The following is a 144,179-nucleotide window of genomic DNA, read 5'->3' as shown; positions in this document are numbered from 1 at the left end:
CACGCGTGCGCGTGATTTGGCAAATTTTCTTGTCACGCGTACGCATCAGGCACGCGTGTGCGTCTTTTGTGCAGACTCCAATCCACGCGTACGCGTCAGGTACGCGCACGCGTCGCTGTAAATTTCTCCATTCTGCGCACTCGCGTGAGCCATGCGTGCGCGTCGGTGCTCGCTGGTCATCTCCTTAGTTTCTTGTGTTCCTTCCATTTTTGCAAGCTTCCTCTCCATTCTCTAAGTCATTCCTGCCCTATAATCCCTAAAATTACTTAACGCACATATCACGACATCGAATGGTAATAAGAGAGGATTAATATTAGCAAATATAAGGCCAAAGAAGTATGTTTTCAATCATAGCACAAAATCAGGAAGAAAAACGTAAAACATGCGAATTGTATGAATAAGTGTGAGAATAATGGATAAAATCCACTAGATTAAGCACAGGATAAACCCTAAAAATGGGGTTTATCAGACAGCACACTACAAAAGTACAAGGCTAGGCTGGTCACTCAAGGCTTCTCTCAGAAACCTGGGTTCGATTTCATAGAGACCTACAGTCTGGTAGTCAAACCAACTTCAATCAGGATAGTCTTAACACTTGCATTGGCAAACAATTAGTCAATTAGACAATTGGATGTCAACAATGAATTTTTACATGGAGAGTTACTTGAAGATGTGTATATGCGACAGCCACAGGGCTATGTGCAAGGTGATGGGAAGCTGGTATGCAAACTTACCAAGGCATTATATGGCCTGAAATAGGCTCTGAGGGCCTGGTATCATAAGTTGTCTACAGCTCTGCATCAGCTTGGATTCACTGTCACAGCCTCTGATGTTTCAGTCTCCACCAAGTTTGATGCCAATGCTACCACCTTTGTACTTGTGTATGTAGATGATGTGATCATCACTAGAAGCTCAACAAGTGCTATGATGGCTGTAGTGAACCAGCTGAATTGCAAGTTTGCACTCAAGGATATGGGCGATCTTCATTATTTTCTAGGCATTCAGGTTAGCAAGACTAAGGGTGGTGGATTGTTACTCAGCCAAGAGAAATACGTTACCAATTTACTAGGAAAGGTATGTATGACGGGCTGCAAGCCCTGTAAAACACCTCTCCCATCATCACTGAAAATCTCTCAGTTTGGTGGTGACAGGTTTGATGAACCAGCCCTTTATCATTCAGTGGTAGGAAGTCTTCAATATCTCACCATCACAAGACCAGAGCTCGCCTATGTTGTAAGCAAACTCTCTCAGTTCATGCAAGACCCATTGGAATCGCATTGGAAACTAGTTAAAAGAATCCCTAGGTATGCAAGTGGAACAATCAAATATGACTTACATCTCCGTAAGAATGACTCGTTGAACATCACAGCCTATTGTGATTCGGATTGGGGAGGAGATCCTGATGACAAAAAATCAACTGGTGGTATGTGTGTTTTCTTAGGAAGAAACTTGGTTTCCTGGTCTTCTAAGAAGCAATCTTTGGTGGCCAGGTCAAGCACAGAGACTGAATACAGAGCTATGGCAGATCTAATTGCAGAACTTATATGGATCAAGAACCTGCTAAGTGAGCTAAGGGTCACAGCTTCTATTCCCACCATATATTGTGACAACCTGAGTGTTGTGCTTTTGGCAAGCAACCCCATCCTGCATTCAAAGTCTAAACACTTTGAAATTGATCTTCATTTTGTGAGGGACTATGTAGCAAAGGAAGTGGTAAAAGTTAGCCATGTTTCGGGATCTGTTCAGTTGGCAGACATTCTGACAAAGGCAATTTTCTTTGGAATGTTTGACAATGCTAGAGCAAGGTTGAATGTTGAGACAAATTTGCTGTGTAGTGCCACTGCTGAAGGGGTAGCAGGAATAGTTAATGAGCCAGCCATGCCTAGTAATGAAGGAGCCTTGCAGAATGGCAGCAAACCTAAAGACTTTAGCAGCAGAGTGCATGATGGAGTAAGTGTTGAGCAACATAATAAAATCAGATAGCATGGTGTATGATAGAGTAGTCAGCTTATATAACCAGTTGTATGTGTTAGTTATAGTGTTGTTATTGTAATCACAACTCTAATTCACTTTTACCAAATTAGTTAAGCAAGCTACTCTCTCTTTCTCTTCAATTTCTCTTCTCTTCTTCTTCAATCTCTGCTCTCCTCTTTTTTTTTTATCATATAGAATTATGTAAATAGTTAAGAAAGCTATGATTTGAATAAGGCAGGTAGTTATGATCTTTGACTAAGTCAAAGAATAAATTGCTAACATATATGTTGTAAATAAATAAGATGATAAAACTCAAGTTGATATTTACAAGATGATAAAATGTAAGTTAATATTATCAATTTGTTACATAACTTAATAAAATTGAATGGGTTAATGTTTAAATTCGTCCCTGAAAGATCACGCGATCTTCATTTTCGTCTCCGAATGATTTTTTTAATCAAATTAGTCTCTGAAAGATAAACTGTTAGTCAAATTAGTCCTTCCGTTAATTAGATGATGACATGTCACGTGACATGAATACGTGACATGCCACGTGGCAGGTCAGTAACACGTGGCACGCCACGTGACAGGTCAGTGACACGTGGCATGCCATGTGTCACTTGACATATAAAAAAGTTTTTATTAGTCAAAATAGTCCTTGAAAGTCCAGACGTAAGTCATTTTTATCCCTCAAATTTTAAAAATTAGTCAAACTAGTCCTTATATAATTTTTTTATAATATTAAATTTATAATATTTTTTATACTACTAATTTTAATATTATTTTTTAAACCTTAATAAATAAAATTCTCTTTACATAAAATAATAAAAATAATTAAATTTTTATAAAGTTATTTTGTCATTTGTATTTTAAAATTTTACATTTTCAAATTGTAAATTTTTATGTGAATTTTTTTTATTTAAATGAGTTTATCAAATTATTGTTGATTATATATTTAAAAATTTTAAATTTTAAATTTTACTAAATAATATAGTAATTATTTTAAATTTTAAATTTTTTAAATTTTTAAAATTATAACTTTTATTATTATTTAATTTATATAGTAAAACTCAATAATTGAAAAACTGGTTTATGAAATCACTTTTTGAATCTTAATATTCTAATATAATTTTTTAAATATTTCATTTAAAACAAAAGAAATTTTATTTTAATACAAAGCATATCTATTTATATAATGTACTAGTGCGGAGTAGTCTGTGTTATGCATAGATATAATATTTCCTATTTCATTTTATCTCATTGATTTGTGAAATTAAAAGAAAAATTATATGATCTATCTCAAACATATGAAACACACAAAAATTTATTATGATGTTTGCATGTATTACGCTTAAGAAGCAATTCGTTTATAATAATAATAATAATAATAATAATAATAATAATAATAATAATAATAATAATAATAATTAACCAACAAATTTTCAATATTTTGTAAAGTTTGAAATTGAAGCAAAATTTGTGGATCTTCTTGAATTTTGACTTTAAGTATCACTACCATTACATCCTATATATAAGTAATATCGTAATGGAAAAAAAAAAAGATGTAATAAAAAAAAAAAGTGGTATAACTTTGTTTAGATTAACATACATAAATTTTTATTTTGAGCATATAACTTTGTTTAGGTTAATATACATAAATTTCAATTTTAAGTATATATGTAAGAAAAATATTTTAGAATAGAAAAGAATAAGAGAGATTTTGAGAAGAATTAAAGGAGAGAGATAATTTTATGAAGAAAAAATAAAAAAAATTATATAAGGACTAGTTTGACTAATTTTTAAAATTTGAGGGATGAAAATGACTTACGTCTGGACTTTCAAAGACTATTTTGACTAATAAAAATCTTTTTTATATGTCAACAAGTGACACATGTCACTGACCTATCACGTGGCGTGCCACGTGTTACTGACCTGCCACGTGGCGTGTCACGTCATCATGCAGCGTGTCACGTCATCATGCCACATGGCACTTAACATGACACGTCATCATCCAATTGACGGAAGGACTAATTTGACTAACAGTTTATCTTTCAGGGACTAATTTGATTAAAAAAATCATTCGGGGACGAAAATAAAGATCGCGTGATTTTTCAGGGACGAATTTGAACATTACCCCAAAATTGAATGATTTGTGGTTTTTTTTTTATTTTCTCATCATTACTTTTAGCAAAGTATATGTAGGTGACTTCTATTATATTGTATATCAAATTTTGTATAAAACTAGTATATGAATTTGTGCCTTCTACAGAATAATATATAAAAATATATAAAGTATTTTTTAAAATTTTTTAAATAAAAATACACATAGTAATTTTTTTAATAAAAATTTTATAAAATTAATTAAATTTAAAGTTTAACTATTTTTAATATATAAAATAATAAAATAAATGAGTAATAATTTTACTTGTATGACAATTACTCATTAGCAGTAATATATAGTTTGTAATTAAATTAAAATATTTATATTAAAATTTTATTTTAAATTTTTTTTTTAAATAACATTAGTGGTTGAATTTATAGATGTAACACCCTAACTATTAGTACCTCATGATCGCACTAATAAAAGCTCGGGCGTTACTTACCTTTAAACCTTCAATTTCATACTATACATTTTTAATATTGAGTCTTTACGAATACGAACCGAAACTTTCACCAAGAAAATGAAGAGCCGATACTTTAAATTATTTAATCACAAAATTATATATATCCACGTAGCATTATATACATAGACTTACTCAAAGATCCTCAAATACAATTCCTACCCTTCTGAAAACTAAAACAGTAAATGACGAAGGGAAAATAAAATCTAACAACTCAACTTGTAAACAGAATCTTCTATGCTCCTATAGCTCCGCACTAAACCTTCGCACCTGTAGCTTAAAGGGGTGGAGATAGGGGTAAGTTCATTTTATATATACTTGGTCAGCAATAACAATCAACAAGGTATTATCTAATTCAACTATTAAAGAATACAGAATTCAAACAATCATTTGGCACACCCACAATCACAGAAAATACACTCACAAATAAATATGCGCAAACAAGTATGATGCATGTCTATCTCTAGTGCAGGTAATGAGCTCATTGATGGTCGTAATATTCTTATGCCGGTTAGAAATTAGTAATGAATCCAATCGTGAATATAGTCTAACCAACATGCAAATATCGCATCAAACAATTCTAAAATCTATGACCGAGAGAATTGATCCCGGGTCGTTCTCCCTAGAATTTGCCTTGGAATGCGCATCATTGATTAGGAAATCTTTTGTGATTTTGAGAGTTGGTGCAAGAATTCAAGCTAACAAAAGTAGACAAGCAATTAATTGGAATAAAAGCCTTGGCTAGGGGTAAGCATTGGAAGTTCCATCATTATAGTTTCCTTCAATTGAGATAAGAATTGATTGTTACTTCACTTAGTTAACCCCCTAATAATGGAGGAAAGTCAAGTGAAAATAACTAACTTGAGTCACAAGTCCTAGTCTCACCCTAGGAAAGTCTAGCTTTAGTGCACTCCAAATCAATTAGCAATTCTCAATTCCTAATCAACAATTGATATCCACTACTCAAGTATCTCCAATAACTCAACCCCTAAGTCAAGTGAGAGAAATCTACTCCATAGCTAGGGTTGTCATTATCACAAATAATTGGTAGGCAATCATAGAAGACATGTAATTGAAAGAAAATAATTGAATTAAAGCTATCTAATCCAAACAATCATCAACAATCAAGCAATTGAATGAAATTCCTCAATTCATTAATCAAAATTCAAAGTAACAAGGTCACAAATCTAGATCCAAGAGATAGAATCAAAAGAGCACTAATTGAGAGTAGAAGAAGAGTAGATCTACAACTTGTATCAAAGTAAAAATGAATTAGCAATGGATCTCACCAAGAAATTAAAGGAGAATTGCAATGGAGAAAGTGAAATCCTAGAGAGAAGTTGGAGTTTCTCTCTCTAAAAGCAAAATGTAACTAACTACCCAAAATATCTAGAATTATGACTAATTGTCCTAACCCCCCTAATCCTTGGTCTTCTTATGCTTTTCCCTCCAAAATTCTGCCCAAAAACAGGGCCTGGGACTGCCTGAAATCGCTGGTCACGTTTTCCCTTTAAAAAATCACGTGCGCACATCGGCGCGTACGCGTACAGTACGCGTACGCGCACCTGGGGTTTTTTGCGATTTACGTGCATGCGTACAGTGCGCGTGCGCGTCCAAGGTTTTATGGCCCAGCCGTATAAGCGTGCCAGCTTCTCGCTTTGGCTCCATCTAGCCGGCTCTGGGGGTGCACATCCGCGCGTCCGCGTACGGTGCGCGTGCGCGCACATGCCCAAATTCCAAAATTCTACTTTATTCCATGCTCCTTCCATTCATGCATGCTTCCTTCACTCCTCTTAGCCATTTTTGCCCTATAACTTCTGAAACTACTTAACAAACGGATCACAACATCGAATGGTAATAGAGGAGGATTACAATATATTAATTTTGATGCAAAAGAAGCATGTTTCCATCTATGAAGCAAAGTTGGGAAAGGAACACAAAATCATGCAGTTTTATATGAATAAGTGTGGAAGATTATTGATAAAACCCTTAAAATCTATACATGATAAACCTTAAAAACGGGGTTTATCACTCATCTGTCGGTTTCGACCCGCTCTCGATGCAACTCAACAACCTTTATCTGAGTTTGATTTCTAGTGTCATAACCTCTGTAAGCAAACTCTGTCTTACAAGTGCGATTCTCTTGAGCCGATGTATGCAAACATAACCTCTGTAAGCAATCTCTGTCTTACAGGTGCGTGACCATCCCCTGGATTGGCCGATGTATCTCTAGAAAAAAAATCTCGGTGGATTCACCACCATATCTCTGCTCGTTTTCAGTAGGTAAACAATCATCTCTGCTTCTCTCCTTTTCTTTTCGTTCTTTCTTTTTTTTTCTTTTCAATTCTCTGTTCTCCTGTGGCAGAGGTTCTTTAAATTCTTTTTTTTTCTTTTCTTTTCTCATCATTCTTTTAATTCCTTACTTTTAACATAAAAAACTATCTTCACACTCTTTCCTCATATTTTTCTAAATGTTTTATGAAGAAGAGATCATGAAATCCTTAGCTTAGATTTGCCTTTCTAAAGCTTTTAGAAAAAATTGTTTGTTTACCACTCTCTGTTTTATTTTTCATAATACATACAATAATATTCTTATAAAATAATATCTTGATAAATAATAATTTATAATAATAATTTACTCTAATGTAAATGAGTAATTTTAAACAAATATTTAAAATAATATTTATAATACTTTTACAACTTATTTTCAAATTTTTATTAAATACTTTCTAAATTACGAACTTTTTAATATTCTATTTTTAACTTTAATATTTTATACAATTATATTTGAACCCTCACTTTGTTTTATATTTAGATAAATAACTCTGAGTTTTTATAAAATATCCGTTTTACCCCTAAACTTTACTTATTACCCAAAATACCCGAAAACTTATATAATTATAATGTTAAACTCAATCTTTTCATAAAAATACAAGTATATTTCCTAAAAAAATAATTCTTTTTGGCTGATTCTTCTCTTCACCAAGAACCGAAATCCTCCTTATTTTCTTTCTAAAAAATATACATTTAAATCTTAATCCGTTTTTGAGTTTTACGATTACCAATTTTTCAGAACTTTTAATTTAATTCCTCAGCCATTAAACCTCGCCCATTTATTCAAAAACTAACACAATGACAGCTCCAAATCAGCCTCATTATCACAGTTTGGGCGGCACAAACATGACCAAATCACAAGCTTAATCATATATAACAATATATCAACAAAATTCAATATAAAGTCAATCAAACTCCATCAATAATCGATCACAACAACCATTCACTTATCTAACATAAATTTAATCGGTGAGAATTTACCGAAACCTACTTCCGTACGAAATTAAAATACTCGAGGTTACGGAAAAGCTTTCTGACCGAACTGCCGAAGAAGAAAATGTCAGAAATTGTTTGTGCCCCCTAGAATTTCAGTTGGTCAAACTCAAGGGATAGAAAAGCTATGTCACTGTCAACTTCCACCAATTAAAAGTGATGCCAATGTATAGAGAAAGAAGATATAAACACTTTTACCGGATTAAATTTTTTATTAGAGTTACGGATCACAAGAAATCGTGAAAGGAAGGTTCACAGTTCCAAAGTCTCTCGTCCCACTCTCTCTCTCGGCTTCTCTTCCTTCTTTTCTTTTATTAAGTTCATTCGGTGCATGAGGAGAAAGGAAGATAATTAAGGCTAATGTTAACAAATGGTTTGTAGTATAAAAATCCTATTACGTGTGAGTTATACATATATATTTTTCTTTACAAAAGCCACGTTAATTCTTTCTTTTGTATATATATATAAGATATAACTCAGTTTCCTTTCCTTGTTCCCAAATGGCTTCGGCCTCCCTTTTTTTTTTAACTTTAATAATAATAATAATAATAATAATAATACTTAATTTTTTTAAATATTTTATTATAATAAAAATCATTTAAAAAGTCTAATAGATTTTAAATTTAAAATATTATAAAATTTAATTTAATTATTTTTAAGAAAAATAATTTTTTTTAAATAAAATTCTCAATAAATATAATAAATCGTAAATCACTCATTATTTAATTTTTAAAAAGTTAGGCTGTAATATCCTATCCATTTTATAAAAATTTTTGTCCTAAAAAATTGATACAAAATGGAAGGAGTTCAAACTAGCTTTATTTTTGAACACATTTAAAAAAAAAAATATTTTGGCGTATATAAGACGTAACATATATATAAGAAAAAAGCTTTAAGGTCTCAACATATATATATACTTATATAGTTTTCAAATTTAGGATATTCTTATGGCTTAAAAATATAGGGAAAAGGTTTGGTGCAAAGCGGAAGATACAAGATAGACTCAATGCAGAAAGGTTACAAGGCAGGCTGGTATTAGAACGACGAGTATATCGTTTGCACACTGAACTCATACCAACTTTAGAGCTTCAGCTGCCTAAACTTCAACATGACGTAACTTCACAATTCCCAACCATACTATATTAAACAGATTCTCCACGAATTCTCAACCTCATCAAACACTCCGCAACCCACTAACAGACACAAGTCTAACATCAACAAAACTCCTTCGCAAGAATCAAGCTCCTCAACATCCTGTGACGTCGCACACTTACAAATTCCACTTTCCGCGTCTGCCCAACATATCCTAAAGAACTAACATATTGCTTACTATATCTATCAATCGAACGTGTTACCAAAACAAGTCTCAAGTCACCCAAAAGGATACAAGACCTCAGAGAAAAGACAAGCAACAAGGACAATGTTCACAAAGATTTCTACGTTTCTCTTTGATGCATCAACAAGTCCAAAGTTACCTCAGAGAATACATGAACCAAGAAAAGGAGTTTAAACAGCATAAGGCAGATATCCAATGAATCACAAGTTACTTTAAAACAAGTTTAAGTTACCTAAAAGGATATCAAACTTCGGAAGAGAAGAACAAAATTTATGGATGGGATTCACATGAATTCAAGAGAATGTTTAAGAACACTATCAGGCAGGCAATAATTCAGAATGTAAGGTTCGAAACAAGAACTTCAAAAGAACCAAATTCAATCAGAATGAAATATACATAAGATGCAAGACATGAAGCAAAAAAACCAAACTGCATCTTAGGAAAAGCATATATTTCAGAGAATTCAAGTAAACGTATGCAGTTAAGATCAAATGAAAATAGCATATGAACAAGGAACAAGATTGGAGAATAATTACTTCACTTTCCAAGAAAAAAACCCCAAACAAAAATTCAAGATAAACCATGGAAGAACAAGCAGATATGTGACCGAGCAACCCCAAGATGCAACTTCTAACGCTTCCAAAACCCATAATTTGCATCACCTATTAATTCTATTTCGTCTATGACAATCCATTCACTACAAGAAAAAGGCGTATTTGTAACAAAAAAAAATTGTTACAAAACGTCAAAATTTTGAAACAAAAGTTTTTTGTAACAAAAAAGGGGCCATTGCAGTAAGTCCCGTTACAAAAAATTTTTGTAACGAAAAATGGAACTGTTACAATTCAATATGATGTTTTGTAACAATTTTTTCTGATACAAAAAACTAGAAGCCGTTACAAAAGTGGTAACAAATTTTGATCTTCAAGGTATTTTTCGTGACAATCTATTTTTTCCTATCAAAAAATTTTGTTACAAAATATAACTTATTTTGTAACATTTTTTTTCTTTAGTTACAAAAGTAAAATAATTATTTTGTAACATTTTTTTAATTAACTAATATATTAACTATTTTATTAAGCAAATCTACATTTATATAATATGTAAAAACATACATAATTCAAACATGCCTCATTTAGCTAAAATTGTTTTAAAATAAAATAACATTAGTGAGTACATTGATTAGTTCTACAAGTTATATGTCTTGCACAAGTTCAACCAAAAGTTAAAAGTTATAACATAGATTAGTGTCTCTATGAATCAAAGTATTCTTGAGCCCTCAAAGTAGCATGTGATCCCCATTTCAGCACTCCTATAAATAAGAAAATTCGAAACAAAAAGTTAGGTGCATAGTCAAAAGAAATATCTTGAGGCAATCAGAAATCATGTAGCAAACAAGGGTTTATTTTGACACATAAATTCGTCAAATAGAACTTGTTTTCTCAAACAACACAATGCAGTTTAATTGAGCAACCAAATAGGACAACAACCAAATAGTGAATAACAAAACCCAAGGTTCCAGCTTCCAACAATCAAAACAGTGAAACACTTAACCGGATAATCAATCAATTGAGCTTAGCAACAGTTGAAAACCAAAAGCAATTAAATACCAACTCAATCAATTAATAGAATCAAAGATGAATATTGAAAACAGCTTAAGATAAATTTCGGCAGCATTTCAGCAGTAAATTTGCCTATTTCACAATTTCAATCAATCAATTCAAATTCCATATGAATTCTTTGAGAGTTAAAAACACAAAAAATCATAATGAATTCATAGGAAGGAAGTAAATAAGCCAATTCCAGCAAGAAAACATGAGGAAACAATTAAAACTAATCCAACCACCAAGAAGTAGAGCAGCACTCAGCAGAACAGCAATCAATGGCCCATCATACAGCATCCAAAACAGTAAAATGAACAAAGGTAATGGATTCAGGCAGCATTCTATTCATTGAAGTCAATAACCATTACACTTGCAAGCAGCAGGGGCACAGCAGTTTATCCATTAATTCAATAGAAAATCAATTAAGCCAAACTAAACGATTTCAGCAACAGATTTATCAATAAAACTAATCTCAGTTCAGCAACCATCATCTACTCCAACACAAACAACAATAACTCAGCAGCATTTTCTTTCTCATTGAATTTAACAATCATTCAACAAGCAAGCAATAAGGGGGAAAAATCAGCAGCAACCAACAACAAGTATAGAGCAGCAATAATAACTTAATGTGAGAAATTATTCAATAACAAATGCACATACAAATACAAGGATTACTTAAATGACTCATCATACTTATCCACATAAGTCTGCAGTGAAACCACTTACCGTTTCACTTAAGAGGCTTGTAACAACAGCTTTTTTATCAACTTCTTTCTCATTCTCCCTTTCAGGCTCACTGTCAGTACTGGTAGGAGGTGGAAGTGCTAAAGCACCAAACATGGCTTCGTCATGAGCAACTTGGATTTGTTCCTCCCTTCTTACCTTGATAAGAAAATGGGTTCGATCTATGTTTAGTCTTCCATACATAGATGATGTATGTATGTTAACAAGGAACAAAACTGACTATTCATGAATATAAGAAGAGGAATATACCTCTATTTTAGAATACCGAAAACTCTGGCCAATTTGCTTGACCAAGAAAGCATCATCTTCAGCCACTGCAGATAGGTGGGCAAATACAATTAGTTCAATTAAGTTTCAGGCTTCAAGCCAAACCCCAAACCATTACTTATTATCATTTATAAGAAAAAATATCATTGGCATTCAATAATTAAAAGAATCACTATGACTAAGCAATGAACAATTAAAATTAGTAAGTATTGGTGGTATTAACAAGCACACAACAACAGTACTCAACATTGGATCAATTAAAAATGAAGTTTACATTATCAGGATTCAGGTTTATATCACTTCATTTGATTAATTAATTATCAATTGGAAGTGGAGCCCTGTTTTCATAAACCAGTTCAGAGTTTTCAGCAAATAACCGACCTTCCAAGTGACTTATCTAAGCCTAAAAAATATATATGAACATGAAATTTGTACTCACTTAAAATAGACTGATAGATCTTTAAAATCCTTTTAAAATCAACTCAAAATTCTGTTTAAATTAAAAGTTATAGCGTTTGGAAGTTGGTGCTGCAGAACCAGAAAATCAGAAAAATCTGCAGCAACCACTAAACTTTCAAAAATCATATCTTCCAAACCACTTGGCCAAATTCTCTGAAATTTTTATGGAATATTCAAGACACACTGAAGTTTTACAGAAAAATAGTTTCATCTAAAAAATAGGTCTGGACTACTCCCAAAAAGTCATTCGTTCTGCTGCCAATTATGCAGTTTTCTGCATAAATTCTGCACAAAGTATTTCCAACAACCTCACATACCAATTCCTATATTCAAGCCTAGGATTCATGTAAAACCATATTTCTAACTTTCTTTTGACTAACCAAAGTTGCCCAAGAACTCTTAGTTCAATATATCACAATTTCATATCATAGGTGCAACGTAACCATATTATCACAGCATCCATTCTTCAGCATCTCATCTATAACAACATATCTCAAGTTCTGATTCATAAAATCAATTTCCAGCAGCCATAGCAACCTTCCATACACAAAATCAACATCAACAAGTACTAGAAGCAAGTATAACTTCAAAATACACAATATCATCAATAATCATTACATTGAATCATTAAACCAATCACCAATTACAGTTATGATTCAACTCAATACTAACAATTATTCACACAAAGCAATCATAAACCATTTACAGTTACTCATTTAATTTTATTGGCATTCATAACTTAAAACATTTATTTTTAAAACAAATCCCCTACCTCAGTTAGTCGAAAATCACAAAATTAAGCATGACTTCAACTTCGTTCTAACCCGCAGCAGCAGCAATAGCCTTAAATCGGATCAGCAACGGCAATGCCAGTGAACAATTTGCAGTGGTATTGACATAACCCTAACATATTAACATCTCAGCATTCTCAATCAACCATGAAAACGGAATGGTAACAATAAGGGTTTTGGAACAAGGACAACTTACTAAAACTTGAAAGGAACAAACGACAGGGAGCAGCAGTAGTAATAGCTTTGTTTAAGCACAAGCAACCCCACGACCACCCATCACGGCAGTAGCGACTTCGACACACAAGGAGGACCAAAAACAGAGACAAGACTGAGTAACTAACGAAGACAGTGGCTTGAGCAACAGCAGCGGCGACGACTTTCGCCAGTGACGGCGACGACTCTCGCCAGTGACGGCGACGAGCTCTCGTAACGTTGACGGCGACTGGGTGCAGCGGCGGTGACAGGATCGGCTTCCCCTCTCTCTCATCTTCGCGCACTGTCTTTCTCTCTTCGAAGTTCGACGGCGGCTGGTCATCGGCGGAGCACAACGGCTCCTCTTCTCCCTGGCGGCGTCTCTGGCTCGCGACGTGCTCTCTCTCCCTCGATGGTGGCAACAGTGACGACGTTTCCCTTTCTTTTCCCCCTTTCTCCTCTTCGCTCCCTCTGTTTGTTTGTTTCTTTCTTTCTTTCTTTACGTTTGTTTTCAAAAGCAGCTGAGTATTGGGTTTTTGGGAAGGGATGACGGTGGTGAATGGCAGTAAGACGGTGGGGTAAAGGGGTTAGGGTTTGTGTATAGAATTAGAAATTTGGATTTAATTTGAGTAAAATATTTTTAATAAAATTAGAGTATAAAGTATTAATATTTGAAAAACTAACTTAATCTCTAAACTTTAAAATATTATTTGTGATATAAAAATACTTATTGATTCTTAATAAATTACTCTAATTGAAAATACATGGTAATACAATTAACTTTCTTCATAAATTTACAAATTAATTTTAATAAAATATTCTAATTAAAGTATTAGAGATAATATAATTAATTTTCTTTGTTTATAAAAATTAAAGTATTAAATTCTAAAATCTAAAATATTTAAACCAAATCATATAAAGTTCTTATTATTTTACATTTGCTAAATTTTATAATTTAAATATAAAAAATAATTTAATAATTATAAAATCAAATAAAATCTTAAATTATTTTAAACTCAATTAATCAGAATTTGTTTAATTATCTTTAATAGAATAATTTCAGAGATTAAAATACTTAATGATAAATAAATCTAAATTAGCTCTTAATAAGATCTTCTAAAATTTTTACGTCTTACACACTATATAAAAAATTTTAATTTTTGAAATAAAATAAAATTATTTTAAAAAAATATATACACAATTTTTTTTACTCTTAAAGTGTTTAACACTTTGAAAAAAAAAATTGTTATAAAATATACTTATATTTTAGGACAAATAATTAACTTGTTACAAAATAACTGGAGTTTTTGAAACAAAAAGTTGTTTTGTTACAAAACAATTGGAATTTTTGAAACCAAAAAATATTTTGTTACAAAATATTTTGAATTTTTGTAATTTATTTTTTTTTTGTTACAAAATATTACAATATTTTGTAACAAAACACCATCTCGTTACAAAAACTAACATAATTTGTAACAAAATAAAACAGGTTGTTACAAAATATTATCATGTTTTGTAACAACTTGTAATGTTGTTACAAAACATTATCCTTTTGTAACAATCACTAATTATTATTATAAAATACTATTTTTTTGTAACAATTTTAAATTTGATACAAATTTTTTGTTACAAATATTCCATTTTCTTGTAGTGATTAGTGTTTCCGTATGCACAAATCATCAGTATAAAGTTGGGTCAGACCTAATACTATGAGAGATGTAACGGTCGACTAACAACATTAATCAATAGACAATCATGTATTTGAAACTCAAACTCTTGTCATTAGGACAAGTCATATTACATGACAGACACTCAGAGTATGCAGTAAAGCATAGTTAGTCCATTCCCAAGGCTATAACGGGAACGAACTGCTCTGATACCATAAGGTAACACCCTAACTATTAGTACCTCATGATCGCCCTAAAAGCTCAGGCGTTACTTACCTCTAAACCTTCAATTTCATACTATACTTATTTAATATTGAGCCTTTACGAATACAAACCGAAACTTTCACCAAGAAAACGAAGAGCCGGTACTTTAAATTATTTAATCACAAAATTATATATATCCACGCGTAGCATTATATACATAGACTTACTCAGAGATCCTCAAATACAATTTCTACCCCTCTAAAAACCAAAACAGTAAATGATGAGGGAAAAATAAAATCTAATAACTCAACTTGTAAACAGAATCTTCTATGCTCCTATAACTCCGTACTAAACCTTCGCACCTGTAGCTGAAAGGGGTGGAGATAGAGGGTAAAAACTGGGGAGTTCTTAGTAGGGTCGGAGTTAAGAGTTAAGTTCATTTTATATATACTTGGTCAGCAATAACAATCAACAAGGTATTATCTAATTCAACAATTAAAGAACACAGAATTCAAATAATCATTTAGCACACCCACAATCACAGAAAATACAATTCACAAACAAATATGCGCAAACAAGTATGATGTATATTTATCTCTAGTGCAGGTAATGAGCTCATCTGTCGGTTTCGACCCGCTCCCGACGCAACTCGACAACCTTTGTCTGAGTTTGATTTCCAGTATCATAACCTCTGTAAGCAACCTCTGTCTTACAGGTGTGACTCTCTTAAGCCGATGTATGCAAACATAACTTCTGTAAGCAACCTCTGTCTTACAGGTGAGGCTCTCTCTAGCCAAAGTATGTAGTGATAACCTCTGTCTTAGAAGTGCGACCATCCCCTGGATTGGCCGATGTATCTCTAGAAAGCAAATCTCGGTGGATTCACCACCATATCTCTGCTCGTTTTCAGCAGGTAAACAATCATCTCTGCTTCTCTCCTTTTCTTTTCGTTCTTTTTTTTTTTTTCTATTCTCTGCTCTCCTGTAGCAGAGGTTCTTTAGATTCTTTTAATCTTTTAACTCTCTTCTCTGATCTCCTGTGGCAGAGGTTCTTTAAATTCTTTTCTTTTCTTTTTTTTTCTCATCATTCTTTTAATTCCTTACTTTTAACATAAAAAACTATCTTCATAATCTTTCCTTATCTTTTCTTAAATGTTTTATGAAGAGGGGATCATGAGATCCTTAGCTTAGATTTGTCTTTCTAAAACTTTTAGAAAAACTTGTCTGTTTACCACTCTCTTCATAATACATACAATAATATTCTTATAAAATAATATCTTGATAAATAATAATTTGTAATAATAATTTACTCTAATGTAAATGAGTAATTTTAAACAAATATTTAAAATAATATTTATAATACTTTTAAAACTTATTTTATAAAACCTTATTTTCAAACTTTTATTAAATACTTTCTAAATTACGAACTTTTTAATATTCTATTTTTAACTTCAATATTTTATAAAATTATAGGAATAAGTATTATTTTGGTCCCTAACGTTGAGGGTCAGAATCGAAATCGTCCCCATCATAATTTTGGATTTAAAATCATCCTTAACGTTTTTTTCGTATTAAAATCGTCCTTTTTAATAAAATTATTTATTCTATTACTAAACTACCCTTATTTTAATAAAAAATATAAAATTAAAAAAAATAAAAAAAGAATGCAATTTGGGGGAAGGGGGAGAGGAAACACGTTTTTGTTTGTTGGGTGGGGGGGCTGGGGTGGGGGGAAAGGAAACGGGAAGGAGGGAGGGGAGGAGGCCACCGCCGATCTACCCAGCCCACCGTTGGTCCTACTTCGGCCTCTGCATCTGCCGCCGCCGTGGAGTGCGTCACCGGAAAGGAGAGCTTGAGTTGCCGATCTACCCAGCCGTAGAGTGAGTCGCCACCGTTCATGCATGCTCTTGCCACCGCCGATCTACCCAGCAGCTGCTCCTCGCCGTCTCGCCGTTGTTCCTCGCCGTCTCGCCGCTTCTGCTTCTTGCTTCGATCTCTGTTTCTGCTTCTTCTACTTCTGTATTTTCTGCATCTTCTGCTTCATCTTCTACTTTCTGCTTCTGCTTCTGCATCGTCTGCTTCTGCATCTTCTGCTTCGTCTTTTACTTTCTGCTTCTGCTTGAGTGCTTCTACTTCTACTTCTAATTTAATTTTAATTTGTTATTTACTGATTTTATCATTGTTGTATGTTGATTTGTTGAATCTGGATTTGATTTATTGAATCTGATATTGATTTGTTGAATCTGAATTGGAATAATGGATTTGTTCATCATAATCCCTAATTTTTATTGTTGGTTTTGTTCTTGTTTTGATTTCTGAATTGCTGTTACTTTTTTTTGTTTTTGGATTCATTGTTGATTTGTTTTTGGATTTCTTGAATTTCTGATTTTGAGTTGTATTTTTTTTGTTGAATCTGTATTTTTAATTTGTTAATGGAAGAAGAACTTCTGGAAGAAGAAGAATTTGTTTTTGGATTTCTTGAATTTCTAATTTTGAATTGTGTGTTCTTTTTTTTTTTGTTGAATATGTATTTTTAATTTGTTAATGGAAGAAGAATTTGTTCTTTTGGAAGAAGAACTAGAAGAAGAAGAACAAGAGAATTTCTTCTCCTGGAAGAAGAAGAACAAGAAGAATGAAATGGTGGAAAAAAGGGGTATTTTTGTCATTTAGAAAAAAAATTATTAAAAAGGACGATTTTAAAATAAAATGTAACATTAAGGACGATTTTAAATCAAAAATTACATCAAGGACGGTTTCGATTATGACCCTTAACGTTAGGGACCAAAACAATACTTATCCCTAAAATTATATTTGAACCCTCACTTTATTTCATATTTAGATAAATAATCCTGAACTTTTATAAAATATCCGTTTTACCCCTGAACTTTATTTATTACCCAAAATACCCAAAAAAACTTAATTATAATATTAAACTCAATCTTTTCATAAAAATACAAGTATATTTCCTAAAAAAATAATTCTTCTTGGCTGATTCTTATCTTCACCAAGAACCGAAATCCTCCTTATTTTCTTTTTAAAAAATATACATTTAAATCTTAATCCGTTTTTGAATTTTACGGTTATCGATTTTTCACAACTTTAAATTTAATTCCTCAGCCATTAAACCTCACCCTTTTTATTCAAAAACTAACACAATGACAGCCCCAAATCAGCCTCATTATCACAGTTTGGGCGGCACAAACATGACCATATCACAAGCTTAATCTATAACAATATATATCAACAAAATTCAATATAAAGTCAATCAAACTCCATCAATAATCAATCATAACAACCATTCACTTATCCAACACAAATTTTATCGGTGAGAATTTATCGAGACCCTACTTTCGTACGAAATCAAAATACTCGAGGCTACGAAAAAGCTTTCTGACCGAGCTGCCAAAAAAAATGTCAAAAATTGTCTGTGCCTCCTTGAACTCCAGTTGACCAAATTCAAGAAGTAGAGAAGCTATATCACCGTTAATTTCTACCGATCAAAAATAATGCCAACGTATAAAAAAGGAAGATACAAACATTTCTATCATATTAGATTTTTTATTAGAGTTACGGATCACAAAAAATCATGAGAAGAAGCCTCACAGTTCCAAGGTCTCTCGGCTTCTCTTCCTTCTTTTCTTTTATTAAGTTCATTCGGTGCATGAGGAGAAAGGAAGATAATTAAGGCTAATGTTAACAAATGGTTTGTAATATAAAAATCCTATTAGGTGTAGGTTATACATATATGTTTTTCTTTACAAAAGCCACGTTATTTCTTTCTTTTGGTTATATATATATATATAAAAGATATAACTCAGTTTCCTTTCCTTGTTCCCAAATGGCTTCGGCCTTCTTTTTTTTTCTTTTTTAACTTTAATAATAATAATAATAAATATTAAAATTCTTTTATTTTTTTTAAAATATCTTATTATAATAAAAATTATTTAAAAAATTTAATAAATTTTAAATTTAAAATATTATAAAATTTAATGTAATTATTTTAAAAAAATAATTTTCTTTAAACAAAATTCTCAATAAATATAATAAATCGTAAATCACTTATTATTTAATTTTTGAAAAGTCTATAATAGATATTTTTCATAATTTATGACTAAAATTTTTAAATATTTTTACTTTAATGCTAAAACTAATTTGAATAAATACAATTTAACATGAAAAAACAAATTTGTTCTTAGATTACTTTTTTTATTATCATAACAAAAAAATTATTATAGAAAATTATTTTTGCTAAAATAATCTATCTAGAACTATTTTATATTTTAGTATCATATTTATTTTTGGAATCAAAATCATATGACCAACGAATTTTTGAATTAAAATAGTTATATACCTAAAAATGATTTTTTTTTGTTAATTTAAACACTTATCAAAACGGTTAATATAAGATGAATGCAAAATTGAGTTCATAATATCTTATCTTAACTCTTGTGGAATGATTGAAAAAAATTTGTCTAGTCTTAAATTGTCCATACATAAAATAAGAATTATTGATACAAACCATTTTCACAAAAACAAAATCTTTTGTTACACTAGAAATAGAAGTCATATTGATTATTCAAGAATAAAAGTCGATTTTTTCATCCAGTATAACTAATTTTTTTCTTCAAAAACAAATCTTTACTTTGTGTCAAAAAGAATAAGATATAACTAAAGAATTTATTAAGTATTTCATAACGGTACTTATTAATTAAAAAGTCTTTTTTCAAATTATAAGTTTGGTTCTCACTAACAATATTGCTTGAGGGTACCTGAATTAGATCTTTAATATAAAATCTTCAATTACATTTAGTAGTATTTTAAATTTTAAGTGTACTTTATTATTCTATTATAAAGGAGTAAAGATTTAATGCCACTTGAACTAAAATTTAGTGAATTTTACTTTTTAAGTAAATTTTAACCGAAATTAAGGTAAAAAAAAATGTTGTTGTTATATTCCGTGACCATAAATAAAACTAAAATTCCTTCTCCACTGATACACAACTGTAATAACTTTATCATATATATATATATATATATATATATATATATATATATATATATAATTGAGGTTATTTGTTTTAACTTGTCCTTCTCAAAGTTTAGTTTTTCTATACCTATTCTTTTATATAATAAAGAACTATCTATTTTAGTTGTTAAAAACATAAGAAGATAAAATTTTAGGATTTTATCACAAAATGGTAAAATTTTATCTAAATTAAATAAGCACAACTGTTTAATCTAATTACCTCACATAGTCAATTCTACATATAATACATAATAGCATTAAAAGTCAATCAACTTAAAATAATCAATAATTAAAATATTTATATTATTGTAGTTAATAAAACACATCTTTCATGTTTAATAATTAATATAAAATATCATTGAGAGTTCATGCTAATAGCTATTCTATAAATGTTTTGGTCTTGAGATATTATTAAAAGGTAGTTGAATGATAAACAATCTCGGAACACATGATACTAAAATTTATGTGCTTGCTTATTTAATGGCATCAATTCAAGAGTAAAACATGCACCTGTATGAGTAGCGTGGAGCATTACTCCTATTGTCCTTGTGTCCTGAAAATTCATACATTTTCTTTGAGTATTTAAGAGAAGTCGTCGATAATAATTTTTAGCATTTAAGAAAAATATAAATTAAAATCTCACTTCTAAGATATTTATGAGACACTTACATATGCATATAAAATACTTTTTTTTTATAAAATGGACAATAATAATAGAATTTTGTAGTGCATATAGCACTAAATTATAATAGCTAAAAGTTATCTAGAGTAAATTATTCTAACTTTAACTCTAGAGTAAATTCTAAATTAATTTATCCAACTAATTATCATAAATTATATTCTACATAACCTAACATAATTTAATTTCTAATTATACTAATTAAATTAATATAATAAATTCTAATCACATATTTTATTAACGAAATTTAATCAAAAATTTAATAAAATACTTAACAAAATTCTAAAAAAATGAAAAAAAAATAAACAAAACCTATAAGAAAATTAAATATGATAATGATTGTAAGATGGTGGAAGCGTGATAGACATGAGGCGGCAGTAAAATCTACGATGGTGGAATTAAGCTTTAGTAAATCATAGATGTACTATAACAAACAACCAAAATGAAAAATAGTTAATAACCTTACCTTTGGAGCGGTGGACTTTAGCGACAATAACGGCACCATGGCGACGATCTTTGACAGCAAGAGACACCAACAGCAGCGACAAAGACTTTTCACGGAGACTCCAGCAACAGTGACAGATACTTGCTGTTCTACGATGGTGATGGGGCTAAGCAGCAGCGATGGCAGCTCTGGATCGTAGCGCAGCAACCTTCTTTAATGGAGGAGAGAGAGAGAGAGACGAGAGAAAGAAGAAGAGAAGAGAGAGAGAAAGAGAGTTTGCAAAAGGGAGGAGAGGGATTTTGTGTTTGAATTTTATCCCAAATCTATCGTCGAATTTTCTGTCGAAAAATCAATGATAAATATTCGTCGTTGCCTAAATGCCGCATTTCACTAATTTTTCTTACCGTAAAAAAATTTTGATAGAAAATCCAAGCTAAATTTGACGCTGATAAAATTAATTTTCGTACCTCTATTTATCTCGGATTTAGCTACAAAATTATAAAGCCGATGGTAACTTATTTTAAAGATGAATTTTCACTCGTCACCGTCGAAAAATTTGTCGCTAAATTCACCAGTGATGTTCGTCACTAAATCTGACGGTATTAAACATATTTTTTTTTATGATGGGTTGACCTTTTAATTAGAGAATATCTTTTTTTTTTTTCAAACAAACTTAGTTAAAAATAACATAAGTCAAATTTTAAGTATGAGAATGTGATCACTTAGTTGTCATTTAGCATAAAAAAATAAACTTATGATATTTTATCTTTTAATTACAAATAATTTTTTCTCTTAATTAGATATTATAATCAAATAATTCATAGGACATTACATACTAAAATGTATCTACAATTGAAATAATTTTTAGTTTTATCAATAACTTGCATTTTTTCTAATGAATTATCGGTACTGTATATAGTGATTCTTACGTAATCGTTGTGTTTGTGTATAGTTTAATAGTTTAATTTTAAACAATTCATTTTAGTTTTAAGTTGTGTATTCAACTCCTATAATACTAGTATCATATTTATTACATAGGGTAATATATGAAAATATATGAAGTACTTTTTAAACGAAAACACATAAAATAATTGTTACCATAAAATTTTATAACATAATGGTTAAATTTAAAGTTTAACTATTTAGTATTTTTAATATTAAAAAATAAAAAATCATGAGCAAAATTATGTGTCTTTAAAATAAAATAATTATTCATTAATAATATTATATAGTTTAAATTTTAAATAAAATGTTTATATAATACTTAAAAATATCCAACTTTGTCAATAATGATCAGCGTGCATTGTTATAATTGTTTAGATAAAATTTAGAACATAAATCCATCTTCATAAAAGATGAACCTTTTAAAAATAAAAATTTGGATAAAAATTATTATAATCCATACATGTATTAAATTTTACGAAGATAAAAGTAATATATATGAAAAATAGAAATTCTTTACCTTTAATTTATTTAATCAAATTTTATTTAAGTTTATTGGAGATAACTATCATTTATTTGTTGACCATTTATTATTTTGTAATTTAAAGAGTAGATATCCTTCACGTTATTATATAAATGGAACAAATATTTTTTATATACAAGTCATTTATACATATAATAAGTATATACAAATTTCTTTAACATAATTCACCTCATGCGCTATTATTTAACTAATTTTTTAATCAACACGCGAATATATAACAATCTTTTTAAAAAAAAAATTTGTTTTCTTTTTCAAATTTTTTCAGCATTTTTTATCTACGTTCTCTGATCTTCCATCTTTGTGTTTTTCTTCGTTCGTTTTCTGCGTTCTCTTTTTTTGTTTTTCACGATTTTTTTCATTCTCTACGTTTTTTAAATCAAACTCTGAAATTAGTTTTGAACAATTATCTCATTGTTGAAGATAATGAATGATTAAAGTTCAGATTGTCAATTGAACCAGAGCGAAATAGATTATTGTTTTGAATTCAAAAAAGTGGCTGAGGTGTGGTTCGATTCTAGTTAATATTTTCGTTAATAGTTTATGATTCGGTAGGTGAATAATATTATTTTTGTTTGTGAAAACTGCTGTTCATTGTTGATGGTTTGAATTGAATGTAATATAGGAGTTCTACATCAAAGAAAATATTTTTGTGTATTTGCAGCAAATTTCGGTATAAAATTAAGACATTTATGTGTATTGTTTAAGAATTTTCGGTGGGTTTACACTGATAAGTTCTGCATAATTTAAAATTCTTCCTCTTCCTCCTCCTCATATTCTGCTGATTCTTCTTCTTTTTTTCATCATCATCACCGTCTTCTTTTTTTCCTTATTCATCTTTCCATTCTTGTTTTACGTTCTCAAGTTTCTTCTTATTTTACTCTCTTAACAAGAATAAAAACAAAAATAAATCAAACAAAGAAAAAGAAAAAACACATAATGCTGCAAAATTATTTGGAAGAGGGTGAACTTATATTCATTCAATTAAAAGAAAGAAAGAAATAAGAAAAAAAAGAAAAAGAAAAAATGTAGCATTAAAAAAATATTTTTGTATAGTTACAGCAAATTTCGGTGTAAAACTAAGACATTTAGGTGTACTGTTTAAGAATTTTCAGTGGATTTGATAATTCAAAATTCTTCTTCTTTCTTCCTTCTCATCTTTTGCTGTTTTTTCTTCTTTTTTTTCATCATCATCGTCATCTTCTTCTTTTTTTTCTTATTCATCTTTTCTTTCTTGTTTTACCTTCTCAAGTTTGTTCTTGTTTTACTCTCTTAACAAGAATAAAATAAAATAAAAAAATCAAACAAAGAAAAAGAAGAAACACATAATACTGCAAAATTACTTGGAAGAAGATGAACTTACATTCATTCAACTAAAAGAAAGAAAAAAAAGGGAAAAAAAAAGAAAAAAAAATCAGCATTAGCGAAAATATTTTTTTGTATTTGCAGCAAATTTTGGTGTAAAACTAAAACATTTATGTGTATTGTTTAAGAATTTTCGGTGGATTTGTACTGATAAGTTTTGCATAATTCAAAACTCTTCCTCTTCCTTCTCATCTTCTGCTACTTCTTCTTCTTTTTTCATCATCATCACCATCTTCTTTTTTTTTTCTTATTCATCTTTTCTTTCTTATTTTACCTTCTCAAGTTTCTTCTTGTTTTACTCTCTTAACAAGAATAAAAATAAAAAAATCAAACAAAGAAGAAGAAGAAACACATAATACTGTAAAATTACTTAGAAGAGGATGAACTTACATTCATTCAACTAAAAGAAAGAAAGAAATAAGGAAAAAAAAAGGAAAAAATGCAGCATTAGAGAAAATATTTTTGTGTAGTTAGTTGCAGCAAATTTCGATGTAAAACTAAGACATTTATGTGTATTATTTAAAAATTTTCGGTGGATTTGTACTAATAAATTTTGTAAAATTCAAAACTCTTTCTCTTCCTCCTGCTCATCTTCTGCTGCTTCTTATTCTTCATCTTTTTATTTCATTTTCTCATAATTCTTTTCGAATTTAGTTTTGAAACTTCCTTCACTTTTTGCGACGATTTTGAAAATTTTTTGAGAGATTTTGATTGTTGTTTGAATTTTGAACATTGTGATTTTGATTGAGGGAAAAGAACCATTTGTGCTATTTAAGAGTTGGGGAAGCGCGTGTTTATACGCAATCTAAACTGAGGATTATTTTTCTTATATTTGGACTAACTTGTATGCTAAAAAGACTTATATGTGTAGTTGGCCTCTAAATAAAAATGTCTATATATAATCTTTTGTTTTATAAAACACTTAAAAAGAAATATAATCAATTATTTGTATATTTACTATTTAGAATTATCCCAATAATAATAATAATAATAATAATAATAATAATAATAATAATAATAATAATAATAATAATAATAATAATAGTTTGTTTGGAATTTTGAATAAATTTGAATAAATTATTTATTTATGTCATTGAATTTAGAAAAATTAATGCATGGTTTATTAAGAAAAATAAGTGAATAAATAAAATTAATTTGATTAGATAATAATTTGCTTGTATAATAATTGTTACGATGGGTAACAGGAGATTAATGGACTGGATTTGTAAGGTTCGCCCAAATGTTAGTAGGATGTGGTTTCCGACTTGGTATGCGTCTGGGAGCCGCCGTCCGACTTGTGTGTATGACAGAGTGGGGGTGGTACCTGCAAAAATACTGCGATGCCTAAGTCAGCAAAGGGTTAAGCAGGTTTGGAGAGTATTGGAACTTAGAGATACCTGAGGGGTGTCAATGTATTTATAGTGGTGAACCAATAACCACCGTTGGAGTAGTTCCACCTTTTAAGGTGGATAACCGTCTTTTTAACTTAGAAAAGTTGAGATATGGTTCCTGGAAGTGGGTCGACAGATTTTAGGGGCAGTTACTTATTTGAATAAGTATTATCTGCCAGCTATCCTTCGACCCCGAGTTCTTTGGAGTGGAGTCTGCATTCAGTCCGACCTCTTTATAAGGAGGTCGGTTGATAGCAAAGGTCAATCTTTGAATTAGGCCTTTTTGGGTTTATTTAAACCTGGACCTTAGTATTGGGTCAGGATATGAACAATAATAATGTGATTAGTACAACATAATTAGTTTCACAAATTATCATAAAAACAATTAATTATCATAAAGAGGGTAAAAAAATTCGAAAGAAGTAATGCTAGGTAAACAAAATATTATACACAATAAATAAAAATACATAATTAATAACATTTTTACTTATAAGAGAGTGTAAATTATTCTCCAGAATAAAACGGCTTACATAGAAATGATTCTCATGGATGATAAAGTTAGTTGATTATTTTTCATGATTCTTTTAAGTGATGCTAGGTTCAGTTTATAAATATTTTGGGTTCGTATTTTAAGTTTATTTGATAAGTAAACCCTTGCACGAATCAAAAACAATACGATTTAATAGTTTTATAAGTGTTAATAGCTTTTATATTTAATTTGTTTTACAGTGTGATAAAATTTATTATTCAATCAAGAATTATTTGACAAAGATGTTTGAGAATGAACTGATCGAGAGGAAGGTCTATGTCTTCTCAAATTTTCTGATTGAGAAATCAAGCGAAATTTATCTTCCAACTACACACGTGTGTAGAATAACTTTTAAGAAAGAGTCACGTATAGTAAGTACAGTCGATGATCATAAAATTCTTGTCAATCATTTTAATTTTCTTGCTCATACTAATATATTGAGACAAACAAATGGACAATCTAATTTATTTGGTACGTAGTTAATTTGTATTAACCTACACAAAATTATTTTTGTTATTTTAATTTTAGTCAAGAAATTATATAATAGCATCATTTTATTGATAATATAAATTTTAACAGTTTATTTATGCAAATGTTTAAAATTGTATTGTGACTTTTTTAAAGGTATATTCTTTTATTAATATATTATTAATTTTATCATTTAATATAAAATAAATTAGTAATTTTTTTTAATTTATAAGTAATTTATTATGTTATTCATTTATTTGTCCTTAATTTGATGCTTTTAATTTGAGAGCTTATAATGAAAAAATGAAAAGGTAATTTCTAATTCTCTTAATCAAATTATTAAAATTTATTACTATCGATTAAAAAATTAACAAATTCTAAGTGTCAATGGTTAATACATTTTTATTCTACATTTATAACTTGAGAATATCATAAAAATCTGTATTATTTTATTCTCTTAATAAACTATTTTAAAAGTACATTAATTATATAATTTTGTATATTAACATTGATATAATATTATTTCAGGGATATGTTTTGCAGGCATCAAAAGAGAGTATTGAGTTATTTTTTAGTGGATTTAAATTATTTATTATTTATTGAAGAACTTTGTGCATTAGAATTTTCTAATAATTTATTGTTCATTTTGAGCTGATTTTGATATGTCATTACTTGACAATAAAACAATATATAAAAATATGTTAGTGGGTATAAGTATTACTAGGTTATTTATGGTGACATTGAGTATATATGTTTGATTTATTGAAGAAAGTAGATTACTAAAACTGATTAATAACTATTTTAGAGTTGATACATTTAGCACTAAATTAAGAAAAAATAAACAATGCATAACATGTTACTTTTTTATCAATCAAATTATTATAAGGTTTAATTACTCTGTTGGTCCCCGTAGTTTCGTGAAATTTTCAATTAGATCTCTATACTTTTTTTCTTTTTAATTGGGTCCCTCCACCAAATTTTTTTTTCAATTAAGTCCCTCTTAATAGTAATTGGCTTAATTTTCTAGGGACCCAACTAAAAAAAAAAAATTGGTACAGGGACCTAAATAAAAGGAAAAAAAAGTGTAGGGACCCAATTAAAAAAAATTTTGGTGCAAGGACTCAATTAAAAGAAAAAAAGGTATAGGGACCTAATTGAAAATTTTGCGAAATTATAGGGATCAGCAGAGTAATTAAACCTTATTATAATTCAAATTAATTTTAACAAAACAACTTAAAATTATAATTTCAATCTTATCACGTGTATGGCACGGATTATACACAATAAATAAAAATATATGATCAATAATATTTGTACTTATAAGAGAGTGTAAATCACTTTTCAAACTTAATTAACACGATTAATTTCTTTCTATAACTATCTTCTCTCATTTAATTATACTAAAAGTAAATTTTAAATTTAATGTGAATTAAATCTCAAAAAATACTCTTTCATTATTATTACATTCATAATTCTATAAATTTTTTTTCAAATAAAAATTTTAAATTTTGATATTTTTAATCCTAGAAAAATCTCAAATCACCACAACATATTTTATAAAAAAATTAAAACATCTTACATTTAATTAGTCTCTATTTATTAAATATGTCCAAAATTATTAGTTTTTAACCTACAAAATAAAATAATAAATAATAAATTAACACTAATTTATTAATTATAGATATTATATGTTTAAAATTATAGATGTTATACATATAAAATTATGGACATTAAATTAAAAAATTTTAACAATTTCTACTATATAACTCATATTTTACATATAGACTATTAAAAAATAAAAATAAAAATAAAATATAAACAAAAATTAAGAAATAAATTTTTAATAAAGTAATTATTAACTCATTATATTAAAATCAATAAATAAGCACACATATGAATATTATATAAAAATATTAAAATAATTAAAATTATAATCCATTAGTGCACATGAGATAACAATTTGAAAAATACAATAAGATACATAGTTTGAAATTTAGTAATATTAATTGTAAAAATTTATTGATTATGGACATTATATGTATGAACTTACGAATGTTATGAGTATAAAATTATGAATGTTATGTGTATGAACTTATGGATCTTATGAGTAAATTTGTCAATTGAATAAATTAATTTAAGTATTTGATATTTTTTAAATTTAATTATGATAAAATTTAAAAATATTTTTGTTAAAAAATCAGAATAAATTATTATTCCACTTTAAAAAATATGAAACAAATATTAGGTAAGTGAGACAATAAATTAATGATTATAAAAAAATTAATTAAAATTAGTGATAATTAAAATTTAAATTACTCTAACCTCTACAATATTATGTAGGTGCACTGAAACAATAAAAAAAAAATAAATTAGTGATTACAAGGAAAAATCAATTAACATTAATGACATTTAAAATATATTATTATGATTAATTTTTAATGTAATAATATATATGAAAATCAAATTATAAAATGTCTCATTAATATGTGATATGTTACATTTAATAGTTAGAGATATAATATGATAAGTTGAGTGATAAGATAGTGAGATAAAAAGTTAAAATGTAAAGAAGTTATATAAATGAAATCAAATTAAGAAATTTTTTAGGGTTAAGTACGATTTTGGTCCTTAAGGTAGGGGCTGAAAGTTTTTTCATCCTCAATTTTTTTTTTTGTATACAAAATCATCCCTAAGATTCAATTTGGTTTTAAAATCGTCCTTCAGACAATTATACCCTTACCCCCTATCACTGTTTCGTCATCTCCTCTCTTACTCTGCTTCTTCATCCCTATTTTTTCATTTTCTTCATCTTCAGCAGCATCAATATTCCAGATTCAAGCCAAATTAAAAGTAGAGATTCACCCAATCAACAGAGCATGACATTGCAGCAACATCAACATATCCAAAATTCATATTATCAATAGACAAACTTGATCTTATATTTCAGGCCAAATCAGAATCACCAAACAAAAAATTCAGATACTTCACAACAAATTTAGATTATGTAAGACAAACAAGAAATCCAGTTCACAAAGAAGAAGAAGAAGAAGAGGAGGATCAAATTTCAATTTACTAGTTCAACCACAACAGCTACAAGCAACGTCAACAGAAATTACAGAACAAGCCACAATTTAGCACGGCGAGTGGGGATGACCAGCGGAAATAGCGGCGAGCGGTAAGGGTCGTAGAGGAGCGGCGAGGACGCAAGGAGCAGTGACGAGCGGCGAGGAGGGAGGAACAACAGCGAGCGGTGAGGGGCGAGGACCGGCGGCAGCAACGGCGACAGTGGAGGATGCGAATCTCTCTCTCTCTCTCTCTCTCTCTTCGTGGTCAGCGACGATGGCTCAACGGCGGCAACGAGTCCAGTACAACGACGCGGTTCAACGACAGCAACGAACCCAATACGACGGCGATCCCTTCCTCCTTCTCCCCCCCTCGTGATCCCTTCCCCCATTGAACCCGTTTTCTTTCTTTTTATAATTTTTTTAATTAAAGGTATTTTAGTAATAAAAATTAAAATTTTGGTAAAAATGGCAATTTTAAAATTAAGTTAAATTTTAGTGATGATTTTGTAAGCAAAAATAGGTTAAAGACAGAAAAAATTTTCAGTCCTTATCTTAGAGACTAAAATCGTACTTAACCCAATTTTTTACTAGTTATGACTGAATTATTTTGGTTTCAAACTTTTTCTTTGGAAAATACGTCGCATGTTCAATATACAATTACTTATGCTAAAATAACTATATTACCGTTTTAATTACTATTATTATAGAGTTTGGTTTGGATGTATTGATAATATAAAGAATTTTATATAGTTATTCAATCAAATTCATACATTTAATATTTTTTAAGTGATAAATTACTTTTATTGATATGTCACGTATCTGGATAAAAACTTTTTACGCCATTAGTGAATAAAAATTCTTAAAATAAAAATTATAATTTGATTTACTATTTAAATTGTTAGTGTCTCAAAATTATTATATTAAATGCTCTGGTCTCATCTTGAATATAATTTTAATTTGTATAAACACAAAATTAAAAAAATTAATAATCTTTTATATCATGATTTTTTATCTCAATTTTTTTCCATCCCATCTTGCTAAATATTTGTCTGAAGTTGACTTTTGATTGTTATCATATTTTAGAGTAGTAATATACTATCAATGCAATTATAAACATAATTAATTTTAAATTGAATTTTTAAAATTGAAAGCAGATAAATAAAAATAAAAAAAAATCATTTTTAAAACCCCTTTCTTTTTTAATTTGATTAGTCAATCATAATTGAATTTTTAAAACTCCTTCTTTCATATTTTTCTAATTTGATTTGCATATAAAAATATTTTTAATATGTATTAGCTAGAACTAATTTTCTAAAAAATGGAACCAAATATTCAAATTAATCTAAAACCTTGATTCTATAAGGTATGAATAAAATTATATACTTCATGAATGAATAAGCGTATCAATAAGTTAATTATAAAAATGTAACTGGAAATGTATTTATCATTCCATACTCTAAATTATAAAAATTGTTGTATCTTATAATTTTATTAACCCAAATAGTTCTTTACTTTTAATCTCTTACATCTATGCCTAAATAAATACACAAATAAAAGTATAAAATTATACGTATAATTTACTCTAATCAATATAAAAAGAGAAGCAAAGAAAAAGCTCACTGTAAGCAAATATGATTAATTAGTGATTGAGAAATAAAAAAGTTTTATAAAAAAAATTGTACGAATAATAAAAATGATAACTATTAATTATACACCAATAATATTAAGATTGCTTTAACTTAAAAATAGTCAATAATATAATAACATAAATTCACACTTGAAATAAAAGAATGAATGAATGAATATAAGATATCATAAGCGGTAGGAAAAAAAGATTAATCTTTTTTTTTTTGGTTGAATATAAAAGTAAAATAATATAATATTGGAGCTTAGTCAAATAAAAAAAAATTTTAGTAAAGAGTAAAATTAGGTAAAAAAAGGAAGATTTTTACTAAATTTATAATGAGCATGAGTATTGCACATAATAATTTTTTATTGATAAATTTTTTCTATTATAAAAAAAAAATCTTTACTATTTATCAAAATTTCTCTTTTTCTCTTAATATTATCCATCAAATAATGTTGTTTATTTATTCAGTTTTATTTTAAAATATTTAATAATTTAAAATAAAAAATTAAAAAAGATATTAATAAAATAATAAAAATTATAATAATAAAAAAATTATTGTTTAACTTAATTCTTAAATTTTTATGAAAAAAATCGGGAAAATCGGACTCCTCTTTTTTATTGTATGTAATTTGTTTGATTTTTTATTTAAAACAAAAAATAAATTATCTTAAAATGTCTTTTTTACTTTTTTTATCATTAGATTTAGTTGTGGATTCTATTCCTTTGCTATACTACAACTGAAGAAAAAGAATGTATATCAGATCTCATTCCTCAAACTCGGATTCAAAAATAATGTATAGTAGATAAAAATAAACTAAAAAAAATTATTTTGATTGAAACCGGAGCTAGTAGGATGAATTAAAAATTGGATTTGTTAATAAATTTAAAAAAGAAAACAATAAAATCTCTCTCCGATCCCCAAACCGTACTTGCATTTTTCATTGTATACGGCTTTCTTACAATTTTTTTATCAGAACAATATTCTCCAAATATTAAATACCCAGGGTTAATAAATCTCAAATTCTCCTTTTACTACATTACATGAAACATTTCAAAATTTTATAGATAATACTATTCGAAATAAAAAAAATAATATATATTTAAATAATTTTAGATAAGGATAAATTTTGATTTATTCGGAATTATTATTTGGTTGATACGTCCCAATTTTTTTTTAAGTACAAAAATCTCAAGACTATAGGTGGTAGGATTTATTCTCATATTATAATATATATTTTTTTAACTTTAAATAAAAATAATAAATTAATAAATCAGAGTTAGTATTTTAGTTTATCCTATCCAAACAATTTAATTGTTTAACGTACTTTCTTTATTGTAATGGTTGAATTTTTCAACCTTAACCAAATGATTCAAAAAATAATAGAATTAAATTATTAATTTATATAAAAAAATTTATTAGATGAAATATTTCAAAAGTTTTTAATTTATCTATAACTATAGATAATACCGCGCATTTATGTCATATATACCAACATGGGTAGGTCATAGATGTAATTAGTGGTAGGAAAAAACAAACAGAGATTAAGAGAATCAGAGAAAAACCATTAAAAAAAACAAAAAGGCTATCAAAATATTATAAATATACTAATTTAATTTTTTATCAAAATAAAATACATTCTTATATAGGTAAAAAATTAAAATTTTTCAAGATTTTTTGAAAAAACAAATCTGATAACTATTACTTTAACTGATTGGCATTTTATTCTCAATATTAATTCCGATATGATAATAAATAAATAACTCAATTGAACAACCTAAATTATGTTACAAATCATTATTACATTAATACTAAAAAAATTATTTAAATAATTTAATATTATAATAATCAAATCAAGTAACTTATATACTAGGTAAATAATAATTAAATTTAGTTTAATAAAATCATTCGTATGTGTCTGTACACTTTTAAAAGTTAGGACGTTTTTAAAAATTAATTTATAGTTATCAAAATTAAAAAATATAACTTAACATCATATATTAATAAAATTTAAATTTATTCTTATATTTATGTTTATTATAATTTTTAAATTTAAAAATTATTTTACCAAATAAAATTTTTGTTTTCTGTGCTTGTTGAAGATCATTTATTTTTAGTTTAGTTTACATAACATAGGTGTTGCAATTTTTAAAAAGATATTTTTTAAAAGTAAAATTTGACAAGTTATTTTTTATAATTAAAAGTTTTAACAAATTAGTAATTAAAAAGTTTCAATAATATTTTACAAGAATTCCTATACAGGCATCAGAATAATTATTGAATTTTAAAAAAATAACATAATTATTAAATTATATATTTTATAATAGATTATTTTAATATAAAATATAGATAGTAAAAATTAACTAATATTAAAGTTATTATTAGATGCTTTGAGAAGAGTAAAATAAAATTATCTACTTTATCTAATTAATTTATGTCATATACGCTAAAATGACTTCTTTGTGTAATTTGATATTACTATGGATTCGAATTATATTGTAATTTTTAATTTGAATGAAACATATTTAATTTTTAATTTAAATGTTAGTTATTATAATTATGATAATTATAGATAAAAAATATTAAATAAATTAATTTTTTATTAAAAATATTGATTAAATATTACAGTCGAATTTTACGAAAGATAAATCCAACTATAGATATAATAATTTATTTTTTGTATTATTTTATTATATAATATTACCGTTGAAATTTTTGGAAAAGGAAAAGACATATTTGTAACAATATATATTTGACTTTATTTGTACTGTGATGGTTGAATTCTTATCTCTTATTTTCAGTATCGTCATTCATTTGGCATCAACAAATTAAATCAGTATCACATGTTCCTTGTCATAGTCTTGTTGCAAATTGATTCAAATTAACACTCCTAATTCGTGACTAATGATGGCTTGACTATGTGATAATTTTAACTAGTAGTACTACGACATTATCAATAAAACTTATTATTTTAATTTAATTTTTGGCTAACAAACATATGTTTATATGTAATATTCAAATATTACGGTATTGACTAAATCTTAATAATATAAAAATAAAATATTAATTTAGTATTGACTAATATTAATAAAAATAATTAACCCTACCATTTTTCCATTTTAACCTTGCAAGCAAAGATATTCATGGTCATTACTCATTAGTGCAAACAATCACAACATCAATGCCAACAACAATAACTCATCAATCAAATACTTATTTAAGACACATTTTACATCTTAATTAAAAAGAGAATCAAGTTCTATATTCTATCTTGTTATAAAATTCCAACGCTTAATATTTTATATCTTAAACATATTCTATAGCTTTTATAATTCGTTGTTATAGGCCAATAAGTTATAACTCAAATGGCATAATCTTCCCATACTCAATTAAGAGGTTGCGGATTTGAGTCTCCTATCTTTGATAAAAAAATATAATTCGTTGTTACAGTTCAGTATCCCAACAAAGTTTGAGAAATACTCTCTCAATTCAAACGCATACCACTTAATAGAAGAATAATTAGGCCATAAAATACTTAATCTAGATCACATTTTAACAATTTCGATGAAAATTTAGTAAAATTTCTCTCGAATCTAGCTAAATAGATGCAATATAAATATAAGGTGGGATATCCACTCTAAAATATGCTATTTTCTTTAATCTTGATATTTCTTGGACAATTATTAACTTAAAGAAGCCATTTAGATAAAGACGTCTAAAACGTCTTTTTTTTAAATATTTTTTAGTAATTAAAATTTAATACATATAATCAATTAAATCATGTTATTTTTGTCAAAATTAGACCAGATAAATTAATTTGGCCGAAAAATAGTGAATCAAATCTTGAACCGGTTTAAATTAATATTATTTTTTATAAAAAAATATTACAATACCCTTATTATAAAAAATAACTAAAATACTCCTAATATATATATATATATTTTAAAAACTCTAAATCCTAACCTATAACAGCAAAGAAGTAAGGATTAGATTCTTAAAATTAATGTATAATAGGAGTATTTTAATAATTTTTTATAATAAGAGTATTGTTGTTATTTTCTATAAAAAAATATTAATTTATATCAGTTCAAGATTTGATTCACCATTTTTTCGGACAAACTAATTTATCTGGTCTAATTTTAACAAAAATAACACGATTTAATCGATTATATATATTAAATTTTAATTACTAAAACACATATTTAAAAAAAGATATTTTAAACGTATTTATAAGAGACTCCCTTAACTTAATCGTTAAAATTTTAAAATTCTTATATCGCACTCATCTTTGACCCAAATTGCAATATACCGTAATCTAATGCTTCCACCCCAAATGAAGCCCTAATTACGTTGGTTTGGTTTGCACTTGAAAAGGAGACATGTTTATTTTCATGCCGTGCAGCCAAAGAGGTGAAAATTATATTGAAAGAGATAGATTGAATACTTTCAATTTAAATTGGTTCATTTGCCTAATTAAGAATGGCATGGCATATGGCCCCCCCAATGGAACAGAAAATGTAATTGAGGAGGAAAATGACTCTTCTCCAACCTTGTACCGATGGGATTCAGAATTAGATTCTCTGTTGTGTCACTAAAGATTTGCTTTCCCATATAATTGTTTCTTTGCCTATGTTTGCTCAGGCACATGCCATTATAAACCTGCGTTCTATATCTCTATTAGTGAAACACCGACACATCATACCTAACCATTTTCTCTTCCTTAATTTTAAATACCACTAGCTAATAATTCATGTAACCAAGATTTCATACATATATATATATAATAATCGGCTCATTTAGTTATAAATTAATCTTAATTAACACACAATGACTTACACCGCCTTTGCTTTTGTATGTATGTGTATACTTGATATATTAAAAGGAGATAATTGTTCAATTTAGTTATTGAGTTTTCATCTATAAATCAATCTGATCCTGAGTCTTAATAATGCTCAATTTAGTCCTTAAGTGATTAACAGATAGGATTGGTTGATTTTTTCATAAATAATCTTGTGTTAATAACATTATTAATTATGTCAGAGATATAATCGTATATGTAAGATATATTTTTAAAGGTAGAAATTCAGGTGAAGTCGACTTTACGTGAAGTTGATATCTCAGAGTCGTTAGATGAAAATTTAGTCAAATTAATTAAATTATTTAACGGTTCTCAGGTATCAACTTTACATGAAGTCGACTGCACCTGAGTTTCTACTATTTTTAAAATATATGATAAGTCATATTTAAAATATTACATCTTTTTATAGAGTTGTGACTTATTAAATAGTTGTGACTTATTGAAGAGTTATGATCCATTGAAAAATTGTATCTTCTTAGTTAAAAAAATAAGAGAGACTAGTAGAAAAAAAGATTTGTATGTTGTATGCAATGATAAAATATAAAAAGATATTTATAGGTGCTAAGAGAATCGAAATAATAAAAACATAATATCGTATAATAAATATTCAGATATGCTAAATAATGCTAATTGATCTTAATTATACTCTAACATTCTCAAAGAGATGTTTCTCTTAGGGGTATTCACGGTGCGGTTTGGATCAGTTTTGAGTCAAAAACTCATCTGATCTGAACACTAATTTTACTTACGGTGCAGTTTGGATTGGATGCTTTTTTAAAATATTCCGATCCAATTTCAAGCGGTTTGGATTGAATTGAATTTACGATTTTATAAATTAAAAAAATTAAATACATATAACAAGTCTCAACATCAAATTTTAAATAATCAACAATGACATAGCAAGTCTTAATAATATCTTAAAAAATCAACGATAACATAACAATAGAAATAAAATTATAAGTTAGTTAAAATAAAAAAATTAAATAACATTTTGAACAGAAAATATTTATTAAATAATAATAATACATGAATAATATAAAATGTATAAAAAATTGAACATATTATAAGTATAGTTGTAAATATAATAATAAAATAATAATATTATAACATATTGTGCAATTTGAATTAGATTGAATCGGTTATAAAAAGTAGATTCGAAATCAGATTCGATCCAACGGTTTGCAAAAAATAGAATCCAATTAAATTTGAATTAGTGTGATTTTAATCCATTTTCGATTTAAATTAGATTAAATGAACGATTAAATTTCGATCGATTTAAATTTAAATATCTCTAGTTTCTCTTCATGAATATACTGGTGCATAAATGTAATGGTTATAAATAGAATCTTATATTGGCAAAATAGAAAATAGCAATCCATCCTCAAATTTCATCATCTATGTCTTTTCTATCTTAATACTTTTTTATGCTCAGAAAAAAAAAATAAATAATATTACTCTTTAAAAGAAATTCTTCACCAACTCATTTAGCATACCATATAGTTAAATTTGTAAAGATGAATTAAATCTAAAAGAAAGTGTACTTAACACATCTTAAAAACGCTGCATTATTATATTATTTCTTTTGTACAAATTTTATTTCATTATTTTTATTTTTTAAAAACTTAAACAAAAATATAAGAATCTCAACCCAAAGTTTTCGCATTATGTTTTTTTTATTAGTTTAGTTTTTTTTTTAAATAACTTTTATGACATTGTGTTAAAAATTCTATAATTTATAAGTCTAAAACGAATTTTATAATTAAAAAAAAATATTTCATGACATCAATATCATGCTAATGTACAATTAATGCAAATATGGCAATGGCATACCATTGACTAGATGACATGAACCCAAAAAATATTGGTCTCAATTTAATCTCAAAAAATATTCAATTCGGTCATATCATCTATAAAATGAAACCCTAATCTCATTAGCATCATCTTCTTCTTTGCTCCCCTGCTTCCTTTAATTTGCTCAAAATTTAAAAGGATTTTTATCCAAAAAGAAAATAAAACAAAAAGGTTTATCTCCACGTTGATGCCTCCAACACGTTTAATTAATTTTTTTGTTTGTTTATTAAGTATAAAAAAAAGTAATAAATAATGTTAGGATGTCAAAAAAAAATGGCATTGGAATAAATAATTTAAATACAGAAATACTAGCACATTAAAATTTATTATTTTTTGCTATTATTTAGTTATTAATTTAATTTTTTTAGTCTAATTCCTTTTTTTTTTTGTATTAATCTGTCACGATATTGATGAACTCCATTTAAGAGTTTGTTGTTAGCTAATAGATTGTTGTATGTACAAGGCGAGATTTAAACCTCCGACACTTACTTAAACAGACTAGTGAGTTAACTACTAGACCAACCCAATTTGGTTAGTCTAATTTTTTAGTTTAATAATCTAACAACATATTTTATCCTATATTTTTAAATATTAATCACTAACTAATAAAAAAAATAATAAATTCTTATAACCTTCTAGCATTTATCGTTTAAAAAATATAACATTCTAATAAATAGTTTTACAAGGTGCCGCAGGTATGGGTTGAAAATCGCCCTCTAAAAGACAGAGGTGATGAGATAAATTCAAAGGGAAGGGTTTGTTTGTTTGTTTGTTTGTTGTTGATGTGATCAGTTTGAAGATAACGCCACCAGCTTGATGGTAGCTTTCTGTGCACAGTTATACCTTATTCATTTCTTACTCAATAATGGCCTCTGATTAAGCACAACAAAGTCAGTCTTCATGTGCTTTCTATTCTAGATTCATTAGTCTATTGTCAATTCAATTTTCTTCTTACTTTATTGAAAAAATGAATAATATATTTCTAGACAGATTGCTGGTAAAAAATTGATCTGTAATTTTTTTTTTGAAATAAGTATAAGAAATAAAATTTTAATTCGTCAATATTAATTAATTTTTATTATATTTTTTTAGATAATTTAGGATTATATTTAAAATTTATGATTAGAATTTTTAATTTAAAATTTAGAATTTGATATTTACAGTTAAAAAATAATTTTAAAAAATTAATGAATTTATATTGACCGGAAAAAAAAAGTCACCCTTTAGTTAAATTTTTTTTCTCTCTATATGTATAGAGCTGAGAGAAAATTTATCATAAACATAAAAAAAAAAGGAGATAAGGTAGCGTTTGTTTTGAGGTATTGAGATAGAGATTGAGAGACTAAGACTCAGTATTGTGTTTGTTAATTCAGAGACTGGTACTAAAATTTCTGTCTCTATCTCTAAAATTTCAGTATTTCAGTACCTCCAAAAAGAAGGGACACAGGGGACTAAAATTTTTAGAGATGGAGACTGAAACTTTAAAAACATTTTATACCTAAAATACTTTCATTTTAATTAATTAATTCCAATTTTACCCTTTGTGCAAATTAAATTAGAATTTCATTCTTCTTTCAATTCCTGTGTCCCATTTTGCATCAAACAGAACACTGAGATTTATTTCAATTCCTGTCTCTTAGTCTCTGTCTCTCAGTCTCAGTCTTTTCGTCTCTTTCTACCAAACGCTACCTAAAGAAGGAGGAGAACAGGCGGTTTGTGAAGGAAATGTCAAAGATTTTGTTTGATTATATTTAAAGAAAATAAAGAAATTTTGATAGGGTAAATAGACTCCACAACAACTAGCTTAGTAGGTACCGTCGTAAAAAAAAAAAAAATAATAATAATCCTAATAAGTTGGTTGTTTAAATGAATAAATTAATACGAACCCATGTTGTACGAAGCATCGGAGGCAAAATCCATCTAACTGAAAGGAGCAATAAAGAATTTTAATTTGTTGTCGAGTTTGATTATTGGCGTTTTAAACTTTTGTCACGACACAAAGCCTGAAGCAGAAACTAGCATGTGCATGGTGCATTGGGTTGATGTTGATATCTAAATAGAATGTCACGTTTTTGTTGTTGGTATTAGGAGCCGGTTCGATTAGCTAGTGAATTGAAGTGACTACATATATATAAAATAATGCAAGCAAAAAATAATACATGATATATACAATTTGGGAGGAATTTAGGTAGTTGGGATCGATCTAAAGATGTATTCTTTTTTATATATTCTTTTTGTATATATATATATATATATATATATTGTAAAATATTTATCTTTTATATCATAAAAAAATAAAAAGCAATACAACATTAATTATTTCTCGATCTTAAAAGGATATGTGTAAATTGTCTTTTCATGAGAATTTCATAATCTTATAGATAATATTAGTATAATAGTAAGTTTTTTTAATTTAGGGTAAAGTATATTTTTTATTCCTGAAGTTTGGCAAAAATTTCAAAAATATTCTTAAGTTTTATTTTGTTTCAATTTTGTCCCAAAAGTTTTCGATTTGCATCAAATATACCCCCGACGGCTAAATTTTCAAAAAATTTAAGACCAATCTAACAATAATGCATGAAAATGATGCTTAATTTGCTTGTGTTGAGGGTTGTTCTTATGAAATTATTGTTGAATTGGTCTTAAATTTTTTGAAAAATTAGCCGCTAAGGGTATATTTGATGCAAATCGAAAACTTCTAGAACAAAATTGAAACAAAATAAAACTTAAGGATATTTTTGAAATTTTTGTCAAACTTCAGGGACAAAAAATATATTTTACCCTTTAATTTATCATACTAAGTTTTTTAAATTTATTTTATCATATTATAATATATAGACTCAATATTCGCACTTTCTTCTAATAATAGCTTTGTGTGATTTGTTATCCATAACTGAAGGTAGTAATTAGTAAAGTAAATAATTAATAGTAATTATGTGATTTGTAAATAAAAAATTAATTACTAAATAAATTATTTAATATATATTTAAATATAAAATAAATATTGTTTTAAGATGTTATCTGAAATTAATGTTGATTAAAGTCTAAATTTTTTGAGTGAAGATTTTGACTTGTTTGTCGATACCGTAGTTTATCCAACATCCTTGTTTGGACAATGATAAAAGATACTTATAAAGGATTTTGATATCTAAGTTAATAAGAATTTAAAAAATTTTTTGTGAGATTGGAATTCAAAAAAATACCTAAGTATTTGGATATTTATAAAGTAGTAATATAAAATTTAGTCATTTTTTAAAAAAAGACTTTTGAAAATTATGAGTAATTATTTTCTTACAAAATAAAAAATTATTCCATATTCAAATTAGTTATTACTTGAAGAGTGATAACTGTAATAGTAAAGGATACAAAATTCAATGATCCATATTTAAAATCGATCCAATTCATAAGGATTAGGCTGCATAGATTGAATGGAGCACTATTAGACCAACTTTACGTGGTCTAATTTTAAATATGAGAAAGTCTAGCGAATCAGTACTTTTATTAAAATTTTGTCAATTTTATACCATTAAAATAATAACTAATTAATAATTACAAATCATAAAATCTGCTAACCCGAAACCTTCTTTCAAACATAACTTGTCTACAGGAAAGAATGTGGGCTAGACTTATATTTCGCAAGTATGGACAAATATTAAAAATAAATTAAATAATAAATATAAGAAAAGTCTAGAGGGCAGTAATTTTATTAAATTTTGATCAGTATGTAGTTAGCAAAGAAAAGTGAGCCATTAGATCAAATTTCATACCAATTTTACACTATTAAAATTATCATTGATGACTATTTAATAGTACAAATCACAAAAATTACTGTGCCCCTAGCACTTCGTATATAAATATATAATACTTAGTTAGATTAATAATAAATAGTAGGAAAGAGTAAGGGCAGAGAGAGGAAATGAAAGTGGGGTGTGGGCCAGTGGGCCACCATAGTTTTCTTGGAAGGTTCATGGGAAGGTGTCCAAAACAAAGAAAGCGATCCAAGCTAAGCTATGCTCTATGGCACTTCTCTTTACTTTGTACGAAAGATAAACAGAAACAACAGGCCATTGATCCCAATCCCATCATCAAACACTTGATGAGCTTCTCTTACGAAACCATATACATCCCTTGGTACCAAATATCAAAGAATGTAAAACTCTGTATCATCTATCATCTATGTGTCACATAGACTAATAAAATAATAATACTTCCTCTCACTTATTTATTTTTTTTAACATCTTTGAATATTTATTGTTTTTGGCATGCATGCAATGTCTTGTCGGAAACTTAAGTTGTGGTTGTTTGTGTGTCCCCCGCTATCATGGCGTGTGTCCGGAGGAAACTCTTTTCTTTTGGGACAATATTAATTTCTCAATTCTCATGTAATAACTTCAAAACAACTAATGTTTCTGTGGCTCAATTTTTTGGATATGTAAATTCTGTATGGATAATTTTTTCTTAATTATGAAGTGAAAAAAATGGTCCGATTTTTTTATTAAAAAAATTAAGAACATAAATCGTATGGTCCGATTTGTGTGGAAGATTGTATTTTTAATTTTTTTATTTTGAAAATAAAAATTGGATAGTCCAATTTTAATATTAAAATTTTTTTAATTGTCTAAAACACAAATCGGATGGTTCGATTTGTGTATTGCAAAATTTTTTAATTTTTTAAACACAAACTGGAGGGTTCGATTTGCTCTAAACTGCGTAAAATACCCATACACTCCATAACTGCGTAAAATACCCACACACTCCATAACTGCGTTCTACACCACTTCTCTTTCTATATCTGAATTAAAAAAATGTGTTTTTGTAGGGGGAAAACAAAAAGAAGAAGAAGATTAACTTCTTGTATTTAATATTTATACTCTCTTCCCTTCAAATTAACATTATCCATTTATCCTTATATATATATTTCATGTGTGAAAAGTTTATTTTAACCAATCACAATTAAGGTCTCTGGCTTTATAATTTGTTTTATTTAATCTTAGAAAGAAAATAAAAATTGATTTTTTTTATCATCATCAAATTGTTTTATAAAATTTATACAAATATATTTAAAAAAGATTAATTTAGATATTTTATTTTAAAAAAGAACTAAAATTAAACAAATGATGCACCGTTAGTCACACTCAACGGGAAATTTCCCAAGCCAAGAGTTGAACACACGTTTTGGGATAATTAAGTCCATCATATAATTGAGACTTATTTTAACGTATATGGTTCTTTTTGAACTATTCAACTTTTGAATTCCTATTTCAAAAGCAACCCTTAAGTTTCGAACTTGTATATATCTAATATAAATATCTAACTAATTTAATTTCTATAACATAGTTTCTTTTTTAAGTCTATTATTCTACAGAAATTGCATTGTATTGCCAAATATGCATAAGAAGTCGTTCTTCAGTTTCGGACAAACATTCAAATTAAATACGAATAATTGTCACTGGCTAGTTAATTAAAACTAAAGTGCCGTTGGTGGCATTCCTTGTTCTTGATAACTTTAATTTGTGCTGTATATATGATTCTGTGGGCGTAATTTAGTATTTAGTAATAATTTACATTTCATTATGAATGATTGTGATTAAGCAGATAATTTTTACTTAAAATAGCATTAAAAACTAAAAAGTGTTTGAAACACAATAGACTTAGAAATTTAGAATTGATTTATTTTTAAAATTAGATTTTTAGTTTGAAATCGATAAAAAATAAAAAATAAAAAATTAATTAATTTGTAAATTCCATAAATTTACATTATAATTAAATTTCAAATCACTTCATTATGTCTAATATAAATATAATTATATTAATCTTAAATTAAATTAATTTTTATTTTATATAATTTATTTTAAATATAATAATTCATTTACAGTTCGATAATTCATTTTAAATCAAATCAAATCAATTTTAAAAATATTTTATTTCAAACACATCTTAACATGATTCTGTTCTAAATATACACAAAAAGAGAAATGTAAAATTAATTAGTCGAAGAAGTATAGCTATTATAGTTGGTCTTAACATGATTCTGTTCTAAATATACACAAAAAGAGAAATGTAAAATTAATTAGTCGAAGAAGTATAGCTATTATAGTTGGTCTTCCATTTCAAGAATGAGCCTTGGTCACCAATATGAAATTTGGTTTAGGATATAATAATACAGCCAACTACACATTTAAACATTTTTATATCCAAGTCTAATTAAGTAGACTCAATTCAACAAAAATCACTTTCATTATACCCGTATATATACATAAGCGTTTTAATAACGCTTCTTCGCAGTGACGAATCCAGAAAAATTTGGTAGTGGGGCAAAATTTATATAACATGATAATAATTTTTATAATAAAAATAATATATGTATATAAAAAATTAAATATTAAATTATCTATTAACCACTATATATCTATGTATAAATACATGTATTGTTTAACTTATTTTCAAGGTGTATTTTATATTTTAATATATATTTTATACAGATAATTATTTGTTATGTACATGTAGCATGATTATTATTATGATTATATTTTGTTATTATAAAATATGATCAGCCTTCAAAATATCTAATATACAAATTAAAACACTAAAATAATAATTTAAATAATAATATATAATTTAAAATTCTATTCTTTTAGGTTTTATATTTTAAAAAAATTAAGTAATTTTTCTCTTAACACTACCATCACAATTTCTCTCTTTCCATATATATTACTAAATAATTATTTAAAAATTCACTTCCTAATACAATTAGAAGCCGACTCTTATTGATATTCATAGTTAAAAAAGTTCTTTCAATTAATATAATTACTACGCAAAAATTAAAACTAATTTGAAAAGAAGATAAATAATATTTTTTTGAGTTGATTTTTAAAAAAGAATACTAATTTCGTTTAAAATTGAGAACTGATCATTCTAACGAATATCTAATATAAAATTTTTAAATTGACGATTAAATACCAAAAGTTGAGTAAAAAATTATTGTGGGGTCAAATTTAATAATCTAATAGAGACAAATAAATATTATTATCATATACTACTCAAAAAAATTCCAAATTGTAGTGGGGGCGCTTGCCCCCACACTGTTGCACCTAGATCCGTCCCTGCTTCTTCGTCTTCGTCTTCGTCTTCGTCTTCGTCTTCGCGTTCTTCCTTCTTCTTCTTCGTTTTCCTCATTTTTTATCTTCACATTTCTCCTTCTTTTTTGGGTGTTTTCTCTCAATCGTCATTCTTTTATTGTTGCAACGTTTTTTATTTTCCTCCTTTTAATTGAAGTTCATTTGGATCCAGAAATAAATCGAATTTGGTTCAGATTTGGTGAATACTTAACATGAGTATCAAGTGAACCTAACTCAATTCACAAATGAACCGAATTCGGTTCAGATTTGAACAAAAAATGATAAACATTCAATTAGAAAGAAAAGCACATTTCAATTTATTTCTGCATGCAAATGAACTCAATTAAAATAAGAGATGAACCGAATTTCTTAAGAAATGACACATTTGGTGAATACTTAAAAGTAGTAGCAAGTGAACCTAACTCAATTCACAAATGAACCGAATTAGATTTAGATTTGAACAAACAGTTAAAAAATTACTTAAAGAATAAAAAATTTAGTTAATACTTATCAGCAGCATCAAGTGAACCTCAATTAACACACAAATAAACCCAAATAAACTAAAAAATGAAGCGAAATTATTTAATAATGGTATCAGAAAAGAACTAATAAAGATGTTAGCAAAATGTTATTAGTGATGACAATAACGAAAAAGAAAAAGAAAAAAGAAGACGCAACATTGGAGAAGGAGGAGGAGCTGAGGAGGAGGAGGAGGAGGAGAGAAGAAGAAGAATGCAAGAAGAAGAACTGCGTGTGCGAATTTAGAAGAAAGAGGAGGAGAAAGAAACAGAGAAGGAGAAGGAAAATGAAAAAGAAAAAGAGAAGGAGGCACGTAATTTAAAAAGTTATAATAATTTGGTTAGACTTGATTAACTATTTTACTTAGATGTAGAACTTTATTCATAATAATATTATGTTTTCGTTTCTTTTCTTATTTTTTAAATTTTTTGCACATATTGATGATCATACGGATCATAGTGTTGCCAATAATAGAGGTCATGGCCACTCCAAATTTTTCTTGAATACTTATTAGGAGTATATGAGTACACATGATGTCTTCAATTCTTGTTGCATGCAAACACAGGAAAGTTTACTTTCCTTTTAAAGAGTCAATAAAGGAGGAAATTATTTTTAACTAGTTTTCTTTTTCTTAATTTTTAATTTTAATAATATTTTGGTAAGCAAATAAAATTTGTTGTTTTATTTTAACCTCCATTATTATTATTATTATTACTATTATTATTATTATTATTATTTGATGAGATTGTAATCCACACTTTCAATTTAATCATTTAGTTTTTTTAGAACTAATAAACATCGATCTAAATGGACATCAATTTTTAATCATGTAAATAAAATTTTTTATAATAAAAAAATCTCAAAACCACAAGAATTCATCCATGATTGGTGATAAATGATCTATCAACATCCAAATTCTTATCCATGCCTACATTCGCTTTTATCCATAGATTTTAATGTGCCTCCACTCCTTCTAACATCTAAGCTTTTATTTTAATTTTCACTGTACCAATATATTAGATTATTGGATATATGTAGTAATTCTCACTTTTATCTGTATATTTAACTATCATATCTCATCATAATAGCATGTATACGAAAATATTTAATAACAAAAAATTAATAAAAAATAGTTAAAATTTATTTTATTTAATATTTATTAATTATTGTTAGAATTAATAAATACTAATAAAATAAATTTAAGCTGTTCTTTTTTTTATTTTCTTAACATTATCAGCATGGATATATGACTTAAGTTTTTAAAGAAATTGAGCAAGTAGTATTGTTGCAAAAACAAAATTTTGTTCTGATTTATTTAATACTAATTTTATGATTTTTTATTATTCTTATTCAATTTTAAAAATTTTTTATTAGACTAAAAAACGTTCACTATTTATTGCAATTTAAGACACTTGAGTTCATTGTAATCTTTTCACATCTTTGGCAACTGCTGCAATTTTATAATAAAAGAAATAAGGCATTTTTAATATTTTTTATAACGTTAAACTTGAGAAATTATGCATAATACTTAAGCTTTTCACTACTAGATCAATCCTAACTAGTGGTTTACATAATAAATATTTCTTTATATATTCTCAATATTTAACGCTGCTAATTTAATTACTAGCGTTAACAAAATGTGCAGTGAGAAATTATTATGTTACAAAAAATAAAAATAAAATAGATTATCACATTATGAATTTAATTATAACAATATTTTTTTTTAAATATTACTAAAATTGTATAACTACTATAATTGTAGTCATCATGGACTCCACTTTATTATATATAAATAACGGGGAGCAAAAATTCAAGGTAAGATAAAATATGAAAAATATTGGAAGTTCGACCTAAGTAGCTAGGTTTTGGTAGGCAACACAAGATGATATTTTGGCCAACACAACATGATAGCACAATGATTTTATGTGAATGATATAGGGTAGGCCTAGATGGGTGATTAATGCAAAGTAACTCACGAGACAGCATAATTATGTCTATTATATATTATGGTGGAGTTAGGGTAGTGAATTAGGCGATTACCAATGTAGATAAATGATACCAAAAGTGGGATGGGTGAATAGAGCAAAAAAATGTTGGCTATAATTGCGGCAAAAGCTGTCTACCTGGAATCAATCACACATTGCCTAATTTGAAGAGAAGATAGATATGGGGGAAGGACACAAGGGAAAAGAAATAACATGTTCTCATCTCATATGATGAAAAACAAAACACTTAGCTTGGAAATGGAATAGCAGGCTCCTTTAATTGATATATATTATGATGTAACTATGTAGCTAGATATGTGCAAATATAGAGGGTTGTCCCTTTGCAATATCCATTAAATAGATCCGGCACATGGGTGGGTGAGTGCATGTTGCCAATGCAAACGCGTTACACTCTTAAGGCACATACATTTCTACCCACAAGAACAAGACTAAGTCCCCCCCTCTCCCCTCTCCCCTGGCCCCATATATATGCACTGCTATCAAATCAACCTTCAGGCCTAAGTAGGGCTCTCCACACATATGCATATGCTCTTCTCTCATCTCTACTTTGGGCGTAGATTTGTTTTTTTTTTTGGTAGACCCAACCGTTAGGTACTTAACAAGGCTCTAGTAGTTGTGTCACTCATGTGTGTGAGAGAGAGAGAGAGAGAGAAAAGAGGATCTGAAGGTTAGTTGTATATATAATTATATGTCTCCTATATATAATGGGTGGCAATGGCTGTAATAATAGGGGGGGAAATATTGAAATTTAATTTTTTTATTAATTAGTCGATTTTTTCCTTTTATGATATTAATAGTATTTTAAAGTGTTAATTTTTATTCCTTCATTATTTCGTTGATTGGGTGGTGATTTAAATGACAAAAGATAATAATAATAATAATAATAATAATAATAATAATAATAACAACGAGAGTTTTATTTTATAATAATCTTTCCTCTTTTTATTTTTATCTTTTTTTCATCAATAATACCCATGAATAATAACTTTATCATGAACATTTCAAATTTTAAAAATGTAACACACATAAATAAATTTGTCATTTTAACTATTTCAAAATTAGTATAATTTGTGTTTATATATTTTGATTTCAGTTCCACTAAAAAGCTAACTAAGAATGTAGTCAATTAGAATTAATTACTTAAAAAATAAGTCTGTTACAGAAAAAAAATTCTACTACCTCAATTTTTAATGAGTTGACTCATGATATAGTTGGTTCTTTAGACTTTTTTATATAAAAAAAATGACATTATCATTTTTATATGAAAAAATATAGATAAACAATGAGAATATTAAATAATGTGAATAATGGATATGTCGATGTTCAATTTAATAGATATGTAAATGATTATCCTAATGTTAGAGGGTTTACGAGGTAATTTGGAGTGGAGTGTTTTTTACTTTATTGAGTCAATTTTAAAGTTCATTGTTCACATTATTTACAAAAATCATTGTCTATCTAACAAAATATTTTTTTATATATATAAATGATATTAAATTATTAATTAATTTTTATTTAAAACGAGTTAAAGTACTAACTCAATGACTATGTTCTTTACTTCTCTTTGCACTTTTGCAGCCCCTTTCATCTGCTTCTCTCCATAACGCATTACATCAACGTTTCTCACCAGATCATACTTTATGTCTCTCTTCCTCTCTCTTTTCAGTTTCTTTTTCATCTCTTAACTATGAATAATTCGTTGTTTCGGATGGGAGGATTTGAAAGCGCTTGGTTCGTTCCATCTTTGCACCAGCAACTCAGGTGGCTGGGGTTTGTTGCAGATGCGCTACATTTTATTCTGTGTGGCGGTGGTGAATATTGAGGTATCGTCGGAAAGTTTTTGACTTTGATCCATGAGAGGAAGGGAATTCTTTTCAATTATTATTATTATTTCATTTTGTACAAGTTATCTACTGCTATGAAAAGCATGCTTTTGTTTTACTTTTCTTTTTGTGCACATTATTCATTTACTTTCTTAATAGAATGCAATTTTTTATCTTCATGTACATAATAATATCTTTCATGGAAGGAAACAAACCTAGTTTCTAAATTGTGTAAAGCCAAAAAAAATGAAACTCATGTATAATGGAGAACAATTTACAACAAATTTGTAAATATAAATTCATATATAATTATCTTTATCTGAAATTAATAATTAAAAATTATTATATATTAATTTAACTTAATATTTTTTAAATTTTACATAAAATAATTATACGTAAATTTTATTTTATACATGTAATAATTTATTAGTCAATAACAAACTCTTATATATAGTTCAATTCGTAACGAATTAGAGGTGCTTATATGTATATATTAATATTAGCCTCCATGGAGGAGACAGGTTGACGGCCTGAGAATCCAATAAATGGCATATGGGATGGAAATTACAGATTAAGGTCCAAAAGTCCAATTTATACATTATACAGGTGATATTCATAATATACATGATCCCTGCATTTTTGCGGAAAAATTCGAGGGACAGACAAAAGGCAAATAATTCAATACCCCAAAATGCCCCATAGGCCAGGCCCTCAACGTAACACCCGTGCTCTCCTCTCACACCCAAGCGCCAGGTCCTATTTCCGGGAAAATCCAAATAGACGGGGCCATTTCCCCTTTCTACGCTTTACCATAAAACTCATCTACTATCGCTCTTTTTTCTTTTTCTTTTTTCTTTTTTTTTTTTAACAGCAGTGAAAATCATTTATTTAAATAAATAATCACTCCCTACTCAAACGTACATCTTTGTTTCAGGTCATATCATAAAGTAGAATTCCATTTGCCACTACTACTATCTAGCTAGTACATACCAACCAACCATAACACAATAAATATTAAATATGCAACATAGTATATATATATAATGATAATATATAATTAATTAGAAACGGTGGTAGATCAGAAATAGTAGCACTACTAGTAATTGACAGATATGCTTTAAATCATTATCATTCTTACTAAACAACACATAATGATTAAAGCTTTGAAATGAAATTTGGATGTTGGAAGAGGAAGAAAAGAAAGGTTACAAAGTCACAAATTAATTATATAAGTGCAATATTATTGTTGATGCTACGCTCAAATCCTCCGATCCATTAGTTTAGCCATGCAAATTCAAACTGACTCCTCCTAATTAATAATAACAACATTCTGCATTGCACATACACTTGGCATAAACTACTGCCCGCTTGAGAAAAACAGTGAACTTGAAGTCGTTGATGGGCTTCCGGTTTGGTACGGCCTTTGCCGGAAGTAATCAGGTGGCGACACGGCCACCGTTACGGACGAAGATGACTGAGCTCCGGACTCCGGTGGGGACCCTGCACGTACACATACAATAAATTAAATATAGATATATAAGATCGATATTAAGGAGGAGCTAGTTAGTAATTAAAGCAAGAAAGAAAAGTTGGTACTTGCAACGTTATCCAAATTAGTAGCAGGCTGAGATTTGTGGATGTCTTGTGCTGGTGGCTGCTGAGTTTTTCTTCTGCGACGATTATGATCTGCCAGTCTCTTCCTGCAGCTACGTTTTCCGTTATCGAACTCAGAGAGAAGATGGAACCTGCATTATTTATTAAGATGCATACGGATCACATTGATTTAGGAATATATAATTAGGTGCTAGTTACTATATATTATAAAGAAACAAAATAAATAATATAATTAAAGGTGTTAACTGTTAAGTGAGTGTGTTGACAAGAAGACACTGTTTGGAAATTGGGTAGTACTAACTAAAAAGGAGCAAGACAAGGCAGTACGTAAGTAGTAAAGTGGGGAGGGAGTGCGAGTAGAGACCAGAGACGAACAACAAACATGTTTGGGGACGCAAATGCCCTCGGGATTTCCCCATGTACGGTAACTTCAATCATTATCAACACTTCTCCCAAGGGCACTTCCGTCTTTTCCATCCCGACCTCCCCCAAGCACCTCCACCCCCAACCCAACCATTCTGCCAACTGAGGATCCAACCACACCCTACCACCCACCCACACACTCACAACAAAACAAATCTAACTGCTTACTCAAATACTCGCTTTGATCATTCAAATTTCAAATACCTTCATTTAGATTCTTTAACTATTGCATCACCTACACTCTTATAAACGGAAGATCCCAATTAACTAACTCCGGCCTTTAATTTTTCTTGCCCTAGCTCCATACACAATTTATGATGAATGAATTCACGAAATTAACCACCCAAACGAAGGGATCATTTTAGTCTTTCCGACACTTTTTTTTTTTTTAATAAAGAAAGGGGGGGAAAATAAAGGAAGAGAAAACCGTTGATTTTGAAGCTGAAATAATTAAAGCAGTTAAACAAAATTGGGATAGTGGCCGTATATAAGAAGGAAGATAAAACAGCGGGAAGTAGTGGAAAAGGACGGAAATGCCCCTGCGCGGGAGGGTAGAAGAATGATTAGGTAGTAGCAAGGGAAGGGGAGGCATTTGAAAGAACAACCTGCTGCATTGTTGGCAGAATCGCTGAGTCAACCCGGCGGCGATGACGGTGGAGGCCTTAGAGTGGAACTCGCACACTTTGTGGCGGCGGTGGTAGTGCTTCGCCTGAGACAGATCAGCATTGCACCCCTCCGCCTGGCACCGAGGGGAGTTAGAGGACGCCGTCGACCCCGGTTCGGCGGGCCGAGACCTGCGGTACAGCCTGCTGACGAAGTCATCCTCCGAGGACGAGAAGTAGGTGCGCCCTCCCAGGTTCAGCCCAATTCGAGAGCCCACGAAGTCCATGGGCCGACCGACATCCTCAGATTTCGGCACCAGCATGAGCCCATGGCCGGGCCCGCAGTGGGCGTGGTGGGGTAACGGGTCAAGGGAAAGCATGGATGGGGGAGGCGGGGGTTGGGGATGTGGCGGTGGGTAGTGGGTGGAGGAGGCCGCATGGAAGGCCCGTGGGTCGAAGAAGCTGTGGGGGACGTGGTGGTGGGTTTGTTGCGGGCTGAAGTGATGATGAGAGAGGTCGATGGTGGTGGTGGGGTTGTGTGCGTTATTGCTAGCTGCGGTTGTTGCGCCGGGCCCATGCAGGAAGTGGTCGGGCAGTAGGGCGTGAGAGGCGTAGTGGTCGAAGATTTGGCGGTGAGTTTGGTCGGAGGGCGGTGGCGCTGCGCCGTCTTCGTTCCCGGTGAGCATTATGGATGGGTTCCCCCATTCGTAGTCCAACATGTCTCCCTCTCTCTCTATCTCTCTCTTTCTTCTTCTCTCAATTCCTGCACGTTATTACTTGCAAGTCAGTGTTATGTTATGTTAACACAAAAGAGACAAAGAGAGAGAAATAATAATGTATGTATGGTTACTTTTTTTTTTTTTTCTTTGTTTCTGATTTTTATACCACTCTCTCTACTCTACTGTTTATGGTGTACTGTGTTCTGTATCTGTATATGTGTTTTTTCTTTCCCTTATTATTATATTATTCTTGAGAAACCAAAAGTAGGTCTTATTACCAGTAGTGGCAGTTGTTGTTGTTGGTGGTGAAGTGAAGTGATGAAGAAGTGGGATTCGATTTTCAAATACCGAAAACCCTAACCTGCTCCTCACTGCACAAGCTAGCTAGCTCTGTGACTCGCCTTTTTCTTTTCCTTTTCTTTTCTTTCTCAGCCGCTACCTCTTGTTCTTCTTAGTCTTCTTCTTCAATTTGCCACTACACAGTGATAGTAGTAGTCTAGCACCCCCTCTAATGGCGTGTGCATTAAGTCTATTATTATTACTTGTCTCTCTTACTCTCTTTTTTTCTCTCTATGTCTCAGAGTCTTTTCCTTGCTCTTCTGGTGCTAAATGGATGTGTGCTTAAAAGATCTCACTTTCACCCTCAAAAAGCTGAACCCTTTTGTCCCCTTCCCCATCTCTCTTTCTCTCTCTTTGTAGGATAGGAGGGGTAGTGCATGTGTGTGTGTGTGAGAGTGTGTGTTTGAGGGAAAACTGAGTTTATTATTAGGTGAGGCGGCTTGTGCAGAGAGTGGGTAATTGGTGGTGAAATTGTACCACCACTTGGATGTTGGATGTGTTACAATTACCACCTTGCCCAATTGAATGGAGAATCCCCCCCCTCCCTCCTATTGTTTCTTGTTCCAATAATTCAACACTGCTTTAATTACTCAGTCAGAGTCACTGAGTAAGCTAGGTAATAATAATAACTTAGAGGAAGAAGCGCGATCACTCACTCACTCACTCTATCTATCTTGTGCGTTGTGTTGGGTAGCACAGCACAGCATATAGCAGCTTAAGTACTTATTAGTAATTAATAGAATACTAACCATTTATGTAATGTGCAATAATAAACATAAACATTATTAGTATTATTAGGAAGGTAAGGCAATAATAATACAAACAAGAAAGGAAACCCCGTGGGGATTGCAATTGGAATGAGGGAGGGAAAAATTAAAGGGGGTGAGAAGTGAAAAAAATGAAAAAGAAATGGAGGAGAAGGAGGAGGAGAAGAAGAAGGAAATTAAAGAAAGACATTAAATATGGATGGGACCCACAATCTGTTTGTGAGTTTGGTCTACTTGGTCAGTGGCCCAAAGGGCAAGGAGATCGTCATGATTAATTCATATATATGGCTAGGTGGATTTTGCGCTTCCTTCTTTGAATTTTCGCTTTCTTGCTTTTATAAAACGCACCCTTTATTTTGTTTTTGAACACTTGATAGGGACTCTTTAGAGTAAGTGCAACTCCTTGTGTTTCATTATTTCAGTGTAAATGCCATGCTAAACCTCCAAACCCATGTGATTCATTCTTCAATTCTCACCAATAATAACTTTAGGCCATTCCCCGTTACGGGGTTTCCTTAATCTACTCTTATTACTTCCCTTAACACTTCCTTAACCATTCAGTTTAGTTCCTGAAGTGATTGATTTGACTCCCCATATTCAATACTAATAATATAATAACTTTAATTAATTCATTTTGCCAACCATCTCAATCTAAATCCTTCATGTTCAAAATTAACTTTATGCTTCTTCATATTTTCTCTCTCGCTTTATTTTGTCTTCTATATATTTTAGAATCCTTAAAACTTTTAGGTCTTTTCCGTTGGTTGGAATTCGGAATTGCAACTTTTATTTCAGGGAATAATGAGTTAATTTGAAGCTATATATTTACCATCATAATTCCACCCTTTTCACTTTGTCCGATCTTTTTAATAATTTTGTACAGTTTCAGTCCACACAAAGAACCTTCCTCTTAATCCAGCTGCTTTATTAAGGATAAAAGAGAAGTGAAAAAGAAGAAATAATAATAATGAAAAAGAGGGATGGGAGAGGGGGACTTTTCACCACACAAGTCATATTTTAATTACTTACTTTATTATCTCCCTTCTGTGTGCTAGATTTGCATAACTTGTTACAAAAATATAAAATAATTATACAGAATAAGTATTATTTTGGTCTCCAATATTTGAGTCGAATTTTAATTTAGTTTCTAATATTTTAAACGTTTTATTTTAATTTCAAAAAATTTTAAGTGAATTCAATATTATTCTACCATAAATTTGATACAAACAATTTGTATATTGAAGAGTTAATAATATTTAATTTCAAAATTTAAGTAAAATTAATATACCAATAATTACTAATATAAAAATTTTTCTATGATTTTAAAAAGTTTAAAATTGATGGTTAGGATTTAGGATTTTGTACAAAAAAAAATAAGGAGAACAAGTGTTACAAGAAAGTTTTGGTTATGTTTTTCTAACACGTAGAAGTAGATATGACTTAACTAGTAATGTTAATAACGTCCACGTCATTTATTCCGTTAACTACACTACAAGAAAAGAGAGCTATTTTAACACTGTCTTTTTTAACAACCATAATTACGTGTAAAAATTAATATATATTTTTGACAAATATCAAAAATGTCAAATTTTTTATATTTTCTTGATAAATAATTTGACGGTAGAAAATTACTCCTCAATTTTGACACTCATTTATTTTCAATTTACTCCATTATTCCTCTTCTTCTTTGGGCTCCGTTAATTTTGGCATCACACTGCTCTCAGTTTGGGATCATACTACTCATTCTTTATCTTCAAAATCTCAATTTATTCTTCGATTTCAAGATTTCATCTCATTCTTTGTTGAAAATTTTTGTTGGAAATTTTTTATGGTCAATAAGTGTCAAAATAAATAGTATTTTTGACAGTTAATAAGTATCATAGAAAATATATTCTCAAATTTTTCTAACAAATTATTTTTGACAATTAATATTTATCAAAATAAGATTTAAACTTTTTTCACAATTATTTATATGTTAAAAATACAATTTTTGACAAAAATTTTATTAACATATTTTCATAGTTAAAATAGTGTTAAAATTTATTTTTTTGACGAATTTTAATTCTTTTTTTACACATATAACCTTAAAAAATAATCTATATTGTTGTAGTGCTATTAATGTCAAATTTAACGATAAGACTACATTAAACCTGTTTAAAAAAAAAATTTTGACAAATAAAATATTTAAAATATTAAAAACTAAATTAAAATTTAGCATAAATATTGAGGATTAAAATAATAATTTATTTTAATTATATATTAGTATTTATGTCTGTAAAAATATAATAGAATAATTTACTTATATATAGTCAATTTTTAAAATAAAATGTCAATATTTAATTTTTATTATAAAATTAAAAAAAATGAATAACTTTTAATAACTTTTTTTTTATCTAGTAATGTATAATAGGAAGGAGGAAACTTTTAAAGTTTGGAGAAAACATTTGTTTCAATTATAATTAAAGAGTGATATGTGATACATTTTAATTTTTAGTATATTTTATATTAAAAAATAATATAAATATTAAAAATTAGTTATTAAATTAATTATTATATATTTATGTATAAATATATTAATTAAATTATTTTTAATAAATATTTTATATTCAATATATATTCTATACAAATAATTAATTTGATGATAAATTATATATATATATATATATATATATATATATATATATGATAATTATTTTATATTTTAACTTTTTTTTGAACGTAAGAGCCATCCAGAAAAAAATGGAGTATACAAAAGGACATGACAAAGAACTAAACAACAAAACTTTATTCCTATTTTATCGGATTAATAGTGAAATTAATATTTAAAAAATGTTCATTTTTTAAATTTGTTTTTGAAATATTTTATTAAATAAATTAGTCTTTTAAAGTTTATAAATTAATGAATGTGGATTTTTTAATTTTGGAATTTTTATTTGAGAGGGTAAAGTATTATTTCTCACTCTTAAATGTTTTCTCTCTCATATTTTTTCTTGGTCCTACTTATAAAATAAATGGTGAGAGATTATACTTTACCCTTTGAAGTAAAATTCAAAATTTAGAGAATCAAAATCCAACTAATCATTTTTGTTCTTCAGTCACTCAATTAGCAGTTTTCGTCAACAATTGATGATACAGAACGTTAACTCATATCATACATAACACCTAATATATCCAATTAGACGCTGAACAAATATACTTATAAAAATTTGTCAATTTAGTATCGATAGGTCATATTAAGATTAGGGTTTATATAATTAAAAAAATGCACTAAATTGATAGATTTACATAAATGTATTTGTTCAGTCTAATTGGATATGTTAGATATTATGTATGCTGTTAGTTAACGTTTTATATTATCAATCGTTGACAAAAACTATTAATTGAATGACAAAAAGACAAAAATATTAATTTGTAATCTTTAAAAAACTAATCTGATTGATAAAATTTTTCAATTATGAATTTGGAGAATGACCCATCTTTTAATAACTAATTTGACCATTAATCCCTATTTTATCTATGGCATTGTCATCAACAAAATAGGAATCAAGCATCACGCTTCACTTCTTATATTTATTAAACGTCCTGTCAAGAACTTCTACAACCACTAACAAAAAAAAGTTTAAAACCATCTGATTCCTTAAGAAAATTCAACAACAATATTATTATCAGAGATTTTACTGTTGAATAAATTCTGACAATATAAACATCACCGATAAATGATTATTAGCGAATTCATGAATTTTGACACTAAATATCGTCGGAAAATTTCGATGGTAAACATTGTAGAATAGTCATTTTAGTGTGTCTACTGTCAGAAAAATTCGACGGTATCGTTGGCGCCCTTTTTATTTTATTCGTGCCCTTATTACCATCAAAATTCTTTTTTGATAATTCTAACGGTAATATTATTCAATAAAATTTAATTTAAAAAATAAAAAATGTTGGATTTATCTGACATAAAATTCGACAATAATATTTTTTTATTTTTTTAAAACAAAAAAAGTATTTAATATTTTTAACTATGATTATCATAATTATAACATAAACAAAATTAATGAAAACTAAATATACCATTAAAATAAAAAATTACAGTATAATCTAAAAAAACTATGATGCTAAAATATAATAAAGTAATATCGTCAGAAGAAAATTGTACAAAAAGAAAACATTAAACCTTACGATGGTTTCACTGTTGGTCCTGATGCGACTTCGGACACTACTTTTATTGGACATGTCTACCTGAAATAAATAATTAAAATAGTTAAAACATCATAATCCAAATGCAATATCCATAACACAATTGAACATAAATTTACTCTTATTTAGATTCATCTTCTTCTTCGTCCTCATCAACTCCTTGTTCATCATCCTCTTTGGATGTTACTTTCTGATCATCGATTTTTTTTTCTTCTTCTTCGTCCCTATCAATCCCTTCTTCTTTTTTGTCATCCTCTTCAAACCACTTACATTTAAACACAAATGTTGTGTAAGTAGTGTAACAAAAATATTTTAGTTGAATTATGTTGCACAATAAATTCGAAATATTTTAGTCGATAACTGTTGACGTTGTAAATTAAATAGGTCATTCTTTTATTTATTGGACTCCAACTAAATACAATAAATTCGACATCTATTGTGTCATACATATTCAACCAAATGTATTTCTTTAACGTATTCTTAAAATAGAAATGAAGTTAATAAGAGCTAAAAATTAGTAAACAAATTTAATTATATTTTTTAACAATAAATCTTAAATCAATCCTAATTATTCTAAATTAAGTTAAATATTAAATCCTCTCAAAATTTAACCAAAACCAACAAAATTATTATATTAATATTCTATATCGAACCTTTATAGAAAATTAAAATCTAATTACTTTATACTAATTTAATTAACCTATATTAAACTAATAACATATTAGCCTAATGTACAAATTAAACTAAAGAATAAATACTCTAACTAATCTAAATTACTCTTAACCTAACTAAACACTAATCACTCTAAGTTACTCTAAATTACTTTAAATCTTAAATAAATCCTAACTAAATTATATTAATCACTCTAATTTATTTTAATAATAAATCCTAATTAATCCTAAGCAATCCTAATTAAATCCTAATCAACCCTAATCTAAAAAAATTAATATATTAATATTCTAAACCCTAAACTTAACCTAATCTAACAAAATATCTAACTTAAATTAACATATTAACCTAAAGTTAGGATTTTGAAAAAAAAAGCTTAATAAAAAAAATCAGAAGCTTACCATGCATTAGAGGAAAGCGTGGAAGCGCTGTGACAGCGACATCTCTCTACAGTGGTAGCAACAGCGGTGACAACAGCGGCTAATAGAGGTTGAATACGATCTTTTTTTACAGAACACTCACCCACGACGACAGAGATTGAAACAGTGACGATGGCAGTGGTGACAAAGGCTAGTGATGGTGAGAAAAGAAGAGTAGAGATTAGAGATTGTGACCACGCTGAACATCACTGGCGGTGACAATAGAAGCTGGGGGTGATGGGAAAAAAGAGAAAAAAAATGTAAAAATGAAGAAAGAAGTACGCATTCAAATTTCTGTCAGATTTACTGTCGAATTTTTTATAAAAAATATTCGATAATAATATTAGTTTTGTTAAGTAAAACGAGTTAAATAAATTTATAATTAACAAATAAATGTTATATCATTTCAGCATCTTTTCTATAAAATACACATACAACATCAGTTTGTTCAATAGTTTAAAAGCTATTTAACGAACCTTTAACATATATTTTGGGGTAAAATACACAATTAAATCAAACTCAACTCAATATTACACAATTCACCCAAATAAAAAAGCATTACATGAATTTCTTCAATCACCTCTCTATATAAATCGAATGAGCCAGATTAGATTTAGCTCTCTATGTAAATCTAATCAGTCTGTTTCGATTTATGCATGCATGCTGTCCTAGTAAATTTAATCACCCTATTTCGTTTTATGCAAATGCTGTCTTAGTAAATCTAAACACAGTGATTAGATTTACTAGGACAGCATGCATGCATAAATCGAACCAGTGTGTTTCGATTTACATAGAGAAAGTTAAATCTAGTCTGACTCATTCAATTTATATAGAGAAGTGATTGGAGAGATCCATATAACGTTTTTTAATAACTATAATTTTTTATTCATTCGATAATTTAAATAATTATCCATAACTATACACTACTCACATTATGTTTCTACCTTCTTCGATTCTCCATATTTATAGTTGCACTAAATTCTCGTATTCAATTTTTTTTTTCATTTTTGTTAAATTTAAAATTTAAACATTATTTTAGATTAGTAGCGTACACGAACAAAAATTTACTAATTTCTAAAAAAATCGATGTGATTTAAAATTGTTCATTTGAAACTAACACATTATTTTTATAAAAACAAACACATTTAAATTAGTATTAAAAAAATGGTATTAAAAAAGAATAAAAAATTATAAAAAAAAATTTGATAAATTTTATTTAAATATATAATTAAAAATTTAAATGTATTGGTTTCTAGAAATATAATGAGCTACTTTTAAGTAAATTCAACTGTTTTTCTAAAAATTAGTGATTTTTTACGTGTACGCTAGTAATTTAAAACTAACCATCTATTTCTACTGTTATTTAAAACCATCTATTTTAAAAAGTTCAGTACAAATAAACATGAAAAAGTTATTAATTTAAAATTTAAAATATAGATGAGATATAATTTAATTAAAGTCGATCTAAATAGTAACAAAATATATCAATTTTTATTTTTTAAATTGATTTAAATTAAATGATTAATATTATTTTATTATTTTTAAAAATTATATTTTTGTATTTATAACTTCATATATTTCGTTACGGTATAAACGAGATAACTATGAATTTATCTCGTTATGTGTATTTTTTTAAAATTCTATTATCTCGTTTGCAAACGCCAAATAAAATCGTGTCTTATCTCGTTTATAGTATAAACGAGATATAAGTAATCTTAATTTTCTTACAGGATAAATAAAAAAAATAAAAATTGATAAATATGCTACAAATTATCTATATCTATAAATAAAATATTTATTTAAAATATCTTAATATATGTGTATGTATAGTGTATCAATATTTTAAAGAAATAATTTTTATACTTAATTTCATAAATTAAATGATAATTTTGTTGATATAATATTTTAATTATTTTTTTTCAAAATATATATTATAAATTTAATCAATTTATTTTGATTTATGTATGCATGCTGTCCTAGTAAATCTAATCACCCTGTTTAGATTTACTAGGATAGGAAACAGGATGATTAGATTTACATAAAGAGCTAAATCTAGTCTGACTCATTCGATTTACATAAAGAAGTAATTAGAGAGGTCCATGTAACATTTTTTTATTTGGATGAATTATATAATATTGAGTTGGATTTGATTTAATGGTGTGTTTTACCCTATATTTTGCACAAATAACTAATCTAATAGCTAATTATCATTATACATATATAACGTAGTTCTGTTTTAGCATATATATTTTATAAACGTCTTATGTAACAAATAAGAAGACATCATAGTTAAACTCTGTACTAGTCACCAAACAAAAAGCTAAAGATTCTTTTTATCTGTTTTTATTTTCATTTTTTTATTTTTATTCTTTTTTACTTTTAAAGTTTGGTGAAAAATAATAATTAAAAATCGAAAATGAAAATAAAAATAAAAATATAATTTTATTATTTATTTACAAAATTTTGAAAAATAAAATTACTAAAAATAAAAAATCTGTTTCCTTTCTTAAATCAAACCTCCCTAAAACTTTTTCTCACAAAAATTAAACTAATAAATGTACATCTGAAAAGTGAAAACCAAACTAAAACTAAAATTATCAATCATTATTCTTATATTTTTAGAGTTATAATTGATCATGATTAATCTTCTTTTCCATACATTCATTACGAGAATTAATAGTAACTAAGCAATTGTCTCCCCACTTTTACATTATAGTATGTATTATATTTTTCAAACTCCATAGAAAAACCTAAGCGGCATGGATGCACCTTGAGCCCAAGCGATGAACTCTGCACTGACTTTCACACCACCATGCCTGCATTCCAAAGAAGAGAAACACCTAAACTTAAACCCTCCACATAATAAGAAGCAACTATCTGGAGTGAACCTTGTAATATTTAATAAATTAAAGATATGAACTTGAATTTCGTTGTTGATGTGAATAATAATGAATAATGCACAAAATGTGTTTCTAGCTAGTATGAGATAATTAATGCTTTTATTTCGATAATTGATAATGAACAATATTACATTACCAATAAAATTAATATATTTAGTAGCTAATACTTTAAATTTTATGTATTAAATTTTATACTCAAATGCTAATAATATAAAAATAAAATATTAAATAAATATAAGATGAAAAGACACCACATCCAACTCAAAACCTTAAGGTGTCAAGTTAATGGGTCTCTCATCTTATAAACTCCTCACTCTTGCTTGCTTTTTTTGATGTGGGACTAACTTCAACACTCCTCACATTTGCAACACTAACAATCTCTCCCTCAAGTGTGAGCCTCCACATCAAGCATCAACTCCCCTCTAGCTCCTCCACCACCACAAGTATTCGTCCATCATACCGCCGCAAAATACCGTAGGACACGTCGTCCGGACCACCTTTGCCAGGAAGACTTTCGATGTTTCACCTTGAATACTCCTTAAAATCAGACCAATTAAACCATCAGTTCTGATACCACTTGTTGGACCAACCGCGGAGAGCTCTCGACCACCGAAAAGATTTCGGGGAGAAATCAAGCGAGAGAACATAAGATGAGAAGACATCACATCCAACTCAAAATATTAATTTATTCATGATATAGTGTATGTATTAAAAAATCTTATTCCAATCTCAAAAAATTGAAAAACTAAATTTTAAACTCAAAACTAAAGAGTGATGTCTTTTTATGGTGTAAAACAAAAATAAAAAATGCTATGTGTCCAACACGAATTAAATAATATATTTTATATGAATGACTTATTTAATAAATAATTATATACGTAATAATACAATTAAACTAAAATAAAAATCGTAAAAACTTTAATTTAAAAAATTCAAAAATTATTTTTATTTATTTTGACAAATATAATAATCAATGTTAATGTTAAACCTACTGATTATTTATTTAACTTCTAGAAGAGTGGTTCCTAAACTAATCTTTTAACAAAGAATATTTTCAAAATTAAAAAAGTATGACTAATTAACCACCAAGGACAAAAAGTCATGTCTTTGACAATGACTGACTTACCGTCTACCTTGGGGGTTCAAGTCCATTCAGCGGTGATTTTTTTTTAATTATGAAAAAGTAATGTTTATTAGTATGAGATGAATAAGAATTTGAAAGAAAGAATAAGGGCGGGGTTAAGTGAATGCGGAAGAGTGTTGACATTTTGCTAGACAAGGGCATGCAAGTCAAGGGCTCTCTATAGCTGCAGCTACTAACAAAACGGTGACATATCTTATTCTGAATGTAGGAATAGTACTTTGCACAAACACCGCCATCCAATAAGATGAGACTATTAATATTCTCTCACTCTCACTCACTCACTCACTTAGCTATTTCTAATTCATTTCAACTATTGTACATACACATACCTGCTCCTTCTTCGGAGACCATTTTTGAATTTGATGCCTCATTCAACAACAACGACTAATAAAGTAATAATATTATATGCTTAATTACTTATACGCATATCATGTGATGATGATGTACTACTGCAAAATAATTAAGAAAATTAAAAAGAAGATGCCGAATGTGTCAAACAAGAGTCATTAATGAAAAGCACTATAGGGTAGAGAATAGAGATCTTGTGGTGATGGTGGTACCACATGAAGAAGATGGAAGGGGAAAGGTGTCAATTCAATGACTCTACGAGTCAAACTGTAGGGACCTTCTTTGGCCAAAACCATCCCCGGCCCCCATTCAACCAAATTCAGCCGGAATTTCAGAGACAATCACGTGGGTTACCTTCCACACGGTGAAAATTCTTACAAACTTTTTTTTTTTACCATATCATCACCACAGTTATCTGCTCATTATATATATACTTAGTTTAAATGCAAAATATATTCCACACAAACATTATTTTAATGTTAAAGTCTACAAGAGTGTGTTTGTTTTTGAGAATAGAATAAAATAAAACTATGAGAATAAGATACAAAGGACAAAGGCACAAAATTTAGTATTTTTATATTTTATTTGATGATAAATTAGAACAAATTATGAAAATTTAATTTATTCTTATTTTTTTATTTAAAAAATTTGAGAATAAAACTATAATAATAAAAATATAATTATAAAAAATTAATAAAAATAATAAAAAAATAAAAAATAAGTTGTGTCTGTTGCTAGTGTTTTTGTGTATTTTCTGTGGACACAAAATACACTAAATTTATACATAATGTTTCTGTCCATATCTCACTTGTCAAACACAATTTTGTATTTCTGTATTTCTGTTTTAATGTCTCATCTCTGTAAACAAACACAGCCTAGTACATGAAAACAACTCAGTTTTTTTAGTTTAATTTTTTATGCATTGATAGTATAAAACGTTTTACACAATTTTTTTTTTGAATAATCATTCACTTGGTCAACGTAAAAAATAGTTATTTTTGCTAATATAATATTATGTAATTAAATGCATATATAAAATAATTTTATACTGATAGTGTATTAAAATTAAATTTTTATTTTTATTTTAGTTAATCATTAATCCGCATACACATTAGTAATTGAAAATTCTAAAGAAAACACTGAACTTAATAATTAATTATAAGAGAGATTCTCATATGTTCTAAATTCCTTCTCTAAAAACTCTCCAAAACATTTTTTGTGCTAACTTGTACATTAAAGTGTTTCTTACAAATATCTAACCGGTCTTTTCCAAAAAAAAAAAAGTGAAGTATACCTCGTTATAAGACATTAAAAAATCAAGAGCAACGAGATACACGTCGAATAAGATCTTCATATACAGCTTACAAATAAACCATCTTTTGTTTTTTAAAATTTAAAATATTGATAAATTAATTTATAAGTAAGTAAAATTAGTTTTGTACTTATAAAAATAAATAATTTATTCACTACTAAAATTAAAGTTTAGATATTTTTATTACATTATGTTTTTTGAGTTAATATTTAAAGTAGTCTTTGAACTTGCAGTCGAGTTTTAATGTCGTTCCTAAATTTAAAATTATTCCAAATTTGTCTTTGAATTTATCAACGTTCGTCCCTGAGATATTTTCTGATAACAAAATAATGACGTGGTTAGATGAAAACTACGCTAAAAACTATGCTAGACTGGTAAAACATCGTCATTTTATTTTTAGCGTTCAAATATAACATAAACAACATCGTTTACGATATTTTAAGGGATTTTAACATGTTGGAATTATTTATAAATATATTTGTCAAAATTTTAAACTTTTATAACTAAAAATAAAAAAAATACTAGATGAACAAGTTATTTTTATAACTAAATTTAACCAATTTTTTTTTATGTTTCATTTTTTTCTCCTTCTTGTTTAACTAACATTTTTTTATTATGAATTTTTTAGTTATTGAATTAACTTAGTTAAACTTAATTATTAAAATAATTTGGTCAGGTAGTTAGTATCATCATTAAAAATAGTTTAATGTAATCATGTTATGACATGTATTAATTTTGTTTCATATATATATATATACTATGAGACATGTATTACTAAAATAGTATAGTTTTATTTCGTATATAAAATCGACTTAGTCGAGTTCAGTGTAAGAATTACTCCTATATTATTGAATGTAATCACTTTGTCACTTGACAAAATTATACTAACGGGTTATGATTTTTAGGCTTGTCTTTGGTTCTGAGGCAGGTGTTTGCCTCTGTTTTTTTTTTAATGTTGTGTTAGTGGTTTGTTTCATCCTGAAATATTTTTTTTTGTGTTCCTCACTTCTTTGGATGCTTTAATTTACTTAATTTGGGTAAATGTTATTTGCAACTAATCAGTTTTAATTTTCTGATTTAATTTCTGTAATCTAGTTTGAAAAGACGCTAAAAACCTTTAGTGATCAAATATCTCTTTCAATCTCAAACTAAAAACTTTTCTACTTAAAATTTTTTTTTCACCTAAATTTTTAACAGCATATATTTTGAGAGAAATATTTTATTAATTTTAAAATAAAAATAGTATAAAAATTTAATTAAAAATATAAAAATTCAATTAAAAATTTAATAAAATTATAAAAATTAATAAAATAATTAAACTTAAAATTTTTTGTTCACCTAAATTTTACCACCCAACCAAATTCTGATTGGCACAATAAAACATCGTTACTTCATCTATTTAATTGGCAACATGATTATTAATTAACAAGATTCAACAATAATACTATGACATAAATGATCATTTGATGAAAACTAAATAAACATGATTGTCTGAACAAATAAAAAGTAAAGTTAATTGATTATATGTGGTTCAGTAAGATTGACGTTTAGCAATTCAGAAACCCAACAAAGTAGGTCCTTGGGGTTCTAATTAACAATTACAAATGAACAAATGAGGGAAATACCCCTATTGATTACCCACTTGGGTTAACCTCTGTGCCTATATCTTATCAATTTTCCTGAATTGGGCACTAGCAACCTATTCTTCATCCGTATTATGCAATCATTATGTCCTTCCTTTGATCAAAACGTGCATATCTGCAACCAGCTATAGGAGTATACAAATAAAAAAAGCATATCATATACACACATAGGTCCCACCAAAAGACAATTAATTATTAAGATCATCAGAGGCCAAAAACGAAAAACCCCTTAGCGTGCACGATATTTAACTTGCTTAATTAGGTAATTAATTAATATACACATATACATGAATTTCCACGAAATTGCGGACATTATTTGTATAGTATTATACATACTACGAAGCTACAAATATGTTGTGGTGTACGTACGTATGGGAGGTAAATACTGAATACATACACCAATAATTAAAGTTAAAAGTAAATGGTTAAATCAAGGTAAAAACTCTGGTGTAGTCGACTTCACGTGAATTAAATGAGTTGACTGATTTGATTGATTTGATTAAATTTTCATCTAACGGTTCTGAGGTATCAACTTCACATGAAGTCGACTTCACCTGAGTTTTTACCTTAAATTAATGTTCAGAAAGATTATTTATTTTTTAAATTAATTTTTAAATTTTTTTAATTAAATTCATACTTTAAATATTTTTAGTTAATTATTTTAGTTTTTTTGTCAGTTTTGTTATTAACGACGTTAAAATTTGTTGATGTGATATATTAAATGACATCATAATATATACTTAATAGTCTTAATTAGCAACTAATATGATAAGTTTATGAAATTAGATAAAATCAATCCCAAATTGAAAGATTCTAATGTCTCAAGTTTTTTTTTTAATTAAATTTTGATTTGATCTAATTTTATAAATTTATCGTGCTAATTGTTAATTGAGATTTTTATATATGTGTTGTAGTATCACTTAACGTACTATATTAACAAATTTTAGTGTTGTTAATAAAAAAATGATAAAAGAATTAACTCTGATAAATTTAAAATTTTTAAAAGACGAATTTAATTTAAAAATTAATTTAAAGAATCAGTAATTTTTTAATAACGAATTTGACCATTTATTTTACTAAATAAATACATACACCAATAATTAAGTTAATGATTAAATTAAAAATTAGCTAGGTGGTTGTTGTTGTTGCTGTTGCATTGGGAGTATAAACGGAGATAGAAAAATAAAAAAGGGTGATAATAATTAAGGGGTGGTGAAAGGCTGGCTTATGTGGAAACTAGTTAGAAAAGGAAGCTTCGGTGGGGTGAAGCACAATGATCCAACAATATTAATGTTTGAACATTTAGAGAAGATGGAAAATGATATGGGTGAGAAGAAGGTACAAAGAGGGGTGCAGTAGTGCATTGTATGTTGTTGCATCCTAATTGACAGCAATATGGTAAGTAAAATAACAGCTTCACAAAAAGGCATGCTACTCAGTAATCATATTCATGCTTCGCAAAAGTAGTATATCCCTCACCTGAATTTTCTCTTCCAACTCTCCCTCCCATCCTATTTACTCCCTCAAATAGAACACTATGCTACTCCTATAGCCTTTCTCATGCACCATTTCTTTTTTCTTTTACTATTTCCAAACCCTATCTCTGCCTGCGTTATAATTTTTTACTCTATCTTCTTCATTGTAACTGTAATATATAATTACAGAATACATATAGATCAGAGAATCAATTTTTAATGAGTTAATATTAATTTATTTTTTAATATAAATTTTTTTAATTCTTTTTTTTTTTTTGAAATTTTAGAGTTATGGATTAAGTTTTAAAATTTAGAATTTAGAATTTAAAATTTAAAATTTATGATTAACAAAAATTTAATTATTATTTTATTAGTTTTTATAGTTTTACAATTTGTAATTAATTAAATTCCTATATTTTTTTTCAATTAAATTTTTACACTATTTTTAATTTTGTAATTAGATTCTTTTTATATCAAAAATATTAAAATTAACAGAATATTTTTTTCAAAAAATATGTGATCAAATATCTTATTATGTTCTTAATTCTAGATACTTTTAATTTGCGAATAAATATTCAGTTAACTTTAATATTTTTTACACTAAGAAAGATCTAATTACAAAATTAAAAATAGTGTAAGAACCTAATTAAAAAAAAAAGTATATCGACCTAACTGAAAATTTAATAAAATTATAAGAATGAATAGAGTAATTAAACCTTCAAAAAATTGGATAATATTAGTTGAAAAAATGGACTCCCTAATTAAACTCATAATTACATAATTGTTCTTAAAAATTGCATCTTATTATAGATCTCATATTCCTAAAAGAAAAAAAAAAACTTAAACACCATATTAATTTTCCCTAAAAAGGTAAGTTTTTCACAAAATGTTTTTTTTTAAAATATCGTTATATATCCTTCATTTTGAGTTTGTTTAGTTTGCTTCTTCAGAGAATTACTTTAATTTCAAGAATGAAATTGAAATCACTTGAAAAAGAAAATAATATGAAATAAGTGATCTATATTTGGTCTGATTATATAAACTTAACTATGAGCTAATTAAACTTTTTCTAGTTAATAAGATTTATATATATTAGTTGTGGTTAGCACTTAACATAGAGATACTAAGAACATAAAGTTCTAACACAAAAGTACTTTTAATTACTTAAAATAAAAAATATCAAGAAATACAAACGAGCACAACATTATTGGAGGAAAAAAAATAAAGCACTTTATTAAAATTAAAACATCATATTACAATCTTTTAATCACCCTGAGATAATTATTAATTTTGGAGAGATTAGTGTCATTGAATAACTAAATATAATTTATTTATTAAAACTTACATTTATTACTTCGCTCACTCTCTTTAACTTTTTAATGAACTAAAAAGAATTTACTGTGTTTATTATAGTATAAATTCCTTATGGTAATTACTAATTAAATATCATATGTTAATTTTTCATCGTAATATGGTATTATTCTATATAATTAGATAATAGTTTCTAAAATTATATTCATTATGTGTCAACAATAATAGTATAAGATTAAAATTTAATTTTAAACTAAAAGGACTTTTTAAAATTTTATAAAAAAAGTTCTTGTTTACTATGTTAATTTTAACGATATTTATTACTAAAATTACAAAAAAATATGAACGTATTATAATTTACTTAATTATTGATATAATAAATTTACTAAAATTACAAAAAATGGAACTTTTAATTTCCTTAATGCATAACAAATTTGAATCTTGTAGTTTTTTTTGTTTACCCAAACGGTATCCCCAACCCGACAGGTTAAGGACTAATCCGTCGCGGATTTGAGCTCCATTTAAAGGTCTGTCGCTGGCCAATTAGTTGCTGCATGTACAAGGCGGAGTTCGAACTCCTAACACTTGTTTAAGCGGACAAGTGAGTTGACCACTCGACCAACCCAAGTTGGTTATTTGAATCTTGTAGTTTCCAAATCTAAAAGTTACATTTTTAACGTAAAAATAAAGGTAAAGACTTGTGACCAAAGCCAATTTTCAGAAGGATCATAGAGGTAGGGTGAAGGGGGAAATTTTAATAATAATAAAATTATTTGTACCTAAAACGTATTGCACACACAGCACAATAATTAAAAAATAAAATATAACAAATACGAGTAGTAATTAGTGTGCATTGGGAGGAGAGAAATTGATAAAACATAGTATGAGGAGGGAATGTTAGGTGATCCTGTCTCGCGTATAAGCAAGTACACAACACAAGTAAAACATCATTAAATCAAAAGTACGTAATTAAGAATACTAGAGCAATGTTATTTATATACTCCGTTAAAGTTGATTTTCTAATTTTGTACTTTTAAATTTAATAGTGTTCTACATGGATATAAGATCAAAGGATAAATATTTTATTCACTTTTCATTGTTTGAAAATATTAAATTTTTTTATCAAATTTAATTATTATAAATACATTTTTAATCTGTGTGAATGAAAGACACCTAAATTCTTTTGTATCGATTCAAATTATTGATAGAAGAATTTATGTATTTTTTATTATAAAGATTTGAAACTTATTCGTAATTAATTTTTGATTAATTTAATTATTTTCTTAATAATTAATTAAAATTTTATTTATCGTTTTTCTTAAATATGAATTTAAGAGTTTTATTAACAACAAAACATCACGCGTTTAAAAAAATAAATTACTAAATTATATCAATGTATGTGTAGTTGACTAATTTTTAATGTGTATATTTTATTCAAACATATTTTATGCATAATTAATTTAATTGCTAATCTTCACATATAAGTGTATTAACAAATGTTTTTAAAAAGGTTTTTAAAGAGCTAAATATTAAATTAATTTGAGGATAATTTATTTAAATAAAATAATTAGAGATTATATTTATTCAAATATAACAATTAAAAATATTACATGTGTGTCCTATTTATATTTTATATAAACCGTAAAATTTCTATCACTTTTTACAAATAATAATATAAATTGTGGAACTCCTATCACGGTTTATAAATAAATTAGTATACATATAAACTGTGAAATTTCTTTCACAGTTTATGAAGAGAAAAAGGTGTACATAAAATGTGGAACCTCTTCCATGATTTTATGAGAAACTAAGTGAATACATAAACTGTCCTACCTCAATCACGGTTTATGAAGAGTTATAGCTCTATACTAACTGAAGTCAATTGTTTAGAAGAGTATCATTTTCACAATGGCTAGTGAGTAGGAGAGTTTTCTAGTGCTAGGACATTGTTCTGAAAAATTTATAAAAGCAAAAGAGAGGGTGTGAAGTTCACTAACAAGAAACCTTTGAGTGTATTTATTCATTCATCGAATATCTTGTTAGATCTAAAAACCAACACATTGCATAAATTTGGGGTATTTGGGACTAAGTAAGTGAAGAAGTTATTTTATAAGATCCCTATCGCAGTTGTATCAACAGGTGTGAAGTATGATACGTTTGCGATAGGGATTGATGAAGATCTGCATGTTCTATTTTATTGTCATGGGAGATTTTCAGAGGTCAGAATACCCGAATTGTATGCGAAGTTGGAGGTCGGTGTCGACTGTTCTGGGGCATCAGCTCCAAATCCTCACTCGACTCTCTTGGGGGTACTTCCAATTCGATGGCTGTAGTTGCACCAGCTCGTCCGTTCGTTGCATCTCCATTTTTTGCGGTTGATTTGAACCATACAGAAGAAGATGGTTCTGTAACATTGGAGAACCGTTCGTTCCGGTAGTTGGCAATTGAGATAGCTAGTTCTCCTGTCATGATTCCTGAATGTGTAGGGTTGGGTGACGAGGAGCCTGTCGATATAGTTGGGAACAGTGATGAGGATACAAGGCGCAATCTATGTACATAGCATGACCTATCAAGTTCCGACACACAGCAGTATCCTTCGCACTTTTTAACCATAAACTTGGAGGCAAAATTAGTGAAGACCCGAGTGTCGACATCCTCGAACACCTGAAAGCTGGTGCTGACTGTGTAGTTGCTGCCACCGATTCCAGTCTCGACGTCTCCAACACCCACACCCTCACTATGACCTCCTTGGTTTGCACTAGCAGAACTACCGCTGTCCCCAACCTGTCCACGGCCACCTCTCCCCCCCCATATCGTCTAGCTCTACCTTGACAAACATGATGATTGCCATTGCCTCCCCCATGATCACCACCTTCATCGTCATCCATCATGTCGTCTAGCCATCGTCACTCCCAATCGAAGGCACGTGTACCAACACGTCAACACCGCTCAACATGCCTGTTATCAGGCATGTCCATCACTTGTACCCTGACAGGTGCTTGAGATGACCCTCTGCGATGACCCTCCTTCGAGATATCCATAGGCCTAGGATCATTAAACGCGGCATCCGGAGACAAAACTCTGTGGGCCACCCGATGCCACCAGTCCAAGTACTCTTCCGATGGACCTGGATCAGCAACTTTCTGGATCTGAAGGACTAAATCAACCCTATTATTTCAATGTAGATGCCATGTCTGATAATAAGTGGGGAACCCTCGATCTCCACCTCTACCATCCTTCTAATGGAGCCAGTCTATGTTCAGAGCTGGCTAAGGGAGATGCTGTATGCCGCCGAGCTACGGTATCACTCTATCAACTTAATGCCACTCTATCACGGCAAAATATATCAAACTCGTGACCGCCCTGTATAACACCCTACCACACAGAGCATTACGCTTAAGTCATAAAACAGAGGTGGTGTGGTATTACGACCTCTAAAATAAAATGTACATATGTATAATAATTGAAAGAAAGTGATATACGAGGAGCCTTGAGGGGATGGTTAAAGCAATATCGTAAAAAATTAAAAGTGCAACGCTCAGAAATAATGTTTACTTGCGTACGAAGAAAGTTTAGGTACGTAAACATATATATATACAAGGAGAGTAGAGTGTCAATGTGACAAAATATTCAAGCTCCGAACTCAGCCTGCGAAGCTAAGGCTGGCCGGAGAATATTCACATACATACATATAAAATCCATAACCCAACATACACAAAAAAAAAATCCTAGTTCTCCATAAACCTATATTAAGTGCAAAAGTAAAACAAGTTCGTAAGGAGAGTTCTATATACATGGATATATCTAAACAGAACAAAATGTAATATCTCAAAAGGCCTACTTCCCTGCAGTGAACTCTAGATGCCTAGCGAGATGTCTTTCGACCTGCATCCGAAAAACACAAAGATCTATATGGAATGAGAACCGGAGGTTCTCAGCATGGTAACAGTGCCCACATAACTAACATATAAGGTCCCGAGAAAGCCATAACCAATTCCAGAACTCCGACACTCAAATTATAAAATTTAAAAATTTAAAATGGAAACCATAAATAGGATGGTTCTCTAAGGTTCTCCAAATTTAACCAAACTCTAACTAAAACTCTCGACTATTCCCCTTCCTCCGCAATCCTCCAAAACACCAGTAGAATCACACAGACAAACAAAGCAGACAAAGCAAACACAAGTAGAATACAAATACGGCAGGTAGCAAATATAGCAGGTAAGCATAATAATCACATAGGTAGGCCCAATTAATGCACAATCAAACAAAGCACACATATGCATATGATGTATGTCTATCCTATTGGACGTAAGCAAACGTGTCGGTTATATCGCCAGAACGTGACACGTCCGTCAGCTAACCCGATATCGACTCTCTGGCATGCCTCCACACATTTGGGATATAGTGCCCGTCACAATCTCGGGATATAGTGCCGGCCACACTCATGGGATATAGTACCCGTCGCATTTCCTGGGATAAAGTGTTCCCACACTCTTGGGATATAGCGCCCGCCACACTCTCGGGATATAGTGTCCGACACACTTTCCAGGGTAAAGTGCTCCCACACTCTTGGGATATAGTGCCCGTCACACTTTTGGGATATAGTGCCTAACACACTCATGGGATATAGTACCCGACACACTTTACATAGAGAGAAAATTTAAACATATTCATCATCAACAACCTCAATCATCATATTCATTCATTTTCAATAAATCATCATCAAGTTCAATTAATCTTTTTCACATTAACTATCATTCATAAATTGTCCCATTCATCGTTCTCAATATTGTATTATTCTCAAAGTTGCCTCATTAATTACTTTCATCATTTCATCAAATTGAGTATCCCCTTCTTCAACTCCTCTGTTGCCAATTCTATCTTCTTTCACTCGCTAACCCTTACTTCGTGACTCAAAACCTTACTAATAAATTTTAATCAGAGTTTTCAGAGGTTTGAAAAATCAGAGGAATGTTCAATAGTTCAAAATAGTGAATTTCTATCAAAACAATAGTTTCAGAGGTTTACAGACTTGTTGGGAAGGTTAAACGCTAAAAAACGGAGTTTTTGTACAAAACAGGGTACTGTCGTGCGCACACTCCATTCAATCTCTTAAAAGTGTGCGTACGCACAAGGGTATGCGTATGCAGGCAATAGCAAGCTTTCTCATATGTGTGCGTGCGCACACCCCTCGTGCGTGTGCACGAGCCGAAACTCACACTCTGCCCGGTGCATGCGCACACACACCAGCATTTTCAAAATTCAGCAACTTAACAAAAGTCAGTTTTCTGCACCTGTTTTTCGACGTCCATAACTTCCTCTTCAAAATTCCATTTTCCTCAAATTTTATACCGTTTTAAAGCTATTGAAAATATCTTTAATTTGAAGTAGATTTCATTCGAATCCAGAATTCGAGGCTCAAGTTATGGACCGCCGAAGTTCGTTAAAATCACATTTTTACCAGAGGCTAAATTTTCAATTTTTCACAAACTTTTCCAATCCAAAACATTTTTAACTCACCAAACCTTACCACAACAATACCAAACCAGCCAAACTATGCCTCCACCATACTAAATCACTCCACAACACTCCAATTTATCATTTTAACAATTTTAACACAATAATTCATGTTCAATATACAATATACATACTCATCATACACCTCTAAATCATTTTTCCACCATCATCAACTTCTCTCATGCCCAATGATCATCAGCCAAACATAACTCATCAATTAAAATAATATGTATCAAACACAAGATTCAACTTATCCTAAGTCGTCTAGCCTTAGTTTTCACGACACATTATATTTTAGTTATGAGAAACCGAAACCATACCTTGGCCGATTCCTCCTAATGTACGAAACACCTCACAATTCAGTATTTTCCAAGCTTCCAAGACCCCAAAACCTCACCAAACAGCTCTCTAGTCACCAAAGCTCAATCCAAGCTCCACATTCTCAATCTTGACTCCATTCAATAACCAATTTCAATCTAACATCATAATTATTACTATAATAGATATAGAATTTACTAATTCAACATTATACAAGGGTTTTGAGGGTGCTTACATGACCCATAGCTTAAGTGAGCTAGACCCGACAATACCCGCAAGCTAACTCGAACCTAAACACCGAAATTACGTAAAATTCAACATAATTACGCATTAAATTTCAAAATTTAGGGAGGAGAGAACTGAAACCAAAAAGTGGATTCCATACCTAATCAAGGACTGGGCTTTGTAAAGATCGTTGCGTGGTCGCAGACAGTGCGGCGATCGGAGCTCCGAATTGAAAGTTATGGCAAATTGAAATCAATACCAGGGTTAGGTTTGGTGTTCTTGTTCTTTTCTTCCCCAAATGTGTTTCAGTATTTTTGCTAAATGAAGGAGGAGGAAGGGGTTTTTATTAAGTGTATGTGACTTGTGGGTTGGGCCTTGGGCCTAATACGGGCCCGGTTCGTCCAATCCGGCCCGTTCGACCCAATCTTGAGCCAAATTTTTTAAAATTAGTGTCAAAATTCATGTTTTAATTATTTTTTCTTTATTAAACCAGAAAATTTAATTTTCTAATTTCTTAAAATAATTAATTTATTAGCTAATTATATACTAATTTTACGAATTTTACACCCTTCATAACATACTACTGTGCTCCTCAGCCAGTATCTCCAGATGAACCACAGCTACCACCTCAGTAGTAGAATAAGGCTCCCACAAAAACTATAAAGGATAAGCTAAGCTTAGATAACACCATAAAAAGATACATGATGTCAACTGTAAATCCAACAAAAAGCAACAACAAAACAACTTACATCTCGATCACACAATCTGTCTAAAGAAATATGTGCGATACCACTCTTTGCTCCCTCGCGTCGGAGGTCGGTAGATATGTCGCTCACCTACAATCTTCGTTGTAAGCATTGCATAAAAAAGGATAATACATTAAAATAAACATATATCACACAGAAAACATTAAGTGATACTGGAGGCCAACAAAAATTCAAATGTGTCAAAACCACTTGGGCTCAGCGTGGGAACCGCCAGAAAATCCAATATTGTAGTAGCTGAAGTGGTCCAGCAAAGTTAATGACGTTTCTGTTGGCCATTCGACACATGCATCTATACAACTAGGTCAGTGCAGTTGAGCCCCAGCTGTATTTTCCCAACTCGTCAAGTCTTGCCACAAACGACAACCACCGAAGGTGAACCTGGTTCTCATTCTTGTCACCGAAAAGTTAAGTAAACAGTAACATCATAATGTAGGAACGTGCGTATATACGCACTATCTCCTTACCCACATCGACTGGGAGCACCCGAAATCTCTCATGTAACCATGTGAAGTGGATTGTCATCTGCTTGACTTTATTCGATGGCGGTGTCTCACCGAATATCTCCTGAAACCACTCCTACGCTGGTCTTCCGTCGGGAATGAACTGGTCAAAGTCAGTGAGGTGCCTACTAACAGCCTCCCCATCAACGGTAAACCCTTCAGGCAGCGTGACGGTGCATTCTCCGAACGACATGTGGAAGGGTGTGAGTCTCAGGACGCCATCCCTCAATGAATACGCTCAGCAGAGGTTCATCCACTCATAACCAATGACTGTTTAGTCTAATCAAGTGATATAAACCCGCAATTTTCAAATAAGGTCTTATCTGATCATGTAGAAGCACATTCTGTTATCTTCTAACACTACAAATACACCTAGTCGGCTGCATCATGCAAAAAAAAAAACTAATATGGTTTTAATCAAATTTTAACGGATAAATCAGTAAACTATTTATTATTTATAAACTAAATAACTAACAGATAAAAGTCTAACACATTAGTACCATAAAAAATTAATTTGATACTAATCAAATTTTAACATACAAATCTTTACCATATAAATTATTTATAAATTCAAAAAATTACAGATAAAAGTCTAACACATACATTAACAAAAAAAATTAATCCAGGTCTAATCAAATTTTAATAGATAAATCACTAATCTCTAAATTATTTATAAATTAAATAATTGATAGATAAAATTTTAACGCATTAATTAACGAAAAAGTTTAATTCCATGCTAATCAAATTTTAACATACAAATCATTGCACTATAAATTATTTATAGATTAAACAAAGCACAGATAACAGTCTAACACATAAATTAACAAAAAAATTAATTCAGTATACTAATCAAATTTTAACATATAAATCAACTAACATCTATTCAATTTTTTATAAATTAAAAAATTTTATAGAAAAAAACTCACATAAGTTAGCAAAAAAATGAACATATAGCTCATCAACATCTTTAAATTAGGGCAAATCACTCAATTAAGCCAAGGGGAGAAAAAAATTACAGGAATCAGCCAAATCAAAAACTGCTTCATGAATCAACCAAGAGACGTTTCTATATAGTTCGAATCAGCCTAATTCGAACTTCATTTCCATGTAATTCGAATCACACTGATTCGAATTACACACACATGCACACATCCACTAATTCGAATCAACCTGATTCTAATTACACAATGTAATTCGAATCAGGGTGATTCGAATTACACCCACGCACGCGTTTCTAAGTAATTCAAAGTGGACTGATTCGAATTACACAATGTATAATTCGAATTAGACTGGTTGGAATTATACTGGGCCAGGCATGTATAAATATGGTGTGAACGTGAATTGATCTCATTAGAGTGAGAAAATGGCTAGTGAGAAAAGTTTTGTAGTGTTGGTTCATCACAAAGGATCGATTAAGAGGAAAACACGATCTGGAATGAAGTTCACTGATAAGAATCCTCTCAGTATTTTTATCAGGCCTACGACGATCTATGATGAGTTTGTGAATTCTATACTACAGAAACTTGGTCTGCAAGGCGTGAAACGAGTTCACAAGTTATTCTATCGCATTCCGATCTTAGTGCTGCAAGAAATAGTGAAGTATGATTGTTTCACGATCGGGAGTGATGAGGACTTGCAGGACCTGTTTCATTGTCGTCGGCAGTTTCCTGAGGTTTGGACACCTGAGCTGTTGGCGAAGTTGGTTGATGTGGTATCTAGCTCGGGGGGTTCGAACCGGAATACCCACACTATAGGCACGGTAGCTGGTTCTAGCTCCAGACCTGTTGGTGCATCTTCGTCCGTCCCTGTGCATGAACCTCCGGTCGAGCCTATCGCCTCCCCGTCGTTCGCTGTTGATCTCAACTGTAGTAGAGGTGGAGAGGTTGGAATAGTGGATGTTGTGCCGACTTCTTTACAGTGTGCTGCACCGGCTGGTCTGGGCGATGCATTGCTGGATGATGTTGACGATGATGATGTGGAGCCGGATATCATTGCGGATGACAGTGGTGATGATATTGGAGCGAGTGATCCAGCTGGGGCTGGAGGTGGTTCTAGCTCTGGCACACAGTAGAACCCTCCGCACTTTTCATCTTTGGACTTGGATGCCATGAGACAGGAGGGGGTTCCTAGGGAGCCTACTGGATTTGGTGCTAGAGATGGCCAGGGGTCTGCAGGTCTAACAGAGTTTCAGGTTGGTCAGCAATTTCAGGATAAAGATGAGGTTGTGTTAAGTGTGAAGACGTATAGCATCCGACGCAGGGTACAGTACAAAGTGGTGGAGTCTGACTATCGCCAGTATGTTGGGAAGTGTTCTGAGTTTGGGAATGGGTGCACATGGTTGATTAGGCTAAGTCTCCGGCAGTGCAAGGGTATTTGGGAGGTAAAATGGTACAACGGACCACATATGTGTCTCGCGACATCCATCTCTAGTGATCACAGGAGTCTGGATTATCATGTGATCTCGAAATTCATCATGCCAATGGTTAGAGCAGATGCATCCGTCAGCATCAAGGTGCTCCTGAATGCGACGGCGGCACACTTTGGGTTCAGGCCGACGTATATGAGGGTTTGGTTGGCGAAGCAGAAGGCCGTTGCCCACATCTATGGTGATTGGGATGAGTCGTACAACGAGCTCCCGCGGTGGGTGTTAGGAATTCAGTTGACGATGCCTGGTACTGTTGTAGTCCTTCGGACGAGTACTGTTCGAGTTGGGGGCTAGGTCGACGATTTACAGGCTTATTTTCACCGGCTCTTCTGGACGTTTCTACCATGTATTGAGGCATTCTGGCATTGCAAGCTATTGGTGAGTATTGACGGCACCCACCTGTATGGTAAGTATGGGGCTACGTTGCTCGTCGCGATTGCACAGGACGGGAACTCCAACATACTGCCTGTTGCATTTGTACTCCACCAAACTGCGGTAGCACCCGATCAATCAGGTGCCACTCTACGACGGCGAAATATATCAATGTCGTCACACACTGCCATAACGCCGTATGCCGAGGCTCCAACACGTTCGGATGCACAACCTGAAGGACGTCGGGAGAGCTATACAGCATCCAAATAAACTGCAAGTACATAGCATCAACGTTAGGCAATACCGTGATGCGAGTTATGAAAGGTTACTTAATTAAAAAAAGGTGGTTCGTACACTTACATCCCCAGCCTGTAACAGGTCTATCTTCAGCCTCCACATCTGCACTCGTGGTCCCTTCTCGCTAGCAGAAGGATTGTGTCATGACCACCATGCAACTCACATCGGTGGTATAAAGAAAGCAAGGTATCACACATAATATAACATTATAAGCGGACACGGAATAGAATAAATTTAGACGAAATAGAAAAAACGATAACAGTACCTCGAGGCCAAGGGCCAGCTGAACGTGTCATACCCAGTAGGTCTAAACCCAGGAAAGCGCCAGAAGATCCAAGACTGAAGTAGCTGTAACGGACCCGCTAGCTTCACCACATGTCTGTTAGCCACTCGGCACATGCACCGGTACAACCACGCGAGTGACGCCGACCCCCAGCTGTAGCCACCCATATTCTCAAGCCTAGCCACGTAGGGTAGCCACCTAATGTGAATACGGTTGCCGGACTTGTCGGCAAAGAGCTGAGTGCCTAACAGCATCATGATATATGCCCGAGCATAGCGCCTGACTATCTCCTCGTCGGCTCCCTCAGGGCACTCTCCAAACATCTCCTGGAACCAACTGCAGTTCACTGCAAACTTCTGGATTTGGTTCGCAGGACGTAACACACCAAGCAACTCCTGGAACCACACCCAAGCTGGACGGCCACCCTGGATGTATGTCTGGAAATCCGTCAAGCAACCACTGACATATCGTCCGTCGACCGACAACCCCAACTGGTACGCCACGTCCTGCCGTATGATCGTGCACTTTCCGAACGGCATGTGAAATGTGTGCGTCTCCGGACGCCACTGCTCGACGAAAGCACTCACAAGGGGTTCATCCAATCTGAACCATCTCTCGTTCAGCCTCGCAAGATGGTATAATCCCGCTATCTGCAAGTACGGAACGTACCTCTCGTCCAGTCGCATGACCTGCTGCCGTCGCATGCTCAAGATGCATCGCTGGGGCTGCACATATAATGGACCAGATAATTAAAACCACTAACAAAACCAATTACAAGACCACTAACAAAAACCACTAACATAAACCACTTGCAAAACCACTAACGAAACCACTAACATAAACCACTTGCAAAACCACTAACAAAACCAATAACATAAACTACTAACATAAACCACTTGCAAAACCACTAACATAAACCACACCCTAAACCACTAACAAAACCAATAACATAAACCACTTGCAAAACTACTAACAAAACCACTAACCTAAACCACTAGCAAAACCACTAACAAAACCACTTACAAAACCACTTACAAAACCACTAACATAAACCACTTACAAACCACTAACCTCTTCGTTGATGACCCCGACTATATGAGCTACTCCATCTAAACGATATAGTCTGTCCGGATTATCCCCCATGGGCTGAATATCCTGCTCGAGCCTTTTTTAGAGTCGTAATGGGTCGTTTTCTCTGGAATTTGGTGGGGTATGATAATGGAAAGGTGGTTCGAATAAGGTTGGTTCGAACTCCTTTTATAGCCGAAGCAAGAGTAATTCGAAACACCCCAATTCGAATTACTACTAGAGACAAAAATTGAGTAATTCGAATCAGCCAAATTCGAATTTCTTAGGAACGCGTACGCGGGTGTAATTCGAATCACCCTGATTCAAATTAGTGGGTGTGTGTGCGTGTGTGTGTAATTCGAATCAGTATGATTCGAATTACAAGGAAATGAAGTTCGAATTAGGTTGATTCGAACTATATAGAAATGTGGACTGGTTGATTCATAAACAAATTTTTGATTTGGCTGATTCGTTTAATTTTTTCCTCCCCTTGACTTATATAAGTGATTAATACCCTAACCACACACCAAAGTGACATAGGATATGAACGAAATAAAAAACAACCAACACCTAAAGAGAACAACATATAAAAAACTAACCTCTTAGTTGATGCTTCCAACTACATGAGCAATATCATTCAATCGGCACAAATGATCTTGGTTATCCGTGACTCCACTCCGCCAGATTGTCACTGTCGCCAGATTCTCTCCCAAATCCTCTCAATTCCAATTACTCTAACACCCAATAATGCAATCCGTTTTTTGGTCTTGCGGTTTATGTATTCACCTAACTCTTCATAAACGGTAGAAGGGGTTCCATAGTTTATACATAAATCTTTTTCTTTATAAACCGTGAAAGGAGTTCCACGTTTTATGCACACCTTTTCCTATTTATAAATTGTGGGAGGTGTTCTACTGCTTATATATATTTGTAGAAAGTGGTAGGATTTTTTCATGGTTTACATAAAATATAAATAGAACAGGAACGTAACCAATTTTTAATTGTTGCATTTGAGTAAATACATATTCCAATTGTTTTATGTAAATAAATTGCCTTTAATTTAAATTAGTTAAGTGGTTAATTCACTTATCTTTTTAAATAAATATCGAAAATTTAAATTTTGTCTTATATTTATAATAACGCATTATTCAGTGACAAATTTTTAAGTAGAACAATATTTATTGAAGTATTAAGTACGTTTAATAAATAAAAAATTTATATTTATTTAATGTTGATATGTTTATTTTTGTTTTGACAAAATACAAATACTAACATAATATTATTATTAGAATTTAGTTAATATGTGCTTTAAGAGTACATAATAAAATTATTAATCAAAAATCTTTTTATAAAAAAATATAAAATTATTAGAGTTTAGTTATTAATTATCAAAATATTTATTTTACTTTTACAGTTATAAATTAAAAAGTTAAAAAATTTCTTCTAAAAGTATTCTTATTATGTGTCTTATATTAACAAAACCTTTATTATTGTTAAGTAAAGATATTAAGAAGTGAGATTAGTGTAAAGGGAGGTGGAGGGTATTTTTTTTATATTATTTTTTTAATTTAACAAATTAAAAATTAATTAATTAATTATAAATTTAAATTTTATTTAAAAGTTTAATATTAATTAATAAATTACTATATGTATAAATACTTATATAAATGAAGTAATAAATTAACTATTAAACTAATTTAATTCAGAGGGAGAGAGTTAAAAGGAGAAAAATGTAAAATGAGAGAAGAGGTGTGTTATGGGTAGTTGCAGGAAAGGAAGGGTGATCTGATCGTATCCCCATGGCAATGGGTATTTCTGAGCGTATGTCGGTATGGGAGCTACCTTTGGAGCGCCACGCGCGAGGGCCATGGGAAGAAATGCACGCGCCCCAGGCATTGGACATGTGTCGATTTGTGAGCCCAAAATGAGTGCCTGTCATCCACGGGAGGCGAGTGTATGAGTAATTGCGTGTGGGAGTGAGAGAGGGCATTATGGTCCAAAAATTAATGAGCAGAGCAGTGGAAGATGAAGAGAGAGAAAGTGTGTGTAAGTGTTTGGGTGGCATTCGCTGATGAAAAGCCTGACACAGACGTTGACTCATTGTACGGAATGTCTACTAACTGATTTACATGAATCTTTTTTCTTTCTTTTTTATTTCCTCCTAGCTTTTACTTTAATTTAATCCACTTCAACTAAGACAAACTTGCTTTATTTTTATAAACTTAATTAAAAGGATTTATTTGGACGAGTTTCTACTCAAATATCTGTTTTTATGTAATTTTTTAAAGAAAAAAAAATTTAAGTAAATTTTATATTTAAATATATTATACAAAAAATATTTTTTATTTATTAAATTAAAATTTATTTAAAAAATATTTTTTTATTTTTTAATATTTTTATTTTTACTATAAAATTTTACAAATATACTAAAAAATTAAAAAATATTTTTTTAACAACTTAATAACATTGGAACAAATACAAAATCTACTTCAAATATATAGTTTAAGAATATAATAATGTTTTTTAAATTTTTATATATCTAATGTATTAAAAGTATAAAATTTTACTTTTAAATAATTGTTTATCAAACTTCTTTTTATATAATATTCTTAAAATATATCTTTAAAATATTTATTCACAATACTTTACTTTTATACACTACTTGGAATAATTTCTTTAAATGAAATGTATTTATGTTTTATTTTCTATTATATAAGCTCTCAATTTTTTTTATTATAGAGTTTATTTTTTTAATAATAATCAAATAAATTGGAGGGTCTGATTTCATAGTTGTCGTCTAGAAATAGGAAATTAGATAATTTAATTTTATGGATACTGAAATTTAAATTATGGAATGCATAAATTTGTTGGTGAATTTTTTTTTAATCGATATCCAAATATAACTTTTAAATTTGACCTTCCGATTTCTTCTAACAATGTTTCATAATTTTGCGATACATCCTTCATCCTAATAACGCAACAAAACTCAAGCTACTTTCCCGATATCAAAAATAGAAAGTGCACCACTTGTTCCTGTAAATTAATCTTTCCCACAATAGGTTTCATAAAATTAGTTAACCCCAGCAAAATAGTAGTAATATAATATCTTGCCGAGACTTTAGTAAAAGATCCAAATAATCTTGTTCGATAGATACTCTAAAAGTGCATAGGAGTGTATTAGGATAAGATATTTAGAGATAAATAATTATAGTTAAATATCAATAAAATAATTTTATAAATTTTAGTTATTTTTATAAAATATTTTTTACATATTTTAAATATTTTTATAAGAAAAGTATAATTCTCAATTATTTTCCTTTCTTAAAATTTGACTAATATAAAAGGAAAATAATTTAAAATCAAATTTATCGCATATATACATTCTCTCAATTTAATTATATAATATTTTAATTTTTTTTTTAAATTTGAAATACTCTATCCAAATATATTCTAGCTCTACTAGCTGATAAATGATTGAAAAGAACATATGACTGTTGCTCATGTATATATTTAAGGTGAAGTAGGAGATATATTAGCCCATCTTTTTCCTTCTTACGATGTGGAATTGTGGGTTACTATTTTTACTGAGTTTCAAAGGTAACAGAGCAATAATATTTACAGATAAGATATAATTATATTTAAGGATTAATTCAGGGAAAAAATTAGTGAAAGATTCTATGTATGTGTGCCAATTTAATTTTCAAAAGTTAGACATTTTAAATTAATTTTTAAAATATAAAATAATCATTCAAGTTAGATAATTTGTGATATGCCATGGTATATGTAATTAATAAAAATGACATATGTAACTCACATTTGTATTTTCAGAATTAATTTGAAATATTGATATATTAAAAACTAAAAGTGTTCTTTTAAAAAATATTTTAACTAATAATTATATATTTAACGTGTGATAGTCTGTTTCAAACAGGTGGATATCAATCTCTACGCAACTCAAGATTCATATCAATCTTCTTAATTTACTGAAAGAAAAAGGAAAATGTTTCTTAATTCCTTTTTTTAATTTTATCAAGGGAACGAATGAACTTAGATATCTTTTTTATTTTGGTCCCAGCTTACATATATTTTAAAGATATATATTAGTGTTATCAGTAGAAAATTTTTTATTTTTTAATAATAAAAATATTGAAAACTTAAGTTTATAATTTTTTTTTTGGATACGTTTTAGCCAAGTCCATTTACTTTTTATATTTTTTCTTTGGTGTACTATTTTTTAGTTTTTATTTTTTTTTTCCAGGAAGGTAGGTATTAAATCTTGGGAAACCTAACAAAGCTATTGTAAAAAGTAAAAACATTAGAAAATAACTCAGCCCAACAGAGAAGAGAAGTTAAGCTTAAACAAAGCAGCGTTGGCCCAAATTCATGAACATAGATGGGTGATTATTTGGTAGATCCCGTTGAACCTAATTGTATTTTTCGGCCCACTATCAACGAATAACTTCTGAGTTTCTGACAAAAACAAAATAAAAGGAAATAAAGAATTGAAACAAGTTTGAGTTATGGCAAATATATATATATATATATATATATATATATAGTGTCAGTTGACAGAAAAAATACGCTTTTTAATTTACATATGGCTCCATGAATGGTGCCTGGCGTGGATATGGGAGAGGGGGGTGCTAAACATTTTTGTGGTGTCAGTGGGAAAAGTAATCGGACCCTGCGTGTTGGGTGTGAGTAGCAACACAGACCCTGCGTTTTGGGTGTGAGTAGCAACACGGACCGTGCGTGTTGGGAGATAATAGCCAGTTGGACCCTGCGACATCTAAACTCCAAACGGACCGTCCGATTTGCGTTTAGCCAAACGCACGGTCCGATTTCTTCTCTTGCATGGACACGCGGCGCGCAGGGGTAGCTCGCAGAAGTGGTGCCCTGAAAAGCAAATGAAGCCAGCTTACCTATTCTCACCATCCGAATTAACCCACTGTTTTCACTCTCAACCAATTTCACTCCCAACTCCTTCTTCTTCCTTTCACCTTTCACCATTTGAAAGCCACTCCTTCAAGAAAGAAGAACATACCGAAGAAAAATAAATTTAAAGATGTTGATCGAGCTGAGCTTCACATTATTCATTATCTTAGCCATTCTGATTATGTAAGTGTTATTTTTAAATTTTGTAAATTTTTTATATTTATAATTATTATTATTAGAAATATAATTATTATATTTATTATTAGAAATGCAAGTTAGAAATGTAAATAAAATGATTATTAAGATATCTCCATAATTGTTATATATTTTTAAAAATTTGGCTGAAATTTTTTTTGTAAATTTTTTATTATAAATATTATTATTAAGAAAATTTGTTATTACTATTATGCTTGCATATTATTATAGAAAAATGTAAAGAGAACGGTAGTAGTTAATTTTTTTCAGAGAGAATGTAAAATTTTTTGTAATTTTTGGATTAAATTTTATGACTATCTGATTTATATTTATGTAGGGTAAGGTATGTAAGTGTTAATTTTAGATTTTAGAAATTTTGTTATATTTATAATTGTTATTGTTAGAAATATAAATAGAATGATTATTAGGATATCTCCGTATTTGTTAGATATTTATAAATATTAGTCTCAAATTTTTTTTCTAATTTTTTATTATGAATATTATTATTAGGAAATTTGTTATTACTATTATGGTTGTTGGTTTGTTGTTATTAGGAAAATGTAAACAGAGGCGGTAGTTAATTTTTAAGAGACAATGTATCATTTTTTTGTAATTTTTTATTAAATTTTATTATTATCTTATTTATGTAGGGTATGTAAGTGTTACTTTTAGATTTTGAATTTTTTTTATATTTATATTTATAATTATTATTGTTAGAAATATAATTATTATGATTATTGTTAGAAACGCAAGTAAGAAATATAAATAGAATGATTATTAGGATATCTCCGTATTTGTTAGATATTTATAAATATTAGTCTGAAATTTTGGTATTTTTGATTAAATTATATTATTATTATAATTGGAAAAAACCGTGTAAATTTATTAAGATTTTCTTAAAAAATTTAAAATTTTGTTACTGTAACTGTTATGGATGAATGATAGTTGAGGAAATAATGTTTGAATGATAGTAAATCAGTAATTACTATAAGATGTTATGGTAGATGTTGTAACTTCAGAATTTTGATTAGAAATTTTTGCGTTGATAATTATTTTCATTAGTTGTGAGTTTTGAATAAAATTAAGGCTTAATAATTAATTTTAGAAGTAAGAATAATTAGTGTTAAAAGCATTTAGTAAAATGATTCATGATAGTCATATACTAATTGTTAATGAGCTGACTATGAATTTGTTATCTTTTTTGTAGAAATTAAGAATGTTGACTTGTAATCATCCACTTCCTCCGGACCGGTACAACGATAGGGCGGAGGACCTTTTACGACTTACCGGTTTCTACCATGCATCGCAAATTGGTGTAGTGCAGTGTCAGAAAGCATTAGTGAATGCTCTGATTGAACGTTGGCACCCGGAAACACATACGTTCCACCTTCCCATTGGTGAATGTGCCGTGACTCTTGAAGATGTGGCTCTAATTCTTGGTCTTCCCACCGATGGTCTTCCAGTCACGGGGATGATCATGAGTAGTTTTGAAGCGTTTGAGGCGGAGTGTTTGATTCAATTTGGAGTTGCACCGCTTAAGTTAGATTGTAGAGGTAGTTGCATAAAACTTACCTGGCTGCGAAATCTAAAGGAAAATTTAGAGTTGACTGATGATATCAGTATACAGAGGTATGTGAGATGCCATATTATGTTGCTGATCGGGACTATCTTGTTTGGGGATAAGTCTGGGGCAGGTGTGCATTGGAAATTTCTACCCTTGCTGCGTGATTTTGTTAGTATTGGACAGTATAGTTGGGGAGCGGCATCCCTAGCACACCTCTACAGGGCATTATGTCGGGCATCTCGTTATAACTGCAAGGAAATAGATGGTCCACTAAGACTTCTACTCTGTTGGGCTTGGATGAGGCTGCCATATCTATCGCCGCTACCTAGGGAACCCCGAAGTTTTCCACTAGCAAACAGGTAATAATTTGAGAATATGTGCCGTTATCTTGATTTTTAAGATTCAGTTAATGCTAGTTGAGCTAATTGAATATATCATATTAGGTGGCGGAACTGGGAGCGTGGTGACCGACGATATAGATATCTGAAGTTAGACCACTTTAGGAAGGCATTTGACGAACTTCAGGAAGGGCAGGTGTGTTTTAATTAAAGAAGTATTAGTTTCCGGTTTAGGTTCTGAGACATAATTATAAAGCATTGTTATTGTAATTGGCATTGTGGATTGTGTTCATTATGTTCCTTTATTTTTTCCAGTTTGTTTGGGTTGCTTATGCTGTGGATCGGGTGGATCCAAACATTATTCCGCCTGAAATCTACATGCAGTCGGTTGTCTGGAGCACTACAGTTCCGTTGGTTTCATTTGAATGTATCGAGTGGCATGCTACCGATAGGTTTAGGCGACAGTTTGGTCTTGTTCAAGGACAACCTAATCAGGAGCGGAATCTAGAGAAGGCGCATGGAGAAGTCCTGACTGGTCCCAAGAATCTCAATTGGGCCACTGCACTGAGTCATTCAGTTTGGGTGATGCATTGGTCAAACAGGCATAACTACGTTCTATTTGAGCTACCCATGCCTTCACAGCATCCGTTAGATAGTTACATGCGTTGGTACCGATCAAAATATGGGGACCACTTGAACTTGTCAAATCTTGTTGGTCAAGATAATGATGAAGGTGATCAGGAAGTTGATGAGGGCGATCAGGATATGGATGAGGATAATCAGGAAACCGATGAGGGTAGTCAGGATATGGATGCTGACAATGAAGGACAAGAGCCACATTCGCCGCATATGTTACCTCCAAACCCAATTCCAGAAGAACAACCTCAGTCCTCAAGCCAGTATGTACCTTAGACACAGTTCCCCCCATCAGTTCCATTAAGTCAACAATATTGGGAAACCTCACAGTTTGATGCAAGAGAAGGAGATTCTTTTAGCTAGTTGCTTGGGTTCATGTCTGCAGATCCTGGACTATCACAATATGGCCATCAGCCTGAGTTCATGGCAGGTAGGTATTCATTGGATGCGAGGTACCTGGGCCATACCTCATCGGTTGCTTCTGGGGGGTTTGTATCGGTTGACTCTAGTAGGAGTGACGGTGGACGAGGAGCTTTTTTTACTCAGAACCCTAACCGTGTTTCCATGGGACTCATCGAGGAAAATGCTAACACTCTCGAGAAAGAGACCGATGCGTATCTCGAAGATGACTCGGATGACGAGGAGGATGAAATAGAGGAGTTCGATGAGGATGAGGAATCTCGTAATGATGGTATTATGCTGTGTACTTTTACTTTACATGTTCGATCAGTTATTTATTTTTTGTTCATAATTGGCATCTCTGTTTGATGCTTACTAAATAATATGTGGTATATGTGTTGATTTGATTAACTGATGTACTTAATTTTACTTGTTTTTTACAACTTGTATACAGGTCAGGAACGCACTCCGGATGAAACATCCAAAGGTTACAATCTTAGGGTTGATCCACCACGTCGCAGCGCTAATCGTTACACTCCATCCGTCTTGAAAAAGGCAGCCAAGAAATGCAAGAATTTTGACAAGGATGTCAAGTGGGCCATCAGAAAGTAGTTGTGGTTTAGATTATTAACTTAACTATTAAGCACGTGTTGGTGATTATGAATTAGAGTAACTTGTATTAGAGTAACTTGTATTTGTTGGACTTTATGAATTACTGACCTGGACTATGCTAAGAGTTCTATTGTATGTTTAAAGTATTTATGCATTAATGACCCTATTCAGGTATTATTGATCTAGTATATGTAGCTTGGGTACATAAGATATGAGAATATTGCTATAGATATCATGTCAATATACCTCATTCAGAAAATTGAGATCATATTATAACAAGTTACAGGTATCCTGGATGTACAGGTTGTGGAAATAGGTCCGGACCGGCCGGTTCAATCAGTTAGCCATTGAACCGGACCGGCCGGTTCAGTCAGAAAACTTGTGAATCGGACCGGCCTGTTCAACATGCGAACATGTGAATCGGACCGGCCGGTTCATGTCAGAAAACTTGTGAACTGGATCGGCCGGTTCAGTCAGAAGACATGTGATTCGGACCGGCCAGTTTAATAAGAAAACCTGTGAAACGTATCAGTTTTGTTTTTTAATACATACCTGTAGTATATATTAAAATAACAGATATAAACTACCAAATAAGTTATAAAAACTCAGACATAACAACTATTTTAAACCAAAAACAAATTAAAAACGTTACACAATGTTACATAGTGGTGAGGTTTGGAGTGATATCCCACAATGTTACATACATCACGTCAAGTTATCTCAAATGGACAACCCACGCCAAACTAGGTCCGTGCTACACCTACCATACTGTGAACCTACTGAGCATCTTCGTCGGCATTTGTACCAGCTGACCGACGGCATCTGCTACGACTATGTCCCTCAGCTCCACATAGCGTACATCGCCTAGGACGACGTAACATTCGCGTGTCCATCTCATTCAAGAAGCGCGTCATCCTGGGCCGACCTTTCGAGACGCGTCTCAGATATGGATTCGGTACGAAGCGAGGACCGTGGTACGCAGGCCATGTCGTCGGGTTACCTAGCGGCCTAAATCTTGCTCGATACACCCGCCGAATTTGCTCCATCTTATACACATCATGCACATACAGTTTCCAATCCAGTCGCTGGTTGGCGCAACATGCGAACACATGTCTGCAGGGGATCCGGTCCACCTGGAACTCACCGCAGTCACATCGTAGGCCACGTAGATCGACTGCAAACTCTAGTCCGCTTGGCATCTCACGCACCTCAAAGACCTCATTCTGCCGGTCAAAGCAACTGACCTGAATATTTCCTGAAGCAAGTTGGTTTGCATGCAACTTGGAGGTCACGACATCGGAGAACACATGGCCAGTATTAATCCGCGCATCTGCCTCCGCTCTCTTTCTAGTGAACAGCTCGTTTAGCCTGTAGAATGTTGCCTTGACAAGAGCAGTAACAGGAAGATTGCGTGCACCCTTCAACACTGAATTGATGCATTCCACTAGATTCGTTGTCATGTGACCCCATCGGTATCCACCATCAAATGCCAATGCGTACTGTTCGCGAGGAATTCGGTTTAACCAGTTCGTGTACGCCTCCCCCCGTTCCCGTAATCGCTGGTAACGCACTTCGTACTCTCGCACCGTCCTCGAATATCCTATAGGATAGCAACAAAAAAAAATGAATAATTGTAGATGTCAAAACAAATGTTGACGGTTATGTATGTTAATAAGTTACTTAAATTTAGTAAATAGTTACCAATGTTGACGACCAATTTTTGGAGGTACGGTGCCTTGAATTTACGCAGAAAATTCGACTCTATATGCCTGATGCAGAACATATGAAAAGCTCTAGGAGGTGACCAAGCTCCGTTACTGCGTTCCACAGCTGCATTGATGGATTCGTGTCGGTCGGATATTAGACCCACACCATCCCGAGTGACAACATGTTGACGAAGGTTACTAAGGAAGAAGTGCCAAGCATCAGAAGTCTCTCCCTCCACAATAGCGAACGCAATTGGGACGATGTTGTTGTTGCCATCCTGTGAAACTGCCACCAGTAGACAACCCTTATACTTTCCATACAAGTGAGTCCCATCCACCTGGACAATTGGCTTACAATGTCTGAATGTCCTAATACAGGGGTAATAACTCCAAAATACTCGATGCAGTACTTGAATATCACGCACCACCTCATCGCCTTGATATGCAGGTATTGTCTCAAAATGGACAACAGCTGATGGCTCCTTATGACACATGGCCTGAAACCATATAGGCAACGCTTCAAAGGATGCCTCCCAACCTCCAAATATTTTTTCCACTGCCCTTGCTTAGCCAACCATGCTTTCCGGTAACTGACGGTGTAGTTGAACTTCGATTGAACTTCTGCTATAACCGAATTTACCTTCAAGGAGGGGTCAGCCTCAACCAAAGGCTTTATCACCTCCGCAATTGTGATAGAATCCAGTTTCGAATGATCCTGTGAAATGGTGGCTCTGGTACAGGTGTGACTACCATTATACCTCCTTATAACCCAACAGTACTTCCTGCTGATCATGCTAACCCTGATAAGCCAATCACACCCGGACCCATACTGTGTACATTTTGCATAAAATGTCAATGGCTCAGACTCATACACCCGGTAGTCAACGCTTCGTCGTATGGTATAATCCTTTATCGCCTTAATAACAGCTTCCCTGGAACTGAACTCCATACCAACGGCAAATTCACCATCTGCGACCATAGGAACCTCTGCAATTGAAAACCAGCATAGGAAAAATCAAATAAAGACACAGAGATTTCAAAACCAATAATATGGGCAAATCTACAGTCACCGCCTCTAGTATGATATAAATCCGAGTCTGACAACATGTTATTGTGTCACTCTAATTAAAACAAGAACAACAGCAGAAAATATTTATTACGGGCCGGACATGCCGGTTCGACCACCAAGCCAAATGAACCGGAACCTAACCGATCCTGCTATTTTTTAATTTGTTATTTACGTAGAACCAGCGGTTGAACCAGTGATTCAGTCACCTGAACTGCTCGACCGCCGGTTCGATGCTAAGAAATATGACATCAATGAATGGTTATATAATGGCAACTAATTACTAATTTATTCATAACTATATCAATATCTGACTAAAAAAAAAAAATTCAAACACGACGTCTTATGTACCTGCAGTCATATATTCCGGAAACTCCGGAACATGCATGGCTTCCAAGTCCAAAACTCGCATGAATGACGGCTCCTCAAACGGCACTTCGTTTGCAAGTGCATTTGCCACCTCTGTCACATCTGGAGCCGTATTTCCATCACCTTGATCTTCATCTCCATCTGGACCAACAAACTCGTAGTTACTTTCGAACTCTTCTTCACTGTCACTATTATAATCTTCCCTTACAATATTCCGGTCAGCCTCAGATTGTTCAAACTCAACATACAACTCGATGAACGCGATCTGAGCCCGGTTTTCAATATACATTGAAAACATCTCTTGCATGCTTGCCTCGTCCGTCACATATTTGGTTTGAAACTGGATGAATCCACCAAACATCTGTATGGGATATCTGTAGAGCATACAGGATATCTTTCTTGCCCTCTCAGAATCAATCTTTTCACAGATCACACCTTTGAGCTCTTCAAATGAGATGATAAAAGGAATAACAACATCTAACGGATTTTCACAAATAAATTTTATTCCTTCAGATGTTTGTAGTAAAATCTGACCAAAATAATATACCTTTAATAACACTCTATCACTCATTTTTGTGAATCCCCCAAAAAAAACATAGAAACAGCTACAAGATTTTCAACTGTCAAACAGCAAATAATGAAGAAACGAGAAAGAAGAACAGGAGGGGCAGCCGCTCAAGCTCGGGAGGAAGACACGAGTGAGTAATGAGTTCACTTTCTACTTTTATATAAACTACTTATTACAACTCGCACCCTTCGACTAGGTTAACATGTTTAAAATAATCTTAAAAAATGCAATCGGACCATGCGACTTGTGCTCGCAGTTAACCAAAACAATTTTCATAAGTACAAAAAACGGAGGGTCCGAGTTCTTCTCAAAATTTTAGCATAGAACTCGGACCATGCGCCTTGCACTAAACGGAGGGTCCGATTAGGTGCATCCCATATTTTGATTTCCTAAGCCATGCAAATCGGACCGTGAGATTTCTGATGCAAAATTCAGAAACAAACAAAACTCACGGTCCGAGTTCTTCACTGTGATACTGCCAAAATTCTGTCCTACATTTACGTCTAGCACACCATGCTTCCATATCCAAAAAAAGCACACACTTAGTTTCCATTTCGATAAAATTGAGCCGAAAAAATACGTTTGAGAAATGCCACAAATTTTAGGTATGTGGGTAATAATTTAGAAAATTCTTTATGGTTACAATTTACAAATGACGCACGATGATATATCATAGAGTAAATTATTGCCTTAATGTCTTAATCCATAACGTTTTGGCCTTGGCAAAAGAAAGCTATAACATTTTGGTTAAGTATTAGTTTTACTTTTATCCTTTACGCTTTCAAAGTCTTACTTTTATCATAACTATATTATTTTATAAAAAAATATGCTTTTTCTTCTGTTATTATTTTCTTATTATTTTATCATATTTATTTTCAAATCACAACAACCACAAGACAAAAAAAAATTACTGCAACCACTAATATAACTGCTTACCATTACGATTTTTATCATTATCTAAAAGAAAATCAATAAATGAAAGGATCTTTTTTGAAAAAAAAAAAAATTTGACCAAAAAATAAAGTAAGATAAAATAAGATGTTGGGAATAAAAATAGGATGTTTTAAATATTAACAAAGGAATTAAGACTTACAAAAAAAATTAGAGAAATGTTTTTTTTTTTAAACAGTTCTGACAATTATTTCAAAGAAGACAACAAGACCTTCAATAAAAAATATCTTTTTTGGCTATTAATATTTATTTTTATAAGACTGATTAGTCTTTTTGCCAATATTTTCTCTTTATATCAACGGAATAATTCTACATAGTATGTTTAAATGGTTGATTTATCCATTAAGAACCAATTAGGATTAACAATTTTTTTTTGGGTTGGAAATCTTGTTATTTTTTAGGAATAATTGTTAGGGTCATTTATTTTTTTGTCACATTTTTTAAATATATATTGACTAAATTTATTGTATAAAACTAAAAAATGTTAATAATTTTTAAATTATTTTTATTTATAAAATTAGATAGAGAATATATTAGTTATTAACGTGTCATATAAGTATATTTTACAGAGAGATCATTAACAAAAGAAATTAATTAGTCTCACAAAATTCAATATTACAGACCGCTGAAATGAATATTTTCTTTTATTAGAACCTCATAGTCCTTCGATAAAATTATCTGCAGTCGAAATAGGTATTCATCCGAGAAAAAAACAATAGTTGCTTTGTATCATATATGTTCTGAGGTAAACTATTTTGTTGCACCACAAGATTGAGTAATGCTTAATTAATTAACACAATTAATTTTTTTGCAAATATTTTTTTTATTTAACTACACCAAAAATTATTTCAAATTCTATGAGAATCAAATTTCAAAAATCTCTCCCTCATTATTTGTTTATTACATCCACAATTATACAATTTTTATTTTAAAATGAAAGTCTTAAATTATTATATCATTAACCCTAAAAAAGATTTTTAAATTACCACAACATATTTTATAAAAAAAATCACTCAAATTCGTTAGTCTCAATTTATTAAAAATAAAAAACATAAAAAAATGTTAGTTTATGGCCTACAAAATAAAAAAGTAAATCATAAATAATAAATAATAACAAATCAATTTCAATTCTTGAATTATAAATGTTATACATATCAAAATATCAGAATATAGATATTAAATTATAACTATTTTAATAATTTCTACTATACAAATCATATTTTTATATATAAAATATATATTATAAAATAAAAAATAAAAATAAAATATGAAAGAAAGTTATGAAATAAATTATTAAATGTCATTATCAACTGATTAGATTAAAATTAATAAATAAATATACATATGAATATCAATTAAAAATATTAAAATAATTTAAAATTACGATTTATTGATGTACATCTCATATTAAAATTGAGTAATATTAACTGTAAAAATTCGGTAATTATAAACATTTTATGTATATAAAAGTATGGATGTTATGAGTATAAAATTATAGATAATATATTTGTAACAGAAAAAAAAACCTTCAAATTTAGTAGAATTACTAATAGTAGATAATATATTTGTAATAGTTGGTAAAATAATTTGAATATTATTAGTATATTTTTTATTATTACTATTAAAGTATTAATGCAGTTAATATCATATCTTATTCACACTACTAGAAAACTAGTTATTACAGACGGATATTTCCGACGGATTTTATCCTACGGAAATACAGAGGGAATTTCAGAGGGATTTTTTGTCGGAAAATCAAAAAAATAGATTAGCATAAATTACAGACGGAAAACAAAATCCGTCGATAATTTTGTCGGTAAAATTAATTTTTTTTCCGTGGAAAATAGTTACAGACGGAAAATCCGTCTGTAATTAAATAGATAAAATGCTACATTTTATTAAATTATTACAGACAAAAAATCTGTCTGTAATTTAAACTTTTCCATCTGAAATATTAGAATAAGGAGTTAGGTTCTCGAAACTCCCAATGCTTTATTTCACTTTTTCACGTTTTCCTTGAATTACTCCCTGCCTTCTCTCTCCCTTGAAGATGTGACGTTTTCCGCTGTCGCCGCCGCCGCGGCTCGCGTCGCACGAGCTCCCTCCGTCGCCATCATCGCGTTTTCTCCCTTCGATGCCATCGTCATATGAGCTCTCTCCACCGTGCTCTTGTCTTATGAGCTCCTTCCGCGCCGCTCTCGTCGCTGCTTCTTCTCTCGTCGCCAGAGGTTTGTCATCATCTCTTCTCGTCGCCGTTAGTTCAGGTAGGCCTCCGCCTCCTTCTTGTCCATATCCCTAACCCCTTCCATTGTGATTCTATTTTGATTTCATTATCCCTATCCCTAGCCCTGTCTATATCCCTGTTTTTTCTCTTGCTTTTTCTTGCAGGAAATAATTAGAGGCATTCCCAATCATTTGAAGATTGTTGACCTTTCAGCAGTATGTTCTAAATAACAGTTCTCTTCCCCAACCAAACTATAATTTCTTGTTCTTTAGAATATAAATGAAGTTTAGCATATATTAGAATTGTAACTGAGATTGTGTAGGATTTTCGTTTACGTGATATATCTGAGTATGAAGAGTGGTATGGCCAACCACACAGGGCACTGGAGTTGCAGGTAGTACATTTCAATGGCAAAATTCTCATTTTGAAACTGTTAAATTGCCTTTCATTTCAAACTGTGGAACCACTAATGATGCTTATATCCACTGCATTTAGTGGCATTTAGTCATTAGGAATTTAACTTTTCGATCTTGATTTCTGTTAAATTCTGGGAATTATGTTTTTATTATTTGTTTTAGTACTATAGTGTCAAAACTTAAAATGAATTTCCTTACAGTCACCCGTTGCCATTGTTTTATTCTTAATACTAAATTTATCTAATTTTCTGTATCCAGAAAGAAGCTATATATGGATTAACAGAGATTTTAAGGGAGGAAATAAGGAATGCACGCTTAGTTGCTAATCCTGGTTGCTATCCAACATCCATTCAAATTCCCCTTGTCCCACTGATAAAGGTTTGTAACTGAATATGCTTATTTCACAATAGGTTTAATATATAACTAATTTCTGTTTCACTGTTTTTGTCACTTTTATGGTTGTATCTGTTTTCCTTTCTTTGTATTTTGAGTTGTGAGATATGGTCTAGGGTGTTAAGCTTGGGTTACTTTCCATGTTAAGAAGCTTGTCTGTTAATCATCGCTCCAAAGATATTTATGTATATGGTATCCTAGGTATGTTACTTTCTTAAGAGATGTCCTATTTTACTATTTTAATTCTACTATTTTCTTTCTTTCATTCAAATTCTATTATACATTGTCCTAAGGTCGTATAATGAGACTGCATTTTCCTGTAACTATTGATTACTCCTCTTTATTTTGATTTGATTTGATTGAATGGTTGATTCTATAAAAAAGAATGGTCCTGCTGTCAAAGTCTGCCATGGTGATATTATATCGTTTGCTGCTCTTCCTCAGCACGGTATGAATGCTTTCCAGTTATCAGAAATCAGAATTTTCGTTTTTCTTTAATAAATGGGATTTCAGGTTTTTTGGTTCCCTCAAAAAATATTTTGTATCTTTTGTCCTCCCCCATGCCAGATAATGCAGCTGCTAATCGAAAATGTTACTTGATCAATTAAAAGAATTACAACAAGGAACTAGGCGATGGTAAAAGAGTAACTGCTCAACAGAAACATGCCATTGAAGACCTCAATGAAAGGCTGAGTGCTTCTATGCAGTCATATGCTGAAGCATATGCTATAATAAGTAGGTATGATCTATATAATAATTCTTGATTGTTGAGTTCTTCACTTCTTTAGTGTTTAATGTTGATGCAAGTGTCATAGGAGTGAAGTTGTTCAAAATTTGAACATCAATAATAAGTTAGGAAGTCAATTGCTTTGAATCAGGGAAACTTTTACAAGAATTGAATTTTTGTTATTAAACCTTTTGCCCCCACCCTAGTTACGCTAGCTGTATGTTTGATAATTGAGTCCCTCTCACTTGCTCCTCTGCATGCAGTCAGAAAGTAAATATAGCTGAACTCAAGGAACAATTAGATGACAAGCAGACTCAGCGAAAAGAGCGGGAAAAGGCCACAACTGATCTAAAGGCTGCTGTTTTTAGAGCCCAGTCTGAGGCTCAAGAGGAATTAAGACGACACACTGATGCTGCCTTAAGAAGAGAAAGAGAACTACATGAAACAATAAATAAGCTTCAGGTTTGAAGGTTTTGTCGCTAAAGTAGTAAGAAACTGTACTCCCTTTACTTTTGAAGCTTATAAGCTGTCATTCTTTCTGTATGTTGTAGGAGTCAGAGAGAGAAAGGTGTTTGCTAGTTGAAACCTTGAGGTCCAAACTGGTATGGTTCTGCTTATGTTTAACCTACAATGGGCGACAACTTGTGTATTTCATAAATAAAGATGGTTGTGTCTGATAATAAGGTTCGCCAGTTGGAAACTGAATTGCATGAGGAGAAGCTGACCACTGCAAATCAAACAAAGGTAATCATATGGTTTTGTGTGTGTATTATGTCCCCTTTTCATATTTTGGACTTGTTTACTATTTCGCTGAACGAAAATGTAAATTCATGGAGCAGAAAATAGAAGAACTTGAAGAGGAAACAAGAAGATTAAGCAAAGAGCTTGAGAGTGAAAAGGTAGATATCGAAATTTCATGTTCCAAGAATGTTTTTGTATAAAGGTGTTTGTCTAAATGATGTCTGCTTTTCACTGATTGCTGTTACTGTTAATGACTTATTTCTATGTGACTTCAGAGTATGACAGTATCTTATTTATATGTTGCTAGACTGATAAATTCTAATTAATAAGTTGCTTTAGCTTTCTAATTCAATATCCCCCTTATTCTATTCTATCTGTTATTTATTTTTTTTAGCTCTTACTTCTCTTCTTTTGGTGGTGAAGTTTCTTTATGTGAAACTGAAAATATTTGTTGCTGTTGTTAGCAGGCAGCTTGAGAAGAAGCATGGGCTAAAGTTTCTATTCTTGAGCTTGAGATAAATGCCGCAATGCGGGATCTAGATTTTGAGAGGAGGAGGTTAAGAGGTGCCAGGGAAAGACTTATGCTTTGGTAAGGAACAAGTTTCTATTTAATATGATCACTGGACAACTGTAGTTTGAAAATTATGTAAGGATGAATCTGTATGTATATAAAAGAATATTAGAGGACATCGCAGCAAGGAGCTTGAGAAAGCAGCAATCAAGATAAATAACCAGAGAAAGGTATCATTTGGCCAAGTTTAAACTTAAAACAAACACAAGTTCTTAAAATAACAACTATCATATAATAAAGTGTTTTCTTTTCTTTTCTTTTCTTAAAATAACAACTATCTAGGCTAGTTCCCTCATTCTTCTTCTGACTTATAATATCACATAGTCTCATTAACAAATGCCATGTGAACATTAGATGAATTCTACTGTTTTGAATGAAACCAGGGTTCTAACTTCTAAGAAAGATGAAATTGAAGAAACCAAGCAAGCAAAGCAGAGAAGAAACATCAAACATGGCTGCTACTGTTGGAATCACAGAATTTATTGGAGCAGAGATGATTGAGAAGGCAATTTCTTAGTAGATGAAGCTATTTTGTCCAAGCTAAAGTCAAAGAAGGCAAAGGTCCTTGTTGAGGTAAATCTATATTGCGCGCTTCAATTGAAAGGCAAATTCAGTTGCCAAATATTAGTATAGTTGTGATGTGTGTGTGAAGACCATTTAGAAGGATGAATTTTTGAAACTCTGCTTTGTGACAGCTTCTATATCAGCAAACTCTATAAATAAAGAAGAGAGATGTGTCAATACGAACTGTGTTTTCTTCCCTTTGCTGATTAAAATAAATAGAATATATAGAATATTATCTCAGTATTTCCATTAATCAATGTCACAAGGATCTGGTTTTTAAGATTTCGCGAGTTGCCTTATAAGCCATGAAAGTAATTAGGTACCTTGAAATATATTCTTTTTTTGGTTGAATAAGCCATTAGATTTTCTTTGTGCCAGAATTTCTTGTGCCAAAAAGGGAAGCATCAGTGAGAATTTCTTTGTGCCAGAATTTCTTGTATATCAAGAATGCTGTTGTATCATCAAACTTAACTCCTTGAGGCACCAAATTTAAGAGAACAGTGGTTTTCTTTAGTTGATGATTTGCTGCATTAGCTCCAACAATGCGAACCTGGTTGCGACTCAACAAAAGACTGGCTGCAATTTCCTCAGCTAGCTTGAAAACCAAAGGGAAGAACTTGTATATTGCAATGCTGATGTGGAGTTTAACTTGAAGTGGCTACACACAACCACAAGGAGATCCAGGAGGTGTATTTGTCAATGGCTCTGAGCAAGTCACCATCATGCAAAGGAATAGGATCAATATAAAATCTTGTTTGTTTAAATTGTTGAAAATGAAGGAACTAGTAGTGTCAATGAGTAATGTAAATAGTTATAGTTCTGTTAATGGTTTATTTTTTTGGGTATCTTTTTATTGAGATAGTGAGATATTGGCCAATGATGTTGAAAAATAACATCTAATTTTATAGGTATCATGTAATGAATATTATGTTTATTTATATGATTTTTGGCCTCTTTTTTTTCAATTTACAGTGTGTTTGATGGAAGAAATTTAAAAAATAAACCTAAAGTATTCATTTTACAATGGAAAAATTTTAAAAAATTTATATTTTACTTTGCCGACGGATTTACAGACGGATTTTCTATCTGTAATCATAGTGTGAGATGATTTTCCAAGGTTCAAATTACAGATGAAAAATCCGTCGAAAAATCTGTCTGTAATTACTGACGAAAAATCCGTCGAAAAATCCGTCTGTAATTACAGACGAAAAATCCGTCGAAAAATCCGTCTGTAATTACAGACGGAAAATCCGTCGGAAAGTTCGTCGCCTTTGGGAAATGGATAGAAAATTTACAGAGGAAAAATCCGTCGGTAACTGGTAAAAATCCGTCTGTAATTTTCCGACGGAAAAAAATCCGTCGGTAAATAATTTCCGACGGGGCTTTTACAGAGGGACAAAATCCGTCGATAATTTCGTCGGTAACCAAAAATTCGTCTGTAATAAAGACTAAATCTGTCTGTAAATCTGTCTGTATTAATCAATTTTCTAGTTGTGTCAATTATTCATATTTGTCAAGGTGAAAAAATTAGATGAAGAGCGTAAAAAAAAGAACAATGAAGTGAAACTCACGTACAGTTATTTTTATGTAAAATTAATTGTTAAGATTTGTTAGAAAATAATTTTATTAAATTTATTAAATTATCTAATAATTATTAAATATTAATTTCATATAAAATTAATTTTATATAAATTTTCACCAAACAATAAATATGTATTATAATTAAAAAAATTAATAAAAAATTTTGAACTATTTTTAGCTAATTTTATTTTATTACCGAACATTTTCTTAAAAATAAAGTTAGTGTTAGCGAATGTAGGAGTTAACTCCGAACTAAAAGCATTGCGAATCGAATATAAGATCACGTGGAAGGAAATCATGAGACTTTTTCTTTGGTATTGTTGGTTGGTGACACTTTCCAGCAACCGTCTTAGTAGTGCTGTCTAATCAATACCCGCAATTACCGTCATTCATTCTTATTCTTAACCCCTCCTATCTCTCCCTCATTTTTACTTGTTTACGTACCCAAATTATTTTTCTCATTTTCATATTACATCACTAACACTAGTGAGTGAGCTTCCTCAGAACAAGTATTTTCGTTACAATGGTGGACCCACTTAGAGTTCTTGTCACCGGCGCCGCTGGTAATTCATTTCAATTTGCTTCTTCACTTCATATAAAAATACATACTAATTTAATTGTAGTATAGTTTATTGTTTATAATGTTTAATTATTCGTTACTTTTTGTATAAGGCCATTGATTCTCTTTCTCCCGCATGCATTCCGTGAGGAAATAGTTTTGGTATATGATGATTTCCTTAGTGAACAAGTTTGCACTTCATTGATTCTTTTGAAATTGATCTTATATATATTAATGAAGTAGATTGTTTAATTTGTCTTGGTCGTGTGAATAACTTGACCATGGAAATTCCTCTTTGGGAGATTGTGAATGTGGACCAAACACTCATCCAAAACAAGATATGGGAGATTATCAACAACACAATCGCTCAAAAAATTCTTCTTGTTTTGATTTGTGTTTCTTTGTTTTGGAAGATGATTCGATACATGTGTGGTCTTCTCCATCAAGAGAAGGAACCAGTTACAGTATTGGTCACGGGTGCTGCAGGCATGGCATGATTTAATTCATTACTTAATGCCCTTAATCAGCTTTATATATATCTGCGTTTTATTAAAAATGCTATGTACACGAAAAAATCACTTATTAAATTAGTCATTATATATTTATTAATAAATAAATTAAACATGTTAGTTAAAAGTTGATAACTCTAGACTTTTTTTTTGTTATGTATATTATATTTGAGTTATAAAATGATTAACCATATATGTATGTATGTATGAATGAAAAAATAGGGCAAATAGGGTATGCGCTGGTAGCAATGATAGCAAGAGGGGCAATGCTAGGGCCAAATCAGCCGGTGATTCTTCACATGCTTGACATTGAGCCAGCAGCGGAGGCATTGAAAGGAGTGAAGATGGAGCTGATGGACGCGGCGCTGCCGCTTCTAAGAGGGATTGTGGCTTCCACCGACGTGGCAGAGGCATGCAAGGGGGTCAACATTGCGGTCATGCTTGGTGGATTCCCGAGAAAAGAAGGGATGGAAAGAAAAGACGTCATGTCCAAGAATGTGTCCATATACAAGGCGCAGGCGTCCGCGCTTGAGAAGCACGCCGCCGCCGATTGCAAGGTGCTGGTGGTGGCCAATCCGGCCAACACCAACGCTCTCATACTCAAGGAGTTCGCTCCGTCCATTCCTGACAAGAACATCACTTGCCTTACTAGGCTTGACCACAATAGAGCCCTCGCTCAGATCTCTGAGAGGACGAAGGTTCTTATCTTAAGATGAATTTGTTATTATGTGAAACTGTTAGATAAAAATTATTAGATAATTTAAAGGTGAAAACTTAGGTGCAGTTCACTGTGAAAACAACCGTAACTGAATTAGTTGTATTAATCATATAAAAGACGTTATTTTAATAAAATAAGTTTTCAGGTTCATATCACCGATGTCAAGAATGTCATAATTTGGGGCAACCATTCCTCCACCCAGTATCCGGATGTGAACCATGCCACCGTTCAGGAGAAGCCTGTGAGGGAAGTTGTCGGCGACGATGAATGGCTGAACAACGACTTCATTGCCACCGTTCAGCAGCGAGGGGCTGCCATCATCAAAGCTAGGAAGCTCTCTAGTGCACTGTCCGCAGCAAGCTCTGCTTGTGATCATATACGTGACTGGGTTCTTGGTACTCCCAAGGGATCCTGGGTTTCAATGGGAGTATATTCCGATGGCTCATACGATATTCAACCTGGTCTAATTTACTCTTTTCCGGTTACATGTGAGAAAGGAGAATGGAGCATCGTACAGGGTAGGCACATTATTATTATTATCATATTTTATATTCATATTTATCATGCTCCTTTTCTTTGACACATTGGCAATAATTCAGGGCTAGAGATCGATGCATTCTCAAGGGAAAAGATGGATAAAACTGCCCAAGAGCTCATTGAGGAGAAAGAATTGGCTAAGTCATGTCTCAACTGATGACGTTTCATCGTAGAAGAATATAATAACTCATCAGTTTTAGTACACTCTGATATTGGTGTTTGAGTGGTTATTTTATCAGTGAAAACTCGTGTGTGCGTGTGTTCATGTGAAATTAACAGATGAAAACAATTGCAAGTGAATTCTACCTATTTTATTCTATCTTTTGGTACCTTCACTTGTTTGGCTCTCTGATGATGAGTTGATGTTTATTAATTTAGAAAAAAAATGGTTCGTTTCATTTTCTTTTTCTGCACTTGCTTTCCAAAATACAAATTATTATTAGAGCAATGCTAGGGGCAGTAACTTTTGTGATTGGTAGCCATCAAATAGTCATCAATGATGATCTAATGGTGTGAGATTGGTGTGAGATTTCATCCAATGACTCACCTTTTTCTGCTGGCTACATGCTGGCCAAAATTCAACAAAACTGCTGACCCCTAGACTTTTCCTTATTATTATTCAAGTTGTTAATCGCTTAACCGTTGCTACGAGCTTTTTTTAATTAAATAAACAAAAGTATAGGTAATTAACAACATTTTTTAATAATATGTGAACAATATGAATTAATAGGATTAAAAAAGTAAATTAATCTTAAATTTAATTAATAGCATTAAATTAAGATGTAGTGTATTTTTATTTGATTGGTGGTTGTTAATATTGTTTAAGTTGTTCATATTGATGTCTTTTAATTTAATTATTATTTGACGGTCTCAATTTTTTAATTTATTGGCGAGTTATGCGAGTCGATTTGAGAGATTTAAGTTTGTTTGCCACCTCTAATCAAGATTTAAGAAATCTATCTCAGAGAAAACAATTTAAAGTAAAGCGATCGAGCATAATTAAAACTGAATTGATGTGTATTATTTTGTACTACTTGAGTTTATATAAGTGAATTATATATAGAGTTTAATACACAAACTATCACTTAACTAAACTAATTATATTCAACAAAAAGGTTTAGTTAATATGTATCCTAAATACATATTAAAATTTTTATTAATAAAAATTTTTAAATATCTTATTTTAATAAATATATAATAATTGTTTTAAAAATTAAACTTATAATTTTTTATAATAAATTTTTTAATTAATAATTTTAATATTTATTCTAAAATTACATATTAGTTAAATTCTTAATAAAAATATATTTATATAATAAAATTAGCAAATCATAACAAAGTTCGTAAAAAAAATCAGTGTTTATATAAATCGGGTGAAGTTTGGTAAGTTTTGAGCCCATCTTAATATTTTAGCCACTCTATTTTTAAGATTCATATCCGATCTAATAAAAAAAAAAGTTAAACCAGATGGATCTGATACAATAGGTCGACCAAGTTCCAAAGCTACAAGAGATAGTAAGTTCAACAATATAATAATGCAATAATGACAAAAAAAAAATTAAATAAATAAAATAATGCAATAAGGACAAAAAAAATACAATAATGCATTACAAATTAAAATTTATGAAACAAGCATACTTGCAAAGAAATATATTTTCTGTATCTTTTCATAATTGATTTTATAAAATATTATTTTATATTGGTAAAATCCACGTGCAGTTAAGTTAACTTGATGTAAAGTTAATAGCTCAGAATATTATATGATAATTTAGTCAAATCTGTTAAATTATTTAATGATTCTCAGGTTCACATGAAATTAGCTGCATCTACTTTTATATTATATGAAATTTATTTATACGTATTTTTTGTCATACTTAAATTTTGTAGGATTTTTTTATTTAAATAAATTAAATAAATATTTTATTAATTGAAATAAATAATTATAAAAATTATTACATAAATACATCCTCCAGTCTTATCTCGTTTACATTGTAAATGAGATAAGATTAGTACGTGTGACACGTGTATATCTTGTTTACAGTGCAAGCGAGATATGTGCAAGCTTATCTCGTTTACACAGTAAACGAGATAAGGTTGGGGGACGCCTATATATAGATATCGTTTACAGCGAGGTTCTGGGCCCAGTTTGAACTTTTAGACCACTTTCTCCTCTTTTCTACTCCTTTCTAACTATATTATCGAGTAAGACGAAGATGGCGCGCACAGATGCACGTGATCGGGACATCGACAAGCTGAACGCGACATGATACTACGCTGTGGCAGCCGACTTTGCGGTTAGTTTTATTATCTTGAATTTTATGTAATCCACATATGTATAGCCATGGTTAGGGTACTTGCCAAGAGTTAGAATACAATTTTTTTTTTTGTGACTGAGTTAGAATACAATTTGTGTCATTATAAACATGTCACTGATAGTAATTAATAATTCTCGAAATGTGGTTATCATTTTTTGGTAATTAAGTTGTTAAGTACATAATTATTAATTTAGAGTTTAAATGTTGTGGTAGATATTTTCCAACCGTTGACGTTAGTTTATTGGTCGCACATTTATTAATTTAGTTACTAACTATCCAAGTTTGATAGTTAGATTATTAATTATTTTATTGAATATTTTAATTTCACGTAACATATTGAGAAAATTTGTATTAGTTAAGTAAGTGTATATTAATAGAAAATGTCGTGTCGACACAAATTCAGTTAGTACATACGTATAAAATTCTGTTAAGCAAGTGTATAGAATAGTAAAAAAGTTTGATATGTTGATGAACCTATAAAAATTTTTAATTTATAATAATCGTGAAATATTCTTTTTTTTTTTTGTCAGAGGCCTCGTCTACTCTTGCCCCGATGAGTGAGTCACACACTTCCACCACCCGACGCCATCGTCCCGTATCTGAGGGAGGCTGGATTTGGCGACATGGTGCCTCTCAGAGATTTTGTATTCAACAACTCTTTGATCACGACATTCGTGGAGCGATGACATCCGAAGTCCCACACGTTCCATCTACCGTGGGGTGAAGCCACTGTCACCTTGCAGGACGTGGCGTACCACTTGGGATTACGCGCACATGGAGAGCCAGTTGGGGGTGCTTCCGTGACTTCTACAAGTGGCACAGCATGGAGACGTGGGAGTTGGTGGAGCAGCTGCTCGGTGTCAGGCTTCAGTGGTTTCACAGCAGGGATGCAGAGGAAGGAGTCGTTCTCGTTGAAGCTTACATGGCTATGTGACCATGTCCGCTAGATGCCACAGGCGAACGACCCGGAGACACTCCGACAGTATACGAAGTGTTATATCTTGTTACTGTTCGAGAATACCTAATGACGGATAAGTCGAACAACTTGGTCCATCTACGATGGCTGCCACTACTTCAGGACTTTCAGCGATACCGTGAGTTGTCTTGGGGATCGGCGGTGCTTGCATGGACATACTACTCGCTGTGCTCTGCAGCACACCGAGACACAACAAACATCACCGGTTGCACTCTGCTGTTGATGTCTTGGATATACCAGAGATTTTTATAGTGGTGTCCACCTGACCGACAACTTTTCATGTATCATATAGTTACGAGGTAACACTTGTTTAGGGTCTTGCTTATGGTTTGAATTTGTCACTCGTTATGACATTCCGTAACATGAACTTGTGTTATTCTTGTAAATGGTGTCAGGTTGATAGGGTTGATGCAGCAGAGCAGAGACCGACATGAGGCGAGGGTTCTATGATGGGTCTAGCGATAGACCAGTTATGTTGGGACGAGGTTAGCACTACGATTGAAAACCTAATTTTTAATTTAATCATTTATATAGCATTTGTCATTTAAATAAATTAAATAAAGTATGTACTTATTGAATTTTGTGATTTGAAACATTATTTACCTTTTGGGATATCAAATATTTATTTATTCCATAACTGTTGTTTCAGTTTGTCTGGACACCGTACAATGACCTTGCTCTGTAGGCTCTATGCCTGCTGTGATTTGTCGAGGAGGCAGAGTGGGGGACATGGATGTCAGTCATCCCCCTCGTCTTCTTCAACATCGTCGAGTTTCACCAAGTTGACCGGGTGAAGCACCAGTTCAATGGAGAGCAGCCGGTGCCTGGTGCCTTGGTCAACGTCGACAAGTTCCTGACATCCACAAGACGGGGCGAGGATGTGTGGAGGCATGACAGACTTGATGAGTGGTATGCCGGCTGGACGACACATTTTACAGAGGGCCACAGGATCTCCAGAACGTACTCGATAATCCGAGGCTAGCCGATTTACCTACTGCCAGCCTGCCAAGGGACGTTCTCCACCTTCCCCGGGACGTCCCTGATCAACGTAGGCGCACGAGGGAGGCCAGGGAGGACACCCGGTGGTCTGCTAGGCAGGAGAGGGTCAGGCCTCGCCAGGAGCGATTGGATATGGAGTCGGACGAGGAGCGGGAGTTTGACAAACATGAGGATCATGGAGACATCCTAGCAGGCGGCGATGATTCACCCCACTGCCACCACCTCCACCTCCTCTACCTCCCGCACCACGTGATCCATCTGGTTCAGGAGGTCAGCAGCATCGGGCCGTCTGGGACACCTCACTACCTGGATAGCATGATGCTGGGCCATCCAGTAGCTATCAGTGGGAGGGTAACACAGAGACTTCATAGACATCCATTTGCAGCTTGACAGCAATGCACATGGTACTTTAATCGGTCCGATTCGTCACTCGGTACTCAACACTTCTGCGAATACTATAATCTTCACACTCTGCATTACTGCATCTCGGCATTTGAATCTGTGGCTAATCCGAAACTCTACCCCACCGTCTAGGTTGTAATCCTCTTCTCCGGTGTTGGAAAATGGAAATTTCTCATGCATGACATTCAGATCCAATGTATGATAGTGATTTGGTACATCTGATACCGCCGGAATCGAGTGGGAGGGAGGCAAAACATAGCGCACTGCTGTCTCGGCCGGCGTCTCCAGTACAAACTCGTCCTCATCATCATCTTTAAAGGAATCTTTATCGTTGCTATCCGCAACGTACTCTTCGTTGGAGGCTTCGTCACCTACCTCAATGTCTTTCACCAGATTGGCAACATGAATCGGTGGTGGTGCAAGAGGTGGGTCATCCTGCACAAATATCAAGTGTACATAATTACCACTGCCAACATCACCAACCTCGGCGAAAAGCTCCATCATTTGTTCCGCCATGATTCTCCTATGGATGTCAAACATGAGTTGCACATGCTCGTAGCCTTGGAGTCGAAATAGTCGAAACCGAAAAATTTCTTTACCCATCGGTGCTAGCAACCTATACTCCATCCTTCCGATCTCTCTTCTCGTTGTGCCACCAAAGTTGTTTAATATCAAAACTCTTCAACTCGAACAACGAACTTACGCGCCGAGTGCGCAATAGTAACGGATTCTCACACTCAAATATCACCTTATTGTCGCTGTTTCTCATACGACAATTGGGGTATATACAGACAACCACATATCCGCTACTACTGTATATTTTTGCCTGCTTTTTAGAAGATAAACAGGGAAGAAAAAGATATGAAATGTATATGGAGAATGCCAAGGGTTGCACATTCTTTTATAGTAGTTGAAAATTTGTCTTACTGTATCTCATTTACACTGTAAACATATTAATTTAACACGTATCTCGTTTACAGTGTAAGAGATAAGCTTGCACGTATCTCGTTTACACTATAAACGTTAAACGAGATATACATGTGTCACGCGAACTAGCCTTATCTCGTTTACATTGTAAATAGGATAAGGTTGGAAACGTATTTCTGTAATAATTTTTATAATTATTTATTTCAGTAAATAAAATATTTATTTAAATAAAAAATCCAAATTTTGTATGATATAAAATTACATTTTATAAAATGAATTGAGGAAAAAATTAAAAGAATTTGCAAAAATGTGAAAAAGAATGTATTTGGGTGGTAGTTAAGTGGGCCTGTTATGCCAAGAGCGGAGCCCATGGTTAATACATGAGCGGGTTTATGCATTTACCGGATAGGCGGATAGCCGGATACGACTCCGATCGAATCCAATAATAATAAGTTAACCAGAGGTAGAAGACGCGAGAGTGAGTGAGGGAAGCAGGTGAGGTGAAGAGTGAAGAAGCAGCAATAATGCAACGCGCAAGATCGCTCCTAACAAGGTTTAATCCAATCGCATACAGATACAGATACAGATGCCAAAGCCGAACCCTGTGTTCTTCTTCGAACGAGGAAGTTGTGGTTGTTGAAGGAAACGGTTACTCGAGAATGGCAATTCTCAACAGACCCACTGCTCTCAACGCCCTCAACACCTCCATGGTATTATTATTATTTGATAATTTCTGTTTAATTAATCATTATTTGTGGTTTGTCTCGCTGACTGACTCAACTCAGGTGGCTACCCTCACCAAACTTTACCGAGCTTGGGAAGATAACCCCGACGTTGGCTTTGTCACCATCAAGGTAACTAACTAACTAACTAACTAACTAATTAAAGCTTGTATTGTTTAGCTTCTTAGACACTCTTGTTCTCAATTTTGTTATGAAGGGCAGTGGTCGGGCATTTGCAGCTGGCGGTGATATTGTCGCCATTTACCATTTCATCAACAGAGGTCCAACTCATCTCAATCATTTTACTTTCCTTTTTCTTTTTCATATCATTCTTATTCCCTTCCCATTCACGCAGCCAACATGGAAGCCTGCAAGGAATTCTTCCGAACAATATATCGTTTTATTTACGTCATAGGTACATATATGAAGCCACATGTGAGTACTACTTTTCGATTCTTTCTTTCATCACATGCATTGCCTCTTCTCGTGATTCAGTTCCTTTATATTCAACTGTAAGCTGTGATCTTCGTGCAGATCGCTCTTCTGAATGGCATTACCATGGGTGGTGGAGCTGGAATTTCAATCCCCGGCACTTTTCGAGTTGCAACCGACAAAACTGTATGTAATGTAACATAACAAACTTTCTTGCTCATTCTCTAGCATTTCATGAAATGTGAGATAGTATTTATGGATTTCTTCATGTATATGTATGGATCAAGCATCAGGAGGTTGGTAGAGTGAGAAAATAAGTGTCTAATTACTCTTAGATTAAAGTGACAAATAAACATTTTAGAATTTACATTTCGGACAAATTAGTCCTTAAAGAAAAAAAAACCAATGAAGTCTTCCAAAATAACAGACGTGGACAAGTTAGTTCAAATTAAGACCTTCTACCTTAATCATAGGGGCTAATTTGAAGGTAGTGTATATATATCTGCTATTCTTAAGACTTTATTGGTACCATTTTTTAGGGATTAATCTGTTCAAAGTGTAAATCCTCATAGATTTATTTGTCTCTTTACTCTTACTTTTAAATTAAGATAATGAGGTTCACATAAGATGGAAATTACAAATTCAATGGTAGTTACTTCCCCACTTTATCACTTTATCATTGGGGGTTTGGTCATCTAAGTAATTCAAGATACCTTAAACGCCTGACAAAACTAATTAAGCAGCACACGGGTTCATAAGTTACAGGCACACATTGGGTCTATGAATATTGATTCTCTACAAATCTTCAACAGAATTCATCACGTTGAATTAACCAAAATATAATGATTATAACATATCCCTATTTTTCAGATTTTTGCTACCCCTGAAGTTCTTATTGGATTTCACCCTGATGCTGGAGCATCTTTCTACCTTTCACATTTACCTGGTCACTTAGGTATGATTATGTGTATATCTAATTTGCAAGTTTGGACATTTAGATACGTCCTAGTTGTTAAAATTTGTTATTTGGAAACATTACTTTCAATTTTTCCCCCCTTCTACTTTTGCAAGTTATAGAATCACTGAGGTTCTGAATGGTGACTAAGATATGAAAGTTATTTTTCAAATTCCCAATGCTTACTCGTTCATTCTTGTTTCTGACATCATGTTCACAGGACAAAATGGTTAATGGGATAATCCTCCTATTTTATGTGAAAATTATTGAAGGGAATTTCATGGGTTCAGAAGATCAGAACTATTCATCTATTAAAAACATGATTGATAAAATTCCTCTCTAGCCTTTCTTTGTTTGATAGGTTGTTATTGTATGTACTATGTAGGCGAATACTTGGCCCTAACAGGGGAAAAGCTCAATGGAGTAGAGATGGTTACTTGTGGACTTGCTACACACTACTCACTAACTGCAGTTTAGTTCTGTTAGACCCTGCTTGCTTGCTTGCTTTATTTCAAAATTTAATGGACTTTTCAAGCTCAAGCTATCATTTTGTTCTATAGAGGCTCCCGTTAATTGAAGAACAGCTGGGGAAATTAGTTACTGATGATCCTTCTGTCATTGAAACCACTTTAGAACAGTATGGTGACCTTGTACACTCAGATAGCAGTAGTGTACTTCAAAGGTTTGTCTTATCTTTTAAGTGTTGTCTTTTTCTTTTTAATTTTGGGATGCAAAAGAGAAAATACAAAAAATGGGCAGAAATTACAAGAGGGGAGGAAAATATACTCTTTTTAGGATTATGTCCAGGAAAAAAGTGAAAAGAATATATATTTTTTTAAATATCTTGTTTTCACGTCAATAAACATTCAAAATGGAAACAGACAATGTTTCGACAAACTAAACGTATTAGTACATATCACGAAATACCCCTCCCTTGCTTTTAAATTGAGCCTAAATGGTTGTTAGTAGCAGAAGCCTACAAGAAAATAAGGAAAAAGTCCCATAGCTGTTTAGATGCTCTCTTTACTAACTTTATTTCTTATATTCTGATTCACAGTTTAAGATAGCCCATTTTTCTACTTTTCATTTTCTTCAGGATTGAAATTGTAGATAAATGCTTTTGCCATGACACAGTGGAAGAGATTGTTGATTCTTTGGTGAGCTTTACATCTACCGTTAAATTTAAGTACCTCCAGCACAGCTTTATGTTAGAATTTCATTTCTTCTGCTGCTAAAATGTCTTTAGTGTTGCTCTTAGTTGTAGTCTCTTATCTGGTTAACTCTATTTGTACCAGCTAATCTTTGATTAACATCTATCTATTGTGAGTGGCTTAACTTTCTGGTAACAGTGCACAGTTTCTTTTTTCCATCTAATTACTTAAATTTCCATTAGGAAAGAGTGGCAAGTGAAACAAATGATGCATGGTGCATTTCTACCCTAAATAGACTTAAAGAAGCTTCGCCATTGAGCTTGAAGGTTTCCTTGAGATCAGTGAGTTTCTTTTTCTTGTCAAAACTCATTTGAGTTCTTGATTACTATGCTTTCTTCCTTCCATACGAGAAGCCGCTTACTATAATGTAAACCGTATAACTGATGCAGATACGAGAGGGTAGATTTCAGACTCTTGACCAGTGCTTGTCACGTGAGTACCATATGACTTTACAAGCAACATCTAAGCAGATTTCTGGTGACTTTTGTGAGGTAATGAACATTGCCAGTAGTACAAATCCAACATCACTCAAAGATGAGGTTTCTAGATGGTTTATAAATGTGAGACATTCCTCGCCCTATGAGCTAGTTTTGGGGTTGAGTTAGGTTCACTCAATCTCAATTCTAATATGATATTAGAGTCTATCTGATCCAATATTATTGGGTCATCTACTTGCAAATATTCACATTCTAGACGAAACAAACTACTTGTATCTAATTTAACGTGAATTGCTTTGAATTGTTTTTAGGGGATAAGGTCTCGTGTGGTGGATAAGGACTTTGCACCAAAGGTACCAAGTTGAAGATCTTATCAAAGTTTTTGATAATATCATCTGTTAAAGACAACAGTGTTATGCATATCATTGGTTTTGACTTTTGACACAAATAATTCATTTCGAAGAATCTCATCAATGGTTTTCTTCCTATTTATCTTTAAACACTATAATATAAAATTGATATCCAAATATATGCAGTGGGATCCTCCAACATTGGAAAAGGTGTCTCAAGACATGGTGGATCAGTACTTCTCACCTCTAAGTGAATTTGAACCTGGTCTAGGGCTCCCCACAAAAGTTCGAGAAGCATTTTTGTAATTTCTCTTTATCTTGAAATGCTTCAAAAGGTACAACCATCGGTATTGGTCAATCTGGCTCTCCAATAAACAATCCTTTTGGATAAGAGAGAAAATTGGAGGATTGATGTCTCTGAAAGTGGCTCTCCAGATAAACATCTTTAGTCTTCGAAAAAGGAAATGACGAAATTGATATTCATATAAGCAATTCTTAATGTGCATCTTAGAGAGATTTTATTGGTACTATTGCTACTATTGCCTAGCAATTAAATAGGGGTATTTATCTAAATTCGATCAGACAATTACGGATATTAATCCGACTGCATACTAATAGGATCGCGGATTTGAGGTAGGGTATCAGCAAATCCGATCCGTCGCAAAAATAAATAAATAAGTAAATAAATATTTTTTTTATGATTTATTTCAACTAATAATTAATAATTATTATATATATTATATTATTTTATTTTTATTATTTAAAAAAAATATATTTAATAATACTTTAAGAATAAATATGTTAAAAAAAATGAAAAAAAAAATTTTTATTAATATTTTTTAATAAAAATAACTTTTTAAAAAAATTTTATGTTTTGTGAATATATTCGATTCGATATGCAAATATGTGAATCGGATCCTAACTTAAAAATGATAAATATTAAATCTGATTCGATTCGTCGATTTTAGTGTGGATCGAAATTTTGCTCATACTCGATCTAATTTTTACCCTTTCCTAGTGACCTTGGATTTCCAAGCTGTGGTGATAATATCATGCAGGGTAATAATATCCAAAATTTTAAATCATAGTAAACTTATTTATTCTCTATGAAATTAATGTTGAGTTTCTGTTCATCCAATGACTGACTACGGGGTGCCGCATGTTATGTGCAGCTTGCTTGCATTGCTGACTCTCTCTATATATATCATATCTATATGAGCTATCCCATCATTCCCATGTGTATATTACTCATTATACATGCGTCAAACCTTTAGCCTATTAAATGTCAGATCATTTTAGGTGTTCACACCTTTCTGTTCTTTTCTTCGGCGGTCAGTTTTTTTTTGTCATATTCGGCGGTCAGTTTATACCTTGTATTAAAATGCGAGTTATCTCGTTGTTTCGATTGAATATTATATAACTAAATTGAGTGCTAGACTTTTGTTATCAAGGTGACTAATATAGGAAAATAATTAACATCTTTCCCATGTATAAATATAATTAATAATTAATAATTGATTACTCATATGTAATTTCACTACAAAATAGTATGTAGTTATCACGTTACAGCTACACAGACAGATCCGAATCTGAGATGCATAATAAAAGGAAAAAAATATATGAGATAAATTAATTATTAGATAATACTACATAGAATGTGGGCCTCTTGTTTCAATGCATATACAACCAGGAATACAAGTGCAACCGAACTATAGCTTTGTCGAGTCTTGAAGAATATATACATAGTGAATGGGAAAAGAAGATCAAAAGATGGGGAGTAGGGTAGATAATAAGTACCTGCCAGTGGTGGCAATGGTGCTGCTACAGGTGATATATGCAGGTATTGCCATTGGAACAAGGACTGTCTTAGTAGAGGGAATGAGCCCAAGGGTCTTTGTTGTCTACCGCCAACTTATGGCAACTCTTGTCATTGTTCCCGTCGCTTATTTCTCTGGGTACTACCTCTTTCTTATTCTTCTAATTACTTTCTTAGTTTCTTAATTACTTGATGATTTTAATGACATGAAATCACTTAGTTTCTTAGTTTTTTGGATTTAAGTGAATTTTTTCTAAACTTTTAAGTTCCGTTTTGATACCATATTATGAAATGACTTTTTTTCAAAAGGTTAAATGTATAGGAGGGAGTACAAATATATCTAAAGCTGGAAATATTAGTCATATCTACGAGTACATATTCTAACCCAATCCATCTGGGTAGAGTTGGCAACTGATTCGCAGTGAGATTGAGTTGAGAATGAAGCGAATAAAGTTATGTACGGATTTAGGCCTATACCTATCCAACTTACTCGTACTGTATCCCTGTTATATTATTATTATATGTAGTTAAAAATTTATGTATAATGAAGTTGATGGGGATATTTTGTTTTGAGGAGTGTTAGGGTCAGTAACTTTTGTGTTTCGTAACTATCAATTAGACATCAATAATGTTTTTAATGGTGTGAGATTAAATCTAATAGTGTGGAACTATTTAATTTTCTTTTGATAGTTAAATGTTGGCTAACTTTTTAAAAAGTTGATGCTACTAGACTTTTCTTTTTTTTATTTTATAGTTTTATACATGTATGGTGAAATTTATGAATTGATAATGATATTATTTGTAATTTTAACATGGATTTCATTATAATTTTGTTGTTTTTAATGTTAATATGATCTTAATTTTGTATTTTCTGTTTTATTAGTTTGTTTATGAAATATATAAAATAATTAAATATTGTGTTTGATAAATTTTAATTTTGTTGCGAGTAGGATCAAATGAAGAATTTTAGGGTACTAATAAAGTTAAGATTGAGCTTTATAGAAATTTTAAATTTGCGAGTTTTGTTAGAGTGGAATCTAAACCTGTCGTACCCTAACCATTATCACCCCTAATTATATTTGTAACAGTTGTTCTCTAATTTTATTTCATGCAGGAGAAACTCTGGCTCGTGGTCCTTAAGTTTTAGGAGTTTTTGTCTCATATTCCTTGCTTCACTAATTGGGTTTGTGGTTTCCATTCTCTCTCTCTATTTCTGTATATGTTAATAATGATGGTTTAGTAGTGATGTGAGATTACTTAGTGTAAGTTTAATTTATGTTATAGTATTTGGAATATATATAAATACATACAGTGTGACGTTGAATCAGAATCTATTGTATGAGGGTCTATATCTGGTTTCCTCTTCAGTTGCAAGTGCAATGGCCAATCTTCTCCCAGCTCTCACTTTTCTTATAGCAGCTCTTCTTCGGTAACTAATCAATGCCCATTAATTCCTTCCATTATGCTCTTCATATTGATCTACATATATAAACAGAGTTAAAACGAAAATAGTATCATGAAAGAGTGTATGCATGTTTTTATCTTGATGAAAACTCATTTACAGTTATTTTCTTATTAAGTTGATAATTAAAAATAATTAAATAATAATTTAGTCAAATTTGTAAAATCATCTAAGGACTTCATGAATACATTTTTTAATAGAATGGAGAGAGTAAATATTGGAAGCTGGAGAGGCATAGCAAAAATAGTAGGGACAGTGACGTGTGTAAGTGGAGCAGTGTCCATGGCATTGTTGAAGGGTCCAAAGCTACTCAATAATTCACAAAAGCTTCCACCATCAAATTCACTTCTCATAGGTTTAGGTGGTCCTGACAACAATTGGTTTCTGGGTTGTCTCTTTCTCTTTGGAAGCAGTTTTTGCTGGTCACTTTGGCTGATTTTGCAGGTATAGTATTTGATCCATCAAATTTAAATTTAAGATTTGAGTTGATTTATTTATTTAGGATTAGATTTTCACTTGCAGTTATAAACTTATTTAAACTACTCCTTTACTTTTATTCAATTCTTTTCTTTTTTTTTTTATACAATAATTTCACCCACTCACCACCAATTACCATCCATCCTCTCTTTCATGTTCTTGTGGTGGGCTATTACTACTCACCTTAAATTCTAAATCTTAAACTTAAATTTTAAATCCTAATTTATAATTTTTAAATTCTAAATTATAAATTCTAAACTTTAAATTAGTTTTACTGTATTTCACTCCCAAATATTCTTTCTACTTGAGTTTTAGATATTCTATTATTTTTATCATTGAATATTTCTTTTTAATATTCATTATTGGCCAAAAAATTGTTGATTCCCAATACCTTTTCTCTGCTATATATAATAAACATGAGTGTAATTCATGCTTAAATTCAACTAGTCTTTAATACATTACAGGTTCCAGCATCTGCAAGCCACCCGAATCACTTGTCTCTATCAGCATGGATGTGTTTGATGGCAGCATTACAATCAGGAGCAGTCACACTATTCCTGGAGCCACACCCTGCAGCTTGGAAGTTTCACACTCTTCTTGAATTTGCTTCCACTGTATATGCAGTAAGACATGCATATAATAAATGCATCATCTTCAAATTCATCATAAATAATGTTAATTAATTCTGATATATAGCTAATTAACTCATGATCATGATCATGATCATATATATAGGGAGTTATGGGATCTGCAGTATCATTCTTTGTGCAAGCATGGTGCATCTCAAGAAGAGGTCCTCTCTTCTCTGCAATGTTCACTCCCTTGTACACTGTCATTACCACCATATTCGCAGCCATAATGCTTCACGAGACCCTATACACTGGAAGGTACGTAAAAGATTATAAGGGGAGATGCTCTCATAAAGATGCGTAAAAAAAAAACTATTATTTTTGGATTTCTTAACAAATTAGAATAAAACTAATTTTTTTATAACAATAACAATAAATCTAATTTTTTTTAGGGATTTAATTGTATTTTTAAATTTTTAGGGATTTAAATGTTCGAAAAACAAAAAGTCAGAGACATAATTGTCTTTTTATCAAAAAATTTAAAGATATTCGGTTTAGATGGTATAATTTGATCGGATCAAATCGGATCTAATAATTATAATGCAGATAATTGGATTTATTATTGTTGCTATAATAAACCGATTTTATTCTGATTTATAATAAAAAAATAAATTATTAACCGGTTTAATAAGGATGTCCAATAATAACATGACATGTGTGAACATTTAAAAAAAAAGACATTTTTAGTGTCTTTATTAAAGTGCCCACATTATAAATATGTACCATATTGCTTTTTTTATTTTTTATAACCAAAATATTTGATAACAAAAAGATATTAATAAAAAACAGTTAAAATTTATTTTATTTAGTATTTATTAATTGTTCTTGAAATTAATGAATGCTAATGAAGTAAGTTTGAGCTTATTTTTTTTTGTCTCTGTAATATTACTGTTTGATAATAAAAAATATTTAGTAACAAAAAAATATTAGCAAAAAGCAACCCAAACTTATTTTATTTATTATTAATTGTCGCTAGAATTAATGAATGCTAATAAAGTAAGTTTGAGTTAATTTTTTATCGTCTCTCTAACGTTACTGTTTGATCATCGAAAATGTTCAATAACAAAAAAATATTAGCAAAAAACAGCTCAAACTTATTTTATTTATCATTCATTAATTATCGCTAAAATTAATAAATACTAATCAAGTAAGTTTGGGCTGACTTTTTATTGTCTCTCTAGCTTACTGTTTTAATAATCGAAAATGTTTAATAACAAAAAAATATTAGCAAAAAATAGTTTAAAATTATTTTATTTATCATTTATTAATTATCACTAGAATTAATAAATGTTAAATAAGATAAATTCAAATTAATTAAACTGATTTTTTTATTGTCTTCTTAGAATCTTAGTATTATTGTTTGATAATATCATTCGGCATACTTAAAAAAAATGACATTATTAAAATAAAAATAAAAATAAAAATAAAAATATTCGTTCCCTTCATTTATTTGTTACACATTTGATTTGATGACATGAGACTGAAGTTCATCATTTATATGTTGAATTAATTCATAGCTTGATAGGCGCAATTGGAGTTATTATTGGCTTGTACATTGTGCTGTGGGGTAAGGCTGAAGAAGTAGCTGAAAATGATGATAATGTGACGATCGATCCAATAACACCAGCAGAAGAGGAAGTGAAGATCCACATAATAAAAAATAATAACAATAATAATAATATTGAATCAACTGATTTTGAAGAACCCCTTCTCTCCTCCAACTCTCCTTCACATTCTTGAAATTAAGCTGATATTCTTCATGTATTACATTGTAGTGATGAAGAAATAAAGTTTCTTTTGGATTTTAACTGATTATATATATAATTGGTAAATTGAACTTTTTTATGGAGAAATTCGACCTGAAATTTTACCTCCTCCTATCAATACTCATTCCTTTATCATTTCGTAGTATCCTTAACATAACAAAAATAATTATTAGATGCAATATTCTTTCTATATTTTATGTGTATATTTTTTTATTTTTTTATAAAATAATTAATGCAGATTAAAAATATTTTATATTATAAAAAGGTATATATTTAAAAATATACCAAATAATGGTATAAATATAATTTCTTGGAACATATGTGACGTGGGTGTTGTTGTCTTTGACGCATTGCATTGTGACTCGCATCTCGTGTCATAGATAAGCCTTAAGGAACTTCGTTGGATGCAATTGGAGCCACGTTTAGATTACTCATATTTTAACAAATCTACTCTTCTGATGTCAGAAACTCAAAATTAAGATAGATATGGTTTCAAGGGTTATTTAAAAGAGGAATGCTAGGATTAGTAACTTTTGTGATTTGTAGCCATCAAATAATCATTAATGATGGTTTTAATGGTGTGAGATTGGTGTGAGATTTCATTCAATAGTTTACTTTTTTTTGCTGGTTACATACTGGCTAGAATTTAACAAAATTGCTGATCCCTTAGACTTTTCCTATTTAAAATTGTGATTTAGGTGTGAAAGTAAGGTTTAAGTTTTTTTCGGTGGTTGTGTTCGATGTTTTCTGGTGTAGAAGTATTGTGGTCCGACGTATTGATGAAGGTGGGAGATAATACTTACAAAAGATTTTGATGATGTTTAAGTTGGTAAGGATTTTAGCAAAGTAGTGAACTCGTAGTTTTTATCTTGACTCGAAAGACTAGTATAGAATCGTAATTCGTAGAATCGTAAGACGAAACGTAAATATAACTCGTAAATTTAAAATATTTATTAAAAAAAATTTAACAATTATATATATATATATATATATATGAGCAGTTCAATTTATCACAAAACATTAGAAGTAGAAAGAGAATAGAACACTATAAACAATTTCAGCATATATAAATTATGCACATAAACTTAATATTATATGCTTTATTAAATAGTAAGTGAAAATAAATATAAATATATCAACAAAATAAAAGTTTACTATAATAGATTTTTACAACATAAGAACAGTAACATAAGAAAAATCTAGAGGCACGCATAGTTGAAAAAAGTAAAAATAGAAATAGAGCAACTAGATGGTAGGACTAGCACAGCAGGAACCGGCAAGGCTTAGTGGAACCAGAGAGAAAGAGACGTTCATTGGAGTAGCGTCAATAGCAACGAGCAACAAACTTCGTTGAGAGAGGAGAGATTAAGAGAGAACCCAAAAAGATCCACAACTCATATTTAGAGAACTAAAGAAGGGCAAAAACGGCACAATACCTAAAATTTCTTCCCTCTTCACCACTAATTGGCTAAGAAACCATACTCCTCCCGCCCTCATCTTGCTTTGCTAGACGCTGCACGACAGCAGAACCGTGATTCTACCGAATCTGCGTCTTTACTCGACGATTCTGCACGAATGGTTGTCATCCAAGACGAAGACTAGAATCGGAACGGAAAGAAGAGTTAGAGTCGCAAAATCGTTCGATTTAGCGAGTTAGTTCGCGATTCTGTCTACCTTGGATTTTAGATAAATTTTTATGTAGATTGGAGTTTGAAAAATATTTGAGAATATTAAGATATATATATAGGTAAAATTAATAACTACTTTTAAAGTAGATTTACTTTTGATGGCGAGTTGGTTACTCCTTTTTGTTAGGGAGGTTGTTGAGATTTCCTTTATAGATTAATTGGAGATATTGTAGGAGTTAGTTACTTATTTAGATAAGTAGGGTCAAACTCATGTCCTCGTGTGGGGTGACTGTGTATATCTGAACACTATATATTTATAAAGTGTTCATTGAGTTTTATTCATTTTTGAGTGGGACACGTCACTTATAGCCATTCATCCGACACGTGTATCTGCCGTGTCCAATAAAAAATAAAAAATTATTCTTCAGACACATTTAGACACACATCAATATCATTACGTGTCAATGTGTCCAACTTTATTCTTAACATGTATTCTTGAAATGAATTTAGAAATAATATATATTATTATTTAGTAAAATAAAAAAATATTTTATATAATTAAAAAATATTAAAAGCAATTAAAAAATTAGTTTATATTTTAATATCAATAAAAAATTAAAATATTATTATAATTTATCTAGAAAATATTTTATATTTTATATATATATATCGTATTTTCGTGTCTTATAAGATTTTAAAATTCGTGTATCCACGTATCTTATGTTATATCCGTGTCAATATTCATGCATCATAGATTAGTTATAACTTATACATGACTATAATAACTTCATATCACTTATAAGAGGAATATTTTAGGCGAGGGAAGTATGTTCGAAATTCTAATTAAATATTAATTTGAGTGTTGAAGTGTCTTTTATAGGTATTCATATTCCATATTTTTTATCAATTGACTAATTATTCTATCAATATAGAAGAATTTGAGTTCAATCCAGGCTGTACAAGCTATAGATCAAAGGAGATTAATCAAGGAAGAACAATTATTATTATGAATAAAATTTTACATTCAGGCAAAATACTTAACTAAGTCTAACCAAATTGTTATAATAACTTTTTAAATCATACGCTCTTCCACATTCGCGCAGGTTCTTCTTCCAAATTCTCACATATAAATTCTTGTTTAATGTTGTGTCTTCTTCTTTTTCTTTTTTGTTATCGTCATCATTAATAATACCAACATTTTACGTACATCTTTTATTAGTTCTGATTTTCTCTACTGCCACCATTAAATAATTTCAGTTTATTTCTTAGTTTAATTGAGATTCATTTGAATCCAGAAATGAATTCGATGTGTTTTTGTTAATGATTGAGTCTTTTTTTAGCAAAAAAATAAAACTATTTATTATCACTTTATTCAATTGTATTAGATTTCATTCCATTTCATTCAATTTGTCTTGAAGTCATCCCCAATCATTGGGACAAATTATTCATCGACAACACACCTGAACTGCAAATGAACTGAAAATATTATTAAAGTAAAATCATTGTATAATACCAAATGAACTGAATATTGTTCATTATATAAATTGAAATTCAAAAAATGTTAGTTTTTGTTAGTAAAATGTTGGTGTTGTTGGTGATATGATAACAAAAGGAGAAGAAGAAGAAGACGAAGAACCTACGTGTGCGAATTTAAAAGAAGAAAGAGAAAGAGGAAATGGAGAAATAGAAGAAGAAGACAAAGACGAAGAAGTTGCGTTATTGACATGCTAGTGTGATAAAAGTAATTTTTGTTGAGTTTGAACCAACTTAATTGAACTTTGTTGTTAAAAACACTTGGATGTATAGCTGAACTGTATTATTATTGTTGTAAACTTGTAATTAAAAAAGATGTATTTATTAATGACAATATTATCCACACAAAAAAAAACAAGTTATTTGTATTTATATAGAATGCATTTTTAAATACAAAATATGTACTAAAAATAAATTAAAAAAAAAGTGTATTTACACACAAATAATATATAATATTTTTATTTATTAATTTACTATTTTATTTATTAGATGTGTCTAATGATAATAAAATACAAATGTGAAATTAAATAAAATATTTTACTAATATTTTTAGAAATTTTAAACTTATTAACTTGATTTGGATATTGGCAAATTCTTGAGAGCTAACAAGAAAGTAGTTAAATAAAGAATAAATTAACTACCAATTCGATACTTAAAAGATTCAGTTGTGGATTAAAAGATTCTTAAAATATGTTATCCATAAAATAGCTCTTGAACAATTTGAAAATTTGATAAAAATAAAGTGAGTATTATATTTTTGTAAGTGATAAAAATTTTCGTATTTAACAAACAATTTATCTATTTAATTTAAATTTTGTGACAATATTTAAATAAATATTTAGCAAGTGTACAAAAAATTTCAAGTGAAATTTGATCTCTAGATTTTTTTTATTTTTCAAACAAATATGGTCATCCACGCTAATTTTTTTTAAAAAATTTACTTGACATAAAATGACCAAATTTTAAAGAAGAAATTATCTTATATTTTTAATAATAATTGCAAAAATTTATATCAAAATTTGATCTATAAATTTTTTAGAATATATATTTAATATATATTTATTTTTGTAGCATTTTTAAATCTTTTAAAATTATTTGTCGTGAGCATGTTTTGAAATTTTTTTAAGTCAACAATGTAAATTTTCGAGTATTATTTTAATAGTTTAGTCGTGAAAAAAATGTGAAATTGGCACATGGCAGTTGAGTGGTATAAACTGTCTAAAAGAAAAAAGTAAATAGCTATTTATAACTATTAAATATTCGAACGCTGACAAAACTGACTATGAAAATTTGAAACTAAAGTTATACCCATACAAAATAAGTTTCGTTCGATAAAAATGATCAATTGCTAAATTATTGTTCATAATTTTGTAAATACCATTTCCTTTCCTTTTCTCTTTCTTTTCTTTCTTCCTTCTTCCTCCACACTCCTTTCCTTCCTTCTTCCTCCATCGTAGCTCGGCCTCCTCAGGCACTCGTAGGCCTCCAGTGTCTCCTGGCGTAGTCTGCACTAAGTAGGGGCGGTAAACAGGCCGAAATTCGTCGAACCAGCCCGCGTAACCGGCCAAAAAAAGCGGGATAGACTGGAAATTCAAAATCGTCAAACTTTAAAAGTCCGCATAACCTGCATTGCCGAATCCGTGGGGTTTGGCAGGGGGCGAACTTCCCCGGTAGGCCAGACGCTTTTTTGGTCAGGGTCTATTTTTACAAATTTCTATGATGTTATTGATCTGCAAGAAAATGAAGATGATAATTGAAGATGTTCTAAATTATATTTCGAATTATGTTTTATATTTGATTGATTATAAAATTGAAGATGTTTAATTATATGTTTGGATAATGTTATTGTTCATGCAATTTAGTTAATTTGTTTAAACTTGTGGTTTTGAAATTTTGTTCAGTTTTTTTTTTGTTATTGTTGAACAATTTAATTAATTTGCTTATGCTTGTGTATGGTATTGTGCTATGTTCAGGGCCTACTTGAGGCAATAAAAGATGTAATGGGAGATGCACCAAATCAAAATTGTGTGATGTATATGTGAAAAAACTTCATCAACCGTTTCAAGGATATGCAACTTAGAGATATGGATTGGGAGTGTGCAAATTGTTCAATCCCTTGAGTTTGTGGAGACCATAGAAAAATTTAAGAAAATTAATGAGGAGGCATGAGAGTATCTTACAAGATTTGATCCAAAGGTATGTGTAAAGGCTTACCTTAACCATGGGCTGAAAATTGATTCTCTCACAAATAATATGTGTGAATTCTGGAATGCCAAAATAGGTAAGTATAGAGTGAAGCCCATTCTTAAAATGTGTGAAGACTTGCGTTATTATATCATGAGAAAAATGACGAAGTATATCACACTACTATCAGCATATCTTGAAAAACTTGCCTTTGTACAACAAAAAAGACTTGGCAGAATAATTAAGCCCAGTAACAGATAAAATGCAAAGTGGACAAGTGACAGCGAGAGAAAGCGGTTTGAAGTGAGCCGCAAGACATCAAAAGTTGATGTCGATTTGATTAAGCATATTTGTTCATGCAATATGTGGCAACTAACAGGTTAACTTAGCTTCACTTTGCTTAGAATGTTGTTTAATTGGCAAATATATTCTAAATTTGTCTGTTTTATCTGATTGTTGCACCCTAGGAATACCTTGTGTTTATGTCATTGCTACTATTAGGAAGAGACATGACAAGCCTGAAGATTATATGCACAAATTATTTTGCATAGAGTCCATCTATCTCACTTATGCACACTTTATCTAACCAGTTTCCAGTGAAGAGTATTGGCATAAAACTGGTTACATCAAATCAGATCCTCCACTCATCAAGAGGCCAATAGGTAGTCAAAGGTACATAAAAGAAAGAAAGATCCAGTGGAGGATTTGATTCAAGGGAACAAGGTAAAAAAGATATTTCGCGTAACATGCAGTAAGTGCGGAGAGAAGGGTCACAATTACAAAACGTGCAAGAGAGCACCATCTGATCCCAACTAGAAGCCTAAGACCAGAAAATCAAAACAACCTAACTCAACTAGTCAATCATTTGTGGAACTTCCATTATCCCAATTAGCTCCGGAGCCTAAGGTAATTCACTTAGTGAGATTAATGTGACTTCATTACAAAACTTAAAGGATTTATGTATCTTCATTAATAAACTTAAAGGATTTATATGTCTATATAAAAATCTTCAAGGATTTATATGTCTTCATTAAAGATCTTGAAGGATTTGTATGTCTTAAAATACTATTACAGTATAACTTCTTTGTACATCTTCATTTGGTGCAGGTTGGCCAGAACACTCCAACAGTCCCACCTCAAGGCTTACCAGGTCCATCAGCAACTCTAGAAAGAACAATTACACTAACCCTTCCAACTCCATCACCAGCTGCACCAACCCAAACAATTCCAAGACCAGTTGCACCAACACAAACTACTCCAAGACTAGCTGCACCAACTAAGACAAGGGTCCAAATTCATTTTAAAACACCGACTCAATTTAGGCCAAAGCAATCAATCATCAGACCAGCTGCACCAACACCAAGTCACACTTAAGTTGCTCCACCAGCTTCAAAAAATGTGACAACATCAACTGGAGGAGCATCAAAGGAGATTCTAGAAGCAGCAAGTAGTGCCACAACAAGGATGTTCAAGTTTATAGAAAATTCAAGCTTTAAGAATCAGAAAAAAGTGACATAGTTGTTCCTAACTTATTTTGAAAACAAATGTTAGTTTTTTAATAACCTATTTGGAGTAATATCCCAAATAGGTCCCCAAGGAATTCACGTTTAGACAGATTTGTCCCCAATAAAATTTAACTAAAATTTTGTCCCTGACTTTCTTAGCTATACACCAGATACATCCTCACACCAGGTTGACCTGGTCAGGTCTAAGGTTGACGTTCTACGTGGAGGTAACCTGGCTGACATGTCCGGTTAAGAGCGACGTGTCACTTCCAGGACAGTTTGGTCCCTGTACTCGCTGGACAAAACGACGTCGTATTGGAGCACAGGAGAACGACGTCATTTTTTAGGGGACAAATAGGTCCTCGCAATGGAGGGCAATGCAACCAAACGACGCCGTTTTATTTGGGGGGCCATTTTAAAATTAGGTTGTGTAGTTGATGATGGTTGCTGGAGTTGATGATGGCTAGTGGAGGGACGACGTCAACTGGAAGTCGAAGATGATGTGGAAGAAGTATTAGTGGCGAGTTGAGTGCTGACAGTGGGACGACTGGATTCGGGAGGGCTCGACTGAGAAAAGGAGAACATCCCAAGTGCAAGTGCAGAACATTAGCTGTAATATGCAGGTCGCGGACGGCAGAAAACCCGAATAGGTTGTTCTTTGGTTGTCCCTATTTCAAGGTACTGGAGAATGTTTTTATTGTGTCATGTGTGATAATTGCCATGGGTCAGTAAAATTGTTTGCCATTTTGTTGTTGTGATTGTAGGAAAAGCAAGGTTATTGTGATTTTTTTTGCATGGTTTGATGAGATTTTTGGATATGCGATGGATGATGTAGTCGAAGGGCAAAGATTGGCTTCTATGGACACTGGTACGGGTGATGAAGGTGTTGTAAGCTTGAATGATGGCTTGGATAAGAGAGTGAAGCAGTTGGAGGATTTGTTGCGGAAGAAAGATGAGGATAACCAATTTGTGAAGAAGCATAATGTTTTTTATTTTCTTAGGGGTGTAATAGTTGGTGCATTGATAGGTGTGGTTGTGTTTTGTATATTTGTGGTTGCTGTTTAGGCAAACTGGATTCTATGTTAATAATCAAGTTGTTGTATTGAAATGTGTATTTATGGTTAGATGGATATTAGATGGACATGCATTATATTGATTAAATTAATTGTGGTCAAATGGGATAAAAGAAATACATTGCTTTTGGGTTGTTGCAGCCATATATCAAAAGGGTGACTTAACGGATATTAAAAACATTGTAACTATACAAGTAATTTGATTCAGTAGCAACATAAATCAAATGAAACAAAACAAAGTTCTATTTCCTTCAACATACACCAAAAGGAAACCAAACTAAACAAAAGGTCTGTTGTCTTAAACACAGAGAACACCAAAACAAACTAAACAAAGAGGTTATATTTCCTCAAACATAATAAAATATAATTTTTATAATAAGTTGCATACTGATTCTTAAAGGGGTTATTTCTTCTTAGATTAGTTCAATCCCAGTGTTGGGATGAATTTAAACATTCCAGATGCTGTCTGACTGGTGGTAGCTGCAGTTGTAACGACCCAATTTTCAGTATGCCTAGGACATACCAGAAACTGAGTGCTACCAATTTGTCATCTTATATATTATCTATTATTTATTATATGAGCCTGATTCGTTGTTAAAAGCGTAGTTAGTTAGCGAGGTACTTTTTTTTTTTTGAAAACATTTGGATTAATAGACGGAATCATTAATAACCAACTCACAGCTGATAACAGATAAAATAGTTATAAGCAACCACACATAAATACATCACAAGTAGTCGACAACATTTGGTGATTCAGCATTTATTAGCATATAGACTGTTAGTTAGAACACCCCTAAATATAGCTAAATAATATCTATATACATATATGTACATACAACATCCCAGGTCCTGACCTGTTCAAGAGGTCCCTAAGCTGGCACCTAGGCTAGCCTAGACTCTATACTCACCTAGTCCCTCTAAACTACTAAAGCGAGGGAAAGTACGTTCTAAGTCTTCACAACTCAAGTCAGGTGGAACATCATCAAAAGATAGAACATCATCTGCTACTCCTCTGCACGATCAGACTTTTCCACAGGACGTCTCTCTGGTACTTCATGAAGTATCCACAAAATAGGAATCTTGTACACAGGATTTAGGTTAAAGTGCGCATACGAAGGGGTGCAGACGTTGGCTGGTCTCACAGTATTTACATATAATCAAAGAATGATATTCACCCTAGACTCAGAAGACTATCTAGAGCAGAATCCTCTTCTTGCGAACGGTTATCAGCGAACTATGGTAAGGTACTCTTACTTCCATCTGAAGGGGGAAGGGAGAGAGAAGGGGTAAGAACTGGGGAGTTCTTAGTAGGGTCGGGGTTATTAGTTACGTTCATTAATTCTATGTTGTTTAGCAGACTATTAGCAAAATACAAGGAAGCAGTAATTAGAAAACACAGATAAGTAGAGAAGATAGAGAAAACAGATAACAGAACACAAACAGAAGAATACAAGAAAATATCACAAGCGCAGAGAATAGAATACAAACAAGGAAAGCATACATTTATACCACAAACATAACAAAGGAAATGCGCAACCAAGTATGATGCATGTCTAGCCCTAGTGCAGGTAATGAGCTCATCTGTCGGTTACTAACCCGCTCCCGACGTTATCCAGCAACCTCTGTCTGGATAAGGCTTTCCTATTGGCTATACCCCTGTGTACAGAAAATAACCCCTCTGCCACCATAGGGTCCACTGCATACAGAAAATAACACATCTGCCACTGCAGGGATGTATGCCGACACACCTTCTGTATACAGGAAATAACCCCTCTGTCACTACAGAAATGGAACAGGTGGTCACGGTACTTCTGTAGCAGGAAATAACCCCTCTGCCTTACAGAAATAAAATATGGATCTGTACCGTAGGAAAGCGTTCTCAGTGATCACACCATTATCTATCTGACTGCCTCATTGCAGCAGATGATCATACAAGTATTTCTGGAGTTGCCTTAACGCAACAAATGAATAAACACATCTCTTGGGTTGCCTCAAGCAACAAATAAATATCTCTTGGGTTGCCTCAAGCAACAAATCATCACATAATCATTCTCATTATCATCATTCATCATCATTCTCATTATTCATCATCATTTTCACATTCTTATGCAGTACCTCTTTTTTTCTCTGTTCAATCATACTGTACAAACTTTACATCTTTCACTTTTACAACATCTTAATTCAAACCATTTCTCTTTATCACATTACTCTTTTTCCTTTGTCTTTTTACTTTGCTCTGATTACTCTTTTCTCTGTATCCCTTTATTCTGCTCTGGTTACTCCGTTCTCTGTGTTTCTTTACTCTGCTCTGATTTCTCTGTTTAACGTATGTATTTAAAGCTTATGTAAATTTTGGTATGAATAGTTAGTCTGTCCCAAGTATAGGTTCATTAAGTCTATACTGAAACAGTTTAACTTTTTATATAATACCTAACCCTATTCGCAATTCCAGGACTAACTATGTTGCCCTAGTTCGTTCACTAGTCTCTGTCTGTTTTTTTGTCATTAAAACTTTACAGACTCTTTCTTCGATTTTTATCTTTTCTTCAACTTTTATCTTTTATTTATCTTTGCCTCACTAATATGTTTTTACCACTCTCTAAGTGTTTTATGAAGGTAATTATGAGATTCTGCGCTTAAAGTTGTCTTTCTAAAGCTTTTACAGAAAACTGCCTTTTTCGCATTATTTTATTATTTTTATTAAAATATTATTTTTAATTAAATATTATTATTTAATATTTTATTATTTTTTATTATTTTATCATTAAATTTTCGAAAATTAACTTACTTTTACTTTTAACCTTTAAAATTCACTTTTTACCACCTGTAACTTTTAATATTTCTACTTTTACCACCCTAACTTTCAGAAATTACTAAATAACCCCTCAAACACCAAATTAATTACTTCCTTGCCCTTTTATGAATCAAAAAGGTGTTCTTCATTGTTCTTTATCACACTCAAAGTGTTCTTCATGTTCTTCATAAATTCTTCAGATTCCTTCTCTGTTTTTACCCGTTTTTCAGTCTTTTCAGCAACCGATTTTTACTATAATTTATAATAAATTAGCAGCCACTAAAACCCCATCTTTTCTACATGATTTTAACACAAATTGAACCTCAATTTAAGCTTAGGGTTTCGTTTTTCCAGCTGCCCAAGAACATGAACTTTAAAGCTTGAATTTCATCAAATTTCATCAAAATTTCACCAAATTTTCACCAAGAATCAATCATATAAGCAACCAATTTTTAGCACAGCCAATTTATACAACATTCACACAACTCAAACACAAATAATCAAGATTAATTTCGTGACACCCTACCTGGTTTTGCTGCTCCTAATTCGATTAAACTTTCAGGTGGTCCTTAAGCACTTTTTCCTCCTAAATCACATCAAGAAAACACATATTTAAGCATGTTTCCTTGAAACCGAATCAAAAGAGAGATGGTGCAGCCAACTCACCTTGATCCCAACCTTGATAAGTCATATGATCATGTAGAGAAAGAAGAGAGGATCATTTTGGTCGGATTGGAATTTTGATTTGAGTTTTAGTTCAGCAGAAATCAAGCTTTGAAGATTTGGAACTAAGAACTTTTCTCTCTTTTTCTCTCTTGTTATTTTCAGCCAAAATGATGAAATGAGACAGCCTTGGAGGTCTTGGGGGGTGTAAGGTGAGTTGTGATTGGTTGGCTTGGAGGTGGATTAAAATAATATTAAAATATCTCTGGTGTACAACTACTAAAACTAAGTGTACTGGAACACTCGTAAAAACATCTCTAAAAATTATTTTCTGAGCTACTAGCATAAATGACACTAGTAACATATTTATTATGAGAATATTACATGTATAATGAGGCCTTAGCATTGCTAAATTCATCAGAGAGTGTTGGTGCTAAGCTGCACCAGTAAACCGTAAACCCGGTTAAACCGATTTTCTGTTTTTAACAAAAACAGACCAGGTAACCTTATAATATCATTCAAGCATTTTATAATACTAATATAATGATAATATTATACTATTATCTCTCTCCTCTCATGAATCGAGTCCGGTTCGTCAAACAGAGACTATTTACGAAAATCAGAATCAAAACTGCCAACCGATACGGTTCAAAAACTAGGTTCTTCGTGATTGCATTATCAAGCTTGCCTCAAAGGAGGTTCTAGCTTAAGGATGACATAATGATAATGAGGATTGAGATGCTTGATGATATAGCAGAGGTGTTCCCATTACTGATCTTCCGGAGAAATCCGTACTTTCAGAAAAGATCTCATGTACTCGAAAATCAGGGTTGTTACATTCTACCCTCCTAAAAGAAAATTTTGTCCTCAAAATTTCAGTTACCTGAGAATAGATGCGAGTAATCAGCTCTCATCTTATCTTCCAATTCCCAAGTGTGCTCTTCTTCTCCTCTTGGTTCCCATGCTACTTTGACTAAGCGAACAGTCTTGCCTCTTAGCTGCTTATCACTTCTTTTTACGATCTGAACTGGTGATGCTTGATATGTCAAATCATTTTATAACTGTACTGTTTCTGGTTGTGAAACGTGACTATCATCGGGAACATATTTCTTAAGTTGTGAGACATAAAAAAAACATCATGAAGGTTTGATAAATAAGGAGGAAGGGCTATTTGATAAGCTACTAGACCGACTCTTTTAAGTATTTGGAAAGGTTCTATGTATCGTGGGTTAAGCTTCTTAGTCTTAAGGACTCTACCTATTCCAGTAATCGAAGTTACTTCTAGAAAGACATGATCTCCCTCACTAAACTCTAAGGGTCTACGTCTATTATCGGCATAGCTCTTTTGTCGGCCTTGTGCTGTCTGGATCTTTCGACGAATCTCCTTTATCTTCTCAGTAGTTTCTTACACTAAGTTTGGACCTAAGACACTAGCTTCCCCATCATCATTCCAACACAATGGTGTCTGACATAGTTGTTCTTAACTTATTTTGAAAACAAATGTTAGTTTTTTAATAACCTATTTGGAGCAATATCCCAAATAGGTCCCCAAGAAATTCACGTTTAGACAGATTTATTTCCAATAAAATTTAACTAAAATTTTGTCCCTGACTTTCTTAACTATACACCAGATACGTCCTCACACCAGGTTGACCTGGTCAGGTCTAAGGTTGACGTCCTACGTGGAGGTAACCTGGCTGACATGTCCGGTTAAGAGCGACGTGTCACTAGTGAGCATAGGTAGCCCTGAATGCATCCATCTTCAGCCATTGATGGACATATCCCTGTGGTCTATCTCCTCTTCTGCCTATTGCAGCCATTGCATGCACACAAGGGATCCCTGGTGTCTCAGTCAAATTGAAATTGTGATTAATATATCATGAATATATCAGAATGTTAAACCCAACAAGCCTAATTAAGAAATTAATCCAAGGAAAATGTAACCATTACCTGTAAGTTGCCACATGCTACAAGAACATGTGTTGTTCCCTAGATGCACCCCCACTTTCTTCATGTGATATTGCACCTCAAAAATTTGTCTAGCATCATCACCAGTCCATTGAGTAGTCTAGTATTTGAATTCTTTCATGATGTCATCCATCCTCTTTTGTTGCACTGGTGCCACTATGCCTGTGTAGGTGCTCAAAACTCTCTTATGCTGGGCCATCCTCCTCATGATGTAGCATCTCAACTCTTCCAGCATTGTCAAAATGGGTTTTTCTCTGTAGTGGACTATCTTAGCATTCCACACCTCTGTCATGTTGTTGGTGATGTTATCCAGTTTCGGCCAGTGACTAAAATGTGATTTCCTCCAACATGTTGGGTCTAATTTTGCAAGGTAAGCCCATGCATCCTGGTTGACCTTCTTCAGTCTATTCATGTGCTCTCTGAACTCTGCCTTCGTATTGCTTTTAGCACAAGCCCAGACGACATTCTTCAACTGCTTGCTCTTGTACTTATTGGTGAAATTCCTCCATATATGCCTAACACAGTTCCTGTGATGGCCATTCGGCATAACCTCCTTCATCGCCGACATCAGACCCTATACAACATTGAAGTGTGTTATAACTAAATTAATGAGTGTAACAAAATTAAGAGTAAATTTAATATCACAGTCAACAAAAAAGTAGTCAAAGCTAGCATTTACCTTTTGCTGATCACTGATGAAGTTCCACCCTTCAACTGCAGCAGGGCCTAAGTCATTTTGCAACAAGTCTAGAAACCATTTCTAACTTTCTTTAGTCTCACTAGCAACCACTGCGTATGCAATTACATAAAAATGATTGTTGGCATCTTGTGCTACCGCCGACAGCAGTTGTCCTCCATAATAACCCTTCAGGAAGCAGCTGTCTAACCCTATCAACGGTCGACAACCAGCCCTAAACCCTTTTTTACAAGCATCCAAGCACACATACAACTTGTCAAACAGTGGAGGGGACTGGGGAATAGGCTCCACTGCTAACAGAGCAGTTGAACCATGATTGCTTCTGTGTAGTTCTTGTAGGTAATCTCTAAGCTTTCCATATTGAGCCTTCTCATTACCAACATACTTCTCTCTTGCTATCTTCAAACCCTTATACAACATCTTATCACTAATTATCACATTATAATCAATTTTTATATGATCCCAAGCCTCTGCATGGGTTAGCCTTGGTTGACTTAGAAGTCTTTTTGACAACTTCTTCGCAACCTAATTTTGATCGGCCATATTGCTTCCAAACTCTCTACCACAAGTATGCACGGGATTAAAGGTCTTAATCTGGTAGCCCCGGGACCTAGAGTTCCTAGCACAGTAAATAATCCAAGGACAGTAATTCTTCTTATGTTGTTCTTTATCACCTACTGCCTCAGACCTTGTCTTGCTAGCATTTTGATCTTGGTCACCCTAAACTCCATCATTTACAACAACATCAGCCACTGGTTCAGGGTTAACTTCAGTAGAATTGGCTTCAGCTGTAATGTCATCAACTGCATTCTCCTCTTTGCCTCCATTTGATCCATCCTCCTTTGCCTTAGCTTCTCTCTTAGCTCTTAGTCTTGCTTTGGCCTTATCTTTCTGTATCTCCTTTCCAGCCATAAACCCTCCATGAACACATGCTGCTCTCACCCCCCTCTTATCATTCTTGATGTAAAATATTCTTCTGCCTTCAACTATAGTATAGTCCTTTAGAGCCTTTTTGAACTGGTCTAAAGTCTCAAATTCCATCCTCAATTGAAATTGAACTTCTCCAAATTCAGCATTTGGATCATATTGAGGCTAATTAAATCCTCCACCCCCTTCATCACTTGAGTCTGGAGGAGTCAAGAAGGCCTCTGACTCATACTCAAAATCAATATCTGACTCATCCCTTGGCTCCACTCCAATCTCCTCTACAAAGGTTGAAGGTTTCCTAGGCTCAGTCCCATTACCCTGATGAGGCCCATTATTGTCATTTGGGCTTGGTTCAACATTGTTAGGCCCAACGGCCCTTGGCCCACCATCACCCTTCTTCCTCACTTCAGGCCTACTTCCACCACTTACAGCACATCCATCTTTCTTATACCCTGCCTTTTTACCTTGGGTCTTAGCCTTGGCATCTCTAGTAATATTGACATTTGGCTTTAAAGCTTTCATTGTAGTTTTTTTCTTTCCCTTATCACATTTTCTCCCTTTCATTCCACCATTCTTTTTAACACTTCTCATCTTCACTTGAATAAAAAAAAACCATAGTCTGAGGGTGGGGGCTTATATGGCTCATCTTCTGTAGATTCATACCGATCATCATCATTAGAACTACTCTCAATGTCTGCATCATTGTCCAACCTAGCATCCTCAACAACTACCTCCACAGCACCTTCATCAGTATCAGATAATATCTCCTCCACCCCTTCCAGTACTAAATGGTCAAAATATATGTAAAATTCATCTGTATCCTCATTCTGTATCTTATTCTTCTGTAAGGCTCTGATTTCTTTATCTCTATGAATAGGGTGTAGATCAGACTCCAGAGTTTCAGATGTGGGATCATACCAGTACATAGCTTTATAATCATGGTATCCCAAGTCTAAAAAAAGTTTCTTCAAGTCAAAGAAGCAAATGACGTCAACATCCATCGAGGGAAACCTTTTCACCACCAAGACACCTTTGTTATCTCGAACAAAGATTTCACCATGATAAAACACCGGGACCACATCTTCGGACATCTAAATACCAACAAATAAAGAAGTACAACTCATTTCCTATTATATCCAATATCGCTAATCACTACAACTATCCACAACAATGCATGCAACCAAAATCAGAAATTCAAAAATAATCAAGTAAAAAATATGTTTCGCTAACCTTGATCAGTTGGGTGTCGAACCAATTGCCTTCACAACCACTTTCACGATCAATGTCACCAACGAGTATGGACAGAGCAATGAGTATGCACAATGTTGATGGAGGTATGAAAAGGTTTTCTTCGTAAAACCTAGCAGAGCTAATGGGGTATGGAGTAATTTCACCAAATGATTGAATATGAAGAGACTTGTATATCAAATTGGCCCCCAAATAAAACGGCGTCGTTTGATTGTACTGCCCTCCATTGCGGGGACCTATTTGTCCCCTAAAAAACGACGTCGTTCTGCTGTCCTCCAATACGACGTCGTTTTGTCCAGCGAGCACAAGGACCAAACTGTCTTGGAAGTGACACGTCGCTCTTAACCGGACATGTCAGCCACGTTACCTCCATGTAGGACGTCAACCTTAGACCTGACCGGGTCAACCTGGTGTGGGGACGTATCTGGTATATAGCTAAAAAAGTCAGGGACAAAATTTTAGTTAAATTTTGTTGGGGACAAATCTGTCTAAACGTGAATTTCTTGGGGACCTATTTGGGGTATTACTCAACCTATTTGGTCATAATACATATTGGCAAACGTCTTTTTAGCCAATTTAATTACTTTTGGAGTTAGTACTTTAAAAAATTATTTGATATATCTGCTATATTTTCTTTTTGCCAGACTTAATTATGTTACGATATGACAACATTCCTATGTTATGGTTTAGGTTGATTGAATGAATTATGCTTTTTTAATGTTATAGTCATTGACTATGTTATGGCTTGTTTTTGTCTTAGATTGATTAAATGAAAATAAATATATTAATTTACAAACATTGTATGGCAACAGAATCTAGATGGATAATTTAAACCTCATTCTTCCATTCATATTAACTAAAACAGTCAACAGACATAGTCTTTTCGAAATATTCTTCAACATCAAAGCTTTGATTGTCACCCAATGTCCTTGTTAATTCTATGCATCTAATTCTTCCAATGTACTCATTAACCCATACAAAAAATTTGCAATGTGGTTGTTTCACCTAAATCGATTCGAATACAATAAAAATATGTTGGTAAAAAACACTCAACTTCATCCACATACATGAAGAATTGCAAGCTTACCTTGAAGAATGGGCATCCAAAAAATAGCCTATTCGAGTTGGTATTTGTCTTCGACATGTAAAATATGACATACACCCCGCAGAAGTATTTTAGGGCAACACCATCTTTCTCATCTCCAACTTGCACCGAATATGGGGTCGCATTTCCAACTGTGCGTTCGTGTCGTTCGCCATCTCCACCTCTGCTTCGTCTCGTGCTTGAAGAGCATTCATCACTGACCATTAATCTAATTAACACCACTATGAACAACTATGATAAGCTACTGCATGCGCCGTTTCTCTACCCAATTTAAATCTCATTAGGACTAACATTTAAAACGATGCCATTTTTAACAGCTAAGAATTTTTTGTCTTTTAAACTTTATCCTTCTTCCAATGTGGCACCGTAACGGACACCGTTTTAACTATGTCAGCCAGTTTTGTTTGGTGTGTGAGAAACAAATGGATGAAAAGATTAAATTGTCTTTCGTTTGTTAAAATCAAAAATCTTTTTGTATTTAAATTTCGTCAGAGATGAATTTATCAAAAACTTAAAAGGTCAGATATTTATTTGCTATTTTTTCTAACTTTAGTTTTAATGTTTGCATTCAAATATTTCATAGTCAAAAATGATTATTGAGGCAAGAAAAATTCTTGCAAACCAAAACGACGTAGTCTCGTTTGGCGTCTGCTTTCCTCGTTCGTTTATCCTTTTCCTAAATTGTTATTTGTTACCCCTCGTTAACATGGAACGCAGAAGGCAGAACCAACTATTAATTAATTTAAATCTATTAACTATTAACTATTCAATCTTTCAATTTCAATTTCGATTTCTAAGAACGCTCCCTCTCTCCCTCTCCGTGCGCTGATTCAACTTCGATTTGCTACAATCCCATCGCTAATTCACAACACCACAAAGGTATTTTTTTTTATAAATTTATGTATTTATTATTCAATAATATAATATAATTATTATATGAACACAAAGTTAATTTCCGGCGTTCTGCAGAATCTTGCTTCCATGGCGCAATCTCCCAATATACAGCGTACGGACTCAAACACGCCGTTAATGGTAACGCAACTTTTTCCTCCCTTTCTTTTTCTCAATTCCTTTTTATTTTGATTTATTCTTTGGGCTTTCTATATAGAGCTTTCATTTTCCCATCATCAATGTTTCGATTCCTTTCTATTGCAGTTAGCTGCATTTAGTGGTTTTTCATTTATTGTTGCTCAATTTGCATATAAATCTTCGCTATCAATGCTAGTTTGGTTCGAATTGATTTTTTGCTAATTGAATATTGTGCTGATTTTCCCCCCTTTTCTCTGGAGGTGGCCTTTTATGATCAAAAAACAATATTGACGTTTTTATCATTTTTTTTTCAAAAAAATTGAAGATTGAATGTATTACTTATCTTTTATAGGGACAAAGAAATGACTTGGCAAATGATGGACTTGTTCCTCAGATATTTTCATCTGTTCCTTCTCTCACTGAAGCTGCTGCTTATCTTTCACAAACAACGTCGTTCCTTACTGGTTGTTTCTATGATTATTCAGGCAAGCTTCTTTTCTAATTACTTCTTCCAGGGTGTAGCTGAATCCCTTTTTTCTTTCATGAGTTTGGGGAATTATGCAGCCAGTCACTTTAAGAGAAAATAATTGAGCTGAATTATTAAAGAAAACAGTTAAAAAAAATATGGAGGTACTTAGTCATCTGACTTCAGTTTGGAGTAGAAAAGATGATATACGTTTTATGACACTTCAACTGTTGTAAAATTTATTTATGCTTGGGAATTGAATATTCTAGAATTTGATCACATTGCTTTCGAATTATGGTGAAATGAATGTTTGCCGTTACAGGCCTTGGCAAAGCCACAATATATGTGATTATTATTAGTTTTCTTTAATGTGGTTCTGTAAAACTAATAGAGACATATTGATAGCAAAGTGTTACTCTCCAGTAAAATGTTTGACCTTTAACTTAAACATGGTTTTTCTAGATAGAGTTTATTAGAGATCTAATTATTTTTTAGAAATATATAGTTTTACGCTTTAAGTGTTCATGCCTGTGATGATGATGGTCTAGAAGTGTGAATGTAGGACTTAGATTCTTTTCAATATGCTCCTGTTCTAAATATTTGAATCTTAGATGTCTGTAGTTTTGAATACATAAATTTTTTTAATATGAATGACTTATTGTCATGTCCTAACAATTCTATGATGCGTTACCTTCCCTCATGTTATCATTATTTGTACAATCATATTATATATATTGTACTCACTACAAAGTATTTAGTTTTGCAATTTTGACCTCAAGGCTATTATCAAATTTTCAGTAGAACATTCCTCTGGAGATTCCAGTGACTCTTCTGGCGTTCATGCACAAGAGCTTGTGTCTTTTGCTTCAGGGGAAACTGAGGCATCTTCTTCTAATAAAACATTTCAAACTTCTTATGCACCTCTGAATACAAATGAGGACATCACAGAGACTTCTGTTGGAGATTCATCAGGAAATGCCGGTGCACTAGTAAGATCAAATCCTTCTGGACAAACTGGAATTCCCCTCTTCCAAAGGTATTGTTTGCCAAGAAACAAACATGAATCTGACTGTTAATATTGCATCATTTTTGTCTTCATTCAGTTCAATTATTTCATTATATATATATACACATACTGTACCTAGTAAATACTTCTTGTATAGGTCACCATGTTTTTAAACTACACATTTTCCTTCTTCTACTTGCTTCAGCTTGATTGAGCGGGCTCGGAGGACTGTGCGTGGATCTGCCGATGATATAGGATGGCTTGGACGTGATCCTGGAATGCCCCCAGTTGAAGATGGAACGGAGAGGTTTCATGAGATTCTTGATGAAATCAAGTGAGCATCTTGTTTTGTTTTTCCCTAAAATGCTAGCTATAAGTGATTTGCTAACTTAGTTGTTCTTACTTTGACAGGCATGGTGTTCATAGGTTACCAAATTCTATGATTTATTTGTTAATACCAGGTAAAGTGACTGCTTATGCTCAATATGAGATCAACCATGCAACCTTGTTTTTGGTGCTACTAACTGTTCTGCCTTTTGTCAGGTCTTTTTAGCAATCATGGCCCACTCTACTTTGTCAATACAAAGGCCAGTTTCTCAAAAATGGGTTTGACTTGTCATATTGCTAAGATTCATAGTGAGGTATATCATAATAGTAATAACAATGATTGAGGATATTAGTTATTCACTAGTTCTCATGAAAATGCTTACTCTACTTTTTATGCAGATATCTCATTCATATTCTTATTATGTTCTATTACTGAATGTTGAGTGATCATTAATTATAGGCTTCAGTTGAGAAAAATGCCAGAGAGCTAAAAGAGTATATTGAGGAAATTTCTTGGGGTTCAAACAAACGTGTTTTGCTTCTTGGACATAGCAAGGGAGGAGTAGATGCAGCAGCTGCTTTATCATTATATTGGTCTGATTTGAAAGATAAGGTTGCTGGATTGGCATTAGCACAAAGTCCATATGGTGGTACTCCAATAGCTTCAGATCTACTGCGAGAAGGACAACTTGGCGATTATGTAAATATACGAAAACTTACTGAGATTCTTATCTGTAAAGTAATTAAGGTATGTTGAGTTCTTCTATTATCTCCTTTCCATTCTTCTTCATTGTTCTTGATTAAATTATATTTCCTTGACCACTGCTATCTAGAATTTTCTTCAGGGTTTTCCAAAGTAACCTCCTTGCAGAGATATTGGAGAAATACTCCTACTCTGTGCACCGATGTTTACGTAGTTTGCACATGGCTACAAAAACAGTTTAGCCTGTTTATTAGGAAAACCATATAAGCTAATCAGCAAAAGTTTTTCTGACCTAGGGCACACAACACTTCTAACATCAGTGAGAACATATGAACTTCTAGTTTTTTGAGCAGGCCTCGGACATAACATCCATATCAAGCTTATCAACTTGCATTACATCTCATTGGTGTTAATTCTATTAAGCTGTGGTGAAAGGATGGAAATTGGTTAGATAGCTTTGCCTAATAGACTCAGCCCTTGTTTTTTTCCAAAGGCAAGCTATTTAGCTTCGCTTTCTACTATCATATGCTTTCTCTGAGGCCGAGCCTAGTCTTTAAGACTTTGGGTGAATGCATAGATGCCTCAGCTAGCCAAAAGGGCAAAAGGCTTAAATTCATAAGTTTGTTTAAATAGGTTAAAATGCCTGTAAACTGTAATTTACAATTTTTCCGATAGGCATAAACTTGAATTAAATTTATAGAGTACAAAGTAAATACATTATTCCTTTACTAGTTGCTTCTCTTTGACAAACGTGAGGAATGGACAGCAGACTTTAATATGTCCTCCTCTACTATATTCTAGTAGATCCTATTGTCGATTACTTCCCTTCTTTATAGATTGGGTTAAGTTTGTTCTTGGCTAACTTATTTAAGAAGTCCAAGGATCTTGTCTCAAGTCAATGAAAATAGTTTTCCTATATACAGTCATTACATAATTGAATGGTATAGCGCATGATTTTACTTATTTGCTGCTATAGTTTACTCGTGTTTGTTTTATGTTTAATTTAATTCTATCATATAAGTTCTACTTTTTTTTTTTTTTTTTGAAGTTATTCTCTTTTAGCTCCTACGAATGTCAACTTAAAAATCCCTTTATACCATTTAACATGTTATCTGTTATTACAAAGGGTGACATGAGAGCCTTAGAAGACTTGACGTATGAAAGGCGGAGGGAGTTTTTAAAGGAGCATCATCTACCAGATGAACTTCCTATTGTTTCCTTTCGCACTGAAGCTAGTATTTCCCCTGCCGTTTTAGCGACGTTATCTCATGTTGCCCATGCTGAACTACCCACAGTTGCTGGCGAACCTAAAAAACTTCCTGTGGTGATGCCCTTAGGTGCTGCTATGGCTGCTTGCGCACAGTTGCTGCAGGTTAGATATGGTGAGAAGAGTGATGGGCTTGTGACATGCCGGGATGCAGAAGTTCCAGGATCTGTTGTGGTGCGACCTAAACGAAAACTGGACCATGCGTGGATGGTTTATTCATCACTAAATGATGACCCTAAAGAAGGGGACGCATCTCAGGTGTGCGAGGCTCTCTTGTATTTACTTGTGGAACTTGGTCAGAAAAAGAGGCACGGGCTTGAAAGGAAAGGTGAATGAAGCCTAAAATCTTTCTGCTGTACCTGTATATATTTTTCTCTCCAAAATTTGATATTCAATTTATTTTTTGCTCGTCTAGAAGGGAAAATTTTGAAAGGTAGGTTCTAGTTGATGAGAATATACATGAATATACATTTATATACATGTAGCTCACGTTTGTATTTTCAGTTTAATGATATGGTCTCATTATGCACAGAACAAAAGCAATTACAACAACAGACCCAAAATATAACTATTATGCACAAAACACATACTATACCCTTGTTTGAACCATGATTCTGAAAATCAGTTTAAACCAGTTCTGGTCCGGTTCAGTCTATAGCAAAGACCGTCTAGTTCAAGAACTGGGTAAGAACCAGAAAATCAGCTGGGAATTAGTGAGTCAGACATGAGGTCAAAGTTGGTCACTAGTATATAGGGATTTGAGAAATTTAGACCCTCAAAACAATGATGATTAATATCTTTGGAGTCTGTTGTTGGTTCAAAATTTTACGGAACTCATCATCATCAGTTTCTACTATGTTATTGGGTTTACCTTATTATTGTTGATGTTTTAATTATTCTTGTTGTTGGCTATTAGAATTAGCTTTAATTATGATTTTTTTTTAAATATGAACCAATAGTATTAATTAAAAATAGTTTTATATTAGAATATGTTTATATTTTTATGTATTTATTTATAGTTTTATATATTATTTAAGAAAATAAGTATTGTCACTCTTATTTTGATGTCATTTTTTTAACAAATTCATACAAACAATAAAAAAACATATGGAAAGTGAAATTTATCAAAAATAAAAGTGACAATATCTTTACTTATTATTTTATTATAATAAATCACTTGAATCACAGCTGAATTTCAATAGCCAAGATGATCGATTCAGTTTTCAAAATCTATGATTTTTCTTCGACCCTGTATTGGCTTTCGGCCTCTTATTTCCCCATCCCTTGATTTCCTTGGGTCAAGCTTTATTTACTGGTGGGAGAAGGTAATGGTCTGGCTCACTTGGTTGCGAATCTATCTCTTGCAGACAAGTTGGGAACTAGGTGGAACGTGAATCCTCCAAGAGGAATCGCCATCGTCTTGGACGAAGAAGCTCCTAAATGGCAGCTCAGATGACTGTTCCATCACCATCCTATCAGTTTTATATTATAGAAAAAATTTTAAGTGTATTGGTATACCGGTGTTTTAAAAATTTTTAACTGTTGATCTTAATTATAAAAAATATATATAATATATATAATTAAGATCAACGATTAAAAATGACTGAAACACCGATATACCAGTATATTTAAAAGCTTCCCTATATTATATGCCTTCAGTTGAAGTGAAAGAGGTTTATGTACTTATTTATCTAATAGAAAAAACTAGAAACATAAATAGCTACCCAAATAGTTGTGTGGAAGAAGTCTTGTTAACTTTTTCAAACTAGTTACTTACAAAGGTTCTAAACTAACTCCAGGGAAAAAAAAATGTAATCAGTTCAAAGAAACAGTATTCGCAACCAATAAAAAAAAGTACTTTAAGGTTGAGGTAATCATCATTATTCAACGTTTTTATTACTTTTGATCCCCGTCCTCTCTCTCTACAAGAAAAAAAAAATGCATGCATGAAAAGCATACAAGTACGTTCATCATTTGAGACAAAAGCATCAGATGCATTTCTTTCTTTCCAACCAAAAAGAAAAATGAAACTGAATCCTGTCCCCGTTTTCCACACGAAGGCCATTGCTCCAAGGTTACCCCCTTCGGCCTATAGAATTAGGAACGTTGCTAATTCATCAGAAATTGTATTAATTTGATCGAGCCTCTCATGTGTGCACTATGCTTATGCACTAATTATTGAAATTTTTATATATATTTTGATGG

At 31.4% G+C, this 144,179-nt stretch overlaps 10 protein-coding genes and 1 pseudogene across 12 annotated transcripts; 7 read left to right on the top strand and 4 right to left on the bottom strand.

Annotated features, from left to right (window-relative positions):
* Positions 1 to 50,513: 50,513 nt before the first annotated feature.
* On the bottom strand, positions 50,514 to 54,356 carry SPL8 (squamosa promoter binding protein-like 8). 2 transcript variants are annotated; one of them, XM_016327276.3, is made up of 4 exons: positions 53,076 to 54,356; positions 52,082 to 52,841; positions 51,036 to 51,184; positions 50,514 to 50,939 (listed from the first exon to the last, which is right to left on the bottom strand). In XM_016327276.3, exons 2-4 carry the CDS (start codon positions 52,795 to 52,797, stop codon positions 50,797 to 50,799), a joined length of 1,008 nt encoding a protein of 335 aa, XP_016182762.1. In that variant the 5' UTR covers positions 52,798 to 52,841; positions 53,076 to 54,356; the 3' UTR covers positions 50,514 to 50,796. The 2 variants fall into 2 exon arrangements, with proteins under 2 accessions (XP_016182762.1, XP_088361203.1); XM_088505077.1 differs by having other exon boundaries at positions 51,040 to 51,184; positions 53,076 to 53,861.
* A 33,086-nt stretch (positions 54,357 to 87,442) lies between these two features.
* Positions 87,443 to 89,040, top strand: LOC148572997 (serine/threonine-protein phosphatase 7 long form homolog). Its single transcript, XM_088505622.1, has 3 exons — positions 87,443 to 88,149; positions 88,234 to 88,324; positions 88,444 to 89,040. The coding sequence occupies exons 1-3, from the start codon at positions 87,443 to 87,445 to the stop codon at positions 89,038 to 89,040; spliced, it is 1,395 nt and encodes a 464-aa protein (XP_088361748.1).
* Positions 89,041 to 89,187: 147 nt separating this feature from the next.
* On the top strand, positions 89,188 to 89,775 carry LOC148572996 (uncharacterized). The gene is made up of 2 exons (XM_088504538.1): positions 89,188 to 89,455; positions 89,618 to 89,775. Exons 1-2 carry the CDS (start codon positions 89,188 to 89,190, stop codon positions 89,773 to 89,775), a joined length of 426 nt encoding a protein of 141 aa, XP_088360664.1.
* Positions 89,776 to 90,551: 776 nt separating this feature from the next.
* Positions 90,552 to 91,975, bottom strand: LOC107646857 (uncharacterized). The gene is made up of 2 exons (XM_088505621.1): positions 91,477 to 91,975; positions 90,552 to 91,375 (listed from the first exon to the last, which is right to left on the bottom strand). The coding sequence occupies exons 1-2, from the start codon at positions 91,973 to 91,975 to the stop codon at positions 90,552 to 90,554; spliced, it is 1,323 nt and encodes a 440-aa protein (XP_088361747.1).
* A 62-nt stretch (positions 91,976 to 92,037) lies between these two features.
* On the bottom strand, positions 92,038 to 93,487 carry LOC148572995 (uncharacterized; the record flags this gene model as incomplete). Its single annotated transcript, XM_088505620.1, has 2 exons — positions 92,899 to 93,487; positions 92,038 to 92,468 (listed from the first exon to the last, which is right to left on the bottom strand). Coding segments are annotated over exons 1-2 (1,020 nt in total), but the record flags the coding sequence as incomplete, so codon positions are not given.
* A 4,682-nt stretch (positions 93,488 to 98,169) lies between these two features.
* On the top strand, positions 98,170 to 99,455 carry LOC107624814 (uncharacterized). The gene is made up of 7 exons (XM_088505619.1): positions 98,170 to 98,207; positions 98,459 to 98,657; positions 98,747 to 98,797; positions 98,859 to 98,939; positions 99,035 to 99,094; positions 99,212 to 99,220; positions 99,360 to 99,455. The coding sequence occupies exons 1-7, from the start codon at positions 98,170 to 98,172 to the stop codon at positions 99,453 to 99,455; spliced, it is 534 nt and encodes a 177-aa protein (XP_088361745.1).
* Positions 99,456 to 102,033: 2,578 nt separating this feature from the next.
* On the top strand, positions 102,034 to 104,380 carry LOC107624813 (malate dehydrogenase, cytoplasmic). 2 transcript variants are annotated; one of them, XM_016327274.3, is made up of 4 exons: positions 102,034 to 102,215; positions 102,943 to 103,418; positions 103,584 to 103,956; positions 104,038 to 104,380. In XM_016327274.3, exons 1-4 carry the CDS (start codon positions 102,176 to 102,178, stop codon positions 104,130 to 104,132), a joined length of 984 nt encoding a protein of 327 aa, XP_016182760.1. In that variant the 5' UTR covers positions 102,034 to 102,175; the 3' UTR covers positions 104,133 to 104,380. The 2 variants fall into 2 exon arrangements, with proteins under 2 accessions (XP_016182760.1, XP_016182759.1); XM_016327273.3 differs by lacking the exon at positions 102,034 to 102,215 and adding an exon at positions 102,472 to 102,697.
* Positions 104,381 to 109,963: 5,583 nt separating this feature from the next.
* On the top strand, positions 109,964 to 114,296 carry LOC107624812 (ATP-dependent caseinolytic (Clp) protease/crotonase family protein). Its single transcript, XM_016327272.3, has 13 exons — positions 109,964 to 110,304; positions 110,380 to 110,448; positions 110,534 to 110,597; positions 110,672 to 110,751; positions 110,851 to 110,934; positions 111,619 to 111,703; positions 112,089 to 112,174; positions 112,264 to 112,385; positions 112,800 to 112,860; positions 113,097 to 113,195; positions 113,304 to 113,405; positions 113,663 to 113,704; positions 113,888 to 114,296. The coding sequence occupies exons 1-13, from the start codon at positions 110,119 to 110,121 to the stop codon at positions 114,005 to 114,007; spliced, it is 1,200 nt and encodes a 399-aa protein (XP_016182758.1). The 5' UTR covers positions 109,964 to 110,118; the 3' UTR covers positions 114,008 to 114,296.
* A 925-nt stretch (positions 114,297 to 115,221) lies between these two features.
* On the top strand, positions 115,222 to 119,963 carry UMAMIT34 (nodulin MtN21 /EamA-like transporter family protein). Its single transcript, XM_016327270.3, has 7 exons — positions 115,222 to 115,656; positions 116,632 to 116,700; positions 116,830 to 116,946; positions 117,180 to 117,423; positions 117,921 to 118,079; positions 118,192 to 118,343; positions 119,603 to 119,963. The coding sequence occupies exons 1-7, from the start codon at positions 115,451 to 115,453 to the stop codon at positions 119,823 to 119,825; spliced, it is 1,170 nt and encodes a 389-aa protein (XP_016182756.1). The 5' UTR covers positions 115,222 to 115,450; the 3' UTR covers positions 119,826 to 119,963.
* A 13,996-nt stretch (positions 119,964 to 133,959) lies between these two features.
* On the bottom strand, positions 133,960 to 135,914 carry LOC148572994 (uncharacterized; annotated as a pseudogene).
* Positions 135,915 to 137,791: 1,877 nt separating this feature from the next.
* On the top strand, positions 137,792 to 143,503 carry LOC107624810 (alpha/beta-Hydrolases superfamily protein). The gene is made up of 10 exons (XM_021115368.2): positions 137,792 to 138,055; positions 138,146 to 138,208; positions 138,558 to 138,690; positions 139,470 to 139,707; positions 139,883 to 140,011; positions 140,089 to 140,138; positions 140,221 to 140,318; positions 140,465 to 140,752; positions 141,834 to 142,302; positions 143,342 to 143,503. The coding sequence occupies exons 2-10, from the start codon at positions 138,158 to 138,160 to the stop codon at positions 143,428 to 143,430; spliced, it is 1,545 nt and encodes a 514-aa protein (XP_020971027.1). The 5' UTR covers positions 137,792 to 138,055; positions 138,146 to 138,157; the 3' UTR covers positions 143,431 to 143,503.
* The last annotated feature ends 676 nt before the right edge of the window (positions 143,504 to 144,179 follow it).

This window comes from Arachis ipaensis, chromosome B2 (genome assembly GCF_059453495.1).
Source record: "Arachis ipaensis isolate K30076 ecotype BB chromosome B2, ASM5945349v1, whole genome shotgun sequence".
NCBI classification, from domain to species: Eukaryota; Viridiplantae; Streptophyta; class Magnoliopsida; order Fabales; family Fabaceae; genus Arachis; species Arachis ipaensis.
This window is presented reverse-complemented; position numbering and strand designations above follow the sequence as displayed.

Coding starts and splice junctions, on each gene's coding strand:
- LOC148572996 (XM_088504538.1), top strand. CDS start 89,188: ATGGCAGGTAGGTATTCATTGGATGCGAGGTACCTGGGCCATACCTCA. Junction 89,456..89,617: donor TGAGGAATCTCGTAATGATG/GTATTATGCTGT, acceptor ACTTGTATACAG/GTCAGGAACGCACTCCGGAT.
- LOC107624813 (XM_016327273.3), top strand. CDS start 102,493: ATGGAAATTCCTCTTTGGGAGATTGTGAATGTGGACCAAACACTCATC. Junction 102,698..102,942: donor ATTGGTCACGGGTGCTGCAG/GCATGGCATGAT, acceptor ATGAAAAAATAG/GGCAAATAGGGTATGCGCTG. Junction 103,419..103,583: donor AGATCTCTGAGAGGACGAAG/GTTCTTATCTTA, acceptor ATAAGTTTTCAG/GTTCATATCACCGATGTCAA.
- SPL8 (XM_016327276.3), bottom strand. CDS start 52,797: ATGTTGGACTACGAATGGGGGAACCCATCCATAATGCTCACCGGGAAC. Junction 51,185..52,081: donor TTCTGCCAACAATGCAGCAG/GTTGTTCTTTCA, acceptor TAAATAATGCAG/GTTCCATCTTCTCTCTGAGT. Junction 50,940..51,035: donor TAATTTGGATAACGTTGCAA/GTACCAACTTTT, acceptor GTGTACGTGCAG/GGTCCCCACCGGAGTCCGGA.
- UMAMIT34 (XM_016327270.3), top strand. CDS start 115,451: ATGGGAAAAGAAGATCAAAAGATGGGGAGTAGGGTAGATAATAAGTAC. Junction 118,080..118,191: donor TTGCTTCCACTGTATATGCA/GTAAGACATGCA, acceptor TCATATATATAG/GGAGTTATGGGATCTGCAGT. Junction 118,344..119,602: donor GAGACCCTATACACTGGAAG/GTACGTAAAAGA, acceptor ATTAATTCATAG/CTTGATAGGCGCAATTGGAG.
- LOC107624810 (XM_021115368.2), top strand. CDS start 138,158: ATGGCGCAATCTCCCAATATACAGCGTACGGACTCAAACACGCCGTTA. Junction 139,708..139,882: donor GGAATTCCCCTCTTCCAAAG/GTATTGTTTGCC, acceptor TACTTGCTTCAG/CTTGATTGAGCGGGCTCGGA. Junction 140,139..140,220: donor GATTTATTTGTTAATACCAG/GTAAAGTGACTG, acceptor GCCTTTTGTCAG/GTCTTTTTAGCAATCATGGC.
- LOC107624812 (XM_016327272.3), top strand. CDS start 110,119: ATGCAACGCGCAAGATCGCTCCTAACAAGGTTTAATCCAATCGCATAC. Junction 110,935..111,618: donor GAGTTGCAACCGACAAAACT/GTATGTAATGTA, acceptor CCTATTTTTCAG/ATTTTTGCTACCCCTGAAGT. Junction 111,704..112,088: donor ACATTTACCTGGTCACTTAG/GTATGATTATGT, acceptor TGTACTATGTAG/GCGAATACTTGGCCCTAACA.
- LOC107624814 (XM_088505619.1), top strand. CDS start 98,170: ATGCAGTCATATGCTGAAGCATATGCTATAATAAGTAG. Junction 98,208..98,458: donor GCATATGCTATAATAAGTAG/GTATGATCTATA, acceptor CTCTGCATGCAG/TCAGAAAGTAAATATAGCTG. Junction 98,798..98,858: donor AAACCTTGAGGTCCAAACTG/GTATGGTTCTGC, acceptor TCATAAATAAAG/ATGGTTGTGTCTGATAATAA.
- LOC107646857 (XM_088505621.1), bottom strand. CDS start 91,975: ATGTGTCATAAGGAGCCATCAGCTGTTGTCCATTTTGAGACAATACCT. Junction 91,376..91,476: donor AAAATTGGTCGTCAACATTG/GTAACTATTTAC, acceptor GCTATCCTATAG/GATATTCGAGGACGGTGCGA.
- LOC148572997 (XM_088505622.1), top strand. CDS start 87,443: ATGTTGACTTGTAATCATCCACTTCCTCCGGACCGGTACAACGATAGG. Junction 88,150..88,233: donor AGTTTTCCACTAGCAAACAG/GTAATAATTTGA, acceptor ATATCATATTAG/GTGGCGGAACTGGGAGCGTG. Junction 88,325..88,443: donor ACGAACTTCAGGAAGGGCAG/GTGTGTTTTAAT, acceptor TATTTTTTCCAG/TTTGTTTGGGTTGCTTATGC.